This window comes from Peromyscus leucopus, chromosome 15 (genome assembly GCF_004664715.2).
Source record: "Peromyscus leucopus breed LL Stock chromosome 15, UCI_PerLeu_2.1, whole genome shotgun sequence".
Classification (NCBI taxonomy): domain Eukaryota; kingdom Metazoa; phylum Chordata; class Mammalia; order Rodentia; family Cricetidae; genus Peromyscus; species Peromyscus leucopus.
Window position 1 is genome coordinate 24,540,962 of NC_051076.1, and position 116,688 is coordinate 24,657,649.

Below are 116,688 nucleotides of genomic sequence, written 5' to 3' on the forward strand. Positions count from 1 at the left end.
CTATGCTCAGAGTAGAAGCTTCTGAGATGGACCTCAAGTCTTACTCCTGCAGAGCCGTCTTCTGAGAGCTGCCTATGGCATGGCATGGCTACCAAAAAGCAGGACTCAGTCCCACTGTGATCTTCTTCATGTGAGTGAAGACTCCCCCTTTCTCCCGCAACACTGCCTGCTCTCATTCATGCGTGGGTTCACAGCAAATCTGAGGGTGGGAAATGTAGTGGTGTTGGGTGGCTGATTATTGGGCTAATGGAAGCTGATGCACACAACCTTTGCTGTATTCTGTTCTTCCTCCAGTGTTCAGCATGTTGGTAAAGAAGCCTGCTTCACTCAGGGAAGGCATTTACAAAGGATAGAATGTCTTGGAGGGGAGTGATTGTATAGAAACAATTTATATTGGGCAAGATACTTAATCTACACTTATAATGGTCCCACGGTGCCTGAAGAGAGTAATCATTCTGTGAAAAAGTGATGCTGAATTATAACACAGCAAATCTGTTCTCCAGTCCTGCTTTGGTTTGACTTCAAAAAAGTTACCTCTGTTGACCTTTCTTGCCTAATCTACAAAACATTCGAAAATCCTTCCACCTCTACTGTATATTTTAATAGGCAATGTATTTGTGTTTGTCTAAATGTGTATTCTTAGGTAAAAGGTCAGGATGAATGAATACATGGTGCATGAATTTCAAACTTGCCTATATATAAGTATATGTGCATTCATTAGATAAAAGTACAACTTACATGCAGTGTGATGATTTGTAGAAGTTGTGTAACACATAGTTTGAGTGCATTATATAAACTCATGTGTTCCTATATTTGCCTACATGTACTTAGACATACTGGAGTTTCTGTTAATTTGAATGTAATAACATACATGGATATGTATAGAGTGGACCTATACATGACTTGTGTCTAATGCAGCACATAATTTTCTAAAGTTTAATTACAGTGTAAACCAGAGATTCTTTTGTGTGTGTATTCCTGACAGGCACACAGAGAAGAGAATCCCTCTCACCTGCATCTAAAGAGGCTAGACATCTGCTGGCATGGTGGAAGGAGTCAAGAGAATCACCAGGACTATCATTCAGCATGGTACAGACCAATGCCACCTGCTGGAGTGGCTTTGTCTTCCTGGGCTTCTCTAGCTTTGGGGAGCTTCAACTTCTGCTGTTTGTCTTGTTCCTCTCTTTGTACCTCATCACCATCACCAGCAATGTCTTCATCATCATAGTGATCAGGCTGGATAGCCATCTGCACACACCCATGTATCTCTTCCTCTCCTTCCTGTCCTTCTCTGAGACCTGTTACACATTGGGCATCATCCCGAGGATGCTGTCTGGCCTGGTTATGGGGGGACAGGCTATCTCTTTTACGGGATGTGCTACCCAGATGTTTTTCTCTGCTTCGTGGGCTTGTACCAACTGCTTCCTCCTGTCTGTCATGGGCTTTGACAGGTATGTGGCCATTTGTGCCCCACTACACTATGTCAGTCGTATGAATCCCGCCCTCTGTGCCCAGCTAGTTGGCACCTCCTTCTTGGGTGGATACCTTTTTGGACTAGGAATGACACTAGTCATTTTTCGCCTCTCATTCTGTGGTTCCCATGAAATCCAGCACTTTTTCTGTGACACGCCTCCAGTGCTAAGCCTCGCCTGTGGGGATACAAGACTAAGTGAGCTGGGAATCCTCATCCTCAGTCTTCTGGTCCTCTTGGTCTCCTTCTTCTTAATTGCTGTCTCCTATGCCTACATTCTGGCAGCAATCCTGAGAATCCCTTCTGCTGAGGGGCGGAGGAAAGCTTTCTCTACTTGTGCCTCACATCTCACAGTGGTCGTTATTCACTATGGCTGTGCCTCCTTCATGTACTTGAGGCCCAAAGCCAGCTACTCTCTTGAGAGGGATCAGCTTATTGCTGTCACCTACACTGTGGCGACCCCTCTTCTCAATCCTATTGTTTATAGTTTAAGAAATCGGGCTGTGCAATCAGCTCTTAGGAATGTTTTTCGAGGGAATTTACTAGGTAAAGGATGAAGGCTAGTCCAATGACACTCTCCTTTGTGTAAGCAGGTCCTAGACACAAAAGAATCCCTGATTTATGCTGTAATTAAACTTTAGAAAATTATGTGCTGCATTAGATGCAAGCATGTATAGGTCCACCCTATACATGTCTGTGTATGTTATGGATAACCATTCATTACATTCAAATTAACACAAACTCCTATATGTCTAAGTACATGTAGGCAAATATGGGAACACATGATTTTACATATATATATATATACATATATATATCAAACTTTGTATTACACATCTTCTACTAATTACCACACTGCAAGTAAGTTGTACTTTCATGTAATGAATGCAGAATTCAATCTAATGGGCCAAATATTCCAAAATTTTGGCAAAACTGCTGTACCTCAAAGCCCACATCCCTCCTCTGCCCTTCCTCCTGCAATTCCTGAAAGGATAAGCCAGGATTTCCTGCTCTGGTGACTGTGCTCAACCCACAGTGAGCTGAAAATCTTAATATTCACTTTCAGTCTCATAGATGCCACTGTCAGTGGTCAGAATTCAATTAGAAATAGGAATTTTCTTAATTCATTAAGATAATTACAAATTTCCCAGATGAGCTAAAGAAGACAAGGGAATTTCAGAGTGTTTAAGTTCAAGACTAAGATGTCAGGAACTGGGTACACTGTAGAGAGTTGTCACATGATTACACAGTGAGAATATTTGACCAATAATGTTCTTCTAATGTCTGAAACTCAGCATGTAGCAGTCCCAGGGATGCCAGGCAGACAGAAGGCCTGCTGCTGTATTTGCTTCTCTCTCCTCATTCAAGCTCTTATATTTCTGACTTTGCTGTAGAACTATTTATTTTGCCTGCTCCATCTTCCACCTGTAGTGTTCTATATATGTTCTGCTGGGTATTGTTAGGAATAAATAAAAGTGAACTCCCACAGTGCCCTGGCAGGAAGTGTGAACACCAGCTCCTTAACTAGCTGTGCTAAGCTGGGTAAGTCACTTAACTTTTTCAGCCTCAATGCCCTCATTTCTAAAATAGTTATCATCTCATACTTTTGTGTTGGTGACTAAACATGTTGTACATAGATAAAGAATTTATCAATATGCTTGACGTCAGTCATTTTTTAAATAAATGTAAACTGCCACTTTTAATAATGCAGTCTGGAGAGTGATGCTGGCTTTAAGTCCATGGAAGGGGTTACTCTAGGTGAGGAGCTGTGAAGGCTTCATGCCTAAAGTAGCATATGACCTTGTTCCTAAAGAGTGGGTGGAGCTGGGCGGTGGTGTTGCACACCTTTAATCCCAGCCCTTGGGAGGCAGAGGCAGGTGGATCTTTGTGAGTTCGAGGCCAGCCTGGTCTCCAAAGAGAAACCCTGTCTTGAAAAAAAAAAAAAAAAAAAAAAAGAGTGGGTGGAACATTTCCTAATCTGACTGGGACCTTCAGAGAAGATAACAGACTAACAGAAGCTGGGCGATAAGACACTGTGAATGTTTAACAGAGCTGATTGAGGGTGAGAAATATTTTAACCCATGGTGGGGGATGTTGTTGAGGGTGGTCATCAGTTGAACACCTCACTTCAGGTAGGATCCTTTCACCAAGAGGGAGGAGACAGGGCACAGTAAACGGAGGTGAGAGGCATCTGTGAACTGACTTAGAAAGACTAACCCATGAGCAGGGGTGATGGAGTTTCATCAGAGAAAATAAGAAGCAAGGGGATGAGGAAAGAGGCAGAGCCATCACCCTAGAAGGGAAGGCTGAAAGCTGAAGGAAGCGGGAAGCTTTGAAAAGCTAAGCTCCAGATCCGCCAGACTTAGGAAAGAGATGGAAGTATGAGTGACCTGAGAAATGAATGTAGGCGGACAGGACAATTTTTTTTTTCTTTAAGAATTTTTTAAAATTCATTTTACATACCAACCACAGATCCCCCTCCCATTCCTCCTCCTAACCCCCCCCCCCCCCAGTCTCCCCTAACTCCCCATCCTCTCCTCCAAAAGGGTAAGGCCTCCCATGGAGAGTCAGCAAAGCCTGGTACATTCAGTTGAGGCAGGACTAATCCTCTCCCACCCTGCATCAAGGCTGAGCAAAGCATCCAACCATAGGTAATGGGGTCCAAAAAGCCAGTTCATGCACCAGGGATAGGTCCTGATCTCACTGCCAGGGACCCCCTCAAACAGACAAAGCTACACAACTGTTCCCCGTATGCAGAGGGCCTAGTCCGGTCTCATGCAGGTTCCACAGCTGTCAGTCTAAAGTTCAGGAGTTCCCACAAGCTTGGTTCAGTCAGACATGACAATTTTAAGACAGGAGCTTATACTCATTTTTAATGATCTATTATGTCATACGCCTCCATTGTAAAGATTTTGGTTATTTGTAACTGATTTACATATTGGCAAACAACTATTTTCAGGGTATGTTCTGATTGCTGTATTCCACTGTAGTTAATGGCCTAGGGCAAATATTATAAAAAAACTTACATATCATTTTCAAATATCTTTATTTGTAACCAAAATTATTATTTTTCTATTAATTTTTTTCATTTATTTTACATACCAACCACAGTTTCCCCTTCCTTCTCTCTTCCTGTGCCCTCCCCTCACTTCCTGTGTACTCCCCAACTCCGCCTCCATTCAGAAATGGGCATGCTTCCCATGGGAGTCAACAAAGCATGGTATATCAAGTTGAGGCAGGACAAAGCTCCTCCCCTCTGCATCAACGCTGAGCGAGGCATCCCACCTAGGGAATAGGTTCCAAAAAGCCAGTTCATGTGCCAGGGACAGGTCCCGATTCCACTTCTAGGGAGCCCCAAAACAGACCAAACTACACAACCATCATCCATATGTGGAGGGCCTAGGTCAGTCTCATGCAGGCGCCGTAGCTGTTGGTCCAGAGTCAGTGAGCTCTCACTAGGTCAGGTCAGCTGTCTCTGTGGGTTCCCCCATCACGATCTCTTGATTGTACATCGCCCCCCCCCCCTCTTCAGTTGGCCTCCTGGAGGCTGGCCTAGTGCTTGTAGCCAAAATTATTTTAACTGGCTCCTGTGATGAGATTTTTCCAAAAATTAAGACGGGGTTAATTTCTACTCAAGTGGAAGAACTGAGACTTAGTATAGTAAGTAAGGGGCAATATTCATGGGTGAGGGACTCTTTGTGTAAAGTGCTATGTTATTCATTAGGTAAAAAAGTTACCTAAGAAACATATCTGTCCAGAAAATACCTAGATATAGTACCATATCCTCTTGGATTTTCCCCTTAATTCATAAGTTCTGAACAATTTCCCTGATTCTTAAGAGAAGACAGAAATGAATAAGCACAAGCATCATTTGTATCATATGAAAATGTAAGAGAGTATTCAGGGACTTAGAGCACAAGAAGGTACTCTGATATGTCAGAATTGTGTCTTTCCGAGAGTAGAAACATCCACTCGAATGGTGAAATACAAAAACAGGAAAAGAAGTTTTGTGTTATCTTTATGTGGTTCTGGTTCACAGAATAAGATAAAATAACACACCTTTTTTTAAAATTTCAAATTGTAAGGATTTAAACACACTCTAAAGCTACAAATTGTAAATCACCTTGAATTTTATTTATTACTTTATTATTGTCCTTCTTCACAGCATAATTAACTACTTGTATTTAGTAATAATATGGTTCCCAAAATGCAGAAGCACAATTTTAGTTAAGTTTCCCCTTTTAAAAGAAATACTTCTATAATCAGAATGCAGAAAAATACTAAAGGCGCAGAATACATGCACACACACACACACACACACACACACACACACACACACACACACAAAAAGAAAAGAAAAGAAAGAAAAAAATCTTAGCACCCGAATTAGAGACTAGGTATATTCAAATAATCCTATAGCTGTCTGTCCTCTCTTTGCAACATCTTGCAACATCATAAACTTGATAAAATTTTTTGATTCTGCAATAAGTGTAAAGCACACACACACACACACACACACCAACTCTTTCTCACACACACATAATACACACACACAGCATCATCTTTTCTTCTTCCACACTTGTCTGTGCTTCTTATCCTGCAACACTTCCTGCCACAGTATGACCTATGTCACATAAAGAATCTGCTTATCAGTTGCCAAAGAATGAATTGGTGAAGCCGACGTAGTCGTAGCCAGCAGGTTGGCTTCGACCCCGTGGGTCCATGTATTGCTGCATGTGTATGGTGCAGAATGCCACTTGTTCTGGGGTTAGAGCCTGGAAAGAATGGAAAGAGAAAGATGCAGTTACAGAAATCCAACACTAGTTGTCTCTGTGGGTTCCCTACCTGTCCGAACTAAACACAGGAGGTGGAGGGACTCCAGGAGAAGCAGGCTTGTTCCTATCACTCTCCTCTCTCATAAATTTATTACTTCCAATGAATTAAAAACGATTCGAATTTCTACCTGAGCCTTTCTTCATATCCCATTCTTTAAAGTTTTTTTGAGAAAAAAATGAATATATGACGTATTATGTTTTATTATGGCGTTTCAAACACAATTTGATTTTATTGATCTTGCCCTCCCCCATTCTTTCCCACCACCTTCCTGCTTGTTCTGTACCCTTCCATTCTGACAGTCCTCTATGCAGTTTATGTGTTGTCTGTGTTCTGTCTGTCCCTACTTCTACTTCAAACCCTCTTTTCCTATCTGTAGTTCGCTTTCTAGTTTCTTGGTCTATACCTAACTCATACCCAACCTACATACATGCTTACAAACATCACCATTTAGTGTTCCAGTGTGAGAAAGAATATTCAGCATTAGCCTTTCTGAGTGCTGATTACTGCACTTAATACAATAATTTCTAGATTCATCAATTTTGCTGAAAGCTTCATATTTTTTCTTATGGCTCAATATATATATGAAAATGGAAAATGATTATATATATATCTCACTTTTTTCATTATCTATTCAATAGTCCATGAGCATTTGCAACTTAAATATTTTTATTTTCTAAATTTAGCTTATTAGATAGAAATGATAATAAATTGTTGAAAAATTGAGTTGCATACTTTGAACTGACAATTATAGTCAGTAGTAAACCTTTAGAGAGTTTTGAGCTAGAGCAAGGTAAATGATTTAACTGAAACAAGTGATACCTTGTGAAAAAGGAGACCTGAGGCAACACAGTGGGTATGTGTGTGGAAGCTTATGGAGGAAACAATGAAGGCTAAGATGACCCAAACCAAGGTTACAGTGTCAACACAGAAGAAGCAGCAATGAGAATCTCACCTGTTTCATGTCTTCCTTGGTAATATAGGCCTTGCCCTCTGCCAAGGCTTGGAATCCACTTTCTATGTCATCACAGGTCTTGATGTTCTCTGACTCCTTGTCAATCAGGAATGATGTATAGTCCTCCAAAGAAACATAGCCTTTCCTGTAGGAGAAACAGCAGGGGTTGAGCCTTCTCAAGACAAGAAAGTGTATTCCTTCCATCCTGTGCAGTATCTCAAGTTTCAGGGGTAGGGGAAGCCAGATCCTCTGTAGTTCTATTTCAAGTAGGCTCTATGACACTTGGGTTCTGCTCTCCATTCTGACCCCCTCTCACCCTCTTACAGACACACACTCAGTCTTTGAGACTCCAGAAGTGCCTATATGGGTCACCAGCCATGTTTCTTTGGAATTTCCTATCAGTGCAAGAGCCCAGATAATAGTCCTTTGTCCTCTTCCATCTTTAGAATCAGAAAGAATTAGTTCCTTGCACTTACTTGGCTTTGTAATATCTACCACAAGCACACAAGACTCCACCATAAACTGTGGCCTTTGAATTACTAATTTCCCCTTAAGAGCTCATAGACAAGAGATGATTCTTCTCTCAAGTCCCTCTCTCAGAAACAGCTGAAATATACAGAATAAACATAATCACCAGTTGAGAAAATTGTTGTGCTTGGGACTAAGTTAGGGACAGTGCCATTTACTTCTGAGCCAATCTCAAAAGCAAATAAAACTTCCCAATTGTCTTATTTGCCTATTTCAAGCAAGTTAATTTTGTGTTCCATGGATTATTTCACTCTATGTTAATCTCCAGTCAAGTCCCAACCTTTAGCCTTTTCTTCTTACCTCCCTGGATCCACAGCATTCAGGAATTTCTCAAACTTGGGCTCAGGTTCACCTTCCTCTACCATAGGCAAGTAGTAATTGAGTCCTCTCAGGCAGGACCGGAACTCTTTATGAGTCAAACGCCCTGTCAAATTCTCATCAAAGTGTCTGAAAAACAAAAATATTTTTTCAAACTCAAGAAAAATCCATGTTAGATTAGAACAGAACAGGTCAGGTCCTGATGTATTGACTAGATCTTTAATGCATGCCATAAGATTGCTGGAAAATAGAGTAGAGTAAAATTATTTGTGAACTTATTCTGAATTTTCTAGAAGCAAAGGACCACCCAACTATGAACTTATACTCACTTATATGTGGAACTAAACTCCTTCAGTGTCTCTTCACTCACACCTATGGTGTCCCTGGAAGGAAAAATATGAGTTAACTCTGGAAATAAAAGAGGACATTTCAAAAGACTGCCATGTGAAAGGTAGAAGGATTTTAATGAACAATGTATTACTTGTGCTATCTAGTTCAGAGGTTGCCAAGCTATGCTCCAGGAGCCATATGCTCCAGGAGTCTAGCCTCCTCCTGCTTCTACACAGCCCATATGCCAAGAATGGTTTAAAATTTCTTTATAGTTGAAAACAATAAAAATATTTTATGAAGCATGAAGAACAGGTGAAATTCAAATTTCAATGACTACAAATAAAGTTTTATTGGAACACAGCCATGTTCATTCATCTACAAATTTTCTTTGGCTGCTTCCCAGTACATTAGAAAAATTGAAAAGCTTCAACAGAAATTTAATGGTTCGAAAAGGCTTAATTATTTATAATGAGGTAATTTACAGAAGGTAATTGTCAATTTCTAATGTACAAAAAAATACTTCCAAAGACTACTGAGACAGAAAGCTTCTGTGATGGGTTTAATTTATCTAGGAAGGATTAATTTCTTCCCTAATATGCCATTAGTCGTAGTTTGAACCTTCCATTTTAGATATTATATCTTCAACAGAATTTTATCAAAGGGAATGGTTTCTGAAAGATCATAAGATATTAAAGGGACCCTGAAAACTGGATGGAGGACTCATGTGTCTAGAAAGAGGATGTGTACATACACAAGGAGGTGGTACATCTCTTATTTCATAGTAGACTCCGGTATAAAGAGAAATAGCCCAGTGGTGGAGCAGAAAAGAGAGAATATTGGTATGGTAGGTAAGCATAGCATCTCTCAGCATCTCTTAATTAGGTGTCCTAAGCCCAGTCTAGTTAAGCTGCAACATCTGACATCACCTGCATCTCTCCCTGCCCTGGGTTCAAACCATCATTACTTGGCCTGGATCTGTTGCTCCAGATTGTGTTGCATTCGCATCCCCAACTGGTGCAGCTGATCCCACTGTTGGGCCAGTCCAATGGTGCTGTATTTGATGTCAAGGATCAGAGCCTCTTCCATGCTGTCCCCCAGGTCTTCAATCTTAGTCAGATGTCGCTTCATTGCCTGGATCTCTTTTTGCTTCCTCTGGACAAAGGAAAAGAAAAGAGGCAGTCAATCAAGCCACCAGTTACAACCTAAAAGGTAGGGGAGAAGAGGCTGGATTTCCCTAATTTGTTCATTTTCAAAGTTTCATAGTTCTCTTGAAACATGAACGACTCAGGAAAAGTACTTCACTTTCACAATCACCCCTTTGTAAAACGGTAAGAAGTCTACGAGAGATGATGTCTGTCATCCTGGAACTCAGACACCCCAAGCTCCAGTTATTGCACTGTGAATTATCCCCATCATTCACTGGGGCTGAGCTGTCTGGCTCATCTAATGCCTCAGTGTGTCCACTTCCCAGACTCCCTCATCATCAGGGATGATGGGCTGCTGTTGCCATCCAAGCACATTATGCAAAATTTTTCTACATTTTCCCAAAGCATTCCATTAAGGGGGAACTGTTCACTGAGGAGTCAATGGGCACAGTGGCTCTGAGGGATGGGTGAAAACTTCAATGTTATAAAGCAGATTAACTCTGCCTGACATGTTATTCTTCTCTCATTAAGAAAAATTTATATTTAACTAAATTATTTTTTAATCCTGGAAAGAGGCAACAAAGTATACAAACCTGAGAAATACTCTTTTAACTCGCTGCTTCCCTCAGTTGGAAAGAGAAGATTTACATTTAGTTATTCCATTTGGCTGCATCAAATAATAGAAATGTGTTGATGCTCCAGGTTATAGGCTAGGAACATGTATATCTGCTCTTTTGGTTAAGTGCATCAGCAATCTTTAATGTATATGTTAGCTCAGTTGTATTGTTGCAGAAACCGACACGCAAAGATTTAATTAAGCTGAGGCCTGTATCAATAATGTGGTGGTCTATATAGTTGCAATGCACACTGACATCTGAGTCGGACTACAACCTTGGTTTCTTGACCTTAGGTAACCTCTACCTAAAATATCACTGGGTTGCTTCTATGTGGTTTTCCCCATCCTTTTTAAAATTCAAGCAGTGTCTTCAGCTAGTGAACAAACATTACTCACTTTATTTGCTTCAAGTTGAGATTCCAGAGTTCCGGTTTCCTTGAGCAACGATCTAATTAAGAATCAAAAGAAAACATTATTTGTTATAACAGAAATCCGTATTTCACAGACTCATTAGCTTAAAGCCTCTGCAGTTCATTGTTTCTGCTTCTTTCAAGTTACATAGAATCCATAAAATAAAGTTTCATGAAGCCAAATTTTAATAAACAAGCCTTCTAGCTGTCAATCTTTCTAGATAGATGAAAAGGAAAGTAAAGCCAATCCTAGCTCTTCTGTGTTTAGAGGAAGGTGTCACATGTCTTTCTTAGTTCTACTCTCCCTTGGGATCTCCCTTGGGGGTCTCTATGGTTACCAACATAATGGATGCTGCAGTTACAAAATGGAAATGTGCCACACAGTATGTCCATGTAATCTATATTGCTTATAATACCTAATATAATTTAAATAGTTGTTAGGTACTTTAAAGAGAATGATGACAAAATATACGTTTATATATTCAGTAGAGACACAGTTTTTTTTTTTGAGTATTTTCAGTCCATAGTTGTTGAACATATAGATATGATTCTCATTGGATAGGAAGGTTTTATTCTATACATTTAAGACATGTGAGAGAGGTACCACCTACTACAAGTGCAGAGCTAGGAGTCAATATGAGTTTTTATTCTTGCTCTATATCTTTAATTAGGAACTACCAGATTATGATGAGATAGGATACCTCTGCCCCAAAGTTATCTTAACTAATTATTCTAGGACAATATAAGAAAACAAACATAATTATAGAAAATACTGACCCATCCAGAAAATAAGCCCTGGACATGATGGAATGGAGCAGGAATCATGAGAGAGAAAAAAAGGAAGACATATGTTAGCACAAATAATGATTCCATTTCTTCATGTTGATGAAACATTTTAAGTCTGTTTTGGTCACAAAATAGGAACCCATACACCCACATGCTGATTTCAAATTCTCTGGTACTCTGGGAAACTCAGAGACTTTGTGAAGCTCCCCTCTTTGGGAGAAAGAGCACTCATAGCAATCAGTATGCTGAGTCTCTAACATACATTACGGGATTTACATAAAGGAAACAAAACCAGGGCAAAGGAGGATGCACTGATTAATACAGCCTCAGTCAGGTGCATGTTTTTAGATAAAATTCAATTTTTCTTCTTCTAGAAACATTATTATGGATTATCCAGCCAACACTAAACCTTGAAATAGCACATTAGTGACCTACCTAATGGACATAATCTTCATACTTTAGCCATTTATTCTAACATATTACACTTTTTATGTATCCTCTTTTCCTGGTCATTTACTCCAAAGATGTAATATACATTATCTTCACGTACTTCTTGCATCTAATAAATGAAATTAGGCTATATTACACTACTCCATTCTCATTATGGCTTTAGTTGGCAGGCAACATAATAGCCACGCAATAGGTGCTCACAGTACATTCTGATTTTGGTCATTTCAATAAATACATGTGACCTTGAATAAGACAATTTATCTAGGTGAACTTTCCACACTTGAAAGCAGAGGTAATAAGATACATTCTGCACTTTTCAAGGTCGCTCTGACAGTTAAGTGTGATAATGGCTGTTGAAGCACTTTATAAAGTGTAATGTGGCATGCAGTCACAGGACTGTTGTTTTGAAGTGTAAGTGTACACAATAGGAGGGGAAGTATGAACTATCAAGAAGTAAATAAAAAGGGTGGGTGAGAATAATGGACATAATATAGAATTGTGAAAGTTGTTAAATATAAAGCAGAGTCAAAATATGGTGATGGGGACAGAGTACCTAACACTTCCTCCTGCCACCTACGCCATCCCGACTTAAAACAGCACGTGTTGGGGGTCTTGGTTTGAAGAAAGCACAGAATACCTGGTCTCCTGGATCCACTGAAGGAAGGCACTGGCACTCTGCTCAAACTCCTGGCACATTTCAAAGTTCTTGATCTGCCTGGCCTCTTCTTTCTGCAACTCCTGCTCCCGCTCCTACAAAGCGACAAAGAGAAGAGCTGGTTCACACAGAAGGGCTTTGTTTACCATAAAAGAACTATTTAGTAGGTATAGGTGCACATTTCTATTCCAATGCTAACCTGTTTTCCATGGGTGCACATCGATGTATGTATGTATGTACATATGTACGTATGTATGTATGTATGTATGTATGTATCTACCTACCTATCTGTCATCTATCATCTATCTGTCATCTCTCTCTTTCTCTCTGTCTATCTATCTATCTATCTATCTATCTATCTATCTATCTATCTATCTATCTATCATTTCTCATCTTCTTTTGCTTCCTTCAATCATTTTTCAATTTCCCACAAAGTACAAGACAAGAAACCATAAGATACACCTAATGCGACACACACACACACAAACACACACACACACACACACACACATATTCCAATTTTCCTTAGATAGTTTGGTTCTTGATTTCTGCCACAGCCTAATTAATGACAACATTCCCCTCTTTCCTCTAACACATCCACCGTTCATATGTGTTTACTGGTCATGCTTCTTATAGCACAGGATGTTAGGTTGCCCCCCAAGATACCTTGATGATGTCAGGCAGGTGCTTCCAAATCCTGCCCAACACTTCCACTGTTAACCAGGTATAAGGACTGGATGGCTTATTTAAGGCTTTAATCTGCTGGTCTAGCTCCAATAAATGGTTGAAGTCTTCTTGAGCCCCAGCCAGAGAGGCCAAGAAGTCCTGGTGTTCCTTCTGCAGCTGCCGAATCTCATTCAGGGAGACGCAGTGCACAGGTTCTGATAAGTCCTCTTCAGCATTCTCACACCAGTTGTTGAAGGCTGAAGCCTTGTGTGCAAATTCCATGAAGAGCTCCTCAGCCTGCAGAGAAAAGACACCCTCATTGCTTCCGATAATATTCCCCAGGAGCAGAGAATACTGAGGATAAAAATAATGTCTTCCAATATTTGCAGAGCAGCAGTCTGAACTGATGAGACTAAAATTAGCAGGGACACTGTGATAGGGTGGGATGAATGTAAGTTAGAGGAACTGCCAGGGTTTAGCCTTTTCTCACTGTGTGAAATTCCTCAAGTTCCCCACCGTCTACAGATGAAGAAAGTGACTGGCTCATGATGTTCTTTCACCTTCTTGATCTGAAGGTGACAATGGTAGTTTTCAATCACATTATCTCTTATTCTGAAGTCCTACCTGGCACAGGAAACACTCAGAAAGAAGTATTCAATGACCATCTAAGAAAATGACTGACATAAACCAAGCAACTCTGTTCTATCCGTTACCCATTCCCTCTGTCTCCCCTTTAGCTTTTGTAGATGGCATACCATGAAAATTCTTTGACTACACCAAGCCACTTTCCTACCTTCCTTTCTAAACCATGTGGTCTCATCTGATGCCTAACTGAAACTTTAAAAGTCACAGAGTAAGCCCATCTTCTACACATTGACCTACACCCTGTGCATGAACTACATTTTCCAACACTGTGGTCAGTGGTCAGAGCTACCCACATGCTTAAAGGACTCTGAACTTATGTGACTGGGAGACAGAAAATCATAGACAGTTCTAAGCAGCAAATGATAAGGGATGACTCCAGATACTAAGTACATCACAGGTTTTTAACTCAACTGATTGACTTGTCCACATGATTTGTCTCAGCAATTATGAAAATCAATTTTCTTTCTCAAATTTAAACTAGTTAGAAGAAAATTCATCCAAATAGAGAAGGGAACTATCTTACATTAATTTTAGTAATCCATATGCTAAAATAAATCAACATAAAGAAAATGAACACAATCTATAGGCCACTTCATGTTATATTAAGAGTGTTATAGATTAATTGAATATTTATAATACAAATATAAAATACATTTTTTGTTATTTAAAATGAAAGAAAATGGAATAAGAAAGTCAAGTAATTTTCTTTTTTTCTTTTTTCTTTTTTTGGTTTTTTTTTTTTTTTCTTTTTTCTTTTTTTTTTGGTTTTTCGAGACAGGGTTTCTCTGTGTAGTTTTGCGCCTTTACCTGGAACTCACTTGGTAGCCCAGGCTGGCCTCGAACTCACAGAGATCCGCCTGGCTCTGCCTCCCAAGTGCTGGGATTAAAGGTGTGCGCCACCACCGCCCGGCTGGTTTTTTGAGACAGGGTTTCTCTGTGCAGTTTTGCTCTGTTCCTGGAACTCGCTTTGGAGACCAGGCTGGCCTCGAACTCACATAGATCCTCCTGGCTCTGCCTCCCGAGTGCTGGGACTAAAGGCATGCTCCACCACCGCCCAGCTTGTCAAGTAACTTTCTATGTTGAATGTATATATACACAGAAAGCTACCAATATAATTGTTTTATTTTTTTTCACTTAAGATTTATTTCTGCTGTGTCTATATCCTTTAATAGAGTAGGAATTAACTAGGGGTTGAGAATGTATACTTTTTAAACTCCTTGCTTTAAATTATTATCAAGTACAGTTGTTTTTCTCATCTAGAAATAGTAGCAACACTGACCATTCTGTGGGTCTGAAGATCAAACCCAGGGCCTTGTGTATTCTAGGCCTGTAGCAGGAATCTTAAAAGTTCTTATTAATAAAATCAAACCTGAGGCCAGTTATTGGGGTCCATGCTGGTAGATCAGAGAGACAGAACAAGCCACAGCTATCTCACCTCGCTGGATCCTCAGCTGGTCTTGTCTCCTCTGACTGGAAGCTTCTGTGTCCTCATCCCAATGGCTCTCAGCTGAACTGCTGTTCAAAAGCCTGAAGCTTAACCAGGCCAAATGCTTAACCAGCCAAAATCTTCTAGTTTCTGGTCCTCACGCCTTATATATCTTTCTGCTTTCTACCACCACTCCCTGGGATTAAAGGCTGGCTTTCTGGGATTAAAGGCGTGTGTCACCATGCTTGGTTATTTCCAATGTGGCCTTGAACTCACAGAGATCCAGAGGGATTTCTATCTCTGGAATGCTAGGATTAAAGGTGTGAGTGCCACCATTTTCTAGCCTTTGTATTTAGTGGCTGTCTGTTCTCTGACCCCAGATAAATTTATTAGAGTACACAATATTTTGGGGAACACAATACCACCACATAGGCCAGTATTCTACTACAGACTTATTCATTGGGTTACACTACTAGTCTTTAATTTCTTAGACAGAATCTTGCTATGCAGTCCAGTCTGGCCTAGAACTCTTGATCCTTTTGCTTCTGCCTGAGTCAGAAATCTGGGATTTTAGGCATACACCACTACCTTCAGCTTGGGTTCTTTTTATTATTGATATGTTTTACGATTGCCATTTAATATGCCTCAGAAGCTACCATTGGAAAGAACACTATAGTCGCCTACATCTACACAGACTACTGCACTTCTAGATTCATTATCTCATTTAATAATAAGAACTCAGAAAAGTAGAAGGGGATGAAAATATGTTCCTGTTTCTTAAGAGGGAGGCACATGTTTTAGGACTAAGTAAAACATTCATTCAAGGATGCCCTCCTAGTGAAGAAGATATACTGAGAACATGTTTTACAGGTACTTTTCAGTGACCATTTTATCTGGGTTAGAGAAATGCACAGGACCAGCTTCGCTGCCAGTTTTAGTTTTGTGTATGAACTCTTTCCACACTCTGGTTCTATCCACCTCTCTCACTGCATGTGCCTTCCATCCTAAGTCAACCACAAAATTTCTTAATCCGTTGAAATCAAAACAAAAAGAGCTTCTACTCATTCTAAGAAAATGAATTCATTTTTGCTCAGTAAGAATGTTTCGTTGACCTTTTTCTCTGTCCTGAAATGTCTATAAAATTTACAAAATGGGTTTCTAGTTACTGTGTCTGAATTCTCTGGCTAACAACCAGATCATTGAGGTCCTATCCTACTTCATTGCATTTCATTTTCACCTTACTGTTTTTTTCCCTTCCCTCCTTTCTCACCTTCTGTAAAGGCAGCTGCTTCTCTAACAGTTTCTGCCTGTGAACTGCAGAGGCCTCTAGCAGCTGCTCCCAGCGCCTCAGCAAGGCTGCATGCCGCTCCTCAATGGCTTTGCTTTGGCTGTGCTCAGCAGCCACCAGCTGGTTCTTCAGATCCGTGATCTCGGAAAGTCGTTCTTGCTGAAAGCTCTGAAGACTGGCATCCAACGTGTCCTTAGAAGATCAAAAGAGACGTAATGAACAGGCACAGTGAAGACCACTCATGTCTGTGTCCAAACAGATTTTTATCATGGTGTGATGGTTAATGACAATTGTCAACTTGATAGGATATGTTTAAAAAAGATGATTAGAATGTTGTCCAAGGGAAAGAAAAAATAATTTAGTGATTAGAATGAATATTTGAGCTTGGAATTATGGTTAAGTACTAGTGTATGTATGTTTTATAGATTATATATTAGAGATAAAATTGCTAAGAGGATGGAACATGATATGATAATTCAAATATTTACAATTAAAATGAAATACTACTTATAACACACTTAAATTGTTACACTGTAGTGTACTCTACACTGTACTGTTAGGGGCCTTGGATACACAAACTCATAAAAGCCCGGTATATGCTGGTTACAGAAATTAAATTTTTGCAGAAATGTTAATATCAAAGTCACAAATTTCAGGAATGCTAGGTCAGTTTTAACAAAGTGACTTGCATTAGAACAGTTCTATCTTCCTCATCCTCCTCCTTCTCCTCTTTTTCCTCCTATTCTTTACCCTTTCTTTTTTTGATACAAGTTCTCACTATGTAGCATTCATTGGCCTGGAGCTCACTATGTAGATCAGGTTGGCCTCAAACTCATAGAGATGTGCCCTCATCTGCCTGCCTCTGACTGTTTCTGCCTATGCCTCTGCTTCTCCAGAGCTGGGATTAAAGGTGTGTACCACCATGGCCACCACATTAGACTAATTCTCCTTTTGACAACAATTAAACATTTCATTTTATCTATTTTATTATTTATGTGTGTGGTATTTTAATCTGCATGTACGCCTGTGGAGACCTGAAGAAGACATTAGGTCTTTTTGAACTAGAAATTCAGACAGTTGTTACAACCATGTGGGTGCTGGCAACCAAACCCAGGTCCTCTGGAAGGGTAGTCAATAATCGTAACTGTTGAGGCAACTCTCCAGACCCACTGAGAACAATTTAAAAATTGTTAAAACATTTATTGTTTAAGTGTAATCAGACTACAACTGAAGAAGCTACAAATGAATGGCCCACAATGCCTGAGAGAAAGGAGGAGCACTGCAGTAATGGCAATATTCACTCCACGTTTCCCTTCTCAGAATAAGCTGAGCAGGGTAAGACAGTCACAGGAAAGCATCTCCGAGACTTTGGCAATCACATGCAGTTAAAAGGACAGAAATAGCCATTCCGGGGAATTGGGGCATCCATTTTTGCAGATGATATAGAAAGAGAACTGCAGGAATGTACAGTCACCATTCTTCTGTATTTTAAGGCACTTTAGATTCCAAAAATGAGCAGGTAGTGTCTGAGTAGTAGTCAAGCAGAAATAGTAGTTAGAGCCTCAGATGCTAAGTATGGTTTCTTGTGGTGTCAGCGTGCTGACTGCAGGACCTACCAAGCAGATGCTCTAGCTAAAGCGCTTAGGAAAAAGGACAAAGGTGTGAAGTCCTCACACAGAGGATATGTTTTGTAACCTTTTAATTCATGACCAAAAAGTAGAAGGTTTGGTGGAGCAGGTGTTAAAGCTTCAAATGAAGTTTGTGAATTAATTATCTTAAATGTAAACAGATTCACCTTTCCAACAAAATTTAATAAATTAAAAAGTAGCGTGCTATCCAAATATATACTATTGGTAAGACACCCATGTGAAACTTTTCATCCTCTGTGCAGTGATGGTGCTATGAGCTCTTTAAGAGACAGTGCTGAACAAGTGGTCCTTAGGTCACTTGAACCAATGTCCTCAGGAAAGATTTGTATCACCCCCATCTCTTTCCCACTTCCTTTATGATCTCATCGTTCCTGCCATGCTCTTCTCATTTGCCAGTGACTTTGTCATTTCTTGTACTGTTTGAACTAACAGCATTATACTATGAATGAAATGCTCTTTTTAAAACAAGCTAACTTAAGCTTATTGGAAGGTCCAAGTCTTGTTTTCTCTCTGTGTGGAGTGTTTATATGTGTGTGTGTCTATGTACATGCAGAGGGTAGAGGTTGGCATCAGGTGTCTTCCTCATTTCCCTACATTGTCTTTGTTGAGACAGGATTCTCTTGTTGAATGCAGCAGCATAAATTCCCAAGATCTTTCTGTCTCTGCCTCCCAAAGTTAGTGCTGGATCTGAAATCAGGTCCTCATGTTTGGGTAGCAAGCACTTTACCCACTGAGACATCCCCTCAGCCTTAAGTTTCTCCATGGAACGTTTAATTATAATAACAAAATGGCCTAATTACAGGAATTAGTAAAATGCACAAATGGAGAAAATTAGAAAAGCCAAAAGTTGACTCTTGATAAAATTCAAGATGACAAACACATATACCTTAATAGCAGGGAATGGGCCTGGGAGAGAGAGCGAGAGAACGAGAGTGAGAGCAAGAGAGAGAGCGAGAGAGAGAGAGAGAGGGAGAGAGAGAGAGAGAGAGAGAGAGAGAGAGAGAGAGAGAGAGAGAGAGAGAGAGCAAATTATAAGCAAATGATAAGTATTGGCCTCCCTGGCCCCATTTGACATGGCATCCCTTACTCACATGCTTTGCCAGGAGTGTGAGGAAGGCAGTGAGGTCTGCACCATTGCTCTTGGTCTTCAGACTTGCTTCTTTTTCACCTAGAAAGCAAGGAAAGTCAGGAGGGAATATTAGATGGCTATTTGTAGTAGTCAGTGAGAAAGCTTCCAGATTCTCAGAACAGGTATATCATATATGAAATTACCAGTCCCTAACAACTGTTCTGCGGCTTTACGACACTTAATTACCTAATGCCTGTGTGTGTGTGTGTGTGTGAGTGTGTGTGATTGTGTCTAGAAGAAATAAAAATAAGTAGTTCACCTCATTTCCAGAGGTAAAGGTAAAATCCAGAGACCGTTCTTCAAATAGCAGTCTTTGAACCAAGGACCTCGGCCCCAGCATCTCATACCTATCCATGATTCCACCACATCAGCCTTCCAGTTAAACTGCTGGAACGCATGCTCCTCATCCAGTTGTGACTTCCAAGCAGCTATTGCCTTAGACAGAGAAGTTGTCTTTTCATTCAGAACTTGGATCTTGGTGGAAATCTTATCCTTGTTTTGAGTTTCTTCCTGTAAAGCCAAGGTTGAGAGGAGGAGTCAGGCAGACAAGCTGAGGAGCTAGAAACATGATTCTTCTTCACCAGTGAAAAGCTCTCAATTCTCTTATCCAAAACACCTAACTGGTATATTCTAGGTATATTGCAATGATTCCATTCCTCAGATGTGTTCAAGAGTGATATTTCCGTTTTAGCATCTGGACAATTGTGACATGTTTGTTTATTCAAGTGTGATTTTATTTATGAAGTTTTTGGAACACAGAGTCATCCATTTTTAGAGATCAATGAGGCTTTGTAAAGATAATGCAAGTGGGGCTGGAGAGATGGCTCAGCAGTTAAGAGCACTGGCTGCTCTTGCAGTGGTCCTGAGTTCAATTCCCAGCAACTACATGGTGGCTCACAACCATCCATAATGAGATCTCGTGCCGTCTTCTGGCCTGAAGGCATACATGAAGACAGAATGCTATATATATAATAAATAAATAAATCTTAAAAAAAAGATAATGCAAGCAAAGAAAGATTCACAAATAATCAAGAGGTTCTTGTGTGGTCCTCTTCTCAAGAGGCCTAGAAGATAATGAACTTAAGGCTTTTGGGGTACTCTATGGATATACTGGCTAGTTTTATGTCAACTTGACACAAGCTAGAGTTATTTGGGAAGAGGTAATTTGAAGTGAGAAAATGTCACATCCAGATTGTCCTGTGGATAAGTCTGTGGGGGCATTTGATTGATTGATGATTAATGTAAGAGGACCCAGATCATTGGGGGCAGTGCCACCCTTGGGCAGGCAGTTGTGTGTGTTACAAGAAAACAGACTAAGAAAGCTAAGGGGAGCAAGCCAGTAAGCAGCATTCCTCCTTGGCCTCTTTTTTAGTTTCTGCCTCCAACTTCCTGCTCTGCTTGAGTTACTGCCTGGAATTCCCTCTGTGATGGGCTGTTAGCTAGAAGCATACAATGAAATAAACCCTTTCTTCCTCAATAGAAACCCTAACTAATATAATAGTCAAAACTTGTTTTAGGATTTATGGAGATTGGCAAAAATGCCATTAATGTATTTTTGTGGAATGATGAAAGAACATATAAGAACTTGTAAATAATTTTCAGAAAACACCAATTGAGTGGGTAAAGGGTTGCTGCAGGAAACAACTAAATTCTGCTTTGAAGAGGTTAATAAAATTCTGTGTTATGGGCTGAGTATGATTGAGCAGGTTTTCAAATCCAACACTTGAGAGGCAGAGGAAGAGACAGAGGCAGGGGGAGATAGAGATTTATGGGTTTGAGGCCAGCCTGGTCTACACACCAAGCTCTAAGCCATCCAAGAGTTACACAGTGACATGCCATTTCAAAAGAATCTCTCTATAATTCTATTTTATTACTTTCTATAGGCAATTTCATCACTGTTCTTGTTTCCGAATTTGGACCAATCACTTTCAGAACTCACCTTACTAAGAATTTCTTCTCCTTGTGCACACACATTTTGTACCCGGGTCTGGTGCACAGCAAAGTCATTCTCCAAAGCTTCAAGCTTCTTTAGCAAACTCTGCATGAACAGATCAGCAAAGATCATGATGTTCAAGAATGGTCAACCTCCATCTACATACAAGTCCACAGTATGTTATTCAACAGAGTTGGCCCAGCCAATTAATGAATTGGATGAGGGTGCACTTCCTCTGCAACAGCTCTATCAAATTCCTCTTAAAAACTCTTTCCTGCCAAACAGGGTGATCTCACTGGAAAGAGTGACAGGAATCCAGGGACACTGTTTCTTACTTCCCACATGCCTCTAAGAGTTGTTTTCTTTTTATCTTGGAATCAAAAGATTAAGGTGAAATATGAGGATTTTTCAACACTGAGATTCATGCAACTCTACAAACACTCCATCTTTGAGAAAATATCAAGTATTAAGAACATCCTAAACTAAGAACTATTCCTAAAGGTAGGAGTTAAGGAGAACATGGCGTCATTGAATCTCATCCCAAACCTTCTTTGTTAAAAACTATTATCTGGAAATCAGGCAATTTGTGCAGCTCACAAGATGGAAAGGGAAGTGAGGATAGAGTCTGAATAGTGTTTCTATCTCCTTATGAAATTTCCTCAAAAATATTTATGCTAGCCCTCACCACCTCCTATCTATCTCTTTTCATACAGGCATCTTATTAATACTTATTTTTCCTATGTGTCATCATAACTCAAGCTAATTAAACAAAACGAATGTCTGTACCTTTACTAAATCCTATTTTGAAAATAAATTTCAACATATCAGATGCCTATGCATCAGAATAGATGTTTATTCATTTTCAAATAATATAGGATACAATGTGGTTTTTATATCATTTTTGAAAAAAATTGTAATGGAGATTTGAAAGGTAATTCATGTTGTAAGACTGAATGCTTTAGTTAACCTTGAATTGTGTGTGTATACCATGTATACTTCTTGAAATAAAGTTCTTTTACCATTTTTATCTTCTATTTCCAAATGATACGTTTAGAAACTAAAATATAAGTAAATAAAAGAAAACTGATGCCACACAAAGAGAAAGGATCTCCAAAAATAACTGCCAAGAATTAAATAAAAATAAAATGCACAATGTTGAATAGATGGATAGATCCCTGGAATTAAACCTGCCTTGAGTAAGTCATTAAGAAATGCAAGTCTGAACAGTAGTCAGAAATCAGAAATTTCAGCTCAGCAAATTCTAGGACCAGATGGCTTCACTGACTAATTCAACCAAACACTTAAATAAATCATGCCAACTATTTATAAACTGTTCAAAACTTTAAGAAAAGAGGATATTTCCCATTCTCTTTTATGAAGAAAGCCTTATGGCTACCAGAGTCAGATGAAGACATCAGAGTAAGAGAAAGTTATAGGCTCATGTTCTTGAAGAACTGAGAGGCTTTCGCTGTGTTGAAATTTTCTGATTTCTGACTACTGATCAGACTTTGTATTTCTTAATGACTTACTCCTGGTAGGTTTACATTCCCAGGAATCCATCCATCTATTCAATGTTGTGTATGTCCTTGGTGAACTGAGAGGAAGACTCCTCAACAAAATGCTTTGCAACTGAACATGTTGGGCAATAAAAAGGCTTTTGCGGGAGGACAAATGGAATTCACTCCTCAGATGCCAATATGCATCAGCATATACAGATTAACAAATGGGATAAATCACATTAAGAGAAGAAAAGAAAAATCACATCAGACCTCATTCAGTACCAAAAAAACACTTGACAAAATTCAGCAGTTTTTCCAATATAAAAATTATTGACAAAATAAAAACAGGCTATTACTTCAACACACTCCACATATGAAAAGTACACAGATAATATTGTATCAAATAGTTTTTAAAAAAATAAAAAACTTTCCCTTTAAAATCAGGAACAAGATAAAAATATGCACTTGTGATACTTTTATCCAACATAATTCTGGGAGTACTAGCCAATGCAATTAAGTAGGAAAAAGAAGTAAGGTGATCTAAATAAGAAAGGAATAAGTAAAATAGTCTGTTTGGGAATCAAGTGATATAACATGTTAAAAACTCTATACTTCACAGAAACTGTGAAACCAATAAATCTAAGAGAAAAAATTCAGAATAGAAGTCAACACATAGATATACTCCATTTCTATATATTAATAATGAACTACATGAAAGATGAATTAAGAAATCTTCTTTATATAAATCTCATAGAAACCAATGAAATTCTTGACCATAAATTTAACCAAGGGAATCAAAAAGGTATACATTGAAATTTAGGTAACTCTGATGTAAGAAATAATAAACAATGCAAGTAAATAAGTCAATTTCACATTTTTCATTGATTAGAAGAATGAAAATTGTTAAATCCACATATCACATGAAAAGTTCTACAGATTCAACATAATCCTTATCCAAATTCTTAGGACATATTTTACAGAAATAAGAAAATCAAATCTCATATTCAGGTGAAACTACTGAAGAATAAAAATAGCTAAACCAAGCCTGAAAAAGAGAATAAAACTAGAGATCTCATGTCATGATTTCAAAAGCATGTCATAATACTACAGTAATGAAAACAATATGAAACTGGCATAAAGAAAGACATAAGTGCATAGAACAGAAATAAAACAATATATATGCAGTCTCTAATAGTCTCAAAAATATACCACAGGGAAAGGATAGTCTCAATGGTACTTAAAATCCTATATCTACCCTTGCATAAGATATAGATCAGCTCATTGTCTTAAATAATGTCTTTAAAAATCAAGTAAAATAGATTAAAGACTTAAGTGTATATAGTGAAAAGTATGCCCCCTCTCTCTGAGAGGACACAAACAGGGAAAATTTCAAGACTTTTTTTTGGCAATAGTTGCATGGGTTTTACAACAAAATCACAGACAACAGGAGCCACAAATAGAGAAGTAGGACCAAATCAAACTCCAAAGCTCTGCACATCCCAGGGGACAATCAACAGAGCTCAAGCACCACCTGCAGAATGATGATAAACACACAAACCGCTTATCTTGTAAGGGTTAATTTCCAAAGCTTTAACTCACTACTGGAATAAGTAAGTAGAGAAACATATGACAGGAACATTAAAAAGGAATGCTCAATGGTTTGATTTAAAAATAGGATAATGATCTGAATGAAACTTCTTCAAAGAAGGCGTGAACAGCTCACTGGTGTATGAGACATCTGTTCATGATGATTGATCAGGAGGAAATGGAAATTAAAGCACAATGGGCTATCTATTACCTCATGCCTAGGAGGGTGATGACTGACAAAAGCAAAAGGCGATACATGTTACCAAGGATTTTGAGAATGGGAGCCATGATAGGCTGTTGGCAGAAATTCAGACTTAACTGCTTTGATAAGTGTAATTGATATTGTTCAAGACAATTTAAATATAATGTCCATATCCTCCAGAAGTGCAATTATTGTATATTACTGGGGTTTTGAAAAGACATTGGCATTTTTATGCTCAATGGAATGTTCATCTCAAGTCACACCTTTAGTCATGAAAAACTAAATCTGAAAGTCTAGAGCAGTAGTTCTCAACCTGTGGGTGGTGACCCCTATTGGGTCAAACACCCCTCTCATAGGGGTCACATGTCAGAGATCCTGCATATCAAATAATTACATTATGATTCATAATAGTAACAAAATTACAATTTTGAAATAGCAATGAAATGAAAATAATTTTATGGTTAAGTGTCATCACAAAATGAGGAACTGTATTAAAGAGTGGCAGCATTAGGAAGATTGAGAAACGTTAGTCAGATGTATAGGTAAAAATGTAGTACAAACTTTTATATACATATAAGATATAACAGTTTCACTTTATAAATTTATGAGAGAGAAATCTTTATAACTTATAATGCCAAAAGATAAACATTGTGGAATCATGCCAAATAATGTAAGTCAGTTATTTAAAGACTTTCTGTGTGACTTAACTTGTAGGGGGAAATGCATAGAAAGAGTAGGATGGTAGTTACCAGGAACTAGAAAGGGAAAGTGACCTGCTGCTAATGATCCATCATAAGTTTCCATCAAATAAAGAGGATAAGAGTTTTGATATACACTGTACCTATCTTCACCAATAATATTTTGTGTATGTATAGTTTTATTAAGTTGACATATCTCATATTAAATGCTATCATGTATAGAAATTGATACAAGGTGTGAAGAGACATTTCACAGTGGAAAATATAGAGATGTCAAACAAAAAATATTATTAAGGAAATGCACATTAAAAGCACAGCATGGTGTCATTGTCCACTGACTGGGATAAAGTAAAATTAATGTAAACACAATGCTAGTGAGCATGTGGAGAAACTGTATCACATATGCATTGGTGATAAGAGTGTTAAATGATCAACCATACTGGAAAACAGCTGAGCTTAATTTACTGTTGCAAAACTAAGCAGGCATTAGCATATACATAGTCCAGCAATCCAACTCCTGAGTATTTGTCCCAGAGAAATAATCACTTATGTGTGCACAAAAATTGTGCAACAGTGTTTACAAGAGCTCTTTTCAAAACAGACAGAAAGTACAACAACCCAGGGGAGTGGCTAAGCTGTTGTACATTGCTAGGGATAAAAAAGAAATGAACTTTGTTGCACACAGGAACCTGAACTAATCACTAAAGCATGCTGCATGAAAACTCCAAACTCCTTCAAAAGTTACAAATATCTGCCTCCTATGTTTTCCCATCTATTTGACGTTGTTTTATGTCAGTGATTCTTCTGCTTATGGTTTCATATCTATCCTTTTGTTGTTGTATCAAAACAGCAGCTGTCTAGCCTAAGATGGATTTGAACTCATAATAATTATCTTGCTTCAGTCCTCCCAAGAGCCAGGATTGTAGCTGTGAACCACAGTACTCAAGGCATCAAGACAAATGACAAAATTATAGAAATGTAAAAGAGGTCCAGACCTGCTGTCATGAGATTCTAATTCTAGCTACTTGGGAGGCAAGGCAGGAAGATTACTTGTTGAAGGTCTACCTGTGCTAACAGTGAATTTAAGGCCAACTTGGGCCACTTCATGAAAACCTGTCTCAAAATTAAAGTAATATGGTTGGGATTACAGCTGTGATAGAGTGTATTCCCAGTAAGTGTTAGCTTTTAATTTCCAAGATGAAAGAGCTATCTATGTCTATGTCTATATCTAACTACTATCTATCTCTATCTATCTATCTATCTATCTATCTATCTATCTATCTATCTATCTATTTATCTATCTATCATCTATCTATCTATCTATCTATTTATACATCTACCTATCTATCTATACATCTATCTATCCATCATCTATCTATCTATCTATCTATCTATCTATCTATCTATCTATCTATCTTCTTTCTCTCTTCCCCTCCCTCCTTCCCTCATTTCTCTCTTTCTCTCTTTTTCTTTCTTTCTTTCTTTCTTTCTTTCTTTCTTTCTTTCTTTCTTTCTTTCTTTCTTTCTAGAAGGTTAAAAAAGTTAAGAATATCAATTCAAGAGCTGGAGAGATGAGTCAGCTATTAAAAGCTAGACTCACAGCCAAAACAGCAAGTATAGCAGTTTGAGGTGGAAAGAATTGGAAACAGTTATAGATGAAAAATGGGGAGGGGGACATTTTGTGATGGCCATCTTGAAAATGTGAATATTTTGATACTATACTGTAGCTCTTTTTAAATGTGAATATATTAGCATTAGATTATATTAACAGGTTATATTAATTAGATTATATTAACACAATTAGAATATATACTAAATGATGTATAGTTTCTCTGAATTATTAATTCTAAGGCATGTACATCTCTGGTTTTCAAAATAAAAGGCTTTGATACTGCACAGTCACACTCTAAGCACTTGGGAGGTTGAATTAAGAAGATTGACATGAGTTTGAGACCAGCCACTGTTGCATGGTGAGTCTCTGTCTCACAAAACCAAAACCCAAAAAATAACTAATAAAGCTTAAATTTTAAAAAGAGAACCCTTTGGGAGTATTTGATATGAAATATTAAAATGTTAGAGCTTGTACAGGGCATGTTACAAATTATGTTTTTAGATAAAAGGCTGATAATTTGAGACATTTGGTCTTCAGAATTTAAATGTTTTCCTGCAAATCTAAGTCTTCCTTTATGATCTCACATAGAAGTGATTCATCTCCACACAGAGCTCTTAGCAAAGTCTCTGTATGTAAGGCTGTGAAACAGACTCAAAGTCATCAGAATATTACTCTTCTGTGAAGGCTTTCTCCACAGCTGCCCAAACTTACATTAACTAAAGAGCACACATAGAACTTGTTAATTCTTTATTCACAAAATCCAATAAAGGTAGCTTAAAAGGATGTCTCTAAATGTGGAACTGTTCTGTTAATATGCATGCTAAAATCCTTCTTTTTCTAAAATTTTATATTTTGGACCTGTAGCCAATTCAAGATAAATGACTATTAATTTTTTCCTATTAATGGAACATGGATACTTGATAGAATCTCTAGAAAAAATATTTACAGCCTGTAAGGACTCACACGTATAAGGAAAGTTCTCTCACTGTGATGTTTTCTATGCAGTCAGCACACAGGTTCAGCTCTGAATTCTGCTTTCATCCCTGTTTGGCTCCATGACTTAAGATAAGTCAGATCTTGTTTTCTCATACTAAAATTAACAGAAGCATCCACATTTCTCTAAGCCAGGAGATGGGTTCTAATTTCACAGGTGAAAACACCACATTCTTAAGGGAAGGTTCAAATGATAGGGATGATACAATTGACCCATTTTGCTTTTCCTTTACCTGAGTAGCAGCCAGTGTGTCTCCAGAATCCCCCCGGCTGACCGTAGCATCTTTTTCGCTCAGCCAGGCTTCCTCTTCCTCTGCGTTCTCCATGAACTGCAGATACTGAAGAGACTCTTCCAACTGTGCCCCTCTGTGACAAGGCAGTTAGCCCAACAGGAGTAGGAAGGAACAGGTCAACTGTGGAGCTACAGCAGGTTTCCCCACCCCAGAAAACCACTGGTTCTCAGGACAGTCACAGCGTAACTGGGCAAGAACACACTCTACATGCCTATTGGTCAGTGGTGCTGATCCCTCGTGACACAGAAGAGACTAATGTCCTCGAAGTTTATTATGCAATAGTGCTGAAACTTTGATTGAATGAAGGAAATTCCACCCAAACAAAAGTCTCAGTTCAGTAGACACTCCGTAGTGAGGCAGTGACTCCCCGTGTCAAGTACTATCTGTCCTCTTACCTGATCAAGTACTGCAAATCCAGAAAAGATCCTTGTTTTTGTTTTAAAACAAATTTTAAAAGATTTTGTTTTTTAAAAAAATATTTTTTAAAATTGATATGCATGTGTATATGCCTGAGTGCTAACTCTGGGCTGGTGATCCAAAGTGCTATAAGAAAGCAGGCTGAGCAACCATGGGGAGCAAACTAGTAAGCAGCACCCCTCCATGGCTTCTGAATCAGCTCCTGCCTCCAGGTTCCTATGCTGCTTGAGTTCCTGCCTTTACTTCCCTTAGTGATGGAATGTGATGTGGAATTGTACACCGAAATAAACTCTGCACTCCAAATTGCTTTGTTTTATGACAGCAGTAGGAATATTAACTAAGACAGTATGAAGGTACACCAAGTGTATACCAGTGCCTGTGGAGGCCAGTAGACAGCACTAGATAGATCTCCTGGAACTGGAATTACAGATGGTTGTCAAGCATCCAATTATGGATGCTGGGAACTGAACTTGGGTTGTCTGCAAGAGTATGAAGTATTCTTAACTGCTGAGCCATCTTTGCAGCTCTGGTGAATTCCTCTTATTCCCCAGAAAGAACTGTCTGCCTCCACAGCCACCAGAGGGAAGGTTCATGAAGGACTTGGTTTTTGAGTGTGAATTAATAAACTAGATTAGGGTCTGTAGGCCATGTTGAGCTGCAACATAAGCATCCTTCAAACAACAGTCTAATTCTTCAAACACAGGAACCATACTGGGATTTCTATTGTCCAACTCACCTGGTCTTTGCCAACTCTTTGAGCTTTTCCCAATGCTGAACAAACTGACCCAGCCGCTCCTGGATCTCCTCTTTCCCTATAGCAGCCTTGTCTTTCAGGCTCTCTGCCGTATCCAGCACATTCTGAAGAATACATATTCCACAGTCTATCATTCTATAATATCCTCCTCTCAGTAAGTCATAATTCATAGCAAGAGATCTAGTCTTTCCTAACATCGGATTACCCATGTGCTCCTGGGACTTGAGGTAGTCCCGGGATCCTGGGAATATGAAGAAAGCTATAGCAATATCTTCCATGCTAAGCTTTCCCAATTATTTTGGCAAACATCCCAGAAACCCAGTAGACTACTCCTTTTATTCTGCCTTATGGGTTATTCACAAACACAGGGAGACTGTACTGCTAGTTCAGAACCAGAGTTATCTTTCCCAGGCATCTCAACCCACATCCCAATTGTCAATGACTGTCCATCAGTGTCAGAATTAATCTTTCTAGGAAAGATCTTGGCATCCTGTTTAGAACCTCCTATTCCGAGTTCACAAAATACACACAAGAGAAGAATTCCCATTATCTAAATGAGGTATAGCTATGTCTGAACACTGTTTTGCATTTTACTGTATTGATTTATCCAACTATGATGTGAAAAACTGCTTTTAGGTGATTTCTATCCCCTTTAGGTCTGGCATTCGATTCCTACCTGGACAGCAGGTTCATGGGCTACCAGCTCTCCCTCTAGGCGTTTGTGTTTCTTCAGTAAGTTCTGAACACTCTGAAGGTCCCTCCCAGAGTCTTTTGAGCTCACTCGTAACAACTTCTCCCTGAGACCCAGGAAGAAAATGGAAAAATCAGAGGTTAGATATATCTGAGATCAACCCAGAGGAATAGCTTTCTAAGTGCATGTGTGGTAAAAGCTGAGAGATTTTGATGAACTCTATGACTGTGGTGGCAAGTTTTATGTCCACTTGACACAAACTGGGGTCATTGGGAAGAGAGAATCTCAAGTGAGAAGATGCTCCTACAGCACTGACCCATGGGCAAGCCTTTAGTGCATTTTTCTGATTGCTGACTGATATAGGAAGGTCCAGTTCTCTGTGGGCTATGAAGAACAAGCAGCACATGCTCATTGTCTCTGCCATCAGCTCCTGCCACCAGATTCCTGACCTGTTTGAGTTCCTGCCCTGCCTTCCTTTGGTGAAGGACAGTGCGGTTGAAATAAACCTTTCCCTCCCCAAGTTGCTTTAGGTCAGGGTGTTTTATCAAAGTAATAGAAACCTTTACTTATCCAGAAACCAACACCAAAAAGATAAGCAGTAGAAGAGAATTTCAGAAAACTTGATTTATATCAACAAAATTAAAATAACATAGCAACATCCATTATGTATATAGCTGTAACAGCCTCCCATTGGTACTCTAGAACATATATTAATGTTCACTTCTTTAAAACTATAAAAATTATATTACTTTTATTATTTTGTGTATTAATATCAATAACAATATCTGGAGATATAGCTTAGTGGTGGAGAACTTGCCTTGTTTGTACAAAGTCTTGAGTTTGATCTTTATCACTATAAACTACATGAAATGTTTGAACACCAAAAGGTTATAGTATTTTATGACTACTAAAAGGTCCAACTTGACACTGTATAAACCATGCTTCCAGCTAATTTATTTGTTACTTGCAAGAATCTGCAGATTGGCAGATGAGAAACAAAGTAACTATGAAGCAGGCAAAAAATATTGATTTGTTAAGAATTTCTCAGCCTATTTAAAAGGATGGGATCAGCAGTAAAACTGTGACAGATAATGTGGCTGCTTAGGGTCATTTATTATGTAACACGGAGAAGTGGCTCAGTGGATAACGGCACTTGCTGTTCTTGCAGAGAACTGGTTTCTAGCTCTCACATCAGGAGGCTCAACAACCACCTGCATCTCTAGCTCTAGGGAATTCTATGTTCTCTTCTGGCCTCCATGGCACCTGCATGTAAGTACACATACACACAGACATACTCACATGCACATATATAAAAACAAATAAACCTTAAAAGGAAATGGTAATGGCAATGTTGTGATCTTCTGTATAAGCTGCAAAGGGTCAGCTATGTATGCCCTACAATCCAATGTACTATTTAAAACAAATGTGTGTGGTGTCTGAATTTTATTCCCAGAGTAGTTCATATGAATAAACTACTCTTCCTATCTCCCTCTGCACTTGATTTCCTGCCTGCATCGACTGAAGGTGAAAAGTGAAACCAATGTTTACTTTCAGTTAAGACAGAGGTTTAAAAGCATTATCAACATGCAAATCAATTACATAAAATGAGTCTGTTTGGTGGGTTCTCCAGTGAGGTGGTGATACATACTCTATCCAGGCTTCCTCATCATCCAGGTCTTGAAAGAACTGGAACAAGGCATAGGTCTCTTTCAGTTTTTCATGGTGTGCAGCTGCCGAGCTCTGGACATTTTTGAAGCGCTCATTGACACCATTCATTTTCTCTTCTATCTGGTCAGTGTTGAAAGTTCCACTGGAGATCAGCTCCTCAGCCAGATTATTCAGATCTTTGAGAGGGTTCTAGAAAATCCAGCATGCTTAGTGAATGGAGTATGGTGTTATACAGACCTAGACTTCAGTGGTTCTACTTCCTTAACTAGGTTCAATAGACTGCTTTTGAAGACACTGAATTGATATACATGATTAAGTGTTTCACACAAATGTGGTTGCAAAAGAGGTACATCAGCAATATAGATATCATGCCTATATTACTCCAGATCACATGTATCCCTAGTTAACCTAATCCTCCTCCTATGTTCTCTCCTGCTTTCACCAACTAGAATAATAACTTGTCCCACACACGACTGTCTTCACAGTGCTGCAATTGATAGTTACTAACCAATTGATCAAAACACTCAGCAGTACCCTGTTTTGTAGTATTCTTGGGCTGAGCACACAACACATCCATGGCCTTTTATGCATGTGCTCAATCTAGAGCAGCCCAATAATTATGTAGTGGGAACTATTACAAAATCCTGACACATCAAAACCACAGAGCCTTTGGCTTTTTGACCTTTTAACGTATATCTTTATTATTAAGTAAACTAATTTTATATAATTATCTGGTGTGTAATTGATAGTTAACCCTGTCAGAATTTTGGTACTGGCCCAGGTTAGGCTGCAAATGGAATCCTCCACAGGACTTACATAGGTACTTATGTGCTTCAAACAATTGCATTCTCCCATTTGGTTTTATTTCTTTTCTTTCCTTTATAAGGTCAACTTTTCTTTCAAAGTCTTTTCTTTCAAAGACCAGCTCAACTTTGTAGTTTCAGAAAGTAGTAAGTTTATGCACCAGTAAAATGATAAATAGAGATAACTTTCACGATCCACTTCCCAGAGTCTTAGATCCTATGCTTCAGTGCTAATCGATAATGACTCTCACAATGGCTCTGCAGCCCATGGATTTGACCTGGCTAAAATGGTCAGTGACCTCAAGGCTGTCATCTCAAGTATTCTCCTAAGATAGGAGGTCAGAATTCTTTCCGCCTTGTCCAGAAGAGTGAGATTCCACCACATGTTACCTCTCGAGCCACCATTTCTGCTTCCAAGAGCTGATGCTTCTTGAGTAGGTTTCCTGCTGAGGTTAAGTCTCTGGCCTGATCTTTCATGGCCAACAAGCCTTCCGCCTGCGAATAGAGAAACAAGAAGGAAAGATTTTAGGAAAAAACTGCATTTAAGGAACATAAGATTTAGCAATCTACATTATCAGATATTTCCCAAGAAGGGTCAAGGAAACAATTCAAATATAAATTAAGTTACTTAACAGGTATTTATTAAGTTCTAATGTCTACATCATTCTCAGGTACAATTACCTCTGAAAGCCAGAACTCAAAGTCCCGGATGCTGGTGTTGAACCTTTGCTGGCGACTGGCCTCATTGAGTTTCTGCCCTTTGTCAATTGTTCTCTCGAGGAGATAATCCCAGTTTTCCTTTAGGTTGTCCAGTTGCTCCTAGCTCCAAGAGAGTGAGAACTCATTACAGTCTTTGGAATCATGGGCCCTGTAAGAACTTGAAGGAATATTGTGGGGAGGGTCTTGTTATAAATGAAATAGTGATATGTAAATGTCATTCATTTCAAACTAGTCATGTTGAATTTGGGAAAACAGCAGGTGAGGTGAAAGGAAAAGTTTGAAAACCAAGATGCTGAGCTGTGTTAAGTGACTGATGTCTGAATGCCAAAAGGTTCTTGGCAGAAAAGACAAAAAATGTCAAATAGACAAGGTTAAGCCAGAAACCTCTTTGGAATTCCAGGAAGTATGACTATATTTCTATTTCTACTGAAAGAGTGGAGGACTTCTCTTCACATGCCTCTGGAAGCCAAACTTATCTAAGCACAAACTTTACCTTCATGTTCTCTTCATTACCATCACACGCTCTTCGCTCAATCAGGGAGTTCCCAAGGTTGATGACATCGTCCACCTGTTCTGCACGACCATTGACTTCTTTTTCAAAGGCCTGATGTTTCAGATATTTCCTCTGAAGGCAAAGAAAAAAAAAAACACTTCAGTTGCTCATCTAGAGAAGCATTATTAGAATCTTATCTAGAGAAGCATAATTAGACTAATGGAACAAAACAACTATCTCCCCCCAACCCCCCATACCCCTGGCAAAACAACAACAAAACTAAGCCAACCACCATAGGAAGCGTTGAGTATCAGGGTGACCCCTTCAACCAACAGTGAGAGTGGAGAATTTTTTCAAGATTTCTATATTGAACTTGCCTGAATGTTAGTGGGATCTTTGTAAGATTCATCACAGGCTGTGGGCAGCATCTCATTGATCCATTCCTCTAGATCTTCGAGGTCACGATAGAATTGTTTCAGGTCAGCATAGTCCCCAAGCTTTCCCAGCTCAGCAAGCAGCTGTTCTTTGAGAGCTTTCCATCTAAAGGATGAGGCCAGATCATTTTCTACCCAGGAAGCCTTTGCTTCGATGCCACATACATAATATTTTCCATCTTCCAACCTGACCCTTGGCCTTTCATAGACTCTCACTTTTTCATACATACTACAGCGTTTAAGTAAACCTATGAATTGTCTTCCACGCTTTTCATTCTATAAGTCTAGAACAGGAAGTCTCCTAAGAAATACACATCAAGAGGACAAGAATTTAAAAGTATCTCTTTATCATGATGCTATTGCAGAGAGAGGACTTTGCAGGCCTGACCTGTCTAGCACACGCTGGAGGCGAGCAGCAATCTCTTCCTTGGCATAGTGGTCATCATCTATGAGCCTTGTGGCAACACGCTCTAGGTCATCAATCTTCCCTTCCTGGGTAAAAGGAAATGGCTAGTGATTAGATCTTTGATATAATGCCAGGCTCCACCCTAAAGATAAACTCTGTATGTGTGTGTGTGTGTGTGTGTGTGTGTGTGTGTGTGTGTGTCTGTGTGTCTGTCTGTCTGTTCAGTTGACAGTATCAGCATCAAAAAGTAAACTCCTGGTACACAGGGAAACATCTACTCTGCTGGGATAGAACAAACTTTCCTTGTGGCTGCTGTGAAGATGAATCCTGCATTGTGTAAGATGCTGAAACAGAGTAACATGAAGTCACATTGAGTCCTAAAGACTGTGTTTTGGAATAATGGAGGCCTTAATGTGAGAAAGCCAAATGTTCATATGTAGTTTGTCAACATCCCCTTCCTGCCCCATCATTCCCATAAGAAGCAAAGGTGACTTGGGGATTAACAGCCTATGGCTTCTGAGAGTAATGCCATCCACCCACACAGGTTACATTCATTCTAACTATTCCATCTTATTTTTTGATTAGTTTATCAAGTACCAAATTTCCCTATGACCACTTTATACATGTTTAGTTTTGGTTGACCCTTATCCTCATCCCTTTCTGTCTCCCATATCCCTGTACCTTCTCCGTGTCTTTAAGGCTTTACACACACACACACACACACACACACACACACACAGGCACGCATGCACGCACGCACGCACGCACGCACGCGCACACACACCTGTATTCCTGCTTCACTTCACATCACATGTGATCTACATGTGTTTAGGAATCTTTTTTCCTCTCCAATAGACACCTTTCTACCCATGTTCACTTCCACACAAATGCACATGCACAAAAGTTAGGATCAGGGGTCCTCATATGAGAAAGGACATTTGTGTTTGTGTTAGATAGGGTTGATAAAGCCCACTCCTCCCTGAGGATTTGTGTACAGTTATGAGGGTGAAGGAGAGTTATCTGTTACTGTGGCATAGCCACTGGTGAGGGGCTCTTCTTCCTGCAAACAAAATTATACCATGTTCCAGTCAACGAACTTTATGGGCCATTAAAAAAGAAAAGGCAAAAGGTATGGAAGTAGAATTAATCAGGGCTAGCTGAGAGGAAGAGGATGATAAGGGCAGGAGTGGGGGGAAGACAAGGACAGGTAACAGGAGATAAATATGTTCAAAACACTGTGTACATACATGGAAGTATCCTAAGGAAACTCCCTAGTATTTATAATTAACACGCTAATAAAACAATGATTAAAGAGAAGCAAACGGAAAATAAAATGCCTTAAAAATCAGAAAACCCGGCAAGGGTACAGAGTATCTGTGATTATTACTAATAGTTTGCCATGGTCCCTGAGACTGGGAAGGGGTGTCAGTGTGGAGGGGCCCCCAAACAGCTTGACCACACACCTTCCATGACAGGCTTAGTGGCCCAGACACAGCTTCTGTGACAGACTTACTGGTAGGTAACATCCAGATCCAGGAAAAACCATAAGCTGACACCACCCAGGGATCCACCCAGGGATGGGGAAGTACCTGACATCCCAAACATTCCAACCATTAGATAAGGTGGCCAGATGTTCCTGAGTCTATCACACACCTATTTTTGTTTTACAAATACCCCTAGACAATTGTCAGCCAATCAGGGTCCTGAACCCTGGAAATCCCCTCACCCCAACCTCTGCTATGATAAAAAAACCTACCCTGAATGGGCTCAGGGCTCTCCACTCTCACCACTGTATGGGACAGACAGACCAAGGCCTGGAGCTTGAAAATAAAAGCTCTTTGCTTGTACATATGGAATTCGGTCTCCGTGGTGGTCTTTTGGGGGTCCCCAAGATCTGGGTATAACATCAGCAGAAAAAGAACTGTGTCTGACCACCAGATGAATTTCACACAAATGGCCGACCCCAAATAGCTTTAGCCATGTTTATTTATACTTCAAAAACAAGCACATTTTATCCAGCCTCCAGGATTAACCTCTAGTTAAAAAAAAAAATACATTTTCCCCCTAAACTTATACATCAAAACAACTTTTAAACCAAAAACAATGCTCAGGATTTTGTTAGCTTGGCTGAATATTAAGCCAGGCACATCTTGTCTTTATAAAGTTAAAAGGTGATAAACTTAGGCACACATTCTCAAAATGTGTCCATTCTCAAAACAAAAGGGTCCTGCATGCCTAAGCGTCTCTATAAGAAACCTGAGAAGCATCAGTTCCCAAAGAATTTTAGAAAATACTGGAGAAAAAAAAAATAGGCTTTCCAGGAATGATTACATCTATCCCATGTGTGACTGACAAAGTGAAACTAAAAGCATCCAAGAGAATCATCAATATCATGAGAGATAAGAGAGTGTGTAGGCTATGTGTTTCTAGCAGTGTTCTGTGCTGTTTCAAGGTCCACTGGTCTTGGCCAATTGAGAGACCATCTCCAAGGGCCTTGCCTCATGGCGATCCATTGGACAAGTATTTATATGCTGATCTGAAACTAGGCCATATAGTTCTCAACAGTAGTTGTTATTGGAATTTTTATATTTATTTTTACCTGGGTAGTGATTGCTTTGTCCAAATCATCCCGTTTCTTCATCAAAGCTTGTAGACTGTTTAAGTGGTCCCTGTCGTCTGACCTCAGGGAATTCTCACGTGCCACCATCCAGCTCTCAACCTGTTCACAGTTCCCTCGGAACAACTGTAGTGGGGGTGAGTAGGTGAAATCAGAGGCATGCATATGGTTATTCTACATGGGCCAAGGAAATGATCTTATTCCTCTTCAGTGGTTATGACACAAAGCATCTTGCCAGGGCTGTTGAAGTCTCTCATGAAGCATTCTTTTAATGAATCTTAAGTATACTGTCACTTTACTTTTTGCTTCAAACATACCTTATGTGTTTTATACGACATAGTCAATGTAGTAAATGTGAGGATGCTTTCTCTATATGTGGTACATCTAGGAGCTACTGACTGGCATTCTCTCCTTCTCTTCCCCCTCTTTCCATTAAAATTTGAGACAGAGTATTAGGTAGCCTAGGATGGCATCAAACTCAGTATAGAACTGATGATAACCATGAACTACTGATCTAAGTTCTGAGATTTTCTATGCATCTAATTTTCAGCTGGTTATTTATTTAAAACTTTGTCAAATATTATCTGTAGATGTGTCTGATCAAATACCTTTACCCACTGAGCCATTTCATAGACACTGGTTTGTCTCTTTTAACAGGAACAAGAACACAGAATATAAGGATGCTCAGTCTAACAACATGGGGTACAGTATGAAACAATCAAGAGATACTAGTGTTTAAAGCTCACAGAGCTTAACACAGTGGATGCCCACAATCAACATATAAAACCATTCTCAAGGAACTGAGGCAAAAACCTCAACTATCCAGAAGATGCTGTACCTGAAGTTCTAAGCACTGGTCTAGCATCTTCTTGCGGTTTTCCCAACCCTTCTCCAACTCGTCTCTCTTTAATTTAATATCCCAAAGAGTGTTTTCAATTTCATAGCTGTTACGGTGGTCTCTGTCTATAAGTTCCTTGCCAAAGTCCTGTAAGGCCTGGAAGGTGGGGTCTTCTGCCTTCATGTCATCATGATGCTCCTGTGGAGAAAGTAGGAAAGGTGCTGGTTGAGGACTGTAGGAACTTTTGAAGTGAGAAGAGAGTTTTACATTCATGGCTAGTAGCTGTACCTGGTGTCGCTCCAGCAAGATCTCTGTGCCAGTTAAGTCCTCAGCCAGCTCCGGTGATGATATTATGCCACCAACGGCTTTGATCCAATTCTCTAGATCACTATAGAAGTAAATATATTAGGATAAATCATGGTTATCCTTATTCTTCTCTGCCTCCAGCAGAAAGAAAATCCATACCCCAAACTCCTCTTCTGGCAACACCTAGTATATAATATGTACTATATAGAAGCTTTCTTAGTTGGCTTGTTTACTTCACATTCCTTAAAGCAACAGTATTTTAGGGCTTCGAGCATTAAACCTGGTTTTTCTGTGCCTTACTGGAGATGACACTTGGACATTGTCTTCATAACCTAGCATGCCTGCTGAATGTCAGCCTTTTGAGCTTTACCTGGCCTTGCTGAGGAAGAGGAAGAACTTATGGGCCTCATTTAGACTCTCCTTTCGATCATTTGTAAGACTCTGTAGGGTATCCCAGGCCTCATTCAGCTCTGTTTTCTGCTTCTGCAGGTCCTCAGTGGCATCTGGGTGGGACTCACAGAGACGCTCAGCTGTCTCCCCCAATGTGGTCACCTGGATAAACAGAAGTATTCTGATAACCACATGGTATTTCTCTGAACTGGGAAAAATTGCCTTTGCTGTTTTTTTGTTTTGTTTTGTTTTGTTTTTAAAGAATTTATACAGAAGAGGAGATGAGTGACCCTGCTCCTCAGCAATACTTCAATTCTGCAACCCCTGGGTTTTAATTCTTCACATGAAGATATTCTTTGTGCTCTGCATGATGATGCCAAGCTATAGGTTGCCTCCAATGTATTTGGAAAATTTCAGGCTTCTCTTTTCAGCTTTGAAGTAGGAATAATCTTATTTAATTATTGACTGAGGAAACACTTCCCAATATCTAGACATAGTCTGACTTTACTGGCTATGAGTATTCATTTTCTCCTAGGCATTTGTTTCCTCAGTTGGCTACAAATCTATTCACTTGACATTCTCTAAGGAGGCAAAGGAATATAAACTATTCATTTAGACAATAAAAGTTCAATAGAGTTTTTCCTATGTTAATGGATATGGAAGCATGATAATTTAATGGTTTTTTTTCCGGAGGGAGAGTGTACAAAAATTAGTATAATGCAAAATTTAAAAGCGAATAAGAATAATGGGTTTGACAAGAGAACCAAAGAAAGGTACACTGACTGTTACAGGCATAAACTTGGAGAAAGTATTGAGAAAGATTGAAAACATATTTCTCACCTTTTCTCCTAGGGGGATGATGTCTCTCTCAAAGACCTCATGCTGCCTCTGGAGGGTCTGGACACTGAGCAGGTCAGAACCAAGGTCAGCAGCATTAAGAGCCCGACATTTCTTGTCAATCTGTTCCTTGATATCATCTGCTTCTCTGGAACACAAAAGAGTAAAGAATATAGGAGTAATAATGGGCCATAGAAGGCTGGCTCACAAGGAGGCCACCACCACCATCACCTTCAACATCATTCTCATCCTTTGTGATATACTAGCATTTAGGCTGCTTTGATCTAGAGGCATAGATATTGTTATTATTTCCATTCTATGTATCAGAAAACAGGAGTTTAAATATTCCTTAAGATGCTATCATTGTCAGATGGTGGAGTTCAAGTTTGAACCTGGTACACTAACTGCAGAGACACTTCGTTAAACAATACATTTCACATCTTTGCAATGTAAGCCATTCTCAATAGCCAGGCCCATCCATGTCTCTGTTTTCTCTTTGCATCCTCAAAACCACATTCATTTGCAGGAAATTATTCAATTTCTCTTTTGTTTGCATCATTATTTACTTATAAGTGGTGTGTGTGTGTGTGTGTGTGTGTGTGTGTGTGTTTCTTAGTATAGATGTAAATTTGAGAATGAAGCATTAAAAAGATTGTGAGAGTAGATTAAGAGTGGTTGATATTATTGGAAAACCTGCTCCTTTTTGAAGGGAAATGGTGGAGCAGTGGATTTGAGGGAGAAGGGAGGTGGGAGGGCCTGGGAGGGGCTGAGGAAGGGGAAGCTGTGGTCAGGATGCATTGTACGAGAGAATAAATTATATATATATATATATATATATATATATATATATATATATATAAATAATATATATATATTATATATATGAGGTATGATATCTGCTGCTGTTTACCTTCTGTTTCTAGTTCAAGAGCAAAATGACCTAAGCCCGATTTATACTCCAAACTTGATTCTCTGTTATAGAATCATATCTGAATTTCAAATTATGTGCTATGCCTAACTGAATATTGAACTTGGTTATCTTGGAGTATCCAGTGTGTCAGGTGAGGAAAATCTGCTGAAAAAAAAAATCTTGTCTGTTTGTAAACTGTCTCTTTTTGAGGAAGAAGGCTATATACTATCTTTTTTTCTCCACAGTGACTAGACTTAAGGGCCCACAGTGAGGGGGCTGCAGTGGAGCAGCACCATTCAGGCATTAAGGTGCTTACCTGTGAAACATCTCAACAGCATGGGCACTGCTTAGCAGCTGATGCTGTTCATCGGCCAGCCTCTTCAAGGAATGCCAGCGGGTGTTCAACTCCTTAAAGAAGTAGACATATGGATTTAGTCAGAGAGCTAGTTCAGACAGCTTCATGTTGGCATGTCACCTCCTGCTTTCCTGGTAGCTCTTCAGAATGTATATAGCTCTGCTTCTCTCTGGCATAGTTTTAAGACAGTGCCACAGAGGAAGGGATTTCCTTTCATCCCAGCTGATGTTATATGTAGGACCATTAGCCCTAGGACAAGTATAAATGCCTATTGTCACAAAGGGCACATTAGAACCTTTAAAAATGAGTTAAAAGCATTGACTTGGTAGTTGGATGTTAGCTCATTTATTTAGGTCAAAAATAGCTTTCTGCATTTTGAATTCAAAAGCAGAAGTAGCCTTACAATGCCTTGCTTGCTTCCTGTAGGGGATAAGTACACTGTTTTTATATCTCTTCCTTCTATGTTCAATTTCAGGAAAACTACCATAAGAAAGAGGAAGTGAAGTCATCCTTACTGGTTTATAAAAACCAAGACTGCAAGACTGGTCTTTACAATAAATCCTCATCAAATTTATAATAGAACTGCAGGTCAAAACACAATGCGGTGAAGAACCCCACTCCTATCTCTACAAATGATAAAAGAGACATTTAAATTCTCCTTCATTTATGCTTCTCAAAGCCAATTACTTCTAGTAAACTTTCTTGACTAGCCTCTTCCCATAATCACCAGTCTCTTGTGTGTACTATCTTTGCTTTCTTGTATCTGAGCACTGAAATTTTAGTGTGTGCTCGGCAGTTAAGAGGTAGGTGAGTACAGGTCCATTTTTTACAGATTTTACAGGCTAGTTAAATTGCATATAGCTTAAAACTTCAATACAAAATATCTAATTTTGGGTAAGGTCATAAGATAGGAATTTCATGATCTATTTGTTAGAACCAAGTAATATAAGTTGAAAGGATATTTGAAGATTGTTTTACGAAGTCACCAAGGTACTTTCAAATTCAGCAGTTTTTACAAAGAACACATAGATAGGGTTAAGCCAAGACTAAATCCAACTTTCCTGATGCCCAGTGCAATATCTTCTAAACTTCATTTTTTGGTGTGTGTGTGTGTGTGTGTGTGTGTGTGTGTGTGTGTGTGTGTGTGACATGTTTTTGCATGTGTGCATATGAGTATACATGTGCACATATATATGCATAGATGTGCATCTGCAGACCACAGGTTGATGTTGGGTGTCTTCTTCAGTTACTCCCCAGCTTATTTTTTGAGACAGAGTCTCCCACTGAACTCAGAGCTCATCAATTTGACTAGATAAGCAGCTCTGGAGACTCCCCTATGTCCACCCACCCTCTCCTAGTGCTGGGACTAAAATCATGTTTTTTGGTGTTTGGTTGTCAAATGTGTTCTGGAGAACCAAAATTAGGTGTTCACGATTTGTTCAATAAGTCCTTTACCAATGGAACATCTCTGTAGTCACTAAGCATCCTAATACTGCCTCTTGAGTCTAAATAGGAATTTACTGTCTTAGAATTTTTGTTCTTCACACTCCAAAAATTATGTGCAAGAACATAGAAGATATTTGAAATATGTCACTAAGTAAATCGGTTTTTTTTTAAGATTTAATTTTTTTATTATGTATACTGCATATATGACAGCAGGCCAGAAGAGGGCACCAGATCTCATTACAGATGGTTGTGAGCCACCATGTGGTTGCTGGGAACTAAACTCAGGACCTCTGGAAGAGCAGTCAGTGCTCTTAACCGCTGAGCCATCTCTCCAGCCCCCGTAAATCTGGTTTATTAAAGTTCTCTGAACCAATAAAATTGGCTGGACTATTTGGTCTGCTCTCCTTGACCTTTTCTACAACCAGTTTCACACTGCCTTTCCATCCTGGTCTTTGGAATACAAAGCTAAATCAACCAATGAGGACTCATTGAAGTGAGGACTCCAGAGCCCAGCTGGCATTGAGGAGGGATGGAAGGAGCCTGTGATTACCTGCCGTATGTGAGCGCCTTCTGGTGTTAGGAGGTCTTCATATAGCAATTCATCAGCCACCTTGTTGATATCATTGAGCCGAGGTTCATTGCTCTTCAGATCCTGGGTAAGAAAATGTATCCAAAGCACTATAAATCTTATTTCTAGACCTTCCATACATGCCTGCCACCTGGGCCCACATTTACTTAAATGTTACTGAAGCAAATGGCTAATATCATTTGTGATATGCATGCTGCTCTCTCATTTGTCACTGCACTGTGCCCTTAAACACACTGACACTCAACAGCCATCCAAAATTTGCTAGAACCACCATTTATTTAGAGTCTGAAGTGTATCTATTTATCTTAAATTCCTTAAATTATTTTCCATGTATTTATTTATATTATCAAAACATTTTATACCTCAGGTATATATCTACATGCCAATATATATGTATATTGCCACATGGAGAATAGCAAAAGGAAAAGACAGGATGAAGCACATTTATTCTTTGTTCTATTTGAGATAATAAAATAAATATGAGTGAAGAAAAATTGATGAAAGAGTTCTCAGGAGGTAAATAGTAATTTTCTGACTATGAAATCAGGTCACTTCTCTTTCCATCTCAACTGATGCTTCATATTTGGAGTCCACATGAGTCCTGTGACACTCCATCTCAGTTTGGGATTCAGCAGTACAGTATGTTATAGGGCAAATTTTGAAGAATCACAGCAGTGGCGGCAGGGGGTAGGGTGTGTGTGTGTGTGTGTGTGTGTGTGTGTGTGTGTCCCTCAACTCCCTAGCAGATTTTCAGAGAGCCAGGCACTGAAGTTGAAAAGTTAAATTGTCTAGTTTCAGATATCTTTGCTTTCTAGTTATTAACAACCATTGGGGGTATTAACTTGTAGAAGTCTCAAAAACTGTGGAGAATTTTTAACAAATACAAAACAAACACCTCCAAAAGAGACATTTAAGCAAAGTCCCCTCGCTTACCCGCTGAAATTCATCAAACTTCTTCTGCAGCTCCCAGACATCATCCAGTTCCACCCCGGTATTCTCTGCCTTTTTCTCTTGGATCCAGTCCAGCATGTCTCCCGCCTCATAGGCCAGCAGAAACTCATTGTAACGTTGCAGCAGGCGACGCCTTCGCTCTTCTGCTCGGTCCAGGAGGGAATGGTAGCTGAGTGGAGAAATTGAGAAGGTGGGAAAATAATGGGTTGAAAAACAGAGAAAGCATAAAAAATTAGAGCCTGGATGAGAAAACTAGAGGGAGAAATGGAAGGAAAGGAAAAGAAGAATAAATTAAAATAAGATCAGTAAAAAAGAGGAGAAATAAAATGGGAATAAAACAGACATGAAGAGCAGAGGGGTGAAGAGTATTACATGTAAAAACTGAAGTGTCTCCTGCACCCAAGGCTTAGGGAACATCCTGGAAGAGATGGCAGAAAGATCGTAAGAGCCAGAGGACCAGGAAGACTTTTCTGAGACTATATCTTCTAAAATAGCTTTCTAAACAAGACCTGAACATTACATGCTAACTCTGAAGGGAAAATATCTCATGCAGTCATACCCTTAGACAAAGAACTACAGCAACTCATGACAGCTGAGAGAGGAAGAATTAGCCTCTCCCAGGGATAAGTCTCCTCATTGACTATCCAATAGAAAATGATCAGCCATGAAATCATATACACCTAGCAAAAATATATTTAGCAGGTTTTATTTACATGTTTGCCTATCTATCATCTGTGTATCTATAATCAAAGAAAAATAGGCCATCAATTTGAGGGTTGGTAGGAGGACATGGAGAAGTTGGGGGAGGTAGAGGGGAAAGGGAAAGAAATTATGTATCAATATTTTAATTAAGAACCTTTGAAGTGGGCTGGAAAGATGGCTCAGAGGTTAAGGACACTGACTGCTCTTCCAGAGGTCCTGAGTTCAGTTCCCAGCAACCACATGGTGGTTCACAACCATCTGTAATGAAATCTGGTGCCCTCCTCTGGCATGCAGTCATACATGCTGTATACATAATAAATAAATAAATCTTTTTAAAAAAGAACCTTTAAAGTATCAATGGGTGAAAAAAGTGTGTTTTGAGAAATTTTACATGCCAGCTAGATATGAAAGATTATACAACATTCTTATGAATGTCTGGAGACTTAGAAGGAAGCTGGCCAACGAGTTGGAAGACATGGCTTCAGAAAGTGTCTGACACTGAGACAATTAATACTCCTGGAATTTCCTTTCATCATATACAAACTAAATGTGTGAAGGTTAATACTTATGAATTTACATCTCGGAACTGAAAGAGACAGGGCCATGAGAGGAAAGCAGGTCCTTTCATGTGCCAATCCCCATCAAAGCCTCCATCCTGTGAACTTACAGGCTCTCTATCTGCTGCTGGCGCTGGGGAATATTGATTGGCTCTTCTTGTCGTCGCTGTGGTAATCCGGGTAGCTCATCGTGGGCCAGTTTCCTGACGTGGTTTGCTGGCACAAAGCCCTGGTGATCATCAGCTTCAACCTTCCACCAGTCCTAAAGGGAAGACAGATTCACACTCTTTCCTTCATCCTTCAAAAAGTCACAAACCATGGAGTCTTCAGCTCTCACAACAGACCCAGGAACAGGAACAGCTGGCTGATGAGGGCTAAGCATCACTCATGGATGGCACATAATTTCCATGCATTATAGAAAGAGTTAAAGAGGGGCTGCAAGAATTTGTAGAGGTCAGCCCAGGAAATCAATGAATGTGGTATCTGATGTCAGATGGGCATGGTGCTCGAAAGCCAGTGAGGGGATACTTTGCTCCTCAGGAATCAGCTTGCCTTCTTGGGGGTGGGATCTATGTTTGATAGCAGTGTGTGACAACTGATTCCTCACATCCCACTTCCAAGGCACTATGTAGGGCCCTGGATCCCCATATTGAGTAAACTGTTGCCTGCTTGCTGACCTTGACCAGATGTCCTCCCTATGCTGATTCCCTCAGCTTTCCAAGTGCCTGGGACCAAGGTACATATTGTTTTTCACTAGGCTTCTCCTAACCCTAAAAATGTTGTTTTACTCACTAGGAATCCTGTCCCAGAAGAGGAACAAGCAAGGATATGAGAAGAAAAGGACAATTTAGTCCTGTATATACAAAAACAATTATATGGTCGCTCAACCCTTATATATCTTCAAGCTAACTCCATAAGTTTTTTTTCTTCACTGTTTTATTAATGCTAAAATTAATTAGAATTCAAAAACCCCAAAGGTCTATCTATCTATCTATCTATCTATCTATCTATCTATCTATCATTCTCTCTTGCACAATACTTTGAGAAAAATATTACTTAAACTATAAGAGAAAAAGGATTAATTGTTGAACGTTAAAACACCTATCTGAGCCTTTAATCCCAGCACTTTGGAAGCAGAAATGTAGCTAGAGTTTTCCTGCCTTGCCCACAGTCAGGACAAATCTCTCTCACCCGCCAGTCCCACAGCTGCTCAGACCCAACCAAGTAAACACAGAGACTTATATTGCTTACAAACTGTATGGCTGTGGCAGGCTTCTTGCTAACTGTTCTTATAGCTTAAATTAATCCGTTTCTATTAATCTATACCTTGCCACGTGGCTCGTGGCTTACCGGCATCTTCACATGCTGCTTGTCATGGTGGCGGCTGGCAGTGACTCCTTCTGCCTTCCTGTTCTTTTTTTTCTCCTCTCTGTTAGTCCTGCCTATACTTCCTGCCTAGCCACTGGCCAATCAGTGTTTTATTTATTGACCAATCAGAGCAACACATTTGCCATACAGAACATCCCACAGCACAGAAGCAGGTAGATCTCTGTGAGTTTGAGGCCAGCCTGGTCTACAGAATGAGTTCCAGGACAGCTAAGACTACAAGAGAAACCCAGTCTTGAAAAAAGAAAACAAAACAAACTCCTCCTGCCCCCCCCCCCCAAACCCAACCAACCAACCAAACAAAAAACAAGGGGCTGGAGAGATGGCTCAGAGGTTAAGAGCATTGACTGCTCTTCTAGAGGTCCTGAGTTCAATTCCCAGCAACCACACAGTGGCTCACAACCATCTGTAATGAGATCTGGTGCCCTCTTCTGGGGTGTAGGAATATATGCAGACAGAATATTGTATACATAATAAATAAATAAATCTAAAAAAATTATAAAAACAAACAAACAAACCCCACCTATCTGATGGAGTCAGGAAAGAGCTGTGGAAGAGCCATGTTACAGATGGTAAGAAAGTTTAAGAAAAATTACCTTGTTGATGGAACTGAGCAGAGTTAAGACATCGCCCTTCTTCATGCTGACCTCTCTGTGGCTGCGGGCCACAAAGTCAAATAAAGCTATAATCCTAGCTTCTCTACCAGCCTCATCCACTGGTGCTGCCTGCTGTTGCTGGAGAAAAACAAGCAAAGGAGACATCAGTTGCACAATGCAAGTCTTTTCCTATGCAGCTCACCAATGGTGGGCAGTTTCCAGCACCTCCCAGGAGAGAGTAGCTGGGGTTCTGATGTGGCTGCAGGGTCTGACAGTGGTCATCATCAGGGATGCTGTACCATGAAGCACCTATTAGAAAGCTGGAAGACTGGAAAATATGAACACAGTCAACAGTACACAGGCATTCTTTCAGAAGCACTGAATGTGCTAGTGGGAAGGGCAATATGCTACTGTTCTTTAGTGCGAAGGGCAATATACTTCTCTGTGCAGATTCAAAAGGACCACATGTATCCATATTTTAGAAACCTGAGAACACGATAGACTGTGGTGAGCCACAGGAATATGAAATAGAAGTCAAGATGGATAGTATAAGTTATACCTTGACCAGACCAAGGGTCAGTTGAGTGGAAAGCCAATTAGCAGGGACTATTGGTGTTATGCAGCTTAATATTTAGTTGTGCCTTGCTATGAATTCCTTGTGCTCATAATTCTCCTAAAATGTGTATGTGTGTGTGAACCTCCATTTCAAAGTATCTGGATAGTCACATAAACAGAACCTTTTGCCTCTGAGCTCCAGGCCCCTCTTTAGCATTTGTTTTGGGTATCTGCCTTTTGCAAATACCATCCCTGAGCTACTTCCTAAGATAGAGTCAACCCCAAACAAAGCCTTAAAAGACAAGCAAGGAACAGATAGCTACCAGACCATCTATTAGACACCTGAACAGCCTCGCAACCTCCCCACCCCTGCCCTGAACTAAGGTAAAGCATTCTCTCTGAGACAACCTGTCTCACAGGCCAAGTGCCTGGCCTCTAGATGAACAAGCTTTGTTTCTTGTGTAAATCAAGGCCTCCCCCTCTTTCTCCCTGGCCCAGAGAACTTCTTAGATCAATGGGGTTTCCTCTCAGCAGGCATTTCAAGCTGTGATGCAGATTAACTAGCTATCAGTACTCTTCCCCTGCCCTGTCAGGAAAACGGCAGCAGAGGAAAAAAGTGACAGTTTTAACTTTTAGTGACCTACACTTTCCCTACCCTATCACCTGTAAGTTTATAGTTGAACACGTTTATGATAGACTTGTAATGCCTTCCCCTAACCACAGTAAGGATATATTTCTAGCACATAAATTCCTTTTCTGATTTATTCTAACTGCTAACTGACTCCACTCTTATCTCTCCCCTTTTGGGTTGCAAATAAAATTGCCAGGAAGCCTCTGACTGGAACCCCTACAATCTTGTATTGTATACAAAACATGTTGCTGCTTGGGGTAGGATATAGACCTGTCTCAGGAGAAGGAGGGTGACATTAAGAGAATTGGAACTGAGGGACTTAGGAGAATGGAGAGAGTTGAACCGGTGACTGAATGATGGTGACTGACAAATTGGACGAAAGAGCTTTGTGCAACTGGATTCTTTCCTGCGCCGATGGTAGCATCTCTCCTGGGCCCCTGGAATTGTATAGTATTAAGGCTGGGCCCTTCAATCTTATACAAAAATAGACTCTTTGTCTGTAATTACTTTCTCCTTAAGCTGGGTCTTCACTAACAGATTTTCCCACCTGCTTGGTCTTTAATTCATTTTGTTAAGGAATTGTGAAATTTCTGCTTTAGAGATTGACAACCCACAGCACAGAAAAAGCAACAGAATTTGAAAAAGTGTGAACATAGCATATTACTTAAAAATCTCTCTTTCTCTTTAAAGAAATCCCTCTGTTCCAGGATACACTTTCTGTTTTAATTTCTGATCAGTGTTGTCGTCTTCTAAGCATGCTCCCTTCAGGTTGCTGTTGAAGGTGAGTCTGTCATAATGGGTTCTCTGACTTAATGCCCCTCACCTGTTGCATTTCCTCATGACATGTGATGTATCAATCTGTCTGTCTGTGTCCAGGCACCTACTGGGTACATCCTGGTTCAAGCATGAGTGCTTTGAACCTGTGTTGACTTGCTGTGCTCAGTGTGTGTCTAATCTGAGTGTGTGAACTCTCAAGCTCTCCTTATACTCTCTCTCTCTCTCTCTCTCTCTCTCTCTCTCTCTCTCTCTCTCTCTCCCTTCCTTTTGCCCTTATAAGAAATAAGCTGTTTTATCATTTACTTAATTCCAAGTTTATCACTCTTGAATACCCCTTTCACCCCACTTCTCAGCATGCCAACACTCTCAGCTAACCATGTTTCTGACTGCCCAGATATACTTGATTTGTCTGTGTCTTGGTGTATCTATTCTCATAGATTATGGGCTATAAAAGAGCCTCTTCATATCTGGAATATAAAAATGTTTCTCTTTCCTGTCACTCACGTTCCATGTGAACAGAAGGTTCTTTTCTACTGTGGTCCCATTTTTGTTTTCTGCTTATACATAGACTTTAAAACTATTTCTAGCCATTAACAAACTAATTTTGTGATAGGATTATTTCAATCAAAACCTGAATCTCTATATTTAAAAAGTCTTATGTTCAAACAAAAACTAAGTCACAAAGCAAGGAGAATAAGGGAATAAAAATGAAAGGTATGGAGAGAAGAGATAAAAAGGAGCAAAAGAGAAAGCCAGAACGTATGTTACCAAACCTAATGCTTATTGAAAATTTCTTTTGGCACACATCTTTGTAGATGCTACTAAGAGGTTAGAATTCTTACCTAAAATACAGAACTAGTATTTTCTTTGCAATTCTTCTCTGGTTTGTTGAAAGTGGGGAAAAACATGAGTCAGCAACAGAATTCTGTTCCATCTATAGTGAAGGGTATGATTACTGTCAGAACCCAGCACTTCTCACCTGGCAGGCTTCTGCCTGATCCCTCAAAGCCTTTATGCTGTTTCCAAATGCCTTGAGATCCACCAGGAAGGCCTCGTGCTTCTTGAGAAGGGCCTGGATTTATTGAAGGAAAGATAATTAGAGCAAATATCAGAGAAACAGCAAGCATGCCAGGGAGGTGTTTTAGTGACTATTATTAATGGATTATGTGATTGGGTTAATCAGTTACTTACTTCTGTATTAGAAAATTTTTTTTCATATCACATTTGCAAGCAAGACTCAAGGAAATTTCAGTAAACAAATGAATAACGATTTCAATGTATTTGCTCAAATCAAAATTAAGTAAGATTTACACAAATTGTAACCAAGGCATATCACAGCTGTGAGAGGGTGTGACTGTGAACAATACTATGGATAATGTTACTTTGTAGGATTCATATCAGAAAAACTTAAAACACACACTATTTCTAAAGGTAATTAAATTTACTTTATAGATATGATGCTTTTTATATGACACTGAACATAGTATCGGATGTAAGAGTGATTGAAAGAAATTATGATCCTTAAGGTTCCTCCTGTCCCAAAATGTCTGTCTTATTTCTCTTCAATAAAAGAGTTAAGGTTCCCATTTTTTAAAACATTTATTTATTTATTATGTATATAGTGAGTATTCAGCCTGCAGGCCAGAAGAGGGCACCAGACCTCATTGTAGATGGTTGTGAGCCACCATTTCACAATGCTGGGATTTGAACTCAGGACCTCTGGAAGAAGAGCCAGTGCTCTTAACCTCTGAGCCATCTCTCCAACCCTGAGGTTCCCATTTTAAAGGTATAGTTAGCCTATAGAAGTGACTCTGGGTGACTGAGAAGTTCAGAATAGGACTGGGACAGATATAAATCTTTGATCACAGATTTTGGATTTAAGTATTCTTTATAGGACCTATGGAATTCTATGAGATTAGAAAAAATGTCATGTTCCTTTGGGGTCTCTATTAACTTTGAGTATATTACAGCAGATCAAGGCAAAAAGAAAAAAAAATCACTGCTGAAACGAGATAATCTAGCATTTGATGGAATTTGGTGACTATTCACTGGACCATGGTCATTCCATCCCACCTTACCCCAGCTGCTTCTTCATCAGCTCCATAGTTTTTATTGTCTACGATTGGTTCTTTCTCCTTAATCCATGCTTCTGCTTCATGCAGATCTGCCAGGTACTGTTGGAGTTGGACACTGGCCTTGAGATCATTCTCCCTTCTAATAGCTCGAGCATGGAGAGACTCCATATTTTTGTTCAAGCTCTCAACCCTAGATGCTATGTCTTCCGCAGCAAAGTGTCCTGTGGAGTAGGTATAGGCACAGTGAGTATGACCCTGGTTCATAGCTGTTGTGTTCTTATCCTCATCAAACCATGGAGAAAAACAAGAGGCAAGGAGATGATGCTAAATTTAGTAAGGATTACAATAGAATTTCTGGGAGTTGGAATGTCTTAAGTGAGATTAAGCAGCAATAGGTGGGATATATATATATATATATATTACAGAATGAGTTGGTTTAAGCTAAGAAATACATACACAAAAATAAAACACCCATGAGTGCTATAAGGCTCAGAGGATGAAAACCATTTGTTCTCTAGATTCAGCAGAAGGACTAGCAGATCTCCATTCTTCCTTAAAAGTCAAAACTGGTCAATATGGAATGTAATGATTTTCAGAGCATTACTAAAAGGAAAAGATGAGACATACTCTAATGATGCTGTAGCTTATGTCTTAGATAGTTTGGAGGTTCTATGCCAGGAAACTAACTCAAGCTAAATACAAGTTAATGAGATAGTGAATGGGAAATTCAAGAACTAGAACTTGTGAGACAGAGAACACAAGAGATGGGGTCTTCACAGAGGAGGAGCTTTAAAGATGTTCAGTGAGGTCTCTTAGGATGTATGCCTAATGAGTCATTTGTATACATGCAAAGAGAAGATGAGAAGTGGTGTGAAGGCAGCCATCATACAGTCCTTAGGACTCATTTAAATCTGCAGGTAGGTAAACTACAACCCAATGAACTGAAAGGATACCATTAACCCAAAGTAGGGTCATTAGAAAGGTATGTTAGTACTAGACTTATCTCTAAAGTAGTCCAATGGTACAGTCTGTCTGAAGGATCACAATGAAGATCCAAGAAGCCCTATGGCTGTCATACTGAAGAAACAAATATGAATGATAAAGAGGAAAGATTCAGTAGCTTTGAAACGAAGATACATGGCAGACAGTGGACAACATCAGACTTCAAATCAGAAACCACAGTTCTGAGGGCAACATACTTGCATCTTTAAGGCCTATGGAGGCTACTTTGACATGTAATGAAAATACACTTGAAAAAAAAATGAATGTAAAATAAATGAAGACTTTCGTATGAACATAAGCAAAGGGACTTGTGGCTAGCTGATCACACTACAAGGACCTCCAGAAGAAGTTCTTCAAGTAGGAGGAAAGCAGTGCAGATGGTAAGCTTGACCAGCACAAGAGCAAGGAAAAGCAGAAGAGGTAAATATACAGAGAGAAATTTCTTATTTATCAATATTATTCAAAGCTAATTGAAAATTAAAGTCAAAATAATGTTAAAGCATCAAAAGACTTATAACGTAACAAAATTAAAATGTGTAACAGCAGGAAAAAGATGAAATATGGAAGACTGCACTAGAAGATGTTCCATTACACATGAAATGTTATATTATTTAAGGTTAAGTTGTCATAAATTAAAATATGTATTTTAAATCCCAGAATAATCGCTCCCAATGTTTTGCTCTCAGAATACCTATAAAAACTAAAAACAATGTCGAGTACCCCTATTAAGCTGCCACACATATGATTATATCTATCAATAGTTACCATATAAGAAGTTAAACATGAAATTTTGAGGAAAAAACTAATTAAAAGACAAACCAAATGATCACATTAAAAAAAAACATTGAGAAGATTCAGAAAGAAGGAATATTTCTGGGAACAAAGATGGATATATCATCTTGTAGAAATTACAAGTGATCAGAAAGACAAATACCTCAGCTGTATTTGCATATAACAATAAACTTCCAAAACATTATAAAACAAGAACTGATGAGCATATACTAAGAAATAGAAAAATATCAACATCTATAGTCAGAGATTTAGAGAATCAAAAAGTTACGTGCTATGACAAGATAGAATTATAAAACAAACAAATGGTTAAACAACAACAATAAAGAAAAATAAATTTTATTGGTTTGAATAACTTAGTTCAGAACTCAAAATTTCTCAGCAAACTCTATTTCAACCTACACCTTTAAAAACTAGATACTAATAATTGATTAGTTAACAGGAGGATTGTAACCTGGGTTGCTTGTCCACACCTGGCATATGATGCACAAATCTGAACATTCTATTTAGAGAGTAGAGCTTTCTAAGTATGGATTACAAATATGTTTTATAAAGTTTTATAAAATGAAAAATTTAAGGGAATGATGAAGCAAATCTTTTAGACATTTGGAAGGCCTTACATAGAAAAAGGTCTCGTGTTTTACAAGGCATTGAAACATAGATTTGAATTCTGCAACTTCTCCAAAGAAGCATACTGATAATTTAGACTAAAATTGATTTATATTAATGAATTTGGATATGCAATAAATAATTCTCAAAAGTGTTTGAACATCTTTTACAGAAGGATTATAAAAACACAATGAATACTGCTCTATCAGAAACACTCAAAGGGAATTTATTAAATTGGAAAGTGATGGCATCTATTTTTAAACTCACTTTAAGTACTAAGATTATCTAAATTTCTTCCCCCAGGTCTGTCATGGAGAGGTTTTGGGCAAATCAATCAGGGTCACACGTACCTTCCTCTACCATTTTGTTTCCCCTCTCTGTTATTACTCGAATGCGTGGCTCATGGCTGGCAATGTCTGCCAAAATGACTTCATGTCTGTTCAGAAGATTCTTGGCTGCAACCAAGTCCTTGCCTATGGAGAAAAAGAATTCAAGGTTTGATATTATCCTTGTGAATGGGACTTGCTTATAAAACATGCTTCACCTGCTGCCCAATATTAATACCACACAAATATGACCACTTTCATCCATCTTCACCCTCCCTGCTTCCTCAGCATACTTAACCCCTTTAACTTCCAGACTTTCTTCCCTGTACCTGGCACTACAGTATGTTGTGGAATATTATTTTAAGATGTGTTACATTTGTTTATGCTGTGGAACATTAGTTTAATGATGCAAAGATGTGTTGCATTATTTTATGTTGCATTTGTTTAACTCTGTGAAGCTGTTACTTTGCCTGTCTAAAACACCTGATTGGTCTAATAAAGAGCTGAACAGCTAATAGCTAGACAGGATTAAGGATATTCAGGGCTGGCAGGCAGAGAGAATAAATAGAAGGATAATCTGGGAGGAAAAAAGAAGGAATGAGAAAAGGAGGAGGAGGACATAGGGGCCAGCCACCCAGCTATACAGCAAGCCATGGAGTAAGAAATAATGAAAGGTATACAGAAATAGAGGAAGGTAAAAGCCCAAAGGCAAAAGGTAGACAGGCTAACTTAAGAAAAGCTGGTAAGAAACAAGCCAAGCTAAGGCTGGGCATTTATAATTAAAAAAAAAGTCACCGTGTGTATTTATTTGGGAGCTAGGTGGTGGACCCCTCAAAAGAACAAAGAGCCAAAAGAGTAAAGAGTAAAAAAACCAACAACAGTATCTCTCCAGACACTCTCCATGCTGCTTCAACAAGAATCAGGATTTTTTATGAACTTTTTGCAGATTTATCCCTCTATGGCCTTTCATAGATACTCCCAGTACGTCTGCATAAAGTTGTGCAATATTTGTGTGTGCTTTTCCTGAACATCAAGGCAACTATCCTGGAAGTCACACTTATGAATTAATAAGTTCTAAACTGTAAGACAATTGTATGTCTACATTTTACTTTTGAATCTTTGTGGGTAGGTCATATAATTCTCAAAGGGTCACCAATAACCCAGACAAATATAATTTGATACTTCAAGCATTATCCATTACTTCTCAGTAAAGAAGTATCAACAAAACAAATTTCAGCTCCATCTTCAGAAAGCTAAGCATTCCACCACTTCCTAAAGGCCTTAATTCAGGCCATTGTTCATGTCTATCTTATAAGGTGAATCTGTTGGCACAATTTTTAAATATTAAACATTGATGGAGGTCAGAACAAAGTTTCCTGAGTCTGGTGTGGAAGAGCCAAGAGTAAACTTTTATCCCGTCACTGCTGTATCTTGTTCTCTCAATCTGGAGAACTTGGTCCTTTCCTGACTGCTCAGTCTGATTATGTTGCACTGACCGAGATGGGTGGAAGCTGCTGAAGGTTCAGTCTCCTGGATCCAGGCCTCCTCATCTTCTGAATCTCTGCAAATCTGCAGTAGCTTGAGTAGGTCAATGAGTTTCTTCTTCCTCGTGGTCAATGGCTCTTTCAGAGCTTCGAAGCGGGACACCAAGGATTCCTGCCTTGCACGGATGTCCCCGGAGTCAGGATGGCCTATTTCTTCAAAATGAAGAGCCAAGTCTGTGAGGTTGTCCACTTGATTCTGGTGGAGAAAAACAATGTGTATTAGGAAATTACATAATTTATAAAGAATGGATAAGATGAGATTTTTCAAATACTGAAAGTTGGGGTCCTATTAATTTAATGTTCTGTAAAGGTAGGATTATAATATTTTTTCAAATGGATTAGTAAGAGTACATGGATACAGAATACCAGCATGGGTAGCTCTTACATTATAGGTGATAGTATTGATACAGACTAGTGTGAAATGAGCTACAAATGAGTGAATGAGAAGTGGCTGTCTAAAAAAGCCTAGGATTCTAGACTGAGAAATTGGCATGATATTTAGAAGAGTCAGTAAGTGCTTACATTGGTCATCAGTTTCTAGTGGACATGCTCAGGAGAATGAAAGGACTTGGGAGTTATTGGAAAGAGGCAGTTCACCAATTAAGTTTTTGAAAAATTTCCTTTGGTTTCCTGATAACTTAGTAGGAATAATAATAATTATAGATTATGCATATGCATAGAGTATATGTCCAGTTTTCAACAATTATCAAAAAAACTAAAAACCTGGCGAGCAGTCACAGCTGACTCCAGAAGTCCATGTTTCCTCAGTAGATTCTGCACATCTGCCAGGCCTTTCCCATAATCTTCAGAGGTAACCTGCCATTCTACATCCTCTAGCCAGTTCTTCAGGTCTTCTGCATTGTTATCAAACTGCAGCAGCTGGTTAGCTTCATGTAGCTGAGTCCCTAGGGGAGGGTATCAGGGAAAAGACACAGAGAATTATGGCTTTTTCTCTGCACATTATAATACCCCATCCCTCAACTTAGGGAGAAATATATTTGGACATTCCAAAGAGAAAAATTAGAGAACCATCTCATGTGGTGATATTTTATCTGTGTCCCAAATAAAGTTTATCTGAGGATCAGAGGATAAAGCCAGCCACTATATTAAACATAGAAGTTAGGCAATGGTAGCACATGCCTTTTGTCCTATCACTCGGGAGGCAAGAATCCATTTGGATTTCTGTGAGTTCATGGCCTCACTGGGAACAGAGTCAGGTGTGGTGGCACATGCCTTAAATTCCAATACTAGTTAACCATAAAGGTCTGGAATTCTGTACAGACAGACAGGAAGTGACATAGCTGGCCAGGAAGAGGAAGTGATGTAGTTGGGCGGAGAGAGAAAATGAGTTAGCAGAACAGAAAGGAATATAGGCATGGGTTTAGAGGAAGTAGGTAAAGTAAGGTTGGTTTTGGCTTGTCCTATTCCTCTGATCTTTCAGAAGTTACCCCAATATCTGTTTAATAAGACCATTTAAGATTCGTGTTACAATCTCACATCCCATTATAGAAGAAGTCATCTTAAGTTAGTACTAATTTTGGGGGTATTTGGTTTTAAATACAGAGATGTTAACAAAACATAAACAATAAGCTACATAGTCTGGTGAAATGTAGTTATACTTGTTAGTTGTCAACACTTACATTGTACAGACCCTTCTTTGGATGAGATTCAAATCCAAACACCACATTTTCTAAACTTTGGGGCTGGGTAAGTGTGAAATTCTGAGGTTGTTTGGAGTATGGCTAGCCTTACTACTAATGACTGTCTTTCATCACAAACCATGATTCATTATTTTATCTTCTAGAACTATGTTCATGATTCCTATTATATTTGGCTAATTCTTTATTCTATTACCTTGTAGCTATTTGCATTATTATTATTCAAAGCAATTACTATGTCTCCTGCTGTGGAAAGTAGTCATTACATCTTATTATTAAAGTAACATTACATTTTTTCCTTAAGCCCCAAATCAGGATGACATCCAAAGAAACCAATGTAATATCTTCTACACCCAGGTCAAAATCCTGTCTACAAATGAGAGTCATAACAATGCAGGTATCGATAGAGAAAACATCATTTGTAATAATTACTGACAGACAAATGGTTAATTTATTTGTAAGATGCAAGAAAAAATAAGTTAGAGATATGTATTTGAAAACTTACAACAGGGTCTGATCCATTTCAACATAGGCAAAAAAAAGCATTTTATCAAACTCTATAAGAACAAAATATATAGGACCATTGTGTGTAATAGCAACAATCTTTTCATTCCTAAACTCTTAATGTCAATTTTAACACTTTATATTATGACCCATTTATATATCTAGTTTATATAACCAAAAAATGTTAAAAAATATAGCATAAAAAACTCTAGCATATCAGGTTTAGATACAAAACCAATACCAAATTTGTGGCTTTCAATATTTTAACAGAGATCTTGCCTTGGAGGAGGTGGGGATGGGGGGTGAATGGGGGGAAGGGTGGGAGGGTGGGAGGAGGGAAGACGGGGGAATCTGTGCCTGATATGTGAAATTAAGTTAATTATAAAATAAAAATATTTTAAAAAAGAAAAGAAAAATTTAGGAGAAAATTGAAGAAAAAATTTTGTTTCAACAACAACAAAACCCCAGTATAAATAAAGAAAATATTTAGAGGATTAAATATATAATGTGATATATTTAGACTAGATTTTTAAATGTTGATTACCAGATGACATGGGGAAGCAAATGGCTAGGGTCCCATTGCAAGCAGTTGACCAAATAACATGTTGCTAAAGAGAGAAATGGTAGATTTCAGAATTTAAAAATTGAATTATCATTTACGCAAACTTTTGCTCCTAACCTTTTTGCGCTGTTGCCTCCATCAACTCTTTCCAGAGGTTGGCAACCTCACTCATGCGAGTGGCCACAGCATCAGAGGCGTAGTGACCATCCTCAATCATCTCCTTGCCAGTTTTCTCCAGGTTGTTGAGCATAATCTCATTAGCTGCCAATTCCCTTTCGAAGTCTAGTTGCTTTTGAACCCGGCTCTTCAAGTTCTGTACATCCTGAGAGAAGATGAGAAAATCAAGGAAATCACTGATTGAAGAAGGAAGACAGACATTTTAAGAAAAACCAGGAAGATGGTGAGACTCTATAGAAAAACCAAATTGGAACTGAGCTGGAAGATTCCATGTTCATTATCTTTCATAGTACCAATCAGGCTAGTAGACAGAAGGTATCAACTATCTTGGCTAGTAGAGAGAAGGCAGCAACAATCTTACTCAGCTATGAATTCCACTCCATAGAACACTAACATGCAAGATAAATGCACCTACCGGTGAACTGGAGGCAGGACTGCCACTGGGGTAAACAACTGCTCTCTGCTTAGATTTGAAGCTTGTTCCCCCCAAGGGAACTCACATTTGGTGCTATAAAGCTAGTCAAAAGGCCATGGCTGAGGAGGTCTTATTCTCCAGGGGTAACTACTCATGTAAATTGTGACGATGTCAAACTGCCTTATAAACATTTATGTTTATATCCATAGACAAATGTTACTCCCAGCCTTAATCAGAGAATCATAAGTGTGCAATAAATGATGGTGAATGCAGAGGTACATGGCTGATGAAGGTGCTGACAATAAATGAAGGTTGAGAGCGTAGCCATCAACAGTTTATATAAGGTTCAGGGAACATCCAAAAAAGAGAGTGGAAAGAATATAAGAATCAAAGGGTAGGGAGAAGGGACATGAAATGCTGGGCACAGCACAGCCAATGCAGTCATGATCTGACTGCAGGTGGGACTGATTGATTGCAGTGGGCTGCATTATAGTGGGCCTATCAACAGTCAATCACAGGTCAGCAGGAACTTATGGGGCCCTACCCTTCACTGCTGAACTATTGACTACTGATGGACCCTCGAGGAAGAGTATTTATTGTCTTTTGTTGTTCATCTGCCAATGAGTTCACTAGGCTCCAATGCATGCATAGCTCCAAATCCATGATCACACAGATGATTCAGGTCAATCAAGTCAGTGCCACAGGAGCATGTGCACATGTGTGCTTGTGAGCACACCCCCCCCACACACACACAAAGATAAGAAATAAAAACCTTGAACCAAACTCACAAACATAAAACAATAACAACAAATTTTATAAATGTGGGAAAGGAGTTTGTAGGGGCAAGGTGGAATAATAGTGTCGGAGAAAGATTAGAGAGGTTGGAGATTATAATTAGAAAACAGGAAGAATGCAATTCATAATCCATGAAGTTGTTAAAGAGCAAACTCAATAAAAGTTATTAAAAAAAGAGATTTTGAGGGCAAGGAGTTACGTTGCTATAAATGTTAAGAATACAGGGAGAGGCAAGGGAAGAGTTAGAGGGGGAGAGGGGTAGGGAAGTTATGTAAATACAGAACTCACGTAAAGAAGTATCACAATAAAGTAAATGTAACAAAGAAGGGAAGACAAAGAAAAGGATTCTTTCCCATTGCTGGGGAAACTCATGTGGCGATTTTTCCTATATACAAGGAAGAATGTCTAAGCCTTCCATCACTAGGTCATGAAGACTGTTAATAAGACCCCCTGCAAGCATGAGTCATCAGTCTGAGCTATTGTGAGAGATGAAAATTATTTTCCATTTCTTTTTCAGTATATACACCACCCACGCACTTGCGTTTTAGAACTCTGTTTACTCTGCACACACAACAACTGCTACTCCTATAGAAAATGCAAACACGTGCTTTGTACTTCCATGGAGTGAAAGGTGAAGTAAAGTATTCACAATTACCTAAGGAATGAACCAAGTACGCATTTATGAATAAAGCAAATATAGAAAAGTAGATACTTTCAATATTAGCCTAGAAACTGAGAGACTAATCTGAGCCTTGATTGTTAATGTGAAAGGTTAGAAGCTGTATACACATGTGCACATAATAGCTTGTCATTACATATGTGAGTGAAAACATGCATTGGCACAACTCTAATGAAAATAAATCAGTAGCCTAAAGATTCCCCAGCAACTTTCACAGTCACAAAAACTAAAAACTACCAGGCAAAATTTCAAGCCCAGGTTGCACTTGACAGTCTATGATTTCAATATTTATGGGTAACATGCTCTAAATAACTAGATAGCTTTGGACACCTTCCAATTCAGAAGCATGCTTCTTCATTCATAAAATAAAGAATTGGTTTCTCCCAGCCAGAAAGCTGAGGGAGTGAGTCTGCATTACCCAAATGCTTAACTTACTTCTGCAATCACTTTAGCTTTAAAGAATTTGAGTGGATGGCTTGAACCTGGCACAATATTATCAATTACAAAGGTATGTAGGAGGACCAGTTATGGTGTCAGCACACAGCTTTAATTCTAGCTGTTCAGGAAGCTGAGGTAGGAAGATTTTACGTTTGAGACCTTCTTGGGAACATAAAAGGAATCTGTCTTAAAGGTTCACCAGTGAGAGAGGTGTGTAGAGGAGCAGAAGGTATACTAGAGGGACTATGAGTATCCGAGCAAGGAGCATCCTTGCCCCCCATCCTGTTAAGGACACTAGAAAGTGGTTTGGTTGAGAGAGGAGAAAGAAAGGGTATGAGAAAACCAGAATCCAGATCCTTGGGTTTTATCTAAGTGTACAGCCCTAGGGGAGCCATCACATTTTTTTCATGCTCTGTTTTGTCATCTGTAAATGAAGATCATCAGTTGCCTTTAGCTCCAAACTACAATTCTATGAATCCAATTGATATGCCAATAGGTATAAACAAGGTTGAACAAATCTCCCTACCTTGTAATCTTCATCATCTGCCAATGCCAAATTTTTCTTCTTAATGATCCAGGTTTTTAGGTCATCTGAGTCTTGATACAGTTGTTGGAGAACCTGGGAATCTACCAGCAATTTTCGTCGAGCAGCAGCCCTTTCACGCAGGGCGTCACACCTGGCCAACAGCTGTGAAGCACACACACACACACACACACACACACACACACACACACACCCATTAATCTGTGAATAAGCTCACAGCCAACAAAAGCAAATATAGACAGTTGAGGTTGTTGCCCACCCTGACCATCTTTCCCCCAATGCTTTTCCTGATCCCAGTGCACAGGCAATATATTGGTTAGTTTTGATCAATTTGTACAAACTAGTCACATGGAAAGTTCAAACTTCAATTCAACAATTGCATCCATAAGACTGACCTGTGGGCATATTTGTGGGGACATTTTCTTGATGAATGATTAATGTGAGAAGGCCCTTCCCACTGTGGACAGTGCCACCCTTGGTCAGGTGGTCTTCAGTTTTATAAATAAGCAGGCTGAGCAAGCCATGAGGATTAAGTCAGTAAGCAGCACTCCTCCATGGTCTCTGCTTCAGTTTCTGCCTCCAGGTTCCTACCTCGGCTCCCCTTTATAGTGTATTGTACCCTGAAAGCCAAATAAACCATTTCTTCCCCCAAGTCACGTTTAGTCAGTGTTTTACCACAGCAACAGAGAAGGAAAGGCAGATAGAGGCCATGGGCCTTGGGCATACCCCATCACGAATAGTAGCAATGTTCTCAGAGTCATAGTGGTCATTCTCAATAAGGTTGGTTGCAGTCTCATTCAAGGTCTGAAAAAAAAAATACAATGACTTTGCCTCAGCAATAGTTAAATGAGTGGCCCCAGTTTGAGCACCTCTCTAAGATAAAGAATACCAATGTATAAGTACAACAATCTAATCTTGAAGATCAGAAGGCCTGGATCCTAGTTATAAATTCTGATATGCCTGTATTTCAGAAAGTATACTCTAGGCTTAATGATTATCTTTTCTGCACTATATTTTTTCCAGTCTAGGTTATAGTGCATGAATTTAGATGTCACTATGAGTAGACACAGAAGTACTACCAAGGCTAGAGCCAATGTCATTTCCTTATCAGCTCTTCTGTCTAGCCCATCCAGCAATCTATTATATGCATCTGTAGCTATATTTCTGTTTATAGCTACACTGGAATAAGGAGAGAAGAAGTATAAAAAACAATTTTTATCCATATTCATTCATCAGTCCCTCAAATTGCTAATGTTCAGAATGTATTTATTAGTTGGGATAGGAATATATAAAATATGTTATAACACAATAATATGAATTACTCTATACTCAGATTTTTACCAGTGAGTATGTATAATAGACATATAAATTAATTAATAAAGTGTCACCTTATTGTGATATTAATTAGTAGGGGAGATTTAGAATTCACTTATTATTTTCTATGCTAGTGTTGGTGATGATATATATGTATATATGTATATATATATATGTATATATATATTGTGTGTGTGTCTGTGTCTACTGTGTACTACCTTAGGAGACAATTAAAGATAGATAGTGTATTTCATCACTTACATATTCATCATGCTCTTGAAGTCCTTCTCATATATTGATAAATTTTGTGGCATATTATAACCTAAGTTCCACAGAAAATCTCTATACTAGCACTAGATGAAAACAATAAAAAATTAATATGATAATATATTAAAGGAAAGTAATGCTTCAGGAAAATGTATATGATTAAACATGAAAACTGAGCAAAGAAAGTACATTAAATTATTATTAAAAGGAAAAACATTTGAAATATTTAAATGATGATTCTATATTGAATATGGATCCAGAATTTATATTTACAATTCAAAATACATAATACAAAGTATGTGCTTCATTAGAAGATGTCCTACCATCTTGAAACCTCTTCCTAAATGTATTTTGTAGATCAAGAAATTTATTGGTGAAATGGGTATTATTATCACTGCTTTGGATATTTTCCTTTTTTCCAAAAGATAAATCTTGATTTGGCTTTCACTTTCACACTATAAACAATCTATATTCTCACAGAAACAAACCACAGCATTTTAAGACATGTAAGTAGATATTATCAACAACAAAGGAAGGGTTGGCAATTCACAACAGCAGCCCTGATGTTAGGTTTTGTGGTCACAATGGTGATTCTGTTTAGAGGCATGTATGGAAACAGTGTATGGAAATAGGAAACTAATGTTCAACCAGAATCATTACTTACTATAATCTTTTCTTCCTGGGCAGTGAACGCTTCTTCGAAGTCATCATGTTTCTGAAGAAGGGCTTCTACACTGCTCACTGAGTTTCCCAGGTCCTCATTTTCTAGGAAGGCCTGTAGAAGACAGAAAGACACACCCTAGATTTCCTCACTGGTAAGACCCTTTCCTCTTGGAGTTTCTCAGAGACAAGGACAAAGGAAGGAGTCTAGGGAACTGGAGAGCAAGGTGAGAATTTGCATAGATAAGAATATTATGTAGAAATTAACTTCAAATACCATGAGCTTAGACTCCCAGTCTTTTAATGCTTGCATGCAACCTTCTTACCTTTATCTCTGGATCTATTCACATGAATTTCTGTCAACAACTAACGAAATATTATTTAGAATTCTCAAAACTACCCCAGGAAGACTACATTCTCTCTCTAAAAAGTCTGTTCATTAGCCCTGTCTGACTTATTATAAAATTTTCTTCCTGAGCTCTTACCAATTTGATATTTATTTTATTTTTCCTTAACTGTAGTCAAAAATCTCTGTGCTGCATACTTAAACAAAGCTTTTGAGATAGTGTCACTAGGCAGAACAGACTGTTTTCAAACTTCTGACCCTCCTATGGACTCAGCATCCTGAGTCTTGGGATTGCATGCCTGCGTACTATGCTCAGCTTGTAATTAACTATTTTTCTATGCTTTTGCACATGAAGGGGATTGTAGCAGCAGCTTTAGAGAGCAAACTCATCTTTACTTTTTGCCATGGCCATACTGCAGTTCCTGAGACAATTTTGTCCAAAAGAAATAACTTCTCGGATGCGGATAGTAATCAAAGAGGTAAATAAAGAATGGAAGAAGTGATATCTGAAGACTGGCCCGGTGCCTCCTGTTACCTCTTGTCTGCTCATCCAACTATCCACTTGTTCACTGTCTCGGCAGAAGAGGTGGAAATCCAGGCACTGATGATACTGATGCTGACACTTGTCCCATAGTTCCAGCAGGGCAGCCCAATCGTTGGCTAATCTTGTCATCTTAGCAAAGGAAGGGACATTGTATCAGAAGAAAATTAACTAATAAATTTTATCCTTCACTTACTGAGCAGCTAATAAATGCAATGCTATTTGAAAAGTGCAAAAATGAGTAAGAAATGAGCTATTCTCCTAAGGTCCCACCATGCAAACAAATAAGTGCAGTATTGAAAAATAGGATACATGCCATGAAAGAGACATAACATGCTTTATATGTTTAAAAAAAGAAGAAAAGATTAATTCAGGTGGGGGACTTAGGGAATGAAACTACAGAGAGTATAAGTACTGTTTAAAGAAATTTACAGAGTTAGTGAGGAGCATCAGGGATGATGAATAACATCAGATCATAAGAAAATTATATTGCCAGGTCATGAACAGTTGTGTCATACATTGCACTTTGGAGAAAAATGGGTAGACATTTCATGATTTCCTCATCAGCTTAATTTGAGTGTTGTATAGAGGAGAGCAGAAATGGTACAGGTGCACATCACTGGACTAGACATTATAGGAGACTCAAAGATTATTAAAGTACACACATCACTGAATTTACCATCTAGAGATGAGTGTGAGGGTGTGATAAAATAAAGCAATAATGCAAGATGGTATAAAGGTTTCAAATGAGGTGTTAAGTCAGAGAATTGATGTAGTAATATCCAAAGCAGAGCAATCACTCATCTTGTGAGGATTTCGAGTGACTCAGCTTAGCCATTGCATATGTGATGAGGACTAGGTAGACTCCAGACACACCATTAACATGTTTAGGTGTCTCTTTCCCTCTTTTCAAAGAGAGATTACCATATGAGCATGAGATAGATTAGGGCTGAATATATTATTGAAACTTTACACATTGTGTGAAAGCAGCTTACCTTCTCACGAATTTCCTCAGAAGCTTCATGATTGCCATCCAGCAGATCTTGGCCAGTTGCATCAGCAGATTGAAATCGGTCATCATAGGAGTCAATCTCATGCTGTGGTCACAAAGCAGAATGTCTCAAATGTGGCAAGAAATGACTGTGATTTCTCAACACTGAACAAAATTCTTCCATCCTTTCTCCTATTAGGGAAGCCTTTGCTCCTTACCTTATGCTGCTGGTGTCTAGCTAGTAGTGCTTCCCCACTGGCTACATCTGTTGGCAGCTCATCAGCTTTGATCAGAGCTGTCTTTTCCTTCATCCAGCCTGAGAGCTCATCATAGTCAGATAAGAACCGATGGTACCTGTGAGAAAAACAGGATAAAGGACAGGAAGGAGATATCTGATTTGAAAGGACTGTGAACAAAGGGTTATGAGTGGCATAAGTAATGGCATGTAAGGTTCACCTTGTCCTAGTACCATGTCTCTCTCCCTTTCCCCTGCAGTGGAGTAGGTTATGAAGCCTTTCTACACAGGGTGGTAGATCCAAGAATAGGTGTATCATTGTGTGGGTGTTCCAATTCTGTCACCTTAAGGTCACATCCACCTCAGAGTAAAGTCTCATGATACAGTCAGAAAATGAATACATGTCCTATAACTCTCAGAGTAGGGAGAGAGTTGTGTTTTCTCAAAAATAGCTTTGCTAATATTTACTCTATTAATCTACTAGTAAGGTCATTATCCATTAAAAAAGTTAAATATTCACCATTTGGTTGTAAATCATAATGATACCATGAGTACTATCTTCTATCTCTTGATGGTTGGATTACTATTAACTACCGAATTAACTACTAAAAGGATACCTTATTATCACAAATTTTTATAACTTTTGGCTGGTAGCCAAAATTCTGGAGTCATTTTGACTCTGGCTTGAAACCTTATTTACAACTTTTGTTGGAGTCAAGATCTTTCCAACTTTGTAGTCTGCTTTATAAAAATCTTACAACTATCCAGACAGAAACAATAAAGGGGTATGACTGAGGATGTATGATACTGAGTAGTATACTAGTTTACACAAGAACTTTCTTTGACAAATTAGTTTTCATTTGCTTCTACAGAGCAGGCAGGAGACCTGGGAGTCCTTTCACCCTTTCTCTGTTTTGGGACCCCCTGGAAGAGGTAGAACAAGATGTGCAATTTCTGACCCATAAGAAGCCTTCAGCTTTGCATATCTGTTAGTGGCCAAGGCACGGATGCGTTCCCAATTGGAGACCAGATCCGCTTTCATCTGCTGGATCTGAGATGCATCTGCAGGATGGGAAATCATCAGCTTGTCTGCTTTGGCACATAACTCCTTCACCTTTGGAATAAGAAAGAAACCTATTAAAAAATTCAAGCACTGTGACTCCTGGCAGAGCTTTATGGAAGAGTGTATAACAAAAACAATCACATGAATAGTAATAACTGATAAGTATATTTATATGAACATACTTTACTAATATAAAATATCCTATGTTAATGACAATTTTTAAAATCCTTATTATCCATACTATGTTCCATATTCTATAGGCATTTTCTCATATTATGTTTGTTCATTCAATAATAGCATCAGAAATATTATTTTCAAAAAACAAAACAAAAACCAACAAAAAAGAAATATTCTTTTCTTTTTTTGGAAAAATTATTCTTATTCTTATGTTACATGAGTAACAACAGAGAAATACTATTTTATTCACTCAGTAATTCTGCTCGTTTTCTGAAGCAAGGTTTGGAACAATGTTTATCTGTCGCCATCTCTCTATGATGTCTCTGTAGATGTTATTGTATAGTCGTAAAGGACACTTTTGCCCCAAACCTTAAGAAAACCACATGACTCCTTTTGAGCTTTAGGCCAGGTATACTATAGTATAATATAGACATGGGTGACTTTCCACATGCCATCATCATTTCTTTAGTTATTTAAATATAATCAGATATTGTTGAAAGTTTGAAGCTTTGTTACCATAACACATTAAATCCTATAGTTTCAGTATTTATTACTAGAGGAAAATAGACCAGCAATAACAACAACAACAATCCAAGAAATGAACAATAGTGGAAGAGGACACTAGAAATGGACCTGGAGACGGCTTTAATCAAAGCAAGCATGTGTGATCTTTCTGTACTCTGTCTCTTTGTTGGAAACATATGGGTTTCTGCCTTAATTGTAGCTAAAGTTGTAAAATGGAGTATAATGGTAAGTTTTGATTGCCAACATGATTGGGTTAATAAATGCCTAACTTAGTAAAGCACTTCTCTATCTGTGAGAACAGTGTTTCTAGAGACAATTAGAGCTCTTATTACTCAATCTCTTGATGGATTTATAATCTGGTATTGTGTGTAGGGGGTATAGGGCAAAAGAAGGTAAGAGACTAGGTGTAGCTGGAGGAAGCAGGTCAAGGAAGGCATGTTCTTGAGAATTCTATTTAACTCTACACGTTTCCCATATTCCTGTCTCTACATCTTGGTCAACCATTAAGTGAACAGCTGTCCTCCACCACTTTTCCATCACCACGATGCCCTTCCAAAGCACATGAAGCCAAGGTATGGTAGACTGAAATCTCTAGAATAATGAGCTAAAATAAGCATGTCTACACTTATATAGTTTCTGCTGGTCACAGTGGCAGAAATGTCAGTAACAAGGGAAGAAATAAAAGACAGAAATTGTCCAGAAATGTAGGCTTGCTCTGAGTTCTAGTGTGCCTATATCGTTCCTCTAGACATAGAAATGGGAGCTTTTCAGTTTTTAGAAGGGAGTGGAAAGATAGATTTAGATTTTAATGTCTCTCAGTTCATTATGAAAGAAGAAAATTCATTCCTGATTTACAGTATGAAGGACAAAAACCAGGATCTAGCTGCAACAGAAGAAAATGTGCTCAGAGGGAAGAATCTAGTCCTAAGGTGCTTTAGTGAGAGCGATCAATGAGTTTCTTGGAGGTATTTTCTTTAGTTGCAAAATATACCACAAATATGAAATTGACGTGTGTGTTAAAATAAAAGCAGTTTGAAGCCGGGCATTGGTGGCGCACGCCTTTAATCCCAGCACTCGGGAGGCAGAGCCAGGCGGATCTCTGTGAGTTCGAGGCCAGCCTGGGCTACCAAGTGAGCTCCAGGAAAGGCGCAAAGCTACACAGAGAAACCCTGTCGGGAAAAACCAAAAAAAAAAAAAAAAAAAAAAAGCAGTTTGAATAAAAAGTAAAGACTTGCGGTCTCACTGAACAAATATGAATTAGAATGAGGAGGAATACTGTAAGAGTACAGAAGAATCCATCCTTTATTGAAAAGTGTGAAATGACTATGTCTTCTTCAGGATGGTGCTAGGCAGAAGGATCACCACGTAAATTTTGTAAGTCTGGGGCTAGCCGTCTCTCCGGCAAAGGCTTACCTTGTCATCCATGACAGCGAGATTCCTCTCGAGCCCCTTGTGACTGTGAAACAGTGCCTCGGAACTAACAAGATCTTTGCCGTAGTCCTCAGAGGTGAGTAGAGGCTCTTTCTCCTCCATCCACTGGATGGCTTCAGTGACATCCCTGCCAGACAGTGTCATGAGCACCCACAAACCAAGACGGCAGGCATGGCAGGGCAAATAGAACCACAGGACTGGTTCCCACAAGTAGCAACATCTCTATTTTTCAACAAACTGGCATGAAGTAACTTAAAACGTACTTGCTTGTCAGTTATTTTTTGTCCAATGTTCTAGCCCCAAGGGTTCTTGACTATTGAGCTACCAGAGACACTTCCCGTATCTGACATGTGAGCAGTTATTCATGAATGCCATTCTCTTTCCCTCTAACTCATCTGACTCTTATATAACCTCTTTGCTTCTGCAGTGCCAATGCAGCAGAGCTATACTATTTTATTGTTTGGATATACCAAAATCTATATATTGGATATCAAGTTGGTCTTTGCTTTCTTAAGTCATTTGCTATCTCAAAGGTGAAAAAATGATAGCTTTTGGCTTTTAAGGTTTTGGTAAGTAATTGCTAACAGGAGTAGAGAGACGAATACATATAAATCTGTTGCACACCTATCAATGCCAAGATCACACTTTTTGAAGTCCTTATTCACCAGCTTCTACTTCTGGGATGGCTAGGATTGTTTGCCTCTACTACCTTACTTTAGATAGTGATGGAGATCAGATCCAGGGCCTCTGGTGCACTAGGCCTTTATGTACTGTGCTGTACCTTCACCATCATACCTTTTGAATCTTTGGAGGTCTGCAGCATTCGAAAGAATTTCTCGTCTCTTGAGTGCCAGGTTCCAGAGACGATCCCACGCAGCATTTACCTCATCTTGCTTTGCCTTTATCTCAGGCAACTTAGGATGTTCCTCCTAAAAAAGAAAACCAACAAAGATGGCATCATACCAAAAATAACTTTCACACTGAACTTATATATCACACCTTGGTCACACTGTCATATAAAGAAGCATGGCTTCATAGGCAATGGGAGACCATTGCCATGGAACACACACACACACACACACACACACACACACACACACACACACACACACTGCCATTTTATGGATCAAAAAGGGGAGATTGTAACCAGAGGAGAAAAAAAGCTTCTCATGACATGTTGGTCCATGGAGGTGCATCCCTCTACTTTCTCACATTATCCTCATAGCCCACCTACTAGTGGCCATGAATTCTTTAAGACCAGAATCCTTTCTCTGGAATGCCTCTTTTGTCTCCACCTCACCTGGGCACACTCATTAGCATATTGGTTCACTTTGTCCACTTTTCCCTTCCGAGCCGTCAGTTCTTCCTGGAACTCTTCAAACTTCTTATGCAGGACTTCAGTTCGTTCCCAGTCATCTCCCAGCTCCACTAATGTCACTATAGCTTCCTGTAAGTAAGGAAAAAGTCCACAGAATCACCAGTAAAAAAAAAAAATCTCGAATTTTCTTTGCAGGTCAGAAGTCTCAAGCCCCTGTTAATTTCTCAGGATCACTCATATGGGGCCCTTTCTTGAGACAAGCCAGACGCAGGAGAATATCTTAGGATGACACCTTGATCTGGGGATTAGTTTCTTTTGGGATAATCCTTTAGTGAGTTCAGGGAGATTACTGGGAGTCTCCGGAAGTTCCGTCTATGCTTTAGAAGACAAATGAACAATTCTTCCTGCTCTGCCTCTTTTTGAATCAAGCATCTGCAAAAAGCACTCCACTGAGCTCTTGTGTGTGTAAGACTTCAGCCCCAACTGGGGGGGGGGGGGAGACTATGCTTGAAGTAGTTATAGGTACTGAGAAACAAAAGTTGAAAATTATTTCAGCCACAACTCTGAGTGTAAGGAAAACCATTGAAGTTGGGCATTAAACAGCATGGGGAGAGAGGGTAATGAGTCTAGACCATACTGGAAGTATGGTGTTAGTCTTGACTTTACCATAAGCATACCCATAGTTTTAGGCTTATGCCCTACAACATTAATCTTCAGAATCTCCCCAAATCTTTGCCAAAATTCACCTTTTCTCTAAAGAATGAAGTCCAGAAACAGATTCCTCAACTACTCCAGAGTACTTGACTATGCTGTAGAGAGTGACAATAGAGTACTTGGACAGAGAGCCATCAAAGTACCCAAGAGTATTCAAGACTGTACCTTTTCTTTGATCCACTCCAAGATGTCTTCACACTCCTGCAAGTACTGATAGAACTTCAGTGCCCGAAGAAGCACATCACTTTTCTCTTGGGTCAACTCCCACAGCAGATCCCACAGGTGGCGAAGTTGCATCAGATGAGTCTTTAAGGGAGAGAGGAAGAATGCCTGGGCTGGCAAATAGCTCAGTGGGGAAAGGCATTTTCCTTGAAAACCCAACAACCTGAGTTTGATTTCTGAAAACGATGGTTGAAGGAGAGAATGCCCTAAGCTCTCTGCAAACATGCCACGCTACACACCATGAACACCCCCCCCCACAAAAACCCACACACATACAATGATAAATAAAATGTGATTTAAAAATTATCAATGGAATGCAGAAATATGGAGGTAGAATAAGAAACTTGTACAGAAAAAATACCTGATTACTAATCCCTCCTCCTATTCATTCATATACTAATGACTCAACGAATATCTAATGAGAGAAAAAATATATATGAAATAGTTACTAAACATGTGATCTTCCATGAGAGAAAATTTTGTTAAAATATCTTGACATTTTAAAGAATTGAAAAATACTATCAGATGGCAAAATGGGGGCAGGGAGACAACTTTGGAGCAAGTTTGCACAGATGGCGGCTCATTTTGCCTGAGCTCTAAGGACAGAAAGATTCCTGATGTATAGATGATAGGCAGAGAATGTTCTACATACAGCAAACAGCCATAGTGACAGCATAGGAGAAACATGAACTCTTTTTAGAAAGTATAAAAGATACAGTTCTGCTGAGTAACTGGTAAACACTTTCATTAAAACAAGAAGATTATTTGGGTAGTATGTAGTTTGACAACATGTAGAGGAATCTGAGTGCCAGAGGAGACCAGAACATCATGTTGCACCAGTCATGGGAAACTGGCTAGCATTGTGCCATCCTTTAAAAAGCTTGCGTCTTCGCCCCCTCCATTGCCTAGAGTAGGATATGGAACACATTTCTCTGAACCCTACTGTGGTGTCCAGTGAAACCTCAGTGGTGATGATGCATAGCTGTTTAAAGACTTTTCAGGCATTTTTGTTTTGTTTTGCATTATAAGTTTTAGCAAACAACATCTTACTATGTAGTGCAGACTACAGTTGAACTTATCACCCTCTGCCTCTATCTCTCCATTACAGGCATACACCATCATATCCAGTTTTAAATATTTTACTTAATATAAGACTTTACACAGAGCATTATAACATAGAAGTTCTATTTTAAACAAAAGAACAAGACTTGAGATTTTCTTGTTAATACTTTCTAATCAGATTATTTTTCTAGTTAAAATTACTTTTCTATCTTGCTGACATTAACATGGGTTAGAATATTTATAATGCATATAGAAAGACTAGCCTCAATTGAAAATTATGTCATACAAATTGGTTTTGCAATTTAAAAATACATAAGCTAAAACGTGTACTTGTATAACAGGAAGAATATATGAATTAGTCAAAAAGTAGCTGTGACATTAAGAATACTGACAGTTGGATCAGGATCAATCCCTGGTGCATGAACTAGGTTTTTGGAGCCCAATACCTATGGTGGGACACCTTAAACAACCTTGTGACAAGGGGAGGGACTTGGACCTGCCTTTACTAAATGTTCCAGGCTCTGCTGACTCCCCATGGGAGGTGTTACCGCCTTGTAGGAGGGAATGGGGGGTGGGCTTGGAGGGAAGGCTGGAGGGGTGGGAGGAGGGAAGAGGAGGGATCTGTGATTGGTATGTAAAATGAATAAAAACTTTATTAATTAAAAAAAAGAATAGGCACACAGTGGTAAACGATTATTTAATAACTATGATGTTCAGATCTCGACATCCAAGAAAATTTTCTAAATTAGGGACTTGGGGGGTTTTGTTTTGTTTTTGTAAACAGAAAGGAATGTATGGAAAGATATACTGTGAGAAATGGGGTGTATTTGAAAAAAGCAAACTTTCACTGGCAAATGGGAAGAATTCAAAGAAGATTCAAATGGGAAAACATCACTTCGAAGTCAGAATTAATAATTATGAAAGAGTCTTTATAAAAGTCATTTCATCTGAGAAATGTGGGATAGGCTGAAGTGGACTTGATCTTGACATAAAGACAAGTATAAGGACTGCCAAATGACATTTCCACACCATTGTCTTTTTCCATCTATGAAACACAAGGATGATCTGTCATTTCTCCTGCCTCAATTTCAATAAAGAACAAGCATTTTGAGCCCTTGTTCTAAGCCAGCTACAGTGAGGTTTATCTAGCACAATCCACAGAAACCCTAGTAACACAATTAGCAACTAGAGGCTTGACTTTAAGACCCTACAACTCATTTACCTTGGTGTCTTCATGGGCAAAATGATCTTCTGTAAATCGGGCTTCCCTGATTTCTTCTAGTTCAGGAAGCACCCTTGATTTGACTTGTACCTCTGATACAAAGGATTCATGCTTCTGATACTTCCCCTGAAGTTTAAAAATCAGATTTTATGAGTAATAAAATGTAGTCTCACGGGAACAACAAGTACTCTTTTGTTTCTCCTCTCAATTCTAAGCAGACTTCCCACTCCCCAACCTGTACTCAGCAATTTCCCTTGGCCATAGCAGAAACAATCCCATTCTGAAACAAACAAAGGTGTACTCAAGGTAGAACACCTGAACACAACTCCCCTGAGGCCACACAGACAGTCTTTTCTGTTGGCACTTCTTTTGGAAAACTATCAATAAAATAATACTCTACTCAAGGCTCCACAGACTCCTATGTGAATAAAACCATGTAATACATCGTGTCACTGAGTTCTCTTTTAAAAAGTACTGTGCAGAAAATGAAATTATCCATTAAAAGTTCATAGTAAGCTCTGCTCTTGTCACATATGAATTAATCTGTTGCACACATACATCACCCAGATCTTGTGGCACTGTTCCCTGCTCAATACCAATCACTAACTATGATCCGGCTATGCAACATGGCAACTCATAGATGTAGAACTTTCCACCAAACTTCTTGTCCTACAACCTTGTATTTGAACTTAACTGCCATTAAATAACAATTTTGAGGAAAGCTAGAATAATCGCCACTGCTGAAAAGAATGGACAACCATTGCTGTAGAAGCACTAATGATTTTTACTATCTTAAAGAAAATCAGTTGTTTCATCATTAGTGTCACAATATTGAAAGCACATGGTATGTCACAAGTTTCTTGAACTTTCAGCCACTATTTTGTCTAGTAAGCTCTCATAAAATGCTGACTTAGTCTTATTTGCAGACAAGATTCTGAAAGTTAAGAAGTAGAAGACAGGGACCAGGTAGAAGTAGAGCTTTTGTCACTAGTAAATGGTCTAATCTTTCTATGACGTCTATATAATTATAAGGATGTGAGTTCTGAATCAGATGTCAATGTGATGCAGTATGAGTCTGTATTTTCAACAGCTGATATAATGTCAGTTTTTGGTTTCTTTTCTCTTTCTTCTGTCTCATATTTCCAACATTACATAGAAGGAGCAATGTTAACCTTTTTCTTAACTAAATTTGTAAACTTCTCATTCCACCATTTTGGCTTCATTCTGTACATACAATCAGGTCGTGCTTACACCCACCCCTCAACATTAACATAAAGAAAAGTTCATTTCGCCGGGCGGTGGTGGCGCACGCCTTTAATCCCAGCACTCGGGAGGCAGAGCCAGGTGGATCTTTGTGAGTTCGAGGCCAGCCTGGTCTCCAAAGTGAGTTCCAGGAAAGGCACAAAGTTACATAGAGAATCCCTGTCTCAAAAAAACAAACAAACAAACAAACAAACAAAAACAACAAAAAAACAAAAACAAAAAAAACCACAAACAAACAAACAAAAAAAACCAAAAAAAAAAAAAAAAAAAAAAAGTCCATTTCACTCTCTAGAGAACTTAGGGTCAGTCTGGGGAACATCTGTGGCACTAAGTCACCTGTATATTCGTGGGCTCATAGGTCTTATCCTTTGCAGTCTCCATCTTCTCCATGATCCATTTCTCCAGGTCATCTGCATCTCTCCTGAAAACTTGATAGTGATAAGACTCTTCAAGCTTCTGACCTCTCTCAGCGACACGTTGCTTGAACCTCTGGTATTGGTCTAACACCTCCTGTCTTCTATGCTGGATTTCTTCTGCTGTTTCCAAAACTTTTGGTCCACTGCTTTCCATAACCTATAAGGTAGAAAGTCTCTCCGTGTTTTGAAATAGTATTCTGTATCCCAAAATATGGATGAGTGTGGTTACTATGTCAATTAAAGATTATAGGAAGAAAAATAAATAATGTTTCTGTTGCTACTTCTCATATTTATAATTCTATCTTTCTTATATATCCCAAGGCATTTACCCATATTACATCTATGCTTATCTTTGTTAAGCCTGTTAATTCTTACTGTTGGAGGGGCTGTAATATAACTGTATAATTTTTAACTATAAATAGCTATTGCTCAGATTAATAGCTCTTAATCGTCCAAAATATTCTATAGAAAGGACAAACTTGGACTGATGAAACAACATCACAGAATTTCAGATAGACAATAAGGAAATGCTATTTTATACCCTTCAAAGGCTAAACAACATTAATAAGTGTTGATCATACTGTAACTTTAAGGAATAGTCAGGGATAGTTTGCAATTAATTTAATGAGTCACATACTGTGAATATTTTTCTTCTTAATCAAAAACATAGATTATGTATTATGTACTCTTACTTGATTTACTAAAAAAATTCTAAAAGTAAAAGAAAATCTAAGTTCAACTTGTTTTCTACTCATTTGTCACAACTGTAAATTATTAGTGTTTTAGTAATTGGTTTTTGGAGTATAAAATATTATATTCTTATCAGGACAAAATTATGTTTTAATTTAATGAAAACCAGTTGTATGTAACAATATCCAGGAAAATTTCCATAAGGTCATTTCTATAGAGTATTGATTTCTTTGTTTCTTATATCTAAAACATGCAATACAGAGTTTATATTTTAATGTTTCTTTATTTTTCATAAATAGTTTTCTAGGGCCAGTAATTACTGATATGATTATAAATTTAAGTCATTCCACAGAGACACAAACTATTTAAGGCATTATTTGGTTTCAAATTACCTAGTTGTTTTCTATATGATATATCTGATTTCAGCAAGCAATTGTTGAGTTTTTATTATTATATAGGTATAAAGTTCTAGGTTATAAACCAAACTAGTGGGAACTCATGAACTTTAGACCAACAGCTATGGAAACTCCTTGGGACTGGGCTAGGCTCTCTGCATAAGCGAGGCAGTTGTGTAGCTTGATCCATTTAGGGGGCCTCCTAGCAGTAGGGTCAGGGTCTATCCCTATTGCATGAGCTGGCTTTTTGGAGCCCACTACCTATGGTGGGACACCTTGCATGGCCTTGATGCAGGAGGAGGGGCTTGGACCTGCCTTACTGAATGTACCAGGCTCTGAGGATTCCCTATCGGAGAACTTGCCTTGTTGGAGGAGAAAATCGGGGGTCGGTTGGGGGAGGAAGTTAGGAGGGGTGGGAGAAGGGAGGAGAGGAGTATCTGTGATTGGTATGTAAAATGAATAAAAAATTCCTTATTTTTTTTTTAAAGCTATACTACACACACACACACACAAAGTTCTAGGTTATTTTTAAAAGTAAAACATTCACAAAATAATTAAAATCAAAATTTTCTTCTACTGTAAAGTCAACTAAGTGTAATTTTTAATGACCCCAGTGAAGATGGAATAGAAAGCTCAGAGGAGGTAGCTTTCCTAATTGCATCAGGGATGAGAATTCATCTGTACTCACAGTTTCCTTTGGAGGGTGCTCCATCGCTCCCCAAAGTCTAAACGTTTGCTAGATGAAACGTAGCTAAGAGAGAACAATTGTTCTTTGAATGTTTAGTCCACCTCAAATAGGAATGTTGGAAACACGAATGTGGCAAGGACTAAGAGAAAAAAGTTTTAGAATCCCGCCAAGCGTAGACAATCAGCATTATCTCCAGGCGACAGTTTCAGTTGAAGCAGTGGCCCACAGCCACAGACAGGTGACTCAGCAGTTTTGGGGGGCTGTGGTTCTCAGGACCTCAATAGGAATTTAAAAAAGAAAAGAAAGCAAAGTTTTCAGATGCAAAATTATCAGAGAAAAACAGTGACAGATGAAAGGCAAGTGGTTGTGTTGGGTTGTGTTTTATTCAGTAATAGATCTTGTAAGGTCAGAGAATTTATAAATTAGGAAGGAATTCCAGGTTTCTCCTTCTTGGACTCCACAGTGGAGGGTTGAGAGAATTCAGAGAGGACATAACTTTCTTCTTCTGATCTCTTTCTAGGACGTAAAATGTAACTACTTTGTCAAGACCCAACTTCAGGGATTTAACTAACTTTTAGTTAATAACCTGTTTCAAAGTTTGCTCCAGGGTCTTTCTGAAAATTGGGAGATTTTTATTTATGACCTCATAGATTAGATTCTTAAAAAATATGGTCGAGCAGTACCTTTAATCATTCAAGTAGAAAGTACACAACAGTAGGATGTATGAATGTTTTTATTTTAGAGTTAATGAAACAATATTTTAAAGTTACTGAAACAATAATTATTGTTTGGAAATATATATAAATTATTCACAGCATGTTTAAACATGCCTATGATATGAGGTAGAAACCACACTGTTTTACATATATTTAAGGGGCAGAACTTCTTTCCAAGGTATAGTTACTTTAGGTTACTTTACTAAAGAAAATAAAAAATATGATCATATAATGTTTAATACTCCATCACAAAGCACAAAGGTGTTAACCAGCTTCAACTTCATCCTGTTTGCTCTTATTGCTCATGCTTTTGTTCCTGTATCTCAGAAATCATTGTCAAAACCCATGTCACAAAGCCTTCCAACAGTTTTGTATTATACTTAAGTATTCACACAATGAACAGAATTTTAATGTAATTTAGGATATATAAAATTTCTTTGTTTTTGTGGCAATATTCAATTTTCACAGCACTATCTATTAAAGACACATTTTTTTTTCATGATACCCAGTCCAGTCAATTGGGCCACTCTATATGTGTGTGTGTGTGTGTGTGTGTGTGTGTGTGTGTGTGTGATTATAAGCTACTAAATATTTTGTACTTACTGTGAGATGGACCCAGAATGTAGAGACCACAAACATAAAGGTTGGTGGATTAAGAGAAGACTGACTAAAAGCAAGGAGGAGCAGAATGTCATGACATTCATATTGGTATAGTCTTGACTTATTATTTGAATACCTCAAAGCCATAACTGCAAGATGAAACTTTGTATTCCAGTCCATTTATTATGTTTTCACACATAAAATTGAGACTATATAACTTTCAGAAGCCTATAAAATTAATATGAATTAATCACATCAATATACAGAGTTTCCTTAGCAATGTGATATAACATATTTACTAAACTGGTGCCTGCCTTTGTCTTTCTTGTCAATTTTTATTTGAATATATTAAAACCATATAAAACCCCTAGAAGAAAATATGCAGGAGTTTCATGAAATTTGTCTAAGTAATGACTTCTTGAGACTGGAAAAAAAAAAAAAGCAGGAACCATAAAAGACAAGTGGCACATCAACTTGAAAAGCCTCTGCACAGTCAAAACAATCAACAAAATCCAGGGGGAACATATACAAGAGAAGGAAATAAATTGAAATACATTTGACAAAACCATAAAGTCACACCCTCATGACTGCCTGAATATGAGATGCACACGAATGACATCAACAGACATGGCAAAGTGAACTGGGAAGCCCACGAGGCCGCCACCCTACACAAAGCATTACAAACAACTAAAGAACATTGAGAGTGGGGAAAATAGTCTTCCCAGAAAATATAGACACAAGTAATATCATACAGAGTGAGCAGGCTATATTAAGGTATAAATATGTATATACAAATGTGCATATAACAACAATTAATGAAAAAAGAAATCATTAATTTGAAGATGAGCTGTCAGGGATATATGTGAGGGTTTGGAGTGAGAAAAGGGAAGGGAGAAAGGTTATAATCATAGTCTCAAAATTTTAAAAAATCTTAAAAAAAAACCATAATGCTTGGCAGATCCCACAGAAAAAAATATTATGGTCAAAAACTGTGTTCAGTGAGTGAGCGAGGTACATAAAGGAATATTAATTTATGTAAAACCCCAGAACTGATCACATACATATAGGTTAAAGAGAAAGCACAAGAAGGAAATTATTTAATTAAAAAATATTATTTAAAGTAATGCACAGATGTTCAAATATAACTACAGGAAAATTTCCTTCAAAGATCTGAAATGACAAGAGTAAAAGTTAAATATTGACAGCAGAAGGAGCTTGTAATTTTTAAAGGAAATTGCTTGCTGTTTTGACTTATTCATCACACGTTAGGAAAGTTGTAAAATGAATGATTTTTACAGAAGTCTTTTGTGTGGGGGTGGGGTGACTTGGAGGGCTGTCATTCTGGGTTATCAGCCCTGGGTATATCTACATTCACACAGCAGTAATCAGCTCTGAGCAGCTTGCTTCACCCAGGCTTAGCCATCAGGACAAAGTGAGCTGTTTGATGTCCTCCTCTTGGGCTCAGAGGATCCGAGAGCTTCACAGCCCCAAATTACACTTTCTATATTGTAAACATATTTTCAAGTTGAACTTTCTTTATTGATTCATCAACAAAATTTTATTTACCTTAAATTTAATATGAAACTACTATTTCCCCTAGAATAGAATTTATCATCAATCCGTTTTTCTTGAGATTTTTTTTACCTTTTATTTTGCTGGAGCTATTTTGTATTTAAATTTTTTTTTTTGATTTTTGCCTATTAAATGGGCCAAGATAGTAGAACATACTGTTCAGAAAATGAAAAAGGTATTCTGTTTGGGACATAGGGTTTCCATAGGTTTCTCTTAAACTCTAGCAATACCTGCCCATTCAGGTTCGTTCTGCTCTGTTCACAAAAGTCAGGAAATGGAAACAGCTTAGATTTCTATCAACTGCTGAATAGATAATGAAAATATGTTGTTGGTTTTTTTTTTCAATTTACTTATTTCTTAAAAAGTTTTTTTTATTTACATATCAATCCTAGTTCCCCCTCCCTCCACTTCTCCCACCATCCACTCCTCAGAGACCTTCCCTTGGGGAGTCAACAAATTCTGGCATGCTAAATTGAAAGAGGATCAAGCCCCCCACCCCTCTGTGTTAAGGCTAAGCAAGGTATCCCACCCTAGGGAATGTGTTGCTAAAAGCCACTTCATGATCCAGGATAAGTCCTGGTCTCACTGTCAGGGGCTCCCCAAACATATCTATATCTAGCCACATAACTGTGACCCATATCCAGAGGGCCTAATTCGGTCCCATGCATGTTCCCCAGCTGACAGGTCAGAGTCCATGAGCTCCCACCAGCTGGGGTCAGCTGTCTCTGGTTTTCCCCTTCATGATTTTGACCTCCTTTGCTCCCTTGATTCCTCCATTAAGGGAAGGCAGAAAGCAAAGAGTGTGGAAGATAGATAGCTACAATATGCCCAAGATAAGGAGACTATAGGCGCTGGTCTCTGGAAGAGTTTCAGAATGCCCAGAGATATGCCAACCTTCAAGAATAGAGGGTCTGATTCCTAAGACCTGAAAATTATAATACTAGCCTGTCTTAGTCAGGGTTTCTATTGCTGAAACGAAACACCATGACCAAAAAGCAAGGTGGGGAAGAAAGGGTTTATCTGGCTTACACTTCAGCATTGCTGTTCATCACTGAAGGAAGTCAGGACAGGAACTCCAGCAGGGCAGGATCCCAGAGGCAGGAGCTGATGTAGAGACCATGGAGAGGAGCTGCATACTGGCTTGCTTCCCATGGCTTGCTCAGCGTGCTTTCTTATAGACCCAGGACCACCAGCCCAGGGATGGCACCACCTACCATGAGCTGAGGCCTCATTGATAACTACTAATTGAGAAAATGCCTTATGACTGGATCTCATGGAGGCATTTCCTCAACTGAGGCTCCTTCCTTTCTGATGACTATCTTGTGTCAAGCTGACACACAAAACCACCGAGTACAATTGACCCACTGTCAACTTGACACACAAACCCATCACTATTAAGCCACAACTTTTCCTTTCTTATTCCTCTCCAAGATCTCACATTAAAATCATAAATAATTTTAAAGTCTCACAGTCTTTACAAATTCAAACACATTAAAATTTCATTCTCTTTAAAATATCTAATCTATTTTAAAAGTTCGAGTCTTTCAGCTGCGGGCTCCTTTAAAAATCAAAATTAAATACCTTCTTTCAGAGGGAAGAACCAGGGCACCATTACAGTTTGAACCAAGCAAACCCAAACTCTAACAGTATAAATAACTCAGTATCCAATTATCCAAGATTCACTCATGATCTTCTGGACTCCTCCAAAGGGCTATGCCCTCTCCAGTACACGTAGCTTTTCTTCTAGGTTCCAGCTGGCTCCACTCCACTGCTGCTGCTGTTCTTGGTGGTCATCCAATAGTACTGGCATCTCCCAAACACTGGGGTCTTCTGCTGCACCTGGGCTGCATTTTCAACAGCCTTTCATAGGCTTTCCTCATGGTGCCAAGCCTCAACTCCTTTGCATGACTCTTTCAGTTCCTGGTCTTCAACTGCCACTGAGGCTGCACCTTCACCAATGACCTCTCTTGGCTTCTCACAGTTCTAAGCGTCAGCTGCTTTCCATGACCCCTTTAATGCCTTCAAAACCAGTACCCACTGGGTGACTCTTACACGTTACCAAATCCAGCTGCCAGCACGAGGTACAACCTTGGCTGCCTCTGGAGCATAGCTTCTCTGTTCTCTCAGAAGTCTTTACTTTTGCCTCAGTGATGCCGGTCTCTTGTTAATCACCACTAATGTGGGAATTTAATGGAAATGACTTACAGGCTGCAGTCCAACAATGGTTAGTTATGAAGCTAATGTCCAAGAATCAAGTAGCTGCTCAGTCCCACGAGGCTGGGTGTCTCAGCTGGTCTTCTGTAGATGCTGGAATCCCAAAGTAGGCTCCAATGCTAGTGAAGGAATGGATATGCTGACAAGGCAATGTCAAGTAGCTGAAAAATGAATTAATGTTTCCTTCTTCCATTGTCCTTATATAGGCTTCCAGCAAAAAATGTGGCCCAGATTAAAGGTGTGCCTTCTTGCCTCAAGATCTGGATCACAAGTGTGCCCCCATTTCTGGATTGTAGTGCATTCGAGGTATAGTCAAGGTGACAACCAGCTATTACATAACTCAAGAGCTGAGGGTTGACATGTAGAATTTGAAATCTGTTTCACTCACCATCACCAGCTGCTAAAAACTATGGGTCACTGTTCAGTGAGTGCAAGTCACTGCCAGTCAAGAACCAGGGCAGGAAAGCCTCTGACTTGAATAGAAAGAGTTGTAAATTTCTGAACTCTAGATCTTGGAGCTATAAGCTTCTAGTTCTCAAGATTCAGAGCCATAAGCCTCTGGGGCTGTAGTCTAGATCAACGGGTCCGTGGACAATACTCTGGAAACGATGCCTTGGCTGATTGTGATTCCCCTCATGATACAGCAATTAGAACCTCAGTCAACTGATTAATCTCCTAGCTAATACAGTACTTCTCTACTTTCTCAAAGCAACAGTATTTGGAAATATTTCATGGTGGTTAAGGCAAAGCTTTTGGAGAAGGTTACATTTGAATTTGAGTTATAACAGCCTTTTGCAAAATAAATATACTGAGACAAGTCACTTAACCACTATAAGCCAATTTTCTCTCTTTTGTAATAGGAACAATAAAAATGAATACTACAAATTACTTTTGAAAACAATATATAGGAGACAATTTGTATAGTGTCTTAAAAATATAAATGTGCAATAAATAGAAAATTGCATTGTTAGTATCAAAAATGCAAATATAAGTATGAATTTGTATTGTTATTTTATTTTTTACAACAATATTGTATTAATGAATTCAGTGAAATTTTTGTTAAACAAGTATCCAACTTAAAGTCAACAGAGAATGTGTTAGTAGCTCCCATTATATTCAAGTCAGAAAGCATGTCACTTGAATTCTGTGTATTCATGCAAATTATATTTACAATGTACTATTAATGTCATCACACCACAAGTTTTAACTCTTCCATTTTCTCTATTTTTTTCCTGAGCTTGGAATAGTTTGTATTCAACACACACACACATGCATGCATGCACACACACACACACACACACACACACACACACACACACACGTGCATGAGCACAGGCACACATACACACCAGTTAGTGAAAGTGCTATAATAATTTGCAGTGATTGTGTTTGACTGTGGAAGTTTCCTAGGCAAGGTAGTAAACTGGTAAGAACTAAGCTTTGAGAAAGAAGCCATTCTACAGGGAGCGGGAGGCTTGGCTTCAGTGTAGGAAAGCATGGAGGAATAAATTAGCTATATTTGTTTCTAAAGGCATTGGCTGTGTCTAGAAAATAATTATGTAATACAAAATCTAAAAGTGTAGTGGTCAGAAAAGGAAATGGAATAATTTTTTCATATAGCAGTTAGTTATAAATATCATTTTTAATAATGATACTACAAGAAACACAAGGGAATGGTGCTTGTTAAGTACTTAAGGAGCATTAACAACACACCATTTTCCTGTAAAGAACATATAATATTAAGTGAGGTCACACATTCTCAGAAAGAAAATTAATCACATGATCCAACAGTTTTGCCTGAATCTCTTTGTCATTTTTCTTTCACTCCAAAAAGGAAATATCCTGAAGTGTAGTCTTACTTTAACTTCTACCCACAACATAAAACTTTCCTCATTTTCCTCTGTTTCTTCAGTCAGGCTCAGCATTAAATGGTATTGGCAGTTTAGATGACGGACCTTCCTTGTTACTTCTGTCTTTCTATAGATTTCAAGTGAAGGTGAAAGATTATGGTACAGAAACAAGGAAAATAGGCTGACTGCTGCAGAGTTCATGTTGGTGGAAGAAGGAGGGATAAAATTTTGTCAATGTATGCAGAGTAATGAGCCTTATTCCATCCAAACTAAAGCACAGGTCCTGGAGAAAATTACTCCTTATGAAACATGCATGACAAGATGTCAACAAAGGAAGTCCTTAACACTGCCTTCAAGAGTATGGGATCCTGAAAGCCGAGGGAATAAAGGCCTTGAGAATGGATTTCTGTTCAGCATGTTGGCCTGTTAGTTGCAACAATCAGAATTTAGTGTGATGACACTGGATTATTAGTTCAACAGAGATTTATTACATACATTGCTTAATTTTCATGACACCCAAGAGTACACTGAAAACAGATTAAATTTTAATTTATTATGAAAAACTGATAATTTTGTGTGTAAGTTAGCTTAACTTAAATTCAAATACTCAAAATTATAGATTAGGGTTGTTCCTCAATTCTATACACGGTGGCACTTAGTCTTATGAAGACTCTACACTTAATACATTCCTAGAAACCTTTTTATTTTATTTTATTTTATTTTTTGGTGACAGGATTTCTCTATGTAGCCCCAGCTGTCCTGGAATTCTCTAAGAAGACAGGCTGCTTGCCTCAAACACACAGAAATGTGCCTGCCTCTGCCTTCCAAACTCTGGGATTAAAGGTGTGCACCACCATCACACTGGCCTTGTTGTCTTGTATGTTGTTGATTTATATTGAGGATTGACCTTGGGGCCTCATGCTTGTTACATCAGCACTCTACCAACTAAGGTTCAATTCAAATCTCAGAATAACTGGTTAGGTTATGTTCAAATTAAAGTCCTATCAAGATAACTTCAGCAAAATTAAGTTACTGTATATAACTTGAGTGGTATAATGTTCAAATGATGAAGCTATAACCAAAAATATGTTGGATTGGGCAAGATTAAAAAGAAGCTATCAAATTTAGGGCCTGGGGGGATGGATCAGGTGGTCAAATGCTTGCCATTAAACAAAAGCAGGGTCCAGCAACCGGCATGTGGGGGCAATGGACCCTTAGGCTTGCTGGCTAGCCAGTTCAACCAATGGGTAAGTTTTTGCTTCAATGAGGGCCCCTGTCTCAGAAATTAAGGTGGGGAAATAATTGAAGAAAACATCTAATGTCTACTTCTGGCCTTGCCACGCATGAACACATGCATTCTCAATACATGTACACATACACATGAACACATAAGAAAATAAGTACAAAGTCTAATTTAGTTATTTGTAAATTCCGTGTATCAGGGAAATTTATGAAACAAGTTTCAGTCAAAGGCTGATGAAAAGATTCCTAAGAGGTGAGCATGAAAGAGAACCAATGCGCCCTCCCAAAGAAAGAGATGTTATGTGAGGTTCCTGCTCGTATGAATTAAGACGCTTGCTTGACCAATGTGCTTTTTTATGGCTTCCTTTATCTCTTTGTTCCTCAGGCTATAGATAATGGGATTGAAGAAGGGAGAGAGGACAGCAAAGGCCAGAGCAATGGCAGTGTCCCAGAACAAGGAGTAGGTGGCAGAGAAGCGAAGATACATGAGAGCCACACTACCAAAGAAGAGCAAAAAGACCGTGAGGTGGGAGACACACGTGGAAAATGCTTTGCGGCGGCCTTCAGCTGAACGGATGCGCAGAATCACAGCCACGATGCCAACATAGGACATGAAAATGAGGATCACTGCTGTAATGATCTCAACAGCATGGACAATATCCACCACCTGAATCATGACGATGGTGTGGGTATCCGTGCAGGCCAGGCGCAGCACAGGGAGGAAGTCGCAGAATATGTGCTCAAGGCGATTCGAGCCACAGAAAGGCAGTGTAGAGATCCAGGCAATCTCAGGGAGGGGCGTGAGAAAGCCACAGGCACAGCAGCCTAGGGTCAGCTGGGCACACAGCCTGGGAGTCATGATGGTGGGGTAATGGAGAGGGCTGCAGATGGCCAGGTAGCGATCAAAGGCCATGGCTGTCAAGAGACAAACCTCACTGATGCCTGTGGAATGGAAGAAATACATCTGCAGGACACAGCCGTTCAAGGTAATACTCCTTCGTTCACTAAGCAGGCTAGAGAGCATCTTTGGGATAGTGGCGGTGGTGTACCAAATCTCCAGGAAGGAAAGGGCACTGATAAAGAAGTACATGGGTGTGTGGAGGTGCGCATTCCGTTGGACCACTGTGATGATAACCAGGTTTCCAACAATAATGAATGCATAGATGAAGAGCAGTGGGATGAAGCAGATGACAGAATCACCCCAGGAGCAAGGGAAAGCAGAGAAAATGAACTCCTGAGCAGTGGTCCAATTGGAGAACTCCATCTCCACCTGTGACGTGTGGGGGTCAGCAATTCCTAGTGCACTTAAGCTTTTCAGAAAGTGTCTATTGTAGTTCCAAGGCAAAACACACTTACCAGGAGCCAGCCTTTCAGAAGACACCTGCACTGTGGCTGTAGATGAAGAGAAATAAATAATGAAATCATATGCATTCCACACTGGCTCTCAACTAAACTTGTCATAAGGGAAAAAATAGAAACCACAACCCAGATTTAGACCTAGTAATTCTCAAGTCCTGGCATGGTACAGAATCAGTGAATGGGCTGTTAAAACTCAGATTCCCAGTGCCCTTTTACTGAAAGTTTTATTCAGGAGGTCTGAGATGGAGCCTGAGGATTTGCAGGCAATGTTGACCCACCGGTCAGTAAACCATATTTTAAAACTGTCATGTTCAGACATCTGGAGGAGAACTTGAAAAAATCAGAATGAAAATGATGCTCATTCCTGAATTCCAACCTCACCGATTCCCCGACATATTTTTTTTTTCTTTCAACTAAGTTAATCTGACTCTTGGCACATGATCTGAAATGTTTTTTTTTCTTTTATCAAAAATAGATTTTTTTCATATAGTCTATTGTGATTATAGTTTTCCCTCCCCCTACTCCTCTGAGTCCTGCCCCTCCTCACCTTCCTTGCCACCTGGATCCACACTCTTTTTGTCTCTTGTTAGAAAACAAACAGGTGTTGAAGGGATAATAATCAGCCGTCCCTGGGGATTTCTACCCATCTTCTGCCCTTTCTTCCAATTAGCTCATCATCTCTTCGTATGTATATACTTAAAACGATTCAGAGGATAAGCTATAATGGTGTTTTCATGCTACTGTTTCTTCTTTAAAGGATGTACCACTCTTCTTCCTCCCATCACCTTTTCATCTTATTTAAGAGAGACTTGACAGTGTTTTGTACCAGGAGTCTGACAAAATGACACAGTTTGTGAAAACTGAATACATTAAGCTGCATGGGTAGGCTTGCCCTTATAATTTTGTGGGTCGCAGTGGGAAGGGAGAGATGTAGAGTCTGATGGACTCTAATTAGAATACAACACAGTACAGGGCATTGTCCTGGTAACTTACTCTCCTCTCACAATGATTTGTTCCACTTTCTTTTCTTTTTTTTTCTTTCTTTTTTTTTTCTTGGTTTTTCGAGACAGGGTTTCTCTGTGTAGCTTTGCGCCTTTCCTGGAGCTCACTTGGTAGCCCAGGCTGGCCTCGAACTCACAGAGATCTGCCTGGCTCTGCCTCCCGAGTGCTGGGATTAAAGGCGTGCGCCACCACTGCCCGGCTTTTTTTTTTTTTCTTTTTTTTGTTCCACTTTCTTTACTGATTTAATTTTCTATTAGTATCAAATATGTTCACTGGGAGGGCAATGCATCTCTATTTAGGTTGTTATTTCTTTATATAAAGGTTGTTTCCTAATGCCTTAGGTAATGCTGTCTAATTGTCCCAATCTTTTCAAGTAAATTATTTACCTTTACCTTCCCATATTCACTTCCACTCACCCACGGAGGCCAGGTGCACAGTGCCCAGCAGTCGCCGCATTTTGAGACCGCCCTACTCAAGTTTGCCTCCTAGATATTCCATGTTCATTTCCCAAGGATATGGATAACAATATTCTGTTCTTATTTTATTCTTCTCATCTCTGTTGCATTCCACACAGTGGAGTCATTTTATTTCAACATTTCATTTATTTGAGATTCCCAGTTTCCATTGGCCTTTGTTCTTTCTAATGAACAGTACTTTATACATCTGTGTTCTGAATCACTCTCTGGGTCCCGCGTTGACGCCCCTCTCAGAAGCTGAACGTTCACCCAGTTTTCAACGCCGCCTATTGTGTCATGAGACCATCCCTCTTGAAAACCATGTGTTGAGTTTCTAACCCTCAGGACTGCAGAGGTGTCTGCATTTTCACACACAGCATCTAAGGGAGTAAGTGAGTTGGAATAAGGCAACTAGGGTTGATCCTACTGGCTGGTGTTTCTGTAAGAAAAAAATCTAAGGAAGACTCCAGAAAAGATGGGCATTTTTCAACCAAGCAGACAGGCCTCTGAAGAAAACAACTGTGTCAAAACCTCGAGTTTAGCTTCTAATTCTCAGACTAGTGGAAAGTCAAATTTATTTTTTAAAGATACTCCCTCACGAGCTGGTGCATGACCTTAACATCAGCATTCAACAAGGTTCCTCGATAACTTTCTTGTTTTTGTTCCTATATATGCCAGCCATACTCATTTTATGACTATCTTTCCACTAGTTTCCAAATCACATCAATTGTCAAATTATGTTCAATTTTTTTATCGTACTAAAAATCTCTTTTATTTTCACTATCTATGAACTCTTGATTATGTGATTCAGTCCCATCAAACTTCTCTTATTTGAATACAACTGTACCATTTTCCTTTAACTCTGTACTGAAATTAGTTCTTATTTTCTGTATAAATAAAAGTTGCTTTATCTCCCATTGCTATAGGAACTTACTACTTACACATTCAGTTTAGAGAACTTATATTTTCTAGTTTCTAAACATCTGGAAGAGGAGTCACATTTTCCAGAAATATCCTGCTCTTATTTCCTTTCAGTATCTGCTTCATTTTCTAACCAAGTTCATGTATGTCTTATAGCTTTTACACCTCTATATTACTTGTGATATATGTGTATGTATACAGTAAGAGAATGTGGCCTATTCTGTTAACTGTGTTTATATATACACATATAATATGTATGTATATACATACATAATATATGTATATACATACTTATATACGGTCATTATTTAAAATATTTTTCAAGTTTTTTTGATTTTTTAAAAATATAAGTCTTGATGTTCTCAACAATAACCAGCACATCTTCTAACTATGGCTCTCAGAACATGGTTTTAAAATGTGAATCACACACTTGCTCAAGAAAGTAACTCCTAAGTAGACCCAGACTTCTCTGTAATCTCTGAATTCATGCTAGTAAGCCACAGAAAGCATGAGGAAAACCTGAATCCAAAGCAACAATATTTAGGTTTATCTATTGAATTCTGCTACCCTTTTCCAAATTTCAGTCGTGATGATTCTAGTACAATTGTCAGTGACATTAACTTCCCAAAACCTAACCAGAAAACACATTAAGATTGTGGGAACATTCCTGAAACATTTCAGAAATCAATCTCAGTGCCTATCTATGTTAAATTTAAAGTAGTCCTTTGTGTAGAGAAATCTACTAATTCAAACCTTTATATGTTGTACTGGCTCAGCCTAGAGTACTCTCTCATCCCATCTCAAAAGCCATCCCAAAAACTACTCACAGTATCTACAGACCTGGTGGCATTGTCCATTACTATTGTAGGTGTTTTTTTTTTTTCTATATATTTCTCCCATCACCCCTCCAAATAGTTAATCCACTGACCTTGTGGCTATTGAGATCCAAAGTCAGAATAAACATGAAGGAAGACTCTATCTTGGCTCCCTTGATGTGAGTGAGATTCCTAACTACTATTGGAGAACTAACTTCCACCCTGAGTCCTCTATCTAAACTCAAATTTCTTTCATCAGTCAGTGGTACAATAGATCTGGTTCTCTTCATGGATCCTCTCCCCTTCCTCCCCCCTTTTTTTGTTTCTTAAATATGAGGAAAATGATTGACTCTCTTGGGAATCGAACATAAATGATTCAAGATTAGTAGAAAAACAATCATCCCTATTATGGCTTCAATTAGGAAAACCAGCTCAGGCTAATAATTAGCAGAATCTCAGGTCCAAGGATCTCCAGCTCACTTCAAATGGGCTTGGGAATTCCTGACATGAGAATCAACATACTCTTCTTTTATTTATTTTTTGCCCTCCTTTCTGTGCCTCTCCTAATGGGCTGATGTTTTAATGAGCCAAAATGAAGAAGATCTAAGACTCAGATTTGACTGATGTTGGTACAGGAAAGGAGGGGAGATCTGTGGAACAAAGGAGGGAGAGGAGGCTGGGCTGACTTCTGCTTTTCCCCAGGCCAGTCAGCTTAGTTTAGAAAATCGAGTGACCATTTGAATATTCCACCTATTATTGCTTATTGAAACTTTGGACAATAGTGTTGATCTTCTTTTGCTTTTTATCCTTTGTGCATTGAAGTCAGGACTTCTCAATAGAGACAAATGACAGGCAAATTAATAGTGTCATACGATGACTTTATAAGACTATTTAAATCATAGCCTCAACTTTCCCACAATCAGTTGAATTTGTTCTCCCCTTGAAGCTCTTCTTCAAAAAACCCTCATTCCTGTTTGGAAAAAAAACGAAACCTATGTGTGAATTTTAGGGAAACAAATGACATTTTTTTTTTCTTTGAGTAGTATGTCATATAAGAAGTGAGGGCTAGAAATTTTTTTTTTCTAAAATTCATGTATTCAGATTGATTACTTCAAATTAATGTTAATATTGTATTAAAACTGCTTCCTAATTGTAAGCCCATAATTTAACCTCTTTTATATTTGAGTTTACTTGACTCTTAAGAAAACAAATGATTCCCTTAGACGTTTATTTTAAGAAAATTTATCTCTAAATCATTTCTTGAATATTTGCCCATTCAAAGAAAATGTGACTAGGAAACAGAAATAGTTACCCCCAAAGCTCCAGGATATTCCTGATTACATTTCAGTGATAAGACCCCTTAAGAAAAATGGGCAAAAATAATGCAACTGAAAACATCAGATTCCATTACCATTGTTTGATAAAGCAGGTGAGTCAACAGTATCTGCTGGAACCCTCCCCATCTTAAAACGCTATTTTCAAAGTAAAATTTAAATTTAACACTAGAATATTTTGGGTATTGCATATGGTTTTCTGAGACTCTATAAAACAGTCTATTAACTTCAAGAAAGATTTTGTTAAAAATGCATAACATTGTATTATATGATGACTAAATATGTACTTAAATATTGGTGGTCTCCCATTCATATATAATGACATATCTAGGTATTGTTCAAATCTTAAACAGTCTTATTAATAGAAAACTATGAGCCAGATATTGGGGTAAAAGCTGAAAGATCAGAGAAGCAGAGCAAGCCATGGCCAATTTCTCTCTGCCAACTCCTCAGCCAATCCTGAAAGCCTCTGAAAGGCCCAGCCAAAAAGAGCCTGTAGTTCCTGTCTCTTCATGTCTTATATACCTTTCTGTGCCCTGCCATATTACTTCCTGGGATTCAAGGCATGTGTGCTTCCCAAGCAAAGACATGAACTCTCCAAGTGCTGGGATTAAAGGTGTGTGCCACTACTATCTGGCTCTGTTTCTCTCCTAGACTTAGTCAATCTCTTGTAGTCCAGGGTGGCCTTGAACTCACAGAGATCCAGACTTATCTCTGCCTCTGGAGTGCTAGGATTAAAGGTGTGTGCCACTACTGCCTGACCTCTATGTCTAATCTAGTGGCTAGTTCTGTCCTCTGATCCTCAGGCAAGCTTTATTAGGGTACACAATATATCACCACATCTAGGAAATTTATTACTTGCATTTTAAACTTGTTGAAAAATTCATCAATTAAAATATTTAGCATTTATAAGTTGTAACACACCACATGTACACCATTCTTTTAGGTTTTCAAATATTATAAGATTAATGAAATATATAGACACCTTTCTGCTTCCAGATTACCGCTTTAATAAGGGATTTTTTTATTTTGAGGAAAAAGGCTCAAAGAATCAGGTGCCTAATGAAGATATCAACAGTATCCTCTATAATAAAAAATATAAAGATTATTACACTATTTTTCTAAAGGGCATGTTTCACAGACCAAGTCCCATTCACACAAGTACATTGCTGCATTTGTGTTGAAAAGTGCCACAGGGTACTTATTCATGGGAGATAGCACATATTGCTCTAACTAAAAGTTGCTCTAAGCTGCTACAACTAAATGAGATTTCCTTTGCATGCAAGGAAGCAACTATGGCTGATTTTAAATCAATAAGTATGCTACATTATTATCACAAAAATGCATCAAAATGAAACCAAAGAGGTGTCTAAACTAAAACCAAAAATTGCAGAATAAAAATTAACAAAAATAGACAAAATAAAAATTAATATGTTAATAAATATTGGTTATAAATACAATTATAAGTATTAATAAACACATAATAGAATAAAAATGAAAGAGGAGCCAGGTCTGGGGTCATATGAATGATTAAACACAGGAAAGATAAAAAGAGAAATATTAAGAATGTGCAGAAGTTAACAAGGAAGCTCTAGTAATGTTCTCATATTAGACAAATGTCTAGGTAAAGAAATAATGAGATGAGACTTCTAAAGCCCAATTTGTACTTAAGTGTCTCCCCATCATCGGCATTGTATTTGTCATTCTCTTCTTCCTCAGACACATTTTTATCATCTTTGATAAACTCCAAGTGGTCATCTCCCCAGTCTTCATTATCACCCTCTACCAGACCCCTCCTCTGACCTGCTTCAGATTCCATTTTTTACAGTGGTCTCATCTATCCACACAGAGCTGCTGTTCTGCACCACCTGTGATTTCCCATTCTCCATCTCTTGATTGTTTGCTCTATTCTTTTCAATTCTCCTTCTCCCCACCCATGCTTTTCAGTAGGGAATCCACTTTGGTTTATCTGGGTCAGCTTCTTCTCAATATCCCAAAGGCCATTTCTTTTCAACTTTAAAGACTTGATAGAAGATCCAGCTGTCCACTCTTAGAACTGAAGCCACTTTTGTTCCTTGGTGAGAGTTTCCTTATACATGATAATATCTAGAGGGCCCCACAATAGAAACAGTAGGAGAAGGAAGAAAAAGTAGAGAGGAAACTAAGGAAAGAGGAAGAATAACTCAGGCTAGATATAAGGCCGAGAGTAAAGCAACTACCCTGGGCAAGACCAACTAAGAAACAATATGTAGAATCACAGGGTTATGCATTAACTCCTCAATAGCAAAATAGGAGAAATATCAATGTAGAATTATGAGACAGGAAGGTGCTTACAGCCCACTGAAAGCCCATTCATTGCACGGTTATGAATTTATAATTCTTATAGGAATGTGTAGAACTGAAGCCTTTGATTCAACATAATCAGAATCCTCTTTTAGGTACATTACAATTTCAGCTCATCAATTATCAATAGACTCCACAAAATATAGAGATCAGGTTTAGACTATAGATCAAATATCATTCTACAAGCCATACTGACAGTCTTACATTCATGTGTCAGTTATACAACTGTTTGTAGCCAATGTTTTATCAATAATGGTAAATATTTTCACACATTTTTCTGTAATATACTGACTTCTTGAAATTTATCTTGAAGCAACATTTTAGGAAAGGAATTTTGTCCAAGAATATAACTATTACTGGATTTATAAGATGGAGAAACCTATAACATTTCAAGTTCAAGTAAATTTATAACATATCAGTATAATATCTCATAATTAAGCTATAATAAACACTGTACAAATACACAAACCCTAGCATAAAATTCCAGGTTTTACAAAAATGAGCTATCAAGTCATATATGTATAATATTAAATATATTACAAAATTATGTATTTTGCCACTTTCAAGGGAAAAGATGCAAAATATTTTAGAGTGATAAATGAAATACATGTATTTATTCAATCTCAGTTTACTCATTTTACTTTCTATAAAAATTCAGTTTCTTTTTATAGTCAAACACAATACCAAATATTACCTCTGATGTTGGGCTGATGAAATGTTATAATCACATCACAGAGATACATGAGTCTTAAACAGTTAGAACACTAATGGAAAGGAGACAAAGACAAAAGGAAAATGCCTATAGTTTGGATGCAAGGAAGTTTCTTTCTCTGAGACTTGTTAAAGGGTTTTGGACTAATCACTCAACAACAGAGAGAGTTACTATGCATTCTGGTGCAGCATGAGTCTATAATGACTCTAAGGTTATTGTGAAGATAATAATGTAGATAACAATGGCCAAGAGGTTGAGTCAGAAAGGTAATGCCTATGAATGTTCTTCATAGCTAACCATAACCTAACCATTCTGGAGTTAAAGAACAAAATGAACACACACACACACACACACACACACACACACACACACACACTCACACTTTTCAGTGGTTGGGGAAATTAAGATAAAAATTGTTATGTAAGAAAGAGAAATAATCTCTGTGAATTCTCAGAAGATACAATTTATGTGTCCATCCATTAGCTCATTGAAAAAGTGTTTGATAAAATCTTTTAAATTACAGTCATTCTTTGGGATCTTTATTTCCTTCTTTCTTTTTTCTTTCTTTCTTTATTTTTTTTTTTTGGTTTTTCGAGGCAAGGTTTCTCTGGGTAGCTTTGCGCCTTTCCTGGAGCTCGCTTTGGAGACCAGACTGGCCTTGAACTCACAGAGATCCGCCTGCCTCTGCCTCCCGAGTGCTGGGATTAAAGGCGTGCGCCACCACTGCCCGGCCGGGATCTTTATTTCTTTTCTTTTCTTTCTTTCTTTTTTTTGGAAATGATCTTATTTAGGTTAAAAAGGAATAAGCTTAAATTACCTACCTGATTCATTGAACACCTTTTGAGAGCAAAAGAGTTTGCTAATTGCATCTTTCATGTCCTTATTTCTCAGGCTGTATATAATAGGATTGAAAAAGGGAGCAAATACAGAAAATGTAAGAGCAATGGTGTTGTCCCAGAATGGTGTATAAGTGGCAGAAAATCGAAGATACATAAGGGCCACACTGCCAAAAAACAACAGGAAGACAGCGATGTGGGCAGCACAGGTGGAAAAGGCCTTTTTACGACCCTCTGTGGAAGAGATGCCCAGGATAACAACAATAATTCTTATGTAGGAAAGAGAAATAATCAGACTTGTTACCAAAATAGCAAGAGCATGAATCACATCTTGAACCAGGATCACCGAGGCATCTGTACAGGCTAACTTCAACAAAGGGGTGAAATCACAGAATATCTGGTGGATTTGATTGGGACCACAAAAAGGTAGAGTAGAAATCCATACAATCTCAGGTAGAAGGATGAGGAAGCCAAATATACAAGAACCAGCAGTGAGCTGAGCACATAGCCGGGGTGTCATGATGTTAGGGTAGCGGAGTGGCTTGCAGATAGCAACATACCTGTCAATAGCCATGACAGTCAGAAGGGTCCCTTCAGTGTTTCCAAGGGAATGGAAGAAGTACATCTGCAGGAGGCAGCCAATGAAGGAAATGGTCTTTTGCTCACTGATCAGATTGGAGAGCATCTTAGGGATGGTAGCTGTTGTATACCACATCTCAAGAAACGAGAAGATACTTATGAAATTATACATGGGATTGTGAAGACGGGTGTCCAGTCTGACAGCAAAGAAGATTATCAGGTTTCCTGCCACAATAAAGATGTAGATGAAAAGTAAAGGGAAAAAGTACAGGAGGCCACCATCCTGGAGCTGGGGGAAAGCAGTGAAGACAAATACAGTCACTGCTGATAGGTTTCCATTCTCCATATTCCCATCTGAGTGACCTGTGAATAAGAGAAAGGCCATATTCAACTAATGTGGAAGGAAGTCAGAGCAGTACAAATGTAAATATTGAGGCTGGGAGAGAGATGGCTCAGTTGGTGGAATGTTTGTCACATAAGCATGAGGACCTGAATTCAGGTCCACCACATCCATGTGAAAATGCTGGCTGTGGATATCTGTGTTTATATTACCAGTGCTGGGAGGTCAACACAGGAGGATCCCAGAAGCTTGCTAGCCAGCCAGCTAGCCAAATCCCTAAGCTTCTGGTTCAGTGGGAGTACTTATCTAAAAAAAGAAGGTGGAGAATGTTGGAAGAAGACACCTAACACTGACCTCTATCTTCCACCTGTGCATGTGCCCATGCATGTGCCCAATTGGTGCACACACATGCAAACATGTACACACTTACATATATATAAAATATATATTATATATAATTCATATACATAATTTGTAAATGTTATTTTCTTTAGATGGCATTTGCAATTTGATATTTCTAAGATTCAAAACAAACAATAACTTGCCCATATCTCTAATTTTGCTTTGGGGTAAGCATATTATAATGGTTAGTAGAGTGGATTCATGTCAAACATATGGAGCCTGAATGAATTTTCATTCTGTTTACTCTTAACTGGAGAATGGGCAGCTTACATAATTTCTCTGAGTTTTATATTTCCTACTGGGCACGAAAACTACTTTTGTTGAGAAGTGTTAGTCAAATGAGTTAATTTATGAAAGAACCCATTATTGATATGTATGATATTTATTTCCTTTATAGACCAGCTACCTGGGAGAATTATGTTAACTAAGTCATCTTTAGATCGTATTCCCTCTTCAATCATTTGTCAGATAGTTTTGTTCCTTTTTGCTATTCAGAAACCATTCTGCCTTATGTATACCAGCCATAATAATAGTAAAAGCAATAGAAATCTCAGTCCTTATGATTATACTTTTGAATCAGGCATAGCAGCTTGCTACTCTTGGAAGGTTTTTGTTACTGATTCCCACTAAACCATCCTCCCTGTGTGTTCTATCTTCCTATAGGGAAGTTTTCCCGATGATTTGTTATTTAGATCATTGTTTTGTACTTTCATGTGTTGAAAGTCATGTTCATTACTCATTCTGTATGTCTGCAGAAACACTCGAGTCTTGATCCTTAAAATCTCATCAATACACATTTTCTGTTGAAGAAAATACTCTCTCATTGTTTTCCATTATCCCAAATCTCAAGCTTTTGACAATTCTCTATAATATTCTCCATCTTTACTTTCTCATATTTCACTGTGGCAGTTTCAAACTTCACCACGATATACTCTAGAGCTTTGGTGACTTTTAGCTTTCTTCCTAGGATGCCCCTTTGCTCACACTTATTTACCCAGTCAACTCTGATCTATCCTCTAGTTTCAATTCAACTCTTGTCTCTCATGAGAAGACTACTGAATATTGCTACTGTCATCTCCTTTGTATATTTACACACACACACACACACACACACACACACACACACACACACACACATACACACACACACTCCTTAGTTTATTTTTACACATGCATCTTCCAGGTAGTCTCTATCACAATTCTGATACTGTCACTGCAGTTCATGATATATTTTTTTAGTGTCAGTAGATTATATTAGGGCACAGTTTACCTGGGATAGATTCTAGGCACTTGGAACTAACTTCTTTTCTAATGGAAACATTTGAATTGGAGTTAAAAGCATGCTTAAAACAGAAGTGATCTGTAAAGGGAATAAGTGGGAAGGGAAAGTGTCATCATTTACATTCATGAAGCTGAGAACAGGATGCATAACTGACTGCTATTTCTCATGTAATTCTACGGAGCCTACGGCTCCAAAGATGAAATTTCTCATAAGCGCAAACAAAATTTCTAATTCCACACCTCCAAAAGTTCTCCCTACTTGAACCCTCAGTATTCAGTTACCGAGTGCCTCATTTCAAGTAAAAGAAATGAATACTCTCCCCTGACCTCAGGAACCCCAAACTCACCTCTGTCAAATAAAGTCGGGCTTTTTCTTCTCTCCCTGGGTATCACTGTCTCTCTTCTTCCAACATCTCTAAAGAGTTCTTATAACCATCCTTGGAAACATCCTGGAGGGAATGTGAGCCCCACTGACGTTCTATTCCCTCAATAATAGAAAGAAAACACTTCCCTCCTGGGGTCAATTGACTGAAGATCATCCTCTGTGCTTTCTGTTCCGTAGATCCTCAGGTCAGGGACAGTCAGTGCCCAGGGGGATTCTTACAGATTCTGCTCAACATTTCACCCCCCTTCTTACCACTGCTATAATTGAAAAAGTCATTCTACATTTATATTTGGTAGTAGGAACTGTTGTGCCAAAAAAAAAAAAAATGCCATGTAAGGAAGCTGTCATTGTTATTTTTTTAGAAAGAGTAAGTGGGGCAGTATTGAAGGTGATTTTCTCACAGTGTCATCAATAAATGAGTAGAATACAGAGTGATTTCCCCTTAAAAACTTACCAAGTAGAAAATCATGAAAATTCAAAGAGGAAAATGAAAACTATTACATTTTGTCTTCTCAAAGGCTGCACAAAGTCTGTCAAGTTTGTCCAATGGATCTGCTGAACTCTTCATATTTCTTATTTTTCACCACAAAATGCATCAATGGTTGGTCTCCATTTCTCCTCTTGTATAGTGTCTTCCTACTTATTTTGTTTACTTCTATATCCACCCCCCATTCTTAAAGAGGAAACAGCACCAACAAATTATGGTTGCATTGAATTATCATCAAAATTGAATTGCTTTTTCTGCATTGAAGAATAATTATCATAAAACATTATTTGTTCTAATATAATGACTAATTTGCCATTCAGAAGCAAATTCAGTAAAGTTTATTCATGTGTTGTGGGATGAGTAACATGTAAAAATAACTGGAAGGCAGAGAAGAATTAGAGGATCAGGTGAATGGTCCTGAGCTGAAAAGAAGAAAATAGGATTATTTTATAAGGAAATAGTAGCAATTTATCATACAGGAGGAAGATTCATTTCATATATAATATTGGCATAAGTAGATAGCAATAGAAAGAAAACAATAGAGCATATTTGTCTTTCAGGACTACTTTCAAAATTAAGGAACAAAGAGAAGAAACGAAATTATAATTAATGAAAATTTAAAAGTAAACATAAACATGATTTAGGAAAGAATTTCTGGTGGCCTGTGTGTCTGTCTGTGTACCATGTGAGTGTGCCTTGTGCCCATGCAAGTCAGCGAAGGGTACTGTATTCACTGGGACAGGAATTACAGATAGTTGTGAGCTTCCATGTAGGTAGGTGCTCAGGCTTGAATTTAGGTTCTCTGGAAGATCAGCCAGCTACATAGAAGAAAATAAGACCATTTCATTATTAATGTATCATTGGATATTTTGCTCAGACTATTTCATTATGAATGTGTTATTAGGTATTTTGTTTCAATATTAAAGAAAATGAGGGGAAAGAGGCATGGTTTTTCTCATGATACAAATGTGTGGAAACATCTGCCTCTCTCATAGCTGAGCTTTTCTCCACATCATTATGCTATTCCCTGGTGTCCTCAGCCCACGCGCCAGTGAAAATCCCAAGTTCTCACTGTTTTTGACTGAGAATAACTGCTTTTATTGTGTTATCCTCTCTTTGGAAATGTCAGGGTCTGAAAGAAGATATGCTTTCTGTTTCCTAGAATTTGTTCGGCTCTACTGCATGGGAAAACTAACTTTACTAGATAACTTCTTATATTTCTCCTAAGATTCAAAACTGTCTACAGCTGTAATGAATTTTATTTCTAATAGTTTTATACAGCATGAAACAATCTTAGGACCAGAATATATCTGAGGATCAGAATATTCTTAAATTTTAGGAATATTTTTGTTAATTTTTAATTATTCTCTTCTTACTTCTTGGTTTGTGGAATTCCTACAAAAACATATTTGGTATGCATTTTCTGAAACATCACTATCCAATGCAACCCAAGTTGTCCTTGAATATTCCGTGTAGTCTAGGGTGGCTTTGAATAAACTATCCTCCTCCTTCAACCTCCTGCTGGGGAGTACCAGCATGGACTATTTTGTCCAGACACTTCTTATTCCTTCATGTAATATTTTGCTCTTCCTCTGGCTTCTATGAGTTTTCAGACATTTTCTCTCATTAACTTAAGTTTTCTCTTCTCTCTCTCTCTCTCTCTCTCTCTCTGGCTTTTTTTGTTTGTTTGTTTTTTGAAACAGGGTTTCTCTGTATAGCTTTGGTGTCTTTCCTGGAACTCACTTTGTAGCCCAGGCTGGCCTCGAACTCACAGAGATCTGCCTGCCTCTGCCTCATGAGTGCTGGGATTAAAGGTGTGCACCATCACTGCCCAGCAAAGTTTTCTCTATTCTTTAACCTATTAGTCAATATGTCAGTTATATTTTATACTTACTATTTGTCTTGTTTTTCTAATAACTACCATAATCAAAAATATTGCTGGCTCTTATAATTTTATTTTCTTAACAGCTGAATGATATTTCATTGTTTATGCCACATTTTCATTACCCATTCATCAATTGATTGGCATTTAGGCTGTCAGTCAATGTGCAGAAAATAAGAGACCATGGAGTGCCCAGCATTAAATGGGACATACATATCATACATTTTCTTCAAAGGTTCAGTGACCTTCAAGGAAGAGGAGCAGAAAGATTTTTGACTGCAAAATATAACAAGTGAATTCCAATGATCCAAATGCCCATAGTTAAATGAAAGCATGTCCCAGAGTCTAAGAAGGAGATATCTTAGCAACCTGGGGGCTACTGGATACCTCATCACTTCTCTAGCTTGTGTGTTTCAGTTTCTTCTCAGACTTTTCTTTCAATAAATCCAAGTGGACAGGTCCACTGTGAAATGGGAAATCCCATATGAACTTTGATGTCGTTTTTCACCATCCAGAGTTCCTCAATGGACCATTACTTCTCCAACTCTGATTAGTCCTCTCATGATACAAGTACAGTTTCCCATCTAGGATCGCTTCTGTTTTCTCTTTTGTAACAACCAGCAGATTCTCCTTCCTCACTTAGGTCTCACTTGCATTCATACCTGAGGAAATGATGGAGATCATTTGAGGGAACTCACTCCTCCCCAAGGGATGATAATAGTTTGTTTTTGTTTTACTTTGTTTATTTGTTGTAATATTGTTTGTATTTTTAAAGTGACTGTCTTTGATTATTAGTCTAACATATAACAGACAGAATCAAATAATGGTTTGGTTGCTTTGTCCAAAAGAACCATTATTACTTTTCCATTTCTTGAAAAAAATATGATACTTAACATTTCAGACTATTAAAACTCCATCACAAATATCCTAATGTAATTTTATATATTAACTCTTTGTTATCCTTAAAGTTTTTCAATACTTTTAGTAATCTTAATTCCATGTTCATTGAATTTGGGGAGAAATAAAATTGTAATATATGGATATTAATTGCTTTACTAATATAGGAATCTGAATTTGAATTGTAGAAAGCAATCAAATCCATATATTAGAAAAATAAAACATCTCATAGGAGGTTCCTATTATCTATCTATCTATCTATCTATCTATCTATCTATCTATCTATCTATACTTTCTTGTGAATATGTGAAGATCATTTTGAACCAAAAAGTCCAATTAAATTAAATTGTATGAATTCAACCAAAATATTCAAAAGAAATGAATGTAGAATTCTTCCTGACCTCTGAGAAATAATAGGAATGAAAGTACTACAAATAATAACCACCATAAGATTCCTAAATATATATTTTCATAGCCAAACGAATGGAAACACATGAACTATGAACCAAAGGCTGAGGGGCCCCCAACTGGATCAGGCCCTCTGAATAAGTGAGACTTTTGATTGGCTTGATCTGTTTGGGAGGCATCTAGGCAGTGGTACCGGGTCCTGTGCTCATTGCATGAGTTGGCTGTTTGAAACCTGGGACTTATGCAGGGATGCTTGGCTCAGTCTGGGAGGAGGGGACTGGACCTGCCTGGAATGAGTCTGCCAGGTTGATCTTGGTCCTCGGGGGAGGCTTTGCCCTGGAGGAGGTAGGAATGGGGGGTGGCCTGGGTGGGAGGGGAGGGGAGGGGGGCAGGAGGGGAGAGAACAAGGGAATCCGTGGCTGATATGTAGAACTGAATGGTATTGTAAAATAAAATAGAAGGGAAAAAAATCGAAAACAAAAAAAGAATCAAAAAATTAACTAATCATTTCTTTGAAGTCACAATGCAGTTTCATTTATTTATAAACTCCAACATCTATGGATATTATTGGTAAACTTAAAGTTGAATTAAAATTCAAAAATCAGTGAAATATTTCACAATCTGTGTTTGTTATTAATGCATATATAATATATATATATAATTCTGTATAAAATTGTTTACAAAACATGTTACTGCATAGACATTCATATTTACTTTGTATATTTCACCCTTCATTGTAATCTAGACAAGTATTTGCTATCTGAGTTAAATATGTTTAAACAGAATAAGTACAGGAAGATCTGCAATAAAGACAGTGCAACAGTGTACCAATGAACAAGTTATGTGCTAATTTTACGGTTTAATATGTTGGAGTTAAATCTACAGAGAGAGGCATCTGTGAGCAGATTAACTGGCAGATGTAGACAGCGTCCTCTGAGAACAGAGAAGCTTCTTAATTGCAAGCTTCATGTCCTTATTTCTCAGACTATAGATGATAGGGTTGAAAAAGGGAGCAAGAACTGCAAACATCAGTGCAATGAATGTGTCCAAAACTGGTGGAAAAGTAGCTGAGAAGCGCAGGTACATGAGGGAGACGCTGCCATAGAACATCAGAAAGACACCAAGGTGGGCAGCACAAGTAGAGAAAGCCTTCTGGCGGCCTTCACCAGAGGGAATCCTCAGGATCACAGTGATGATTCTGATGTAAGAGATGGCAATAACCAAGACGGAGAAGATGATGGCCACAGCATGAACCACATCCTCAACCAGAATCATGGAGGTGTCCGTGCAGGCCAAACGCAACACAGGTTCAAAGTCACAGAAGATCTGATGAATTTGGTTGGGGCCACAGAAAGGCAGTGTGGAAATCCATGCAATCTCTGGGAGCAACACAAGAAAGCCAAAGATGCAGGAACCAGCAGATAGCTGAGTGCAGAGCCTGGGGGTCATGATAGTTGGGTACCTGAGAGGATTACAGATAGCTACGTATCTGTCGATAGCCATTGTGGTCAACAGAATACCCTCTGAATTTCCAAGTGAATGGAAGAAGTACATCTGCAGTAGACAGCCAATCATGGAGATGGTCCTTTGCTTGCTGATGAGGTTGGAGAGCATTTTGGGAATGGTTGCGGTCGTATACCAGATCTCCAGAAATGAAAAAATGCTGATGAAGTTATACATGGGGTTGTGAAGGCGAGTATCCATTCTGACGGCAAAAAACACAATGAGATTCCCAATAACAATAAATATATAAATGAAGAACAAAGGGATGAAGAAGAGGATATTGCCATCTTCAAACTGGGGAAATCCAGAGAAGAGGAATTCTGTCACTGAAGTGGTTCTGTTACTTCTCATTATAGTTTCAGCAAAGTTTATCCTCACAGGTGGAAACACACAGCTCAATTCCTAGATGAAAGTTAGAATGGCAGACATATTGGTTCATGCAAGAATTAAATGAAAAATAAGATTTTGGAAAATCATGTATTTCTCTCTATTCTTGGATTAAGAAATTGATATCCACTTGGTACCAATGATGTCCCTGAAATAAGCGTTGATGCCACTTATTGGCAGAACATTTTCCTGTCATGCCCAAGGCCCTGGATTTAGTCCTCAGCACCACAAAAAAAAAATGAAAATAATGCATAAACAATCTAAAGTTTGCTGATCAGTGGTGGTACATGCTTTTAATCCCAACAGTTGGAAAGAAGAAGCAGATGGATCTCTGAGTTTGAGGCCAGCCTGGTCTGCAGAGCAAGTTCTAGGACAGCCAGGGCTACACAGAGAAACTGTCTCAAAGAACCAACCAACCAACCAACCAACCAACCAAAGAAACAAACAAAAAAAAAAAAAAAAAAAAAAAAGAAAAGGTTGTAAGGTACATTAAGTAAAATAAAATTATCCAATATGATGTGATAAAAATTGCCTTTTATATTAATTTCAAAGTTATTTTGAGCCACATATCAAAGAACATTCTCTGAAGTTCCTTCAAAGTGGATTAGATAAAGTATTTGATTCTCTTATTGTCCAGAAAACCAATGTGAAGATGCATTCTGCTTTATGCTGAATGTTTCAATTTTCCAGAGCTTTCATCATCACATAAAAAAGTAGCTTTGTGTTGGGTTTTCAGGCACAACATAAGTATGAAGTGTGTATGGGAAACTATTTCTAGAGGTAGACAAATCTAGCCAGCAGAAACTAATAAACCTAGAAAGAAGTGTTCAGTGAGAAAAGTGGCAGTTTTCTATCTGGACCCTAAAATATTAGTCTATGAGAAACTACCCAAGTCTCCCTATTTAGACTCCATACTGTGAAAAAGACCATGTGTGGGTAAAATGATCAAAGCCAAATGTGGGATTCTGGAGCAGTTCTTGCTACCAGGTCTCTTGGAAGTGCAATAAGCATTGAGCTGTGCTCTCTAGAAACAATGTCAAGAAATTTATGAGCTGCACTGGGAGTACTGTCCACATAGTTCAGATGCTGCCCTGACTGACAAGTTAGCCATCAAAGAAACGTATTTATAACTCAGAGGAAATCTGAAAATGATTTCTGAGTCAACACTATGAGGGTGACTCTTTTTTTTTTTTTTTTTTTTGGTTTTTCAAGACAGGGTTTCTCTGCGTAGCTTTGTGCCTTTCCTGGAGCTCACTTGGTAGCCCAGGCTGGCCTCGAACTCACAGAGATCCGCCTGGCTCTGCCTCCCAAGTGCTGGGATTAAAGGCGTGCACCACCACCGCCCGGCGAGGGTGACTCTTATACATTTGATCTGTGGGTATCTTGACCATCAGACCAGTCCTTCCACAGCTCAGGGGGCCAACCCACTCCACCTCATCTGCACACAGCACACTACACTCTCTGTGAACCTGTGGAAGTTCTCTAGACTTCATGTAGTAATCATTAATTTTCATTAACTTGACTGGATTTAGAATCACCATGGAAAAAAAACCTCTGTTTTTGTCTATAAGGGCTTTTCCAAAGAGGTTTAACTGAAGAGGGAATGCTTACCCTGAATGTGGGTGACAAAATCTCATGGTCTGGGATCCTGAACTGAATACAAGTATTCATCTCTCTTTGCTTCCTGATTGTGGGTACAATGCAGCTGGTCACCCCACGCTTCTGCAGTCATGACTTCCTACCGTGATGGACTGTTTTCTCAATTGTGAGTTAGAATAAATCCTTCTTGCTCTAAAATAGGAACTCAAATGTCTAACTAGGAACATTTCTTTATGCTGTATGCATATTTTCTCAGACAAAGGAAGCAAATAAGTTTTCCTTAATCAACAGTTCTAAAAATTATTCCAAAAAATAAGTTGAAACTTCATATAGCATTGGACAACAAATTTTGAACATCCAAACAAGAGAAGAAAACGCAGAGCCAATAAAAAATATTTGGCATAATTCAATATTTTCTAGGGATCTCACTATTGAAAATGTATTTATGTGAAAAAATGTTATTAAGAACTGGTTTTTATTGACCAGGGTTGACAAATATCACTTTAACATTAAGCATATGTTTAATTATTGATCCAGAAACCCATTCCAAGGTATTTACCCAAGAGAAATGAAAATGTATGTTTACCTCCAAGCTTGTAACAAAATAGTTACAATAACCTTGTTTATAAAACTGGAAACAACCATATAAATGGCCACTGATTGGCAACTATATAAACTGATACATTCATGTTAGGAGTTATCATTCAACAAAGAAAATGAATGAACTGCTGTACACACAACCACATGAGTTAAGGTCAGATGCAGAGAGAGAAGTCAAAGGATACATGATGCTTACTTACTTCATGTTGTTTTATATGACATTTTGGAGAAAGGAAAAGCACAAAAATAGAAACATAAGCTTGCAAAGGTACAACAAGATTGGTTTTGGTTTTAAAGGACATGCTTAGAGAATTTGAGGGAAAGGTTGCCAACAGTGAACTCTGTCTTGTTTCTCCACATTGCATTTACCTTATCTGTACCATTGGATGAACTCCAATGATTCCTCTGACCTTCAACTTCCATTTAGCTTTCTCCATTGTCCCTCTTGTTCATATGATTTCACTGAATGACTAAGTGCTTTGCTGTCAATATTGTCAGCTACTGTTGACATCTTCCACCCACCCAGCTGAGGTTCTGGCAGTTTGGGGCAGTTATCTGAGTAATAATGAGGTATGCTGTTAGGTGTAAATGGTGAAAACAATGCAGCTCTTCTAATGTACCATTAGGAGGTACGAGATGGTTTTTCAGTATATACTAGCCACTCTATTGTTTTCAAGACTCTTAGATTCCATCTGGGACTTTGCCAGTGGGTCTTGGTATGAGCAGATGATGCAGAACACTTTTCTGACCATGCTAATGTATGTGACGAAGTTGTAACAGAAGCAAAGGGGATTCTTAGAGATTAGAAGCAAATTGTTCATAAAATATTTTGTTCTGAGTGCTATGTCTACTGAGTTTACCTGATAGTCTAAACCAAAGAGAGAAGTTGCGAAAAGCCAGGACATTTTGTCTGAAAATTGACAGACTGTAAATGTCCTGGGTGAAGCAATCTCAGCTGTCTACTCCATCCTCATGCTTTGCCTGGCTCACCAGACCCTGTATTTACCCAAGGAAGACATATGACCAAATGCTGGCCTCTTGGTCCTAAAACATATAAGGGCTCTGTTCCTCCTGCCATTCTTTATGAGTTTGAAGGTGTTTAGAAGATCCCACCAGTATCTATCGAGATATCTCTATGTTCAAAAGCAAATAAAACTGGGTGTTAAGTTAGCATTATTCTGTCCCTAAGGTTGACTGGAGATCCAAAGTAAAACTAAAATATCTAATAGAAACAAAAGAAACAAAACAAAATGAACTTTTTTTAAGAATGGTCTTGCTATACAGTCCAAGATGATGTAGAATTTATTATGTAGCTTAGGCTGGTTTACAGCTCATGGCAATCTTCCTGCCTCAGCCACCTGAGGCCTGCATCAAAAGGGCTTAAACTGTACTTTCTAAGGTGTTTTTTTTTTGGATGAGGCTTATCATCACTGACACCAAAGGGAAAAGAAAACAATGTTCCTTAGTTCATTTGCCACCCCAGATCCTTTCCCTGGCCTGACCATAGTAGGTCCCTATAATCCTGTGCCCTGTAATCCTCTACTGTTATTAAGGTCATTATTGGCATCACTGTATTGCCTACATGTACCATTCTGCCCCAGGCTTGGTACCTGTTGCAGTCCCAACCACCTTTGTGAAGTACATGGAAAAACTGTAAACCCAGTTAGGTGCTGGTCTCAGTTCTCGCTGTGATCACTCATGAGACTGTTGACAGGCCCAGGACCGGCATATTCAAATTCCCGTTTGTGCATAAGACAATTAGACAGAAATCAGCTCTGTTCCTATGAAGCTTTCTGTTACTCAGAGAGATGCTCAGGTGAGAGTGAGGCCTCAAGGCTGACAAAGGAAACACAACCAAGGGGAAGGATGCATGTGACATCTCAGTACAGAGACTTACGCAGCTTGAGCTGCAGAGCAAACTGATGTGCGACTGACCACACGCTGATTTATGCATATGGGTTGCAGTCATCAGAAGTTGTCAAAGCAGCAGGGAATGCTGTGGCTTTTTCTTGGATCCTGATTTTAATTAGAAAACCCTGACAGTGTCATAATGGAGGGAAACAACATAGCAGTAAAAAGTATTAATTATTACAATATACCACATAAACAAAGTGATATTATCAGTGACTTCCATTCTACATAGCATTTTCTTTCCCAAGACGAATCCTAATTCCCAATATTATTCATTCAGTTAATGGAAGGAACACTAGCTAAATGACTTTCTCCCTTTACCTGCTTAGAAGTTAACTTTATGACAAATGGCCCACATATATCTCAGAAACATGTGAATTCTTCTCTTACCTCCACCTAGGACAAAGAGGTCTCTTCACTTCTTGGACTTACTCAGTTGAAATCTCTTTAGTTTCTCAAGAAAGACTGTTACACCCATTACTAAAATCTTCTCAGTGAGATTTATCTACTGCAGTATTTCCCTCTAGTAATTAGGGTACTGAACTTGATTTCCCCATGGCTTTAATTAATGGAAAGCTCCTTTGATATTTTCTCATCAGTTTTCCTTAATGTTAGTCATTCCAAAGAGTTTCAATGTAGTATAGCTTTCCATTGATATATACTATATAAATTATGATTTCTATATTATTATAATGTTATAATAAATATATTATTTTATATTATAGTAAATTTATTATAATTATAGAAATATATTATCAAGAATAACTATCTGGTGTATTGGACATTAAAATTTTTAGTAATCAAATATTTCAAAAGTACTTAAATATTTCAAATCCTGTAGAGTTTTCCTGAATATGTCATAGCTTTTACTGGAATAAAGTTGTTTACTCTAAACAACAATACTTTGAAAATGTTTACTTTGCTAGAATTTTTCCTTACTCACTGATTCTAAATAGAGACCACTGCCTCCCAATTTAGCTTACACCTATGTAAGTAAGTACTTTTGAAAGTTTTAGTGTAGATTTCAGTGTAGTATGAGAATGCCAGGTATCTATACATTTCGAAAATAGCAAAATATAACCTCTTCCCATATCCAATATTCATAAAAGGTGAATTGACATCTCTTCCCATTAAAGGATGAAATTATAAGTGAAAGACCACAGGTAGGAAACTACCTTATCAAGCTGCAAGCAAACAACTGATTGATACAGAAAGCACAGATATAATGATCAAGGGCTAGAAAGTCACCTATGTGGTTCTGGTTCAAGTTGAAATATATAAAGTTAAGAGAAATTTTTTTAAAGCTACTAATCTTGAAAGAGGATTTGCTTCATAGCAAAAGATAGCCAATTAGATCTCTTAAACCATCTTTTCTACTTGCACTTTAAAATAACATATTCTAAATGTTATTTTAAATATATATCTATGTGTTAAACATATATCTGTAATATATAAGCATATATCAATATGTTAACATACTTATCACATCAGGGATATTATATTTTACTGTTATTTATTACTTCCTTATTTTTCAGAATTTCATACATGGATAATACAATGATATATAACTGATATCCACAAGCCCGTCCATATCTATCCCTAATTTCATGTAGCTGTTGCCTTCTTCTTCCTCTTCTTTTTTTCTTCCTCTCCTCTTAATTATTCTTTTTTCCCTTCTCTTTCTTCGTTGACAACACACTAGGTCAAATTAGTGCTGACCCTAATATAAGAGAATGTGGCTATGCATTGGAGCATGTAAAGCTTACTAGTGATCATATTGTCAAAGAAATGATTCTCCCTCCCTTAGGAGCTATCGATGTCCAATAGTTCCTCAGTAAAGTGTGGGTCCTGAAAGGAGCTCCATCATCTACTCAGGAATTTGGGATAGCTTGTTCTTGTTCTGGTCTTATGCTGGCAAGCAGAGCTGCTGTGACTTCATGAGTGCAGAAGTCAGAAGAGAACACTTTATAGTACTCTGCCCTTTTCTCTGGCCTTTTCAGTCTTTCCTCCTCCTCTAACAGATAGGCAGGGATCCTAGCCTAAGGATATAGTTTCTATATATAGCTAAATATATTCTTTGCTGCAATAGGTATATCAGATTAAATCTAGTACATTAGGCACTCATTATATTTACCCACTTCCATTTCATGACTCTTTCTGTGCCTCATCTACACCCATCAGCACTTGACTCATATGGTTCATGTAACTGTTTCCAAACTAAGAGCATGGGCAAAAATGGTTCATCTTATCATATATTCCTGGCTGATTCATCATCAAGCCTTCAATTTTGATACCATTTAATAAAATGACACTTCTTTGTCTACTACTTATATTAATCCGTTTGAATATATTACTAATATAATCTAGAAATGATTATATCATTTGAATAGCATACTGACATGGCCAAAGAGTTTGTATTTCCTTCAGCAATTAATAAAATAATTTAAGTTATTTTATTAATCAAAAAGGATATCCTTTATGATCAATAAGTTTATATTTTTCAAAAGTTTAAAATGGAAATTGTTATATTTCAGGCCATAAATGATCATTAGAGACCCAATCTAAACTCATTTGCAAAATAAGATAAAACTCCACTACTGGATGGTAACATCAGTTTAAAAAATGATTTTAGGGGTCGGGAATACTGCTCAATGACAGAGTGCTTGTCTTGTATGTATAAGGCCCAGGGTTTGAATCCCAGGATTGCAAAAAAAGATATTTCTAATGAAATAGAATGGGAAAAGGAGAAAATATGAAGTACATCATAGAAAACATGAACATATTTTCATAATTTTTCCTTTGGTTGAAACAATAATGCATGTACCTATGTCTCAGTTATAAATTGGATTTCTCTTTATTGGGAGCAATAATCAATAAAGCCCAATTATTTCTTTTTTCTTTTTAATGAGAATATTTTTTCATATTGTTAATTGTTCTTTATTTTTGAGAATTAATACACATAAGCAATGAAATATGGCAATATTTATCTTCTCCTTCTCCCAACTCCCTGTATTCCCACTTGTTTTCTGCTGCACAAGGCATTAAACATTGATGAAAGAATTGTTTATTCATGAAATTTACACTCCATGTACAAACATAGCAGCATCACCTGCCAAGTTCAAACCAATAGCATTTCTCCTCTGCTCCAAACACTCCAAAGGCTCCCTAATTTCAGAGTAAATTAGGGAAATATAAATTTTAGGGCTTTCAAAGCCTGGAGATCAATCTCCCTTTCATTTCCTTAAACATTTCTATAACCCATAGCTAGACACACTCCATTTCAGACGTTATGGTCTAATTTCTTAAGCAGGTCCCCTCCTGTCCTTGTGCTGGTTGTTACTATTGCCTGGATATTCTCTCCATTAATCTTCATGGTTATCCCCCATTTTCTTCAAGGTTTTGTGGCATTCTAAATGAGTTTCAGATTGACCCATCTGCTTAAAGTTGCAGCTCTCCAATTCACTCCTGATCAACTTATTTTTCTAGATTTACTTTCCTATTTTCCACAAAGTGTATAATTTCATGTACTTGATAATTTTCTAAAATTTTAGTTGTTTCTTTTTTTTCATTCATTAAAAAAAATCTCTACCCTTTTTCAAGGGTTGTATTACAGGGCAGGGATATAAATAATACAATATATTAAATTATATAATTTATAATATAAAATTATAATATAAATTATATAATATATAATAATAAAAATATATATTTGTCAGTTGAATCACCTGTGTCTAAAATACTACCTGGTACAGCAGTCTCAGTATTTTCTGGATGAATAAAGGGATGACTCACATGATAACTACATAGTGTGTTAAAATCATTTTAATTTCTTATAGTTTTAGAGCTAGGTACAGAAGAGTTTGAGAAAATCAGAACCTATGATTGATGTTTTAGTTTGAAAATTCAAGTACACTTAGTATTTTAATTACATTATTTAAGAGACTTTGGCATGTATTATTTTGGAAGTCTCTGGGATACATTGTCAGAATGAACGATGTTCATTAGGCTGGAAAACTAGAAAGAAAATGGCCAGTGGTGGCACATGCCTTTGACCTCAACACTTGGGAGGCACAAATAGGCAGATCTCTGTGAGTCTAAGGCCAGCCGGTCTACAGAGTGTGATCTAGAACAGCCAGGGCTACACAGAGAAACCCTGTCTCAAAAACAAAACAAAACAACAAAAAAGTAGAAAAAAAAAAACCTGGAAAGAAATCAAACTAGCAACATAAATAAAAGCAGACATAGTAATCATATGAATGAATTATTGTCTTTAAGGAAAGAAAAACTTTCAAGGACAGCCATTCCTTCTACACAAAACCTGTGTTGATAAGCACAAATAAGTGAGCCCATGGAAAGTTTAGAAAAACCCTTTGTATGATTGATAGAGGATACAAGCAGAGGAATATATTTTCCTTCTTTTATTCCTTTCCTCTTTTTTAAAACTGCAATTGGACCTAATATGTACTTCCAAGAAAGTAATGCCAGAGGAACACCAAATGAACATCACATTATATTTTTTCTTCTCTTATGGTGAAAAATATAAACAACAGGAATGAAATGTTCAGCCTTAAAAAAGGTATAATGAACACAGATGAATAAAGTTTGAAAACATACTTAAAATTTGGAAAAAAATGTAGTCCCTCTTCTGTAGTCTCAGTGCAGGGAATTACAGTTATTGTGAGTTAATAACTGCAATAGTTACATCAAATCTTTATAATGAGCCACTAGACTCCAGTGGATAGCTCCAAACTCATGATTACACATACAGCCCTGGTGAATTTCAGTAGGTCACAAAACAAACAAACAAACAAACAAACAAACAAACAAAAACCAAACACACTGAACATAAGAGAAATATGAGAGGAGGAAGGAGAATAGACAGAGGTAGTATGGAGGTTTGGATTGAGGTTGGCTGGTATGCATTTTATACATGTGCAAAGCTGTCCAAAGTCAAATTCATTTAATTAAAATATCAATACATGGATATATATGAGGAGAGGAAACTTGAAGCATGGAATATTGACTCTAAATGACCATAATGTTTCGAAAAGATCAACTTTAAGTAAGAATTTGATGGATACATAAACTAACTTTAAACACTGGGTAGTGATGGAAGACAACTACATTCTTTCCCTTCTTTCCCTTAGAGTTTTACCATCTGCTTGTGTTCTGAGGCTTTGTGTCTCCTGCCATGCAGAGACAGTACTTCTGCAGGTGTCCTACCTATCTATGGATCATTAAGCTTTTCTTCTAACCTAGTCAGTTTGCTCAGCATAAGCATGTTCATTTATGTACGCTCACCTTGGGCATGGACTATCCTCTACTCACTGTTGCTTTAGGGTGCTCAAATCTTCTTCTCCCTTTCCTTTTCTTGTGGAGTAGTTTGCTTCACCTCTATCTCTGTCTCTACTTTCTTTCTCTTGTTCACATGAACATACACCCCACTTCAACTAGGGGTGAGGCCATGAGAGATTTTCCTATCTATGCTGGAATGCCAGCTGTGGTTGGACTTGTCCAGGTTTTATTTAGTTAGCTTTGTTGTTGAGATTTTATGGGTGCAGCCTTCCTGTCATAGCTAGGAGACACAATTTCACACCTTCATGGTTCTCTGGCTATATGTCATCATATTTCTGTTAGTCAAACTGTATAAGGACTTCATGGAGGGTTTCCTCTGCACTCACTAACATAGCTATAGCTTTCTACTATTAATCAGTTAATATTCACTCAGTTGATACGAACTGAGCTTTAAGAATAACCAACTGAAACTGTCATTTATACTTGCAAGAAGAGGGAAAACCAGTTTTCTCCAGAGGGGTAATACAGGATACATCTACCATAGGGCAGATCTCATGTTCAGGAGCAGATGACCAACAAATAATGGACTCCACAGTTTTTGATGTGTGCATTTATTAGGTTGCAGTTTGGTGGTTTTGTTTGTGAGTGATGTATTTTGTTTTCTAGTTTTGGGGTGTTTTGTTGTTCATGGTAGTTTGAATATAATTGTCCCTCATAAGCTCAGAGAGGTGTGGCCTTGTTGGAGTATTTGTGGCCTTGTTGGAAGAAGTGTGTCAATATGGGGGTAGGCTTTGAGGTCTTCTTTGCTCAAGGTTCACTCAATGTAGAGTCAATCTACTTCCTACTGTCTACATATCAAGATGTTCCTTCTCCAGCACCATGTCTGCCTGCATGCTGTCATGTCCCATCATGATGATAATGGACTGAACCTCTGAACTGTAACTCACCCCAATGAAATGTTTTCCTTCATAAGAGTTGCTGTGGTCATGGTGTCTCTTCATAGCAATAGAAACCCTAACTAAGATACCGTCATATTAGATTTTTGGTTTATTTTCTTGAGAAAGAACTTAAAGTTGGCTAGATAGGGAGGAGGAAAGGATCTGGACAAACTTGAAGGAGGGGAAGATCATGATCAAACTATATTTAAATTTAATAATTGTCTAAAAAATAAAAACAAACCTACACAGCAGTCACATACATTTAGAGGGCCTTGGTTGGTCCCATGCAGTCTCCCTGGCTGTAAGTTCAGACTCTGTGAGTTCCTAGGAGCCAGGTTAGTTGTCTCTCTGGGTTTTTCTATGATATCCTCAAACCCTCTGGTTCCTACAATCTTTTCTCCCACTCTTCAGCAGGATTCCCCAAGCTCAGCCTAATGTTTGGCTGTGGTTCTCTGTATTTGTTTCTATCAGTTACTGGATGAAGACTGTCTGACAATTGGGGTAGTCATGAGTCTAATCACAAGTGATGGTCAGTTCAGGATATGTATCCACTATTGCTAGGAGTCTTAGCTGGGGTCATCCTTGTAGATTCGTAGGAGTTTTCCTTGCATCAGGTTTCTACCTGACCCAGAAATGCACCCCCTTTCCATTGGTCTACCTGTGGGACCTCCAACAATGGGATCAGGGGCTGTCCCTATCACTTTGGCTGACTCTTGGGAAACTATTCCTCATACTGGGTCACCTTACACAACCTTAATACAAGGGGAGGTGCTTAGTCTTAATGCAACTTGATATGCCATGTTTTGTTGATACCTGTTGGAAGCCTACCCCTTTCTGAAAAGAAATACAGGAGGAGTGGATGGAGGTGGGGAGGCCAGGGAGGGAATGGGAGGAGAGGAGGGAGGGATGTAAAATAAATAAATAAATAAATAATCAATCAATCAATCAATAAGTCAATCAACCAAACACACAAAAATAATAACCAAACATAAATTAGTATCAATTTGCCTAGCATGTATATTTTGAAAACTTAAATACATATATGTGTATGGGCAGTGAAGGAAATAGAAATTGAATATGAAATCAAGAGGAAAGCCATGTTTTCTGTATGGGTCTTCTTTAAGGTCCATTGTGAGTTTTTGTTTTCTCCATTTACTGGTGCTGCTGAATGATAGACAGACTTTGTGGTCACAGGAGAATCCATGGAAATCACCCTGGAGGATCATTCATTACTACGTGACACTTTCTCCTTAATTTGTCCCTCAGAGGGGAAGCTTAGGATGCTTCCTTTAGATACTGCATCATCTAAAGTGAAACTCCCAAGAAAGGCTATCTTTCCACTCTATGTAGTCCCCCAAGAAATGTTCAGATACATCTATATACTCGCCATAGAAGTGACCGTGGCTGCAGAGAGTCTGAGAAGTGTTTTGTGGCCTCAGACAGGGTAAGTTGTGCAGACTGCTATTGAAATTCAACATTCAGTGAGACTTCTGCTCTTTCCCTGCTCCTTCCTGCATACGCTCTACTCTTCAGAAACCCAGCTGTTTCTTTTCTTTCCAAAAAGCCTGTCTTTTTGGAGTTTCATTGCATTAGTAAAGAATTTCAGTTATGAGACATGAAATGAAAAAAGAACACTTAGAAAGAACAGAGGTCAGGGAGCTAATGAAGATATTGATAGCTGAAGTCTTTTGAGAACTGGAATTCTATTGGTTGAAATAATTATAGCCTTTTAGGGAGTCAAAGATGAAGAAAATGTTTTTGTTTAATTACTAGACACTAAATCAGATTTCTTTACTGTACAAATCATATTTGTAGGGTGACCTCTTTATAATCTGTTAGTTATCTGTCATTCCACAAATTATTTTACATCCTTTATTGTTTCAGAAACAAGAAGGATTTTTGTTCACTTTTCTATAGGTTTTGAACCTTTAGGAGGGTTTGGCACATATCAGAGAATCTTGAGGGTCAGCTGAAAAATGTGTGCATGACAAATAATGAGACAATTCACTGGTGAGAGGAACCCCAGGTTTAGAGCAATGAAGCAGTCCTTTGTTGGGCTTCTCTGAGATACTTGTCACTGGACTATCTTATCCTTTCTCCTAGCTCTGCATATTCAGTGCATCATTCTGCAGGTGAGAAATTACCTACAAAGAGAGGACAGAGCCATGAATGCTTTAGTCAGAGGGTGCCTCCAGCTGCTCGCATCTTTCGCTCTTGCTCGCTCTGCTCTTCAGCTGAGCACCACTGCTAATTTCATTTCAAAGCTTGTTTCTCTTTTCTTCTTCCCTCAAACTTGGTACATAAAACCAAAAGTATCTACTGTGAACTAGTTTTCCTAATCTTCAATACATTATCTTAGTCTCTTTTTGACCTGAAGAAACCACATCAGCTCTGTCACCCTAAAACCAGGATAGTTGAAAAGATAAATATGTGGATTCTTACATAGAAGGCCGTAGACTTCTAGGACAAACAAACTTGAATTTCAAATTACTGCTTTGAATCCTTGCTGTTTTAATTTGAAACAGTTATTTCTCTTAATTTGTTCCCAGTTTCTCTATTGTGTAACATTAACATTAATGTATTATTAATCTATCATAGATAAGAACACATTATGTAATGTATATAAAAGCAAATGTATGTAACTAGAATTATTATCATCACATAAGAATTAATTAATGGCCTCCTTTCATTTTTTGTGTGATTTCTCTTAAGGAGGTTTTAGTTTATTTGAGGGAGAAATACTGAATTCAAATGTGAATATTTGAAATGCAACAAAAGATGTATTAAATGTGAAAAACAGAACAGTTGAAGTATGGTTAGAAGAGAGAATGGTTACTCTGGCAGTGGGAATCATGAAGATTTCCATGAACATGGGGACATTGACACTCAAAATTTTGATAATTGTAGATCCAGAAAATAAAGTAAATGAAGTTGCCAAAAATAAAGCTACAAGAGAGTGGTCTTTATTTTTCAAAACTATTGATTTTCAGGATAGTTGGTTCCAAAATTTGTTTGGAATTACATTAATGATGACAATGATTGTGAGGCTGGTAGTTTTGAGTTTTACTTTGAATTTTTTGAAAACAAAAGGAGAGGCAAAGGTCACATCTAGAGAAACTCATCTTCACAATGACTCCTCAGAGGTGTGGCTAGCAGAGAGAGTGTATACAGCCTTCATTAATTCTACTTAACCTTGGAAGAAATTTGATTGTCTTTTATC

General features: G+C 38.3%; 5 protein-coding genes across 5 annotated transcripts; 1 reads left to right on the forward strand and 4 right to left on the reverse strand.

Moving 5' to 3' along the window:
• Positions 1–1,086: 1,086 nt before the first annotated feature.
• Positions 1,087–2,028, forward strand: LOC114690727 (olfactory receptor 10Z1). Its single transcript, XM_028865611.1, has one exon. The coding sequence runs from the start codon at positions 1,087–1,089 to the stop codon at positions 2,026–2,028; it is 942 nt and encodes a 313-aa protein (XP_028721444.1).
• A 3,549-nt stretch (positions 2,029–5,577) lies between these two features.
• Spta1 (spectrin alpha, erythrocytic 1) lies at positions 5,578–76,792 on the reverse strand. The gene is made up of 52 exons (XM_028865613.2): positions 76,604–76,792; positions 74,751–74,987; positions 73,152–73,277; positions 70,811–70,951; positions 69,914–70,060; positions 69,409–69,542; positions 68,596–68,740; positions 66,377–66,531; positions 65,401–65,536; positions 65,187–65,288; positions 64,186–64,323; positions 63,309–63,419; positions 61,790–61,867; positions 61,046–61,207; positions 58,133–58,337; positions 56,015–56,196; positions 55,244–55,487; positions 53,772–53,894; positions 51,025–51,242; positions 49,926–50,018; positions 46,984–47,121; positions 45,112–45,263; positions 43,725–43,911; positions 42,753–42,854; positions 40,718–40,809; positions 39,495–39,639; positions 38,635–38,816; positions 38,247–38,346; positions 37,959–38,156; positions 37,103–37,246; positions 34,486–34,589; positions 34,041–34,203; positions 33,664–33,795; positions 33,132–33,269; positions 32,841–32,945; positions 31,628–31,836; positions 29,965–30,085; positions 29,271–29,392; positions 28,058–28,190; positions 21,240–21,338; positions 19,648–19,810; positions 19,263–19,339; positions 16,505–16,714; positions 13,164–13,460; positions 12,480–12,592; positions 11,384–11,401; positions 10,593–10,644; positions 9,400–9,587; positions 8,435–8,488; positions 8,088–8,234; positions 7,260–7,404; positions 5,578–6,246 (listed from the first exon to the last, which is right to left on the reverse strand). The coding sequence occupies exons 1-52, from the start codon at positions 76,625–76,627 to the stop codon at positions 6,121–6,123; spliced, it is 7,257 nt and encodes a 2,418-aa protein (XP_028721446.1). The 5' UTR covers positions 76,628–76,792; the 3' UTR covers positions 5,578–6,120.
• An 8,289-nt stretch (positions 76,793–85,081) lies between these two features.
• On the reverse strand, positions 85,082–86,168 carry LOC114690730 (olfactory receptor 6K2). Its single transcript, XM_028865614.2, has one exon. It carries the CDS (start codon positions 86,059–86,061, stop codon positions 85,096–85,098), a length of 966 nt encoding a protein of 321 aa, XP_028721447.1. The 5' UTR covers positions 86,062–86,168; the 3' UTR covers positions 85,082–85,095.
• Positions 86,169–94,511: 8,343 nt separating this feature from the next.
• On the reverse strand, positions 94,512–95,530 carry LOC114690731 (olfactory receptor 6K3-like). The gene has a single exon (XM_028865616.1). The coding sequence runs from the start codon at positions 95,497–95,499 to the stop codon at positions 94,552–94,554; it is 948 nt and encodes a 315-aa protein (XP_028721449.1). The 5' UTR covers positions 95,500–95,530; the 3' UTR covers positions 94,512–94,551.
• A 6,611-nt stretch (positions 95,531–102,141) lies between these two features.
• LOC114690732 (olfactory receptor 6K3-like) lies at positions 102,142–103,089 on the reverse strand. Its single transcript, XM_028865617.1, has one exon. It carries the CDS (start codon positions 103,087–103,089, stop codon positions 102,142–102,144), a length of 948 nt encoding a protein of 315 aa, XP_028721450.1.
• Positions 103,090–116,688: the final 13,599 nt, after the last annotated feature.

Coding starts and splice junctions, on each gene's coding strand:
- LOC114690727 (XM_028865611.1), top strand. CDS start 1,087: ATGGTACAGACCAATGCCACCTGCTGGAGTGGCTTTGTCTTCCTGGGC.
- Spta1 (XM_028865613.2), bottom strand. CDS start 76,627: ATGGAGCACCCTCCAAAGGAAACT. Junction 43,912..45,111: donor CAGCAGCAGATAGAGAGCCT/GTAAGTTCACAG, acceptor TTCTCCACTCAG/CTACCATTCCCTCCTGGACC. Junction 16,715..19,262: donor TCACACTCCTGGCAAAGCAT/GTGAGTAAGGGA, acceptor TGATCTTCTAAG/GACACGTTGGATGCCAGTCT.
- LOC114690730 (XM_028865614.2), bottom strand. CDS start 86,061: ATGGAGTTCTCCAATTGGACCACTGCTCAGGAGTTCATTTTCTCTGCT.
- LOC114690731 (XM_028865616.1), bottom strand. CDS start 95,499: ATGGAGAATGGAAACCTATCAGCAGTGACTGTATTTGTCTTCACTGCT.
- LOC114690732 (XM_028865617.1), bottom strand. CDS start 103,089: ATGAGAAGTAACAGAACCACTTCAGTGACAGAATTCCTCTTCTCTGGA.